The sequence below is a fragment of the Dicentrarchus labrax genome, unplaced genomic scaffold (assembly GCF_905237075.1).
Source record: "Dicentrarchus labrax unplaced genomic scaffold, dlabrax2021, whole genome shotgun sequence".
Taxonomy (NCBI): Eukaryota; Metazoa; Chordata; class Actinopteri; family Moronidae; genus Dicentrarchus; species Dicentrarchus labrax.
In genome coordinates this window covers 15,346,757-15,490,310 of record NW_026136708.1, presented here as the reverse complement: position 1 = coordinate 15,490,310, position 143,554 = coordinate 15,346,757, and the positions used below count along the sequence as shown (strand labels likewise).

Below are 143,554 nucleotides of genomic sequence, written 5' to 3'. Positions count from 1 at the left end.
CATGTCTGTGTCCAATGACCTAACCAAAAGAACTGACACAATTTCCACACTTTATATAGCAACCAACTCCCCCTTCTATTGTGTTACAATTAGCAACAAGAAGTGTGTGTGTCGGCCAAGGACATGAAATAGACCTTCAAAGCTTGTCTGATGTCTTAACCTGAGTTACATTTTGACTCAGTGGATCAAGTTTCGTAAGTTAAGTAAGAAAAAACCTGTGACATTTCCTGTGTTTCCTCGCAGCAATGACACCCTTCCTCCGCCAGCGTTTAGAACACCTCATAAAATTTGACATGGAGAGCAAAAAAATGTCACATACTAGTCTTTGCGTCGTGACAGGGGACAGAGGATCCCAGATGTGGCCTCAGTTGTTTCTGCTACAATGCACCACAAAGGATAAAATGATTAATTGTTGTGCCCGACACCCTTTGTCATTGCTGACACACTAAGTTTGTCAGGTTGGGCTATTATCAAGTTGATATCTTGTTGTCTGAATCCAGCATTACAAACATTTGCTGAATTGATCAAAAAGTAACTTAAAGACAGTTAGCTTAGCTTGGTATAAATACTAGCAGGAAAAAAACAGTTAGTCTGGCTCTGTTTAAAGTACAAAAAAAGTCTGCCTATCACCATCTTTAAAGCTCAAGTAGCACGTCATAGCTCGCTTGTTTAATCCGCACGAAGAAAAAAAAGTGTGAAAAGAACAATTTCGGGTTTTTTACGAGAGGGTAAGTGCTGGAATATTTCTTGGTCTTGCCCAGTGAACCAACCTAACCATCTGCTGGCTATAGCTTCAGAGACAACGTACAGACATGAGAGTCATACTCTTGGCCAAAAAGGATTCTCCTAAAACACCAACATTTTCCTGTAGTTGGTGTTTCTTTGGTTGAAAGTTTCTTTGCTAACCAGCTGTGATGTCATGGTGTACTAACACACCCTGCAGTACATTTCTACATCACTGCAGCAATGCGAGAAGTTAGACCACTGGAGGTCACATCAGCTGTTTAGTTGGTCTTTAAAAATGCTTAGAAAGGTCAGAAGATAAATTAAAAAAACTTCTATGATTAAACCAACTACCATTAATTTCTTGTGGAAAGAAACGTTGCTGATCTAGAACATGTGAGGAAATGTCTCTTTATGTATGGCATCACAACAGTGTCCACATCTGTCAGCCTGTCAGCGATGGATAGGACCCAATGCTACAGACAGACCTTGTTAATGATGAGAACAAGCATGCACAAAAGTGCTGTATGTGAGCATGTGCACATGCATGTACAAACACACTTGTTCATACGATACACACACATACACACACACACACACACACACACACACACACACACACACACACACACACACACACACACACATACATACACAAACACACTCCATGGTCCAGAGCTGGCAAGCTTTCCTGGAAGGCTGGAATTCCCTTGTTGGGGTAGAGAGGGAGAGATGAGGAGAGAAGAGAGTAGAGCAGAGATGTATGGAGGAGGGAGGGAGGGAGGCATTGGGCTGAAGACATTGGGGACCCCATCTGGTGTGTAGAGAACTGTGTTTATGTAGTGTGAGAGTGTGTATGCTTGTGCACAAGTGAGCATTATAATGACGGTGTAATTACCTCACTGTCGGTCGAGTTGCTCGCTGTTCATGGATAGGTGATGAGGAGGCAAGGGCCATCGCTCTCCCTTTTTCCCTCACCATCCATCACAATAATAAGGGGAGCCCCAGCAGACGGAGGGAGCTGTAAACGTATGCTTCCCCGTCTTCATGGTGAGCCCAGGAAAGCCCCTCGTTTTCCCCCAAGGCTCCAGATGCAGGAGGGGGGGCGGCCAGAGGATAGCAGCTTGCTCTGGGTGTTTGTGTTATGCAACATTAGAGGCGCTTAGGCCTCATCTTTAGGCTGTTGAGGAAATGTGGCAGAGGGTGGAATCTCCCCTAAAACTATATGGAAACCAGACCAGGCAGTAGCCATACTCTACATCAGTGCAAACACACTACACGGAGCACAACATATTCAATAACAAAGATTACAGGAGATATTTTTGGATGCTGTTTTATTACTTCTGTCTCGTGACTTTCACCTACTGTCTGACTTTTGAAGGTGTGCACATCCATCCATTGTCATAAAGCATGCAGGACATGGTCGCCAAAGAGCCATAAAGCTTTACTTCCACCCCAATGAGCATAAGCCTGCCCCCATTCCTAAAAAGAAAACATCAGGCTAAAGTTGTTAAATGCATGATAAAGCATGCAGCTGCACGTTTTACAGAGTTCCACTAAGTTACACGTCTCTTTATGGCTCCAACTTTGTATCTCATCATTTTATATGGGTCAAATATTTTATTCAGTATCAAATTGCACTTGATGTGTGTTTGATTTTTTAATAGTATGTAGTATAATTTCTTAGAAGAAGTGCATGAGTTTCTGTCATCTACAGTGACTGGAGCAAACAGTTAGACTTGTTACTCCTTTAACCAATCATATGTTGTCTTGGAGAGGAGCCCTGTTCATGATGGCAGGCTGCTCTTTAATTAAAATAAGAAGAAAAAAAAAAGAAAAACAAGAAAGGGAAACTTACCCTGGGGCTTATTCGACATTATCCCATGATGCCTTCTCCAGAATACCTGACTAAATCTGGCCTCAGCTGAAGAGGAGAAGTCAGCGAGGAAGAAAAAAAAAACAATTATCCATCTGCGAATGAGCAGCAGACACTTAATTCAGGACTGCTGGGGACAAAGCCTCTTGTTTAGAGACAGTAATTAGGCAACAACATGGCGAGGAGGTTGGGAAGAGTCGGAGGCGGGGTAGTACGAGTAGGAGTACACCTCTGGTCATCCAAGGAGAGAGAAAAATGGAGGGATAAAGATTAAGAGAGAGTAGACAAGAAGGGAAAGAATGAAAGAGCAGACATGAGAAGGAAGGGAGTATGTGTGTGTGTGTGTTAGGCAGCAATCTGATGAGTGCAGGATCTCTGCCGACTCCCACCACCATTACAGCAGCGCAGAACATTGCCCCAGGGCTTTGGAATCAAACCCATTACATCTGATACTGGATTTCTCTCTGCTCAGAAGTAATGCAATGTGGACTCGCCTTCTCTAAAGCTGGCCAGTGTCGCATAGCATCGCTGCGCAAAGAGCTGCACCACAAGGAAAAGGAGGACAGGGGAGGAGGAGAGTGAGGGCCTGAGAGTCTGAGAGGGATACTGGAGAGGGAGGCTCGCTGCAGCCGGAGGGGTCATTTCATATTTCAATTTTTTAAATTATTATATTGAAACAAGGGCTGGCTGTCTCTAATAACTCGCAGGATGTATGGGACTATGTACACATAAAGGGGCCTACGTATATGTTTATACAGGGGCTTGTAGTCCATTTGCATAATTAACAGACTGGCATTTGAAAAGCAGAATGTCAGCACAAACAACCTTGGACACCAAACTACCCCGGGTCATTTTTTTCAGCCGTGTAATTGGCTCCTAATGCAGAGGAGTTAAACATAGAGATTTTCTGCCCTTAAAGCAAAAAAAATCTCCTCTTGTTAATGGGCTCAGCCCTCCCGGATTCCTGCCGGTGATTATCAGTCAGCTTGGACTTTTGGAAGTTTAAGAAAGGAGCTCCGCTAAATGATGGATCTCAAAAACATCTATTTCTACCTTTAAATCCACCACGTTTCCCTCGTATGTGTATCTGCAATGTAACACTTCTTCCAAATCTAACCAGGACCCTTATTGGTTTTAAATGAGGGTTGAAAAAAAGTATCTAATTTTCTGCTGTGTTTCTGGCAAGCCTGGCCTTCATTTTGTCTGAGCTGCACTGTGGTGGAGTGAAGGTAACACGTCCATCCATCTCTGCCTCTCTGCCTATTCGTAGTGACATGTCTGATGTAATGTTTGTGTAAGCGACCATACTCTCTGTGGCTACATAGCTGGCTTTGCACATCACGTCTGCGCTACGTGCTGAACACATATCAGTTGACAGCTACATGCAATCTCAAGCAAATTGGCAGTATATAGAATGAAACTTTATGTAAGGCAGCACCACAGCTGATACTCAGCCAGTGAGGGTTTTAGTTTGGTTTGTGCAATAGCAGAAACCTTTTCTGGCACTATAAGAAGACTTTAAGAGAGTTTCTTTATTGAGCCATACAGGGAAATGGTTATAAATAAACGTCTTTAATGTCTTTCATTGAACTTTTTGAACCAGTCATTGAAATTAGATTCGTATTAGGATTATACAGAAGAATCTTCTGAATTTGTTTTATATAGAGACTACGCGAGTCCGACCAGAGTTTAAACTTTATTCATCAGCTTGCTAATGGGGTTCAACCAACATATTGCTTTGCCAATTTATCAGCTCTATAGTTTTTTTTTTTATTATATACTGGATACAAGCCAGTTATGTTTTTCTATGCCAATACTGTATATTGATGGAGATTCCACCATAACCAAAACTACATAAACTGTAAAACTGCTATTAAATTTTAATTTATTGGCACATACATGTACACAGAGAATAAATGGAGGTTTGTCTTGTGTTAAGGAGCTGCTAACCTAAAATGTTCTTGTTTATGTGTATTTATATTCAGTTTGAGAGGATTTTCAACCCTGACAAGAAACAGTAAAAAAGATTTTATGCAATCACAGAAAAGTCTGGTTCTATATGGAACCAAAAATCTACTTTCAAATAAAGGCAGAGCCATTTAAGGTTTAGTCCATAAAGAACCCTCTCCTCCAGGAGTAGAGGTGTACTGTTGAAGCGTTTATGCCTTCAGATGCACAGAAATGTTCCAGACACTTGTGGCCGTCTCTTGTCATCAAATCTGACATGCAAGTCAGGAAGCGTGAACTGAATAAAAAAGAAAAGAGAGAGAGAGAGGGAGAGAGAGAGAGAGAGAGAGAGAGAGAGAGAGAGAGAGAGAGAGAGAGAGAGAGAAACACCCTCTGGCACCTGTCTTTCCAAGCTGCTCCCAGGAAAGAATTGGATTTCGGGATTTTGCCGGACGCCACATAGCCTTTGGGATGTAATCTCACATCCACACACCTATTAACCTCTACCAGCAGAGAAGTTGGAATGACTTTCAAGCTCCAGTGGGTCCAGTGCAGGATAATGACTGTGGTGAGTTCAGGTAATGTGGTTAGCGCGCTGTTGGGGCCAAGCTGTCAGCTCCGTGGCAGAGTTAGAGGTAGGGAGGGGAGGGGAGGTGGGGGTGGTAAGAAACTCGGAGGAGGGAGAGAGAGAGAGAGAAGGAGAGAAAGAGTTGGACCTGACAGGGCCTGGGAGCAGAGTCAGCGGCCTGGGATCAGTGGCATAGCCTGACTGGATCGGACATCTTCCTGCAGAGAGCTCTCTCCCGATGCCTCAACATCACACACACGTGAACACAACACATGCACCCCTGCATGTGTACAAATATACATCTGTGTACGTCTGTGCACACTTGAGTGTGCATGTACCCAAACAGACACAAACCCATTTCTGCAGTTGATGCTCCCTATGTTCCTCCTTTCCCTTCTTCTCTCTTAATCTATCTTCTCTCTCCTCCCTTTTCTTATCATCACCCTCCCCTCCCTTCGTCCTCCTCTTCCTCCCTAAGTGAAGGTGCTGCAGGGGGAGGGGGGGTGTCCATGGCAGCAAGCACAACATGACTTATTACTCATCCAGGCCTTTGGAAGACCACATCAATGCCTGTCGGCAGTAGTGTGGACCTGTGAACCCACACTCTCCTTGTTCTGCCTGAGCTTGTCAATCAGCCAGCCAGTCAGCCAGTCTGTTAGTAACTAAATGAGCCATGCAGTTACCCCCTCTCTCTCTGGCCTAGGTGATCCCACCTTTCACCCTCTGCTCCTATAACCACATTACCTGAGGGGCCTTAGGGTCCGCTCTACACCCAGCTCGTCCCTTTCCTGTTCTGTTTGCATGCAGATCCTTGGCCATCACCCCTGGTGCCCCCCTGCATGATCTCCCATTTCACCGCAGGAGCCTTGACTCACACCCAGGCCAGTCGGAAAAATGAGCCAGCCATGCAGAAGAGATGCAGAGAGGGAAGGCACGCAACCAATAAAAACACATCATTCAAAGTGAGGCGATAAAGAGGGAAAGTTAGAGGTAAAAGAAGACGTACAGCAATATGAGAGGCAAAAATATATTAAGTGTCTACTTGGCCAGACAGACAAGGCATTTAATACATTCAATAGTTGTGTAACCCTATACTAAGAGTTTAAATGTGTAATCCACCCATCTTTTGACAACTTAAATTTGAGGTCTCACATATTTGAATAGGTCACGGAGAAAATCAGCAGTTTGTATGTTTTTCATAGAAATATAATATAAATAAAAATATGTTCCAGTTTACTACAGCAACAATACTGATTTAAACAAACCTTTTACAGCACAAAAAACAGCATCTTCAATTTGGCCTTACGATTATTAATGTCAGGTTACAAACGTGTCTTACATTTCGGTGATGGGGTGATGCTTTCATCAACATTTGGTCCACAGATTATGCCTTTATCTGCTGTTGGATACCTTATCTCTGACATTCAAGGAATCAAAAACACATATTCTTGAGATCAGCTATCTCTTATGTGCTTCAATATTAAACTGTTTTTTCAATCTGGCTGAAATGCTAAGATATTGAGCATCAAAGATTTTACATAACAGCTGGCAAACATCATCTTCTTAAATATCTTACCCCAAAAGGGTTCGCTTTCACCAACAACAACATCCTAATATGAATGAACACTACTGATACTAATACCAGGTACTGACTTAGATTTATTTTTAAAGTCTCAATCTAATGATTTCACACTTGCGATTTAAAGATATACCTGTTCTGATTTGACAAGGGAGAGGCAAGAATAATTAGCAGCTACAGTCATCCCTTTGCTTTCTAAACCCTGAACCCTTCTCTGTCTGGCCCATTTGCGTTGCTGTGTCGTCACAGGGCCAGGGGATTTAAGCTAAGCCATATCAGCAGCTGAAAAGGACTCCTCTGAGAAAATATACTGGCCTGGATGTGGCAAATATATTGCTGTAATGCGTTTGTGTTTGCAGGGCCAGAGATCAACAATGGAGCCAGCTGAGGCAGAAGCAGAGAGCTTTGCCTCTGGTAGAGTGATCCTTAAGGACCCAGGATGCACATGTTGTAGTTTAGCACAGACATGTTATATTCTCAACAAGTACATGCTCCATTCAACCTTGAGCTGCATCGAAGGCAAGAGCAATGTTGGTTGCTAAGATCTAAAGTGTGTCTATTATAAGCAGCGGTTTTGAACCTGAATCTGCAAAGTGCAAGTCCACTCAGTCATGAAGAGAGACCCCAGGGACGGGTCACAGCATTTCTCCTGATCCGGTCTCTCACGCTAATACATCAAACACTATAGTACACACATTCACAGGCTAACACAAAAACACACACAGTCACACAAACACACATGGACAAACATGCATGAGTGCACACAGAGACACATTCTGACAGAAAAGAACTGATGTGAGATGAAAAAAAGCATTTTTGGTGTGTAGATCTTCAGTATTTGTTGAAATCACAAAGCAATGTTGTTCTTTATTGTTTGTATTGTCTGCATCATTGATTCTCAACATGGGGTCATGAGATATATCTGGTCAAAAGATGATTGAAGATGATGAAGTTAAAAGGGGGCTGTTTTTATACATCATTTGTGGCAAAATCTGATAAATTGCCTCAAGTGATGTCACTTGAAACTGTGTCTGTTGGTGCTGAAGACTACAAGTTTGAAAATGAAAAGAGGGTTCTGGAGCTAGAAAGCTGTGAGCTTACTGGACCTCTGTAACTACACTAGCTGCTGCTAGCACAAAACACCTAAATTTCTTACTGAACTTGTGGGTAATGTAGGCACCTCATTTTGAGAAGGAAAAAGACAATATCTCTGGTTCTGCTGTGATTTTGTCTATTGTCTGTCTATCGTTAACCAATAACAATATACTGTAGAGCAAATTGGGTGCATTTTTTAAGAAAGAAAAACTGCACATAGCTAGGGTTTCATCTCAAATTTGTGTCTAATCTTTGTGTATTTTTTGAAATTAATGTGAGATTCAGTACAGTTTTATCACTTTAGGAGTGTAAAAATTATTGAAATGAAACAATCTGAGAGGCATCACAGACACCTGCAACCTGTGATGATGAAGGCTTTATTGCATGTACACTTCTACCTAACACTGCCTCTCTTTTGCACGAAAAACACATTTTACTAAGGTCAAAACAGAAACAGAACTAATTGCACATTCAGTATAAGTCACACAATCTCCACCGAACAATTACGTGATCATCCTTTCACACACAACTCGCAGTCTAAACTCTGACCTCCGGACGACACTGTGTTATTGGATAATGACGACAGCGACATGTATGACAATAGAGTTGCTGCCACGCTGTGACAAATGGAGGGGAGCGTGACAAAGATGTTAAGGAGGGAGGCTCATTTAGAGAGCGGTACATGTTGCAGATGTATGGGCCCAGCATGCAACACACCCTTAAGCAGAGCCTGACCTCCCAAGGACACATATAGGCCAGAATCCTTAACTTACACCAGGCAGGCAGGCAGGCAGGGACAACAGATATTAAAGGGGGGTCCAGCGGCGACACAGAGAGTCACCCTCCTGGCTAGAACGCCTAATACCCTGCAGTGCAAGCTTTTATCTGGCAGACCTTAGTGGCCCACCTGAGAGCAGAGCCAGCTGGGGAGCAGAGTGTTAAGCTGTTGGCTGTCGCTGTGTCATGTCTGTGTGTTAACAGGAGGCCCAGGCTCTACTGCTGCTGCTGCTGCTGCTGTATCTGAGGGCTTCTGCGAGATGCGTGTTGCAGTTTGATGAGTGTTTCTTGCTGCAGTGCGAGAAGAGAGAGAGAGAGAGAGAGAGAGAGAGAGAGAGAAAGAGAGGGAGAGAATCCCTCCCCATCAGAGCCTCATATTCTCTGCTGTTGCCAGAATGGTTGCACACACATATGCACATATTTACATGCAGGCACATGCACACACACACACTCTGAAATGCAGACATGCATGCAAGGGCACACTTGCACAGGAATACACAAACAGTGCACACATAGGCACGCACACAGTGAGAAAGGAAGTGCTTCAGTGACCCAGCACGGCGAGATAAGGCTGCTCTGCAATTCAGAAATATGCAACCTGCATGTTAACAACCCCTGGAGCGCAGCCTCCCCGGGGTGCTCTGCCTCCTCTCTCAGCCTCCCCACCTTCTTGCTCTCCGTGTACCCATCCTCTCCCTTGCTCCAAAGACCTCTTCTCCACCCATCCCTCCATCCCCGCACCTCCACCTCACTTCACCTGACTGCAAACACAGAGAGAGGACAGAAAGGAGAGGAAAATGGAGGATGGATAGGAGAGGGGAAAGAGAAACGGAAGGAGACAGAGAGGGATGTATGTATGTGTGTGTGTGACTGCAGAGAGGAACTGAGTTAATTTCTGCTGTGTTTTCTCTGTTGGTCTGCAAGCATGTGCAGAGTCCCAGTGAGCTGCTTAGTGCAGAGCAGGGGCAAGAGGGCTCGGGGAGGCGAAACACAACATATGGAGGACTAATGAGGTTCTATTTGGAGGGCTTCTTGAAGAAAGGTTAGATGAGGCCAAATATGAGAGGGGAATGCGGGAGGGCGGAGTTAAGGGAAAACCAAGGGATCAAAGTGGTCAGAAAGGGAAGATGTTAGCCAGAGAGAGTGCTGAATGCAAGAGAGAGACAGGGAGAGAGAGAGAAAGAGAGGGGAAGAAGAGGGAGGGGAGGGAGAAAAGAAGCATAAACAGAGAGAAAGAGAAAAAGAGAGAAAGAAAGCTGAGATCCATTCTCAGTAGTGGAGTGAGATTGGCAGGTTTCCGCACTGGAGATGCTATTGAGAGTGACACGTACACACGACACAGCCGTAACACATTGGCTTTGATACTAATATCAGTCTTTTTAGTGGGAGGTTGATGAAATTTGCATTTAGATTGAAATGACTTGGGGACGGCCAGGAGACCACAGAGGGCCGCAGAAAGGAAGAGAAGTGGGGAGAGGGGCGGGGGTGTGTCTTTGCTTCACTCACAGCTATGGGATGCTCCAGCTTTGCCTGCCCTCCTTAAAACAAACAGCAAAAAAAACGCACATACAAACACCCTGCACACTTGACAACACATCTGATCTTCACACCAACTACATACCAACACACTCTTACTGAGTAAAACACACCTAACGTGGTTTGTCTCTGCAGATATGATGCAGTTCTTCTGATCCTGAGTTCCCACCTGACTGGGTCAAGGACGCAGGGGAGCTCTGCACAGCATCCACATCTCCCCTCCCTCTGTGCTCCAACTACACATGCCTGACATTTGCATCGTCCAGAGACAGAGGAGCTATGAGGAGGAGGTGGGTAGTGTGCTCAATTTGTGTCTTAATCACATTAAAACGGCCCTGTGCAATTTTCTAAACAATTTAACGAGGGCTGCGCCGACTGAGACAGATCACGCACTGTGTCCTAATATTGAGCCCTGCCCGCCTAATGGAAGAGAAAGCAAACACTTTATTTCTCCTTACGCAATGTTGGCACTGCATTGTTTAGCGAATACTATCATTCAATAATTTTCTTCCTGGGGCTTTGAAAATATGATGTTTATCTACCATCGTCACTGAATTTGTATTCAGTTTCTTTATTGGAATGACTTTATCAAACACAATACTGTCAAATCAGCATGGTTTATATTTTCAAACAACACAAAATTCTTTTTGCTTTAAAGCTATTTCATAATAAATTCTCACATTATAATCAAAATCTTTGATGACACATTAACTAGATTTATTACTTAAAGGCCTTAAAAACCAATTCTGTCAATCAGCTTCTTATGGTTTGAAGTAGGCGGGACTCATGTGGAAAGTGTAATTTCATGTACTTCCGTGCACCAATCAGAATTTAGAAACATTTAAATGAGAACTTGATGACAGTTGCTGCTGTTTGGCTTATATTGCCAAGAAGACGCTACTGTCTATCAAATGTGATCAAACCACATCCACACTGTTCTGAGTTTCCAGTGTTAAACTCTTCATTAATAATGCCATAGAATTGTTTTTTCCTCACTTTAAATTGGATTGTTGCTTATTTAGTTGTGGCTACCATTATAGAAAAATAGTTAAGATTGAGATTAAGGGGGCTTTAACAGTAGTTTAGTAGCAGTATTGTGTCATGCCCTCAGGGGACTATTAGACCTACATTATCACTGGAGATATATTGTTTGTCATGTCATCCTAGAAGTCAGTTTCATGTGGTTATTCTGTTAAACTTCCACAACAGACACTTGAGCTGGAGTTCATAACATATACATAATATTTGTAATATTAAAGATGTTTTAAATATTGTTTTTTGGGGCTTTAGACAGAAAACATTGGGAAATATGTGACAAAGGGAATCAGCTGGAGTTGAAGCAGGGACATTGCAGTTATATGACATGCCTCTTAAAACCACCTGGCCACTAGACACCCCATATTATTCAAGATTTTTTCATTAAATCTTTATTGTTTAACATTTGAGAGAGAAATGTGTTTCCCCCATCCCCTCGGTGCTGTTATATCTTATCTGTTATCTGTTAAATATTTTGACCAACAGCTGAAAATTCATAGACATTAAAAAGCCGGTTAATCTCCACTAGCCTTAGAGACTTCATTTGCCAGTCATACAGTGCAGCATCAGGTTGACATTGAGCTTTTCCAGAGGACAAGAGCACCACCTTGTGTTAATATTTCATAAAGGCACCACACTCAGCCTTGACTTGCATTCTGATCTCATGTAGCCAGTGTACCCAATACAGGTGGCGGAGGACAACTGACTAAAATGAATTGTCTGTCAGTATCTTGTTATGTCTCTATAAGCCTCATACCACAAAACTTGCATTTGCAGAAAAAGCTAAGCAAAACTAACCCTTCTTGGAAATGATGAATCTATTTAAATTTGAAACTCTGCCTGTGGAATTAGATCATTTCAGCAGAGTAGTTTCACCAAAATAGATATAGATTTAGCTCTTTTCGAGAAACAATACTAAGTTATACCAAATTGATCGCTTGTTAGAATTAATATTCTGCAGTGTAATTGACAAGATCCATATGAAGCCAAGAACAAAGTGACTATTGTGCAGTTCTAAATAAATCAATAAGGTGTAGTCAATAAGATTGCAAGATGAGGTTACAATAAATAACTCCATACAATCTGCATCCATACATTAGGGCCTGAACCTGCACTCATATGACCAAGTGTGGCTCGTTATGGTCAAAATGGAAGAATCAATACAGCATGTTTATTAAGTGGTATCCAATTGAAATAGTGGTGATAGTGGATTTCTTCAGCCACCATTAAAGTACATTAATGTGTGCTGAGGATACAGTGATATGCATCAAGAGGGAGATGGGATTGCATTAAGTGTTAATAGCAAATTACAATGCCACATGCCCTCTGAGGATTTCTAATCTTCCGTGTAAAACAATTTAATCCTCTCTGTCAATATAATCCTGCTGATATTATTAAAAACACCCATGATGACATGTTGATATTACTATTTTGCCTCAGAGCCAAAAGCTTTAATTTACCTGGTGGGAGGGAATGTGTGCGTGCGTGAAAGAGAGAGAGAGAAAATGAGTGCTCGGAGAGATGATGGGGGAGTGCAAAAGACATTTTAGTGATGAAGAGGCCCCAGGGGGGAAATAGCTCTGAACTACCTGAGTACTTACATTACAAGTTAGGGGATCAAACAGATATCACAGATACACACAGATACACACACACACACACACACACACACACACACACACACACACACACACACACACACACACACACACACACACACACACACGATAGGCTATGCATTAATATTGCAGCTTCTCAACTATCAATTTTAATATACCTACTGGTGTTGGTGATGAGTAGGGAGGGGGTCTAAGAGAGGGAGAGCAGAGAAAATAAGAGAAAGCAACTCAGTCCTGATACAATTCTCAGCATTTAAAGAGTGAGTGATTACCTAGCCCCTGCTTAAAAAAAGAGAGTTTGAACAAGATGTATTATAACCAGAGTAGGACACCACTCTGCGGACTGCCTCGGTCTTGTAATTCATGAAAGGCAACGATGCTTTTCAAAAAAAAAAAAAAAATTAGAAAGTAGGACATGATTTAATGTCTTAGGGGAGATTTTAAGCCACTCTTAAAGGCTTAGCCCTCCCCCATCACACCTTAATAATGGGCTGCCATTTGTCCAAAGTCATAGGCTAATGGTCAAATCACCATATGAATGCAGCTGCTGTGGTGTGCGCCTTTAGCTGTGTAACATTTTTATCATCACTCCAGTGTGAGGATCACTGCATGGGTTAATGGGGATGGAGGCTGTTTTGAATTAAAGAACCACTAGTAACCAGCAGGTGTCAGTGTAGGCTTCAACCGACTGTAGCTGCCTGAAATGGGGATTGAACCTTGAGTGGAGTACAGAGGGGAGCGGCCTGCAGTGGACTGGCCAGCCAGAGCCGCACTGCATCAAACACAAGGTGGGTAAATTGCTGTTAATAAGCAAGAACAGGCTCGGCCGGGCTGTGTGACATGGCCTAGTCCAGGATTTATGGACCCCCCGGCCCGCAAGCATCTTATAACTCATTCAGTATAACTCATTTTTAACCATCAGCAAGGGTCGGATGCTCAGAACATAAATTTGTCCCACGCGCAACGGCAAGGAAGTGAAACTGTCAGTGTGTGTGTATGTGTGTGAGGGAGACAAAGAAAGCCTTATTTGGACTTTAAAGTCATAAAACACTCCCCCCTCCCCCAGACACATGGAACAAGTGCAGATATACAGTGCACACAGAGCCAAGCAGCAGGATGGTGGCGTCACTGTGGATTCATCTGAGTTTTATTATTCTGTTTAGTTCCTGTCTCTGTTATGTTGCACATGCAAACATTAACTGTTCCTGCATGGACTTTGCTCTTTGTTGCGAGTGACAACACAGATAGAGAAGTTCCATCTTAATTAGCAGAGTAATGTGGTTAATGATATGGGTCAATGCTCGTAAAAGGCACACCTTGGTCAGAATGTACAGCTTGTGAAAGAACTAAGAACAAATCAGTAAGGATTGCTAGCTTTTACGGTTACCTCTATTTTACTTGTTTTCTTTTTCTTATCTGCACAAACTGTAACAAAGTGATAAAAGTACTAGGGCTGCAACTATTTTCATTGTTGCGTACTCTGCTGATTTTTTTTTTTTTTAATTAATTGATTAATTGTTTGGTCTACTGTATAAAATGTCGTAAAATAGTGAAAATCCTTATAGTCCACAATGTCTGATTGCGGCCAGCCCGTTATCTGCAGTGGCTTCTATGAAAACCATGAATAGGCCTACAGTAGGTTTAGGGAGGTGACCACACTGACTAGAACAGTGCTGGAGTTGTTAGTTAGTAATTTAAGGACTGAACGATTAAAGACAGATCATCCTCTTGCCTGGCTAAATGTTTGCAGTGTATTGGGAGAAATTTATATGAATTACATTTGTTCTACGCAGGTTCAAATAAATTTTTAGTATGCGTGTCACAGACAAAATTGCTGGTTTATCTGTATATTTGTTATGAAAACAAATTGCCTTAGTTTGATCCAATCATACCTTTTCTCATTTATCAGAGAAATGTGCTTTGTTGAAAGTAGGTATTTTCTACATGGATGTCTCTTTTTGATGTGATCTAAGTAGTTTTTAAGAAGAATACTTTTTACATTCACTTAAGAATTTTTAGTTTAGTTTTTCTTGTAGTTGAGTATTTCTGTAATGTAAAAGTACTTCTACTTAAATACAGATTTCCAGTACTCTTTCCACCACTGTTATTTTAGTGTTGTACAGGGTCAGCCAACTGTTTCCAGACTATTTCCAGTCTTTATGCTAAGGTAAGCCAACCAGCTGCTGGCTGTAGCTTCATATTTAGCAGACAGACATGAGGTATTGATCTTCTAATCTCTCTTACTCTCAGCAAGCAAGGAAATACCCTCAAATGTCTAAGTGTTTCTTTAAGAAGCAGGAAACAACTTGAAATTTTTTTTTTTAATCATATAAAAGTTGTTGCTGATTCATTTTCTTACAAGTACTTGCTAATGCAGATCCATCTCATCATAAGAAAAACACCTGCTTTTGACAGTTACTTTAATAATTTCAACAGATATATATATTTCTGGATATAAAATGTTCATATAAACAGCTTTTAAATACATGACCGCGATATGGCCAACAGCTGGTTCTCTGTGCATGCAAACCAGTGACAAGAAAATGCCAATGTCAACCACTGGTTCACACATCCATGCATTCACCATGGCAACAAGTCTCTTCCCATCCCGTGGATCAACATATGGGTGTGTATAGTTTTGGCTCTTGCATGAGTCTGTCTTGTTTATGTGTGCTGTACAGTCTGTGCTGGTATTCAAAGCTGGCGTTTCTGTCTCATTCTGCATGTCCACATTTCATTCTTGACTATGTTAACTACACCTCTCTGAAAGCTTACTGTGCATGAAGCTGGAAGAGCAGAATGAGAGCAGCACTCTGCGCAGGAAGTGAGATAAGCACCTCTATTGAATACCAGTGTGTGGAAAGCACAGTTTCCACCATGAAATGAGCAGTCATTCAGGAGCAAACAATGGCCAGTAAAAAAAATAAATAAATAAACAAGATAGAGGGAAGACAAAGAGATTGGAGATCATTTGTATAAAAGGTTGACAGAGGGAGTGTAAGAAAGTGGAGAGGAGACACCAAGCACAAATATTGTCTGGAGGTAGAGAGACAGAGGGAGGCATGGAAGTAGAGCGCAATTAGCGAGAGATAAAAAGCATGGCAGGGAGGGTAAGACAACCTCCTATTACTCCAATTAATCCAATTTGAAAAAAAAAAAGAACTTAGCGCACCAGAAAGGCAGATCCATTTCCCTGACAACAGCAAGTGTTTGAGGGTCATGAGTGGGCAGCCAGAGCAGGCCTCCTGCCAGGTTGAGCAGAAAACAGCATGCTGGCATTTCAGCCGGGCGGAGGGGAGCGCACGCCCTGTCAGCGGGCACATTAACACTAATTCAACATGACTTGTTGATATATTTCCATGGCGGTAATGATGTTAATGGCAGTATTTTAATGCTCGTGTGCATGGAAATCAGAGGGAATATTAATGCTGCCGGCCACTGATCGTGCGGAGGGTGGAATACATTAATATGTATCGAGCAGGCCCATGTGCATATGTGTAAGGGTGTGTGTGAAGTGACTAATATCACTCCAGCTTAATGTTTACTTGTCTGCCACTAAATTAAACAAGCCTTTTCAATAAAAGAGTCATCACTTATTCTGCTGTGGGATTGTTAAGTGGACTTCGAGCAGATGTCCGTGGCACAACAGTTACAACCTGTAGGTAACAGCCTCCGTCTGGCCTCTGTAGAGGTCACTGTGTGGTACCAGTAGTGTGAAAACACACTGTTTTGAGAGAGTTTGATCTCTGATGGACATGAAAGCATTTGCTGTGGCACCCTGCCACCACAAAGTCCTTTACTGACCTAATTAATGTGTTACCTTAGCAACAAGTAAATGGAGTAAAATCCACTACTAGATAGATAGATAGATAGATAGATAGATAGATAGATAGATAGATAGATAGATAGATAGATAGATAGATAGATAGATAGATAGATAGAGTCCATAATGGCCAGGAGTTTGGTCCTCCTTCTCCTGTTGGCCACTTCTTCCACAGTGTCCGGGGTGACACCAAGGACAGAACCAGCTGGCATCACCCTCCCTGATGTTGTCCTCCCAGCATGCCACTGCGAACAGCACAGCACTGACTGATAAATCATGTTTAACAGAGTCCTGCACACGCCAAAAGACCTGAGCCTCCTCAGGAAATAAAGCTGGCTCTGACCCCTCTTGTACAGGACATCTGTGTTACCAGTCTAGTCGGGTTTATTTTCCAAGTGCAACCCCAGGTACTTGTAGTTCTGGACCAACTCCACGTCCTCTCCTTGGATGGAAACAGATGACAGTCTTCCTAAAAACCACCATCATCTCTTTTGTTTTGCTGATGTTGAGTAGCAGGTGGTTCTGCTCACAATAGCTAAATCATCTGCATACTTGTTCAGATGGCAGGTGTCTGTGTTGTGCCTGAAGTTAGAGGTATAGAAACTGAAGAGGGGCCAGAGCCATCTGTGGTCCTGCTCTTTTGAAAGCTCATGTCCTAACGGGATGCAACCAGGAATCCTGCTTAATCACTCAAAAAAATGTGGTTATTTTGACTCACGTTTGGGTTTCTTTGCTTCAGACACAAGCAGAAAAGCAATTTATTTCAGTTTTCAAGCTGCAACTTCATTAGTCTTATCTACAGCAATTGTTTCAAGATGTGTAAGATTATGTTCATGTCCAAGCACTCACAATCAAAATACCATTTTCTCCACTAAACATGGTCTGAGTAATCCCATAAATAATCAGCCCCATTTGTGATCAGATTACTCTGGTATGTCTTATAGTGGTGGTAATGGATTAGACCTGCATGCAATAGCACAGTGGAACAGATTGCTGCCCTCTGTGTGATCCACTGAGTCTTTATCCAGCCCGTTTGACAGCTGTATTGTTTGAAAAATAACAAGAAGGGAGGCTGCTGTGAAATTCCATCCTGTAGGGGCTCTTTAAGCTGTTCACTGCCTTCATGGCTACACCAGCCTCCGTGATGGGAGTGTGGCTCTCACTCTTCTCCCCAACGTCAACAATGAGCTATTTAGTGTTGTTGACAGTTGGGGCCACGTTGTTGTTTTGGCACCACATTATCAAGTCTCTCCCTTCAGTAAGCACCCTCACTGCTGTCACATTTCAGGCTAGGCATGAGACTGTTATACACGAACTGTACCTTACATCACAAAATACAGATATTGCACATATATTTCAAACTTTTTAAATGCAGAAACAGTATATTAGCATATAGTAAGTAGTAGTAAAAAGTGTTAACTGAACTGAATTACATTGTTTTATGTTAAAGCAGTGTTTCCCGACCTTTTTGGTTTGTTACATTTTTAGCCAACAGTAGCTAATTGCGATCTCACATTGCAGGCTGCATACAGTATGAGCAGTGATGTCCCTTTCTCAGATTCATCTGAATGGTTGTTAGAGTCCTTTAGAGGTGAAAATCTCCAGTATTTCACAAGAAAAAAACTTTTTGTGTTGCAGAAATATGTTTCCCATCTTTGCTAACCATTTTCAGCTTTATCTTATGACCTCTTGGGAGGTCCTGACTATTAGGTTGGAAACTTTCTAGGTGTTGACCATTATTTCAATATTGTAGTTACCATCTGGGAATACACAACTTCCCTAAAAGAAGTCAAGTCTTATTTGCAAAGATGGAAAATTGTGGAAAGTACTGTTACTTTAAAGACTCTTTTTTACTCAAGTAAAAGTAAAATTACATATATAAATGTACTCAGATAAAACCACAAGGCCTTATGTTGAAACCAACAATACATTTTTTTATAGATGGCAATTTGCCACCTGCGGATACAACTGATTACCTATTACAAATATACAACTTCCTTCCTCAGTGTAGCCTTACTAGAATTCAACAATAAATAATAAGCGTATGGACACCACAGAGTACAACATGCAATAAGCTACATAAATTACATAACCTGCCACTTTTACAGCCAAATAAAGCATCACCAAAGCTAATAACACAGAGACTCTAACAGCAGCTGCACCCCATACGAAAGCAAAAGATACCCTGAACTTTTGTTTCACAGTGCAGTGCACAAACATGAAACGCTGCTAAGCAATGCTGCGTCGTTGTTTTCATCTGAAGAGTTACATCCATCAGTGAGTTTGTTGTTGTACCCACTGGTCTGAATGGCATTTTGTGAGCCTTGTTCTCCGCAATCAAATCACAACTGCTCATAGGTTAAACTTTTCTTGTTCAGTCTCAACACAAATTATAACCAGTCCACTTAACTTCTCTTGTCCCACTTTGCTCCTCAAAGTTTTTAAATGTTGAGCTGAACAAGCACTTCTCAACAGGGATTATCAAAAATAGTAGAAAACAGGTGAGTGTGAGCACACCTCACTAAAGATAGAAGTTCCTAACTGAATATAGTCAAGTCCTAGTGTAACCTCATTCCCAGATCATCCTGTTCCAACCACGTTCCAGCAAAATCTGAATTTGGCTACGTTTGATCTCCAGAACCACGTTGTTGGACTTGTATTTGTATTTCATTTAAGGTCTTCTCAGGCCAGAAGATGTGACCAATTTTCATGTCACATGTTGTCACTTGCCAGCATTCTGAGCCATTTAACAACACTGGTTTTATATTACTGTTGTACAGTCACACCTTTGTACTCTACTGCTTTGACTTCAAGATAAGCTGGAGCCAAGCAAAAGCACCATGAGCCTTCCCAAGCCTTGCTCTGATGTCCTTTTGTGCGATGTGTATGTATGTAAGACTTCCAACGTTAGTAAACTCCTCGGCATAGTCGAAAGTGTCCCTGTGCATGGATTAGTGCATCTTGAGTGGCATTAATGCACATTACTTGGGTTTTGGAGGCACTGATGTTCAAGCCTGTCTGTTTGGCAAACTTGTTCAGTTAGTTTTTCCCTGCAGATGGATATGCTTTGCCGGGGTAGGGCCATTGTTTGTAGAGTTTGCTTGAGTTTGTGTGGGATTTGTTTGGGTTCTCCAGTTTCCCCCACCATCAAAAACATGTATGATTAATTTCTCCTGTCAGTGCCCTTGACCAAGGCCCCGGCCTACAACTGGAGTTGGCCCCTGGGAGCTGCACAGTGGTGGCCCACTGCTCCCAACACTTAGTATGGGTCAAATGCAGGGAACGAATTTCCCTATAGGGATCAATAAAGGTTAACTTAACTTAATTTAAAGCCCCCTTCCACTTACTTAAAAAAAGTATTTTTTTGACTTGTTCCTAGAGTTAGAGGTTTGAGCTTCACTGTGCAGAATGATGTATGTGCAGAGTTTGAAACAAGAAGGATCTTTTCACATTCATCCCTGAGTCAATTTTTTCATGTCAATGTCCTGTTCATTTGTAGGTGGAAAGGTTTTCTCATCTGTTTTCTGCAGATACTTTCCACTCCTCCTGTACAGTCTCCCATCTGATGTGCGAACCACAAAAGATCACGGCTGCTGTTGTTCCAGCAGGACCATAGCTGGGTTCCATATCTCTCTTCTTTGTATCCTGACATTTTCTCCAGCTAGCAGATCAGATAGGTTGTCTTGTTTGCCTGTCATAGTAGAGTTTGTGTTCATCCTGCTTTTGTCTCAACTGCCTGTGTACCTGGACAGTTCCCTCAGGAGGAGGAGATTGAGGTTGGTAGTTTTCCTTTCAACCACCGTCCCATCAGCAACTGTGTTTGTGATAATTTAGGTTTTTTTTTTCTTTCTGCTTCACCATGAGACTGGATGTGATGTGCCTGAATTCCCAGCTTTCCGTATAGCGTTTGAACTGAGTACTGAGCATACTGAGGCCCATTTTTCGAGACAACAATATCAGGAATGCAATGTCTTGCAAAGATCAATTTTATTGCAATAATGATGACCCTGCTGCTAGTGGTGTCCCTCACCTTAGTGATCTCTGGGAACTTTGAACAGTAGTCTACACTAGCCAGAAACTCTGATCCTAAGTAATGACAGAGATCAGTTCCTATACTTCTCCTCCCATGGTGTTTATGGTATTGAGTGTGATAGTAACAAGTATCTAGCAATGCTGTTGCACACTCATACAGTTACTATGTGAAATCTAGGTCCATCCATAGTTTCCTACTAACATACAGTGACCACTGGGGTTTTTATTTTGAAAATGCTGGCTCATCCTGACTTTATGATGTTGTTACCATCTTGGGTTTTTGTTTTGAAAATGACACTCTGCATATGTGTATGTGTCTCATCAAGATATAAAAAGATGGATGACATAATAAATCCCCAATAGTTAAATTAACACACCCTGACGGCTGGTTACCGTATAGGTCATAAAACCTCGCTCCCTCCACATTAGCACATTCAAAATTAATTTCTGTCAAATTTCTCAAAGATATTTTCTGTCACTTTAGATAGCCTGGTTCTTATGGCACAGATGTATGTTGTAAGTGTTTAGTTATAAAGTTATAAGTTTTAATAAGCTGTGTTTGTTCGTTTGTGTGAGAGAGAGGAAGGACATTAAAAATGGATCAATTAGAGTTACCATGGATATTAGACTAAAACTTAATTTAAACCTGTCACAGTCACATCAATCAATTCACATTCACATCACATTCAAACCCTGAAATTACCACTCAAACAAGATACTGTAATTCAAAAACGGAAGGTTGTATTGTTGAAATGACGTGACCGTCAGCATCCCAAGGCTTTGCTGAACATGTACATATGTCAATTGTGTGAATAAAGTTAAACATGTGACCAATACAGCGATTTTAAAAAAGTGGCACGTCTGCTTCTCTCCAGAATTTTCAGCTCTCAGTTAATATTGGAGCTTATGGGGCAGTTGGTTGGCACACTTTTGTCACTTGGGAGCTCAGAGTGCCAAAAATATGGGTCCGTTTGATTCCATGTGGACAACCAGCACACATTTTCAATGTTTTGAAAATTATGGATGAGAGAGACATTTTATTGTTCAATTTTACGGCTTCTGTACACTCCAACAATGATGTCTCGCACTCTAGCTCTGAACATTCGGTCCATAAGCAAACGTGTCAAAATTCAGCACAGTTTTTAGCGATTTTCGAAAACCGTTTGGCGAATTGTTACCAAAAGACAGACCACACCTCTCCCGATCGAGCTGCAAGTTTTGATGATTTTGTTGTGCGCATTGCACATTCAGGCACACTGAATAATTTTAAGTATCTAATCAGAAATCATTGTAACAATCCAGTGTGTACAGCCAGAGGGAGATTACAGGACCTGGAAGCTACGCTCTGAAACAGCGCTGAGGACTCGGCAGAGAGCCAGTGCATGTTAAGGTTTGAGCTTTGGCTGAGGAGAAAGAGGGGATACTCAGGCCTTGAGAGGGCTTAGAGACAAGTGTGTGGATAAAAGCCAGGCAAAAGAGACACGCTCACAGGTGGGACATGTAAAATAGGCTGGACTCTACCAAGGACGCAGGCTAATAACATCAGAAGCGTCTTTACCCACAAGCCCTTTTCATTCCAGGTGTGTGTCAGTTTCCACGGCAGAGCCACAGCTTGACGCACACAATTGCTTTTTGCCAAGTGAAGCAGCAAAATCCCCAGGCCCTGCTGACATGTAATGACAAATGTGTGAACACTGGCTGGGAAACCGGCTGTGATTTCTAAAACATTGTCTGAAATAATGGTGGCGGAGGGAGGGGAGAACGCTAGAGAGTGCAAATTACAGCAAAGGCAATGGGCTGGAAAAAAGAACAGCCTTGTTGATGACAACACTGTGTGCTTTTGTGACAGAGGCCCTCACTTTAGTATCCATCTCTCAACTTATTCCATAAAACACGCCGTCAGCTCTAAGGGGAAATGGGCCGCTGAATGGCAGAACACCATAACAATTCCTGACCGAGATCTGAGGAAACACGTCTTGTAAATGTGTAAAAAAGGGGCTCTATTGTTCACTCCAACAATCTGATGTGGCATTGGATTGGAATAAATGTAAATATTATCTCAAGGTTAAGTGTGCAGTGTAAGCGAGGCATCCCTAAACTTCCTCAATGAGTACTGCTCTTGCGCCATATGTTTCTGCATGCAGTAAATAATAAACGAATTCCTGACGAGTTTAACTTTCTCCCTGGCATTTCTCACAAAACTAATGGGCCAAGAGTGAATTATTGATGAGTGTTGATCAAGGAGAGAGCAGAAAATAGGTTACCTATAAGCTTACACTCCAACACAGTGACATGCCTGAATATTTCATCAAAAGGGGCAAATAGGCATGTGATATGATCATAATATTCCAAGGCTTTCCTTCTAATCGCTAATTTGAGAAATAAAATGAACCGCGTCGTTGCTATTGACTTGTGTTCTCTTCAATTCACGAGACCTCATTTGACTGCGAAGCTCTGCTCAGCTGCAGTCTTATCTCTCTTTCTTTTAACTCCTGCATCCCTTGCTCTCTCCTTCTCCCTGTTTGCTGTGGGAAGCGGTAGCGCAAGAGTGATGTGAGTGACCTTGGCCTGGTTCTTTGGGCTCCAGAGGACGGCCATGTCTCACAGCGATCTGTTCCTCCCCACCAATCCCGATTAGCAGGCGGGCAGCAGGCAACGAACAGGAACGAAATGTCGCAGTGCAGAGAGGGCTGTTGAGGAGCTGGAGCCGGATCTCTGGTCCAGAAGAGGTGTGAGCAGGGGAGGTGGAGCGTTGCTGGGACAGGGGAACAACAGCCTGTGGGGTGGAGTGTGTAGATATGATGGGAGGGTTCTCTAGGATGAGGATAATAGAGGGATAGTTCAACAGCAGGTCAAGGAGGACAAAGAGTCACAACTGATCTCAGTGGGGAAGGAGATGAGAAAGCATAAAGGCCTGGAAGGAGGCCGCAATCTGGACTGTGCTACTGACTGTTTTACTGCTCCTCAGAGCCATCACTGAAGGAACGGCACACAAACAGACCCTGATGTGCACACACAAACACACACATACACATCCTGACTAACCATACTGTTTATAGAATTTTTTTTTATTCATTTTGTTTTTATACACATGCTAAAGGCCAAGGTCTCATATATCTCATATATATTGAATCTGTCCACATTCAAATCACTATTTATAACCATCTTTTCAGAACTGCTTTTAATGTGGTTGTGTGTTGTATACTTTTATTAGTGTGTTGATTTCATGATCATTTTAACTTACGTAGTTTAACTTACATTAGGTATAGTATGAAAAGCACTCAAATAATAAATGTATTATTATAAATATTGTTATTATTATCATTATCATTATGTGTTTATACCTGTTCCAAATGGCCACACGAAGGGGGGTCAAAAAACAGAAACCAGAGAGAGATGAGATGGGACAACTGTCCAAATGGGGATACGGTTCACAATTATGGACACTATCTCCTAAAAGGCCTTTATGGTGCTGTACTTTTTCACACATATATTGAAATGTGTTTTTGTGTAGAATTAAAAAAATAGAGGTTGAGGGTTTTTTAGAAATAAACTGGCATGGCAGGTATACCAAAACAGTGAGCCAAAACAATGAGCTAACAGATGCTAAAAGGAGAATTGCAAAGTCTGGAGATAAGTCATCCTTAATCACTATTGAGTGACCCCTTTCACATAAAAGCATGTGATCATGTGATCCTTTATTATGAAAATATTAGGTAAATACTGAACATTTTTAAAGTGATTTTTTAAACATGTTTATGGTGAACAATGAACAAAGCAATAATTGTTATGAACAGACATACACTATAAATACTATAAATACAGGTCTCCCTGCTAGAGGCCCAATCTGATTCCACATGAACAACATGGGAATAAATGGGTGTGGCGATGTATAAAACATAGACTGGATTCAAGAACAGCACCAGCACTGGTTTGACTTATTTATTATTTGTTCTAAAAGAAATCATACTGAAACTTTGTTTTAACCTCCAAGTATTTCTTTGGAGATCTCTACTAAATGACTGCCTGTTTTCCTCAAGCCTTGAGGCAAACATTATGTTTTGTCCCACTCAACCTTCTCTATGCAACCTTTCATCCACACACACACACACACACACACACACACACACACACACACACACACACACACACACACACACACACAAGCAGTACATGCGTAATGTATACACACATACCCAGCAGATGGGCTCATGCTATGACAGCCACCTTTCCAGTGTCCTTGGCTCCCTCCTCATATTCCCCCCTCCCCCTCCTGTAATTCTGCCCTCTGCTGTAACTCTTTCCTCTTGATTCAAATCAATTTCAGTGCGCTTCACTTGCAAGACACGCGACAAGGTTTACCATGCAGAAGCACTGGAAGTTTTCTATCTCTCTCCCTGCCTTCCTCCGGCCCTGTCCATTTCGTTCTCCCTCCTTCCGACTCCCCCTCCCATTATACACTTCTCTTACATGAGGCCCGGGCAATCGACCCCAGTGATAATCCAGTCTTTCATATTGGCAGATTAATATTGACTCAGAGCCCTGGAGCTGATGCTTGGCCCATCCTCCAGGTGCTGGAGCATGCAGAGTATGAGAGATGGAACTTAATATACATTCTGCTAGTGCCTCTCACCCCAGAAGAGCTGCATGAGAAACACTGTTAAGAGCAAGGAAGTGATTGTGGTTTGCCAGATTTTCAGCTACACTGTATGCATGAAGCCACACATGCCTTAAAATAACTACTCCCTGCCATACATGTATGCTGATATGCATGCATGAGCACACAGTTGGACATGCTTTTGTTTTAAACCTTAGGTGGTACTGAGAACATACAGAGAATGACTAATGAAGGATATGCCACAAGGTTTATTTTAATATTCTTTATCCTTTTGTTCAGTCAACCAAAATGTGTGCAGGATACTCTACTTTCCAGTGGAGTAACCATGATGAACACACACTGAGACAGTTTCATGGTGATTAATGAAGATTTGATGAGGGCAAATCAATGACGTTCATTAAATAGAAATCAGTGAGAGACATGAAATCGAATGGTCCCCAACTTGAGATAAAAATAACAAGGGAATATGAAATAAATGAAGAGTAAATGGAGTCCACGGCAGGGTGACATTTGGATCCATAACTATATATTTATTGACTAACTCACTAATATAAATGTGGTGCTAAGAAAAAGAAACAATCGTGTGTCAAGATTAGTGGTTGGTAAATCTTCTAAAAGGTTAAGCTCATGACAAAAGCTTTTACTTCATGACCAACAAGTAGACAATGACCTACGGTTATTTTTCCAGCAGACCAGAAACTCTTCAACTCCTCAACTCCAAAAATGTTTGAACACATTTTTGATTCTTCATCAGTTTTAGTAAAGCTGCCAATATTCAAAATCTACATAGTGAATTTAGTGGTGAAATAATAATAATAATAATAATAATAATAATGATAAAAACTGGCTAGAGATATCCACCCTTGAACAGACACAATGCATCATGGGGTGGTTGAGCGTGTGCAGTATGCTCATACTACTGCTGCATACTTGGAAATTCTTGACAATCTAGTATACATCCGGGCATTTTCTGTGTACACAAAATGCACGTAGTATACAGCTGAATGCACTACATACTCAATATCTTGTCATAGTTGAATGAATAGTACGCTAGTATGTGATTTCGATCACACCCTGCGCTAGTACTTAAGGTAGTAAACTCATTCGCCAGGTATATTACACGTTAAAGGAGACAAACACACTGCTTGAACTTTTGCTCTTGTGTTTTTGGCTTTAGTATGCTTTTGATGGCCACATAATATCATAACTGCTTTAATGATGCAAACAATCATAAAGCTATAGGTTACAAGTCCAAGATAAAAAGCATTTTCATCAGTTGTTTATAGATGTTAAACACAAGGAAATAAAGGATTGTATTGCAGGGTAGAGCTAGTTAGCCCTAGTGCAGTATTAGAAGGAAGAATGTGATATGAAGAGGTTATGTCAACATGAACCTTCTTCAGAGGATTACAATAACTCTTACAAGAGAAAAAGCTTAAAGGTCCAGTGTGTAACATTTAGGAGGATCTATTAGCAGAAATGGAATATAATATGCATGGGTGTGTTTTCATTTCCGATAATCACCTGAACAATAACAACATTACAGGTATTAAATGTCTTGTATTTTGCCCTGAAAAAAAGAATGAGCTAGAATTCAAAATGTCACAGCACCAATGTAATTAGTAAGCAATGTGTGGCACTTGCACCCTTTGCCCTTTACCTGACACTTTGTCAAAAAGATAAGCAAACACGCGCAAGCAAAAGCACACTGTTTTACAACCTGACGATCACATTTCCACCCTTGTCCTTGGAATGTATGTAACAACCTGAAGTCTAGAACGATAGAAATCTGACAGCAATGTGACCATAAAACATAATCAGATTTTTTTGTTAACAACCTCCTGGTCCACCACTCAGAAATAATAACAACAATAACAACTTGACAAAGCACACAAGAAAGGTCTGGCGGTGATGTGTGACTAATATTTGCACTCTGTTATTTTACCACTGAATACAGTCGAAGTTCAAGTTGGAGCTGTTAGCAGCTTATCCAGTGTGTGGGCACTGCTTGGGAATTTTACAGTGGATAATGCACTAGATGGGAACAGTCATGTTGACGTTATGATTGTATACAGCTGCACGGGGACATTTTCTGTCCAACACTTCAATTTATTATTTGAAATTGTGACACAGATCTGCAGAGATGATTCATAGTTGAAAGAAAAATAGCTTTCTGTTATGACAGGAGAGATGTGATCAGGAAGGGGAGACAACGAAAAACAAAATGTTTGGCCGTGTTTGAGAAATGGCTGACAACGGAGGACCAGTCAAGTTGACAGCCAAAGTGTTCTCATCCTTGCTGACTTTTTGTCTCCGTGCTGATGCACAGTTTGACTTTTAGCACAAGTTTGAGTACTGCAGAGTGTCATGAAATTATAAGCTTGGGCCTATGCAGTTCCATCTGTGTTTGGAGTAGTTTTTAAGTATCAAGCATTTCAGTTTATGCCATTTATCATTTTAACTGAGCAATGAGCCATGAGAGTCTTTTTTACTGCAGCTTAAGAACAGCTGAGATGGAATTAGGTATCACATAAAGTGGAAAAAAAGCCTTTGAGCAGCCACTAAATAACACAGTTGCTACTAAACACTTGCACCTTAATGTGCTGATTTTCAGCCCTTGTGTTGTTTGTCAAAATGAACAGTTGTAGTCGTCAAAGGTGTGCATTTATAAGCTTTTTACATCTTTGAATTTCGACTCATCCAATAAAAATGGATGACTTAAACTATCAGATTAATAGAGGAATTTTACAGAAATTAACTATTTCCAAAAACAAAAACAAACCTCAGCCAAATTGAAAAGCCTGTTTTACGATGTGCTATTAAATCCTAATTGTCAGATGCATCTTTAGACTCAAAAAAGTTAAAAACCTTCTGTTTCTATACGGCATGAAGTACAGAATCTACTTTTATTTCTGAGTAAAGATCTAAACCCTAGGCCAGGCAGCATTGAAATCTGAACTTTGCGTGGCACTGCACCACTCAGGGATAGTTGTTGTTCAAGGTTCAGGCTTGACAGAGAACATACTTAGTGTAATGATCCATTGGCTGTGTGTGTCTAATGAAGAAATAGATTATATGTGGATGCTTGCCCACTTCATTGGCTTGTTAATGAGCATATTTGTTTGCATGTATGTGGGAGTCTGCGTGGTAGTGTGTGTGTTGAATATATAGCAGGGGAGCTTGCAGTATAGCCAGCCTGAAGAGGAGGGGTTAATGAGCCAATCACAGTCCATCAGGGAAGCTATCAAGCGCCCAGACGAGTCCACTGGTCATTCACTCTGTCTGGTTCTTCCTTTTACTCTTTCCCCAAACTCCTTTCCACACACCAGCCATACCTCTATTTTCTTTCTCTCTCTTGAACAACCACCATCCTTTCCTCCATCTCCCACACTCCCCACAGATTAGAGTTAACGAGGATATTAGCCATGGCAGTAAACACAGTCCCTTTCTCCGATCCATTTGGCAGAGAGGAGGTGAAGGGAGGATGGGTCTCACTTTTTGCTCTCTTTTCTATCCCTCCTGGCTGCTGAGGCAAGCACTACTAGAGAGTAAAACAAAGTGTGTATCTGTTCGGGTGTGGAAAAGACAAAGGCAGAGGACACAGTGCCACTACTGTAGGAGGGGTTCGGATCACACTGGCACCAGTTCACATTTGAGGTCATGTAATTTCAGACATCTGACTGGAGAAAAGTAAAAACCTTTTATCAAAGCCAGGGACTCACCAGGCCAAAATACTCAGGATGCTTGGCTGCAAGGAAACCCACTCCATAGCCATTTTGCAACACATTTTGCATTCTTTCGTGCGCCCCAGCTACCGCTGCAATATTTTGTGCCCTGAAACGTGAACCTCATCTAAATTTTGTTTAATTTTAAGGTTTGCTTTCTCCAGGGGAGCAATCGACTATTTCTATCTGTAGAGAACTATACATCTCCCTTGTGAGTGCTGGAGTGGTTTAACGAGTACCTCGGGTTTCACCTTTGTACTCCCCAAGAAAAACACATGCTCTTACACACACAAATGTGATGTGGTGTGGTATCCTGGTGCAAACCCAGTGGGGAGGTCGCTTTGATAGAGGGGTTTATGTCCCTCCCAAAGGGCCTGGAGCAATGCTCACAAAACAGCCACAAATCAATACTGCACACATCTGTCAGGGTGTGATTAAAGTCTCCCATTCCCATGACACCACCCACCCCATGCTCACAAACATATATAAATGTGCACCTGTTCACAAAAAATAAATGCACTTAAACACACTCTTTGCACTTGGAAGGGGTCAGATGAGAAAAAAGAAATGTGAGAGGGAGTTCAAGGCCTTAGGAAAGGGTAGCATAAAGTGTTACGTTTATCCTGAGGTACAAAGTCTGTGACCTCAAAGGCACATACAAACAGAAACATATAAGCTATTTTCTCTTGTAAAGACCCTGGTATGAGGCTTCAAGTGACACGTTGACATTTGCCCTCAGGGTATGTGCAATTTGACTACAATTTTAAGGCTTCAGTGGCGCAAAGAGACAATGACTGACCTAAATAGATGGATATATGGATTGCTCTTTTTGGACACAATGGGCTGCCACAGATAAAGTACCTAAGGACATGGAGGAAAGAAATTCATCAAAAAGCAATCATCAGTGCTAGGTGGTGACTGATCTAGCGTGGCATCCATTCATTATGTAAATCTCAAACCTAGCTTTCTTTATCATCAAAGACCCTCATTCTGAAAAATTAGCCACTCTCGGTCTGTGGAAAAACAACAGCACACTAAAACTGGACTGTTGCTATGGAAACTATGTGGGAGAAACCATTTTAGGGAGAGCGGGTGGCAGGGGTGTGTGTATGTGTGTGTGTGTGTGTGTGTGTATGTACCACCAGGCAGGTGCATGAGGAGAGCAGTGTTAGCAATCAACAGGTGTACTGGCAACAGCAATATCTGAGTCCCAAATGGAATGGTAAATTAGATTTAGGATGCCGTGACATCGGACAGTGGATTAGTCTGGCAATATGATGCCGTCTGTGTCAACCAAGATTGAGTATTAAAGTGAAGGTGCTGTACTTATTGTCACTGCCACAGATGGACCTCATTATTAGGAGATTAGTCTACGGCTGCACAAAAAATAATCCGATTCATTGATGTCTATCAACATAGCAGAGCTGCAAGGAAGGCACCAGCTCACACTGCCATTTAAAGCAAATGTGGAATTCCTGTTGAGGTGGGATAAAAAAAAAAGCTAAAATAATACAGCAGGGTATGAATATTGCAAGATATGAAGAATACCCCCCAACCCTCAGCATCATACTCACTTTTAGCCAACTGGAGCTAACATGGACTTGATAAAAGATTCAAAGGAGAGAGAGAGACTACCTTCAAGGGCACATCAAACCCTGAACGATCATTTACATTCATGAATCAATAATCCTTGTCGGATGAAAGGGGGAGATAAAGGGTTGTCTCATCTTTGGGGTCATTTCTGTGTTGAGGGACCTAATTTTCATTACTCGGGATGAAACGCACCAAAGCGCAGGAAACCTCCATTTGCCCAAGCATCGGTCATGTCTGATGGCGCCCTACCTTTTCATTTTGGAATTTATGAGGGCTTTTTATTCTCCCCCCTTTGCCATAATTTAGCGAGGTTTGACAGCAAACAATGTTCTTCATGCCGGCATCTGGGATGTCTGTGTCTAGAATATAAAATGTGATCTGTAGTGCCGGCCCCTGGGTTCACAATCTGATAGGAAAGCGTTTAACACATCAACATTGAATGGGAGGATCAAAGTCTGGCCAAGCAGTTTGTCTTTCTCTGTACCTTTGGTTAATGTAGGCTGAGGTTAGAGCCAGCTTCATCCAGGATTTGTTCTCAGGCCATGAGAGATTATCAGCACGGGGAGTTCCTCTGAAGTGTTGGGCTGCTTCTGTTGACTGACAAGAACACACACACATACACACATGCACACAAATACCAGACGTCGGAAATACATGAGTATGTCTGTTTCTTCTTTGTAGAAATCAATCTTCATCAATTGTAATAAGGAAAAGTGTGTTGGTAAGAAATATATCCACGTGTAACAAAGTGGGACGAGTTATGTTGGATGTCCAGGGTTCACTGACAGGACATTTTCAGTGACTTTATTATAGACCATATTTGTTACCTACCAAAAATGCGCAATGCATTTATTCATCTATTTTTTTTTTTTTTAAATAAACAATAGACCAATAAATGCATTGCGCAGCAACAACAGCCATGTATGTATCGAGGAAGTGGACAAGATGATTAATTATGAAATGTTTTTTATTTTATGATTTTTCTTTCTTATTTTGCTGTGCCAGCAAAAATGTTGGTGTGGTTGTCTAGCCACGGCAAAACATTACCAGCAGAAACACTGCACTGTCAATCAATCAATCAAGAGTTAAAAATTATCCAGCTGGCTAATACTGGGTGGGACAGTGGGATTAAGAATGAGGATGTTATTTTTCTACATAGGAAGAAAGCTATCTAGCTGCATGAAAAATAACATTAAAAAATAGCAACAAGGATGGATGAGACTGACGCAGCTGTCCAGATGTTAGTTTGTGTACATAAATAACAACTCTTAAATCAGCATCTTTGAATGATGGGAAAATGCTAAGCTAATTGCACCTACCAATGGCTACCACAGCTTCTGTGTCAACTCAAAATGATGTGGGTGCAATGGATATGCAAGAATACCCCTAAAATATTGTAGTGTAGAAACCCACTAATACATTTAGCAACTAAAACGTATTAATTTAAACACTTTCAGATAGTCTCAGTGTTAGATTACAACAACTATGGCATTGTGTTTTGTTTCCAATTGTATTAACTAAGATTGGATTTTCAGATTTTTCTACAGCTCTGATTCATGGCTCTGTGGAGCCACATGGGTATAAGTATTTGCAATACCAAATGGACCGCAAAAAAACCATTACTTTTCAGAAATGTTTATACAAATACTTACAACTGATGACTATATAAAACTATGGTATTACTGTTACTCATCCTGCAGACTCTTATGTGGCTTTGTTGAGGGACATTGCGATTATAATTCAAAGAAATCTTTCAAATGCTAATAAACAGCAAGGAAACATACTTCTGGAACAAGGGCTTCCTCCCACTTTGCTAGTCTATATTTGTATACATGTACAGCACACTAGGACACCTTCTGCACCAAAACCTCAAGGTATCTGTCTCAATCCACCACTGGGTTATAAATCACACTGATGTGAAATTACTTAAAAGAATCTACAAATTTCATTGTAATATTCTCCCTGATTCATGTGCCATAAAGCAGCATCATGAGCCTAATCCAGCAGCCACCTGGGAGCCTGGCTGGTTGTGACAGGGAGGAGAAGGAGGAAGAGGAGGCCCCATTTGGGGAAAATAATGTGAGAGCGTGGTGTACTTCAGATGATAGGGTGATGAAGACAATGAAGAGGTGTGTGCATGTGTTTGTGTGTATGTAGGGGGTAAAGATGAGCAATAGATTGGGCGTCTTGCTCTGTCACCTGCTCAGGCGCCACAACGATGTCATCATAAGCCAGCGCCAGAGCACCTATCACACAAGATAGATGGAAGGCAGCCGAATGGAAATACCTGTGTGTATACCTGAGAAGTGAACATTGCAGTCCGTTCAGCTTCTGATAAGTGCGGGAGTTAACGGCTCACTCCTGGCTTCTGCTGCTGCAGCCGGAGTCTCTTCCTTCTTCAGCCTTTACAGGGTGAGATGCAGGCATGCAGTTGAGTACACCTCCATACCTGTATGCTGAGGAAATATTAAGGTCCTTAACTAAGTCTTGCATCTATTTAAGTAACACTATTTGCAACCAAATGGACTAAAGCATTGTACTTAAAGTACTTCTCATGAAGAATGGCTCCCGTCAGAGTATTAAATAATGTAAACAGCAGCTTAATTTTGCTGCTGGTCCAGGTGGAGCAGAGCTTAAAGGCTCTGAAAACCCATTTTCTTAATCAGCTTTATACAATAAGTGATGGGGACCTCCATGAACACACCATTATTGGCTAAAGTTTAAACCATACCAGTAATTTTACGTGAAAGATTTCTGTGTTTTTTTGTGTTTTGAGCTGGTCTGTTAGTGTTCTTCCCAAGGCAGCTTTAGGTCTTCCCTCCAAAATGCCAGTGGACACGACCACAATGCATTCCAGCTCCGCTGTGGTCGCCGGAGTTGATTGTGCCCATTCTAGGCAATGTTCAAGGGTAAGTTCCACCAGAAGCTCCACAGCATCTGCCGCCTCTGGTCAGATTTTTTTTTTTTGATTGAAAAGCCGCAACCCTCGCGTCAAGCAGCACAGACCAGTTTGCACTGACAGGAAGTCAGACACAGAAACGGCATAGAGAATCTGGTCAATTTTCAAAATAAAATACAGCGTGCAGACTCAGATCAGATTTCACGCTACATCAACACTGTGGCACCAGACAGGAAGAGAGAGAAACACACTGTTTTGTTGCCCTTTTAAGGACAAACACACAAGTAAACAATGTAAGGCAGGCAAGACACTTTCAGGGTTCCTCTACTGATTTTGCTTGACAGTGTTCCTCTGAAGGCTGTTTTGTAGAATCTGGTGCGACACTAAGAATGTGTCCTAGCCAGCACAGTGATCAGTGGGATCTCATCCAGGATATTATGGCTTTGGGTCTGAGCGTAGAGCTCCTGGTTGGATATCTTGTTGAGCCAGAACACAAGGCAAAGGTTTCTAAGGGATCTGTCGTGGAAAGACTCCAGCTTTTTCATATCAGCCTTGACAACTCTCCAACTTTCAGATCCATACAGAAAGGAACACATTTCTGACAACAGGAAAGAACCTCAAAACTACTGATAGAAGGCGATGGATGTAAAAGTTTTAATCTAACTATGAACAACAAGAGTAAATCAGTCTGGACTGATGTTCATGTTAACCTGTTCTTTTGATTTGATACATTTTAAGTCTGTATACATTTATATTACAATGCATTAGATTTTGTTGCATTTCTATTTTTTGTGCTTTTCAAAATGCAGACTTTGCGCTGTCAAACATAGCTTGGAGTTAACTGCTGTCTCAACTACAAAGATGCCCCAAATATAAAAATATGGATGTGACAAGTTTGTGGCAACATGTTTTTGAGGGATTATTTCCTGGTGGAGACTTCATCTCTTCCTGTGAGTTTCAGGTGAGTGACAGTTTAAGGAGCATGCAATGATGTGTATACTGATAAACACACTCTGCATGGACACGGAAATACTGGCTCCCTGTTTATTTTAATTATTAATTCCACTCTGTGAAACTTGATTTTCATACTGTAAAAGCGTGTAAGGAACCACAATGCTTCAAAAGAGTGTAAACCCCTTTTCAACAAACTGCATGCAAACACATCACAGATAAATGTCAATTAAGGACTTCAATGTAGGGAGAAGAGAAATGTAGACAAATGGTACAAACATAAAAACTTTTGTCTATTTACTATGACTAATCGGAAGGCAGAGAAGGACATGATTAAAGCAAAGAGCACACATAGCAGCAACATATGATGTTAAAAAACATCTTCACATTTTAGTCAAGACAACATAAATTTTTTGCAACAATAAAACATTTGTTTGACCGTATGGCTATAGTCATGTGTTACTCCAGCACAAGTCTGCACACAATTTCCTCTGAGCTCACTATCCCCATGGCAGAGATCCACAACAGTTAAATGGATATAAACTGATGTTGAATAGACAAACATCAATTCACATAAATCTAAATCCTAATACAGGAGGAGGTTGAGGGAGACTTTAACTGCTGGAAAGCAGGCAGGCTGAAGCTAAGAAAGATGCAGTGCATAGTAGCTGAAGAGTATTAAAAAAAAAAAGTCAAATCTAAAAACTTTTACTTGTGATGCGTTAAAATAACAATGGCTTTCTGTTGTCACACCTTGTCACAGGTAGTATATGTCGTGAAGCAGTGAACAACTTAACTAAAGAGAAAATTTGCCATTCTCAGTTTCATTTGAATTATATGGAGGCTGCAACAGGTAAAGATGACAAATGGACTGCACTAGGCCTTTCTAGGTACTATAAAAGTGCAGTGGCTGCCATGCAAGGTGTCAACTGCTCATCAGAAAGAGAAACTATTAATCATTCCAATACCCATGGTACAGCATCAGGGGCAATTTGGGATTCAGTATTGAAACTCAAGGACACTTCGACATGCAGCAGGAGGAGACATGGATCGAACCTTCAACCTTCTGATCAGTGGACAACCCACTCTACCTCCTGAGCCACAGTTGCATACAGTATTTCACAAGAAAAACAGTAGAAACCTGATTTGTGTAGCAAGTTTTCCTTTTTTGGTCCTCTTGTGACCTCTCAGATTATCCTTAGGGGGTGCCAAACCTCAGGTTGCGAACTGCTGTCTTAATGGTTGATCTGCTCATCATCTACCTCAAACACACTGACAATACTGCCATCTCTGCAGACAAAAAAAGTGCCAAAAACTCTCTGACAGCCTACCAGCAGTCCATTTCATACTTCACCTTTTGGTGTGACATCAACTTCCCAAGAGCTTAATTGCTCTGAGACAAGTGAACTTTTCATCTGGATCCTCCTGTCTGACAGATCCCACTCATCAACTGTCATCAGCGACCATTAACAGAGACAGAGGAGCCACTAGAGGTTCTAAAAAATCTTGTATCATGCTGGCCATTGACTTCTGCTTTTACCATTGTTCTCTGCCTACATTCATACACAACATCTCTAAACACTGTCAGGAAAGAGGTGAGCTGTATCCGAGTCACAAAAGCATGACCCTTCACACTTGACATATTGTCTCAATGTACTGTATGTTAAAGGAGGCTGACAGTACTCTCTTGGGACATACCAGTGGGCTTTTGCTTAAGACACTATTTAGTGGAGTGATTCTCTTTCTCTCGCTCTCCTTTCCTCCTGTCAACCCTCACCTGTTCACTAGGAAATAAAGGCACAACAATACCCCCCAAAATACTCTCCATAGGCTTTCACAAGAGCAATGACTAAAGTGACGACAAAATAAAGGGAAACATTTTAAGAACAACCATAATCTTCATTTTAACACTTCCAGTGGTAATTAACCCTTAATCATTAAAAACTAAAAAGTAAAGTGAGGCAAAAGACTAAAGTAATTCCATGTGTTAAAGTGTGTTTTTAGATATGATTTAAAGTTGACACATGGAGTATTTTCACACATCAGTAGGTCATTGTCAGCTATGAACCCATGGTATAATTAGCCAGTCACTGCTAGTGTTTGTCAAAATTTTATTACATTTCAAAATTCAATTCAAAATTCAAAAGGTGAGACCACACACACACACACACACACACACACACACACACACACACACACACACACACACACACACACACACACACATTTTTAACATTTTAAGAAAAATTTGCAAAAACCATAGTGAAAACCAAATGGTGCAGCCAAAAACGAATGCAACTGAACCAAATGTAACCAAACTGGTAAAACTTTACAATAAGGGACACAAAATACCTTGCAGAGTATTTAAACAAATTCAATTTTTAATTTTTTAAAATTTATTTATTTATTTAAAGGTTCCGTGTAGGACTTAGTGGCATCTCGTTACAGATCACAATTCCATCGCTTCACCCTCCCCTTCCAACGTGAAGGAGAAACCACATGAACAGATAAAGTTACTGTACCAAATCAAACACAACCCAAGAACCTTTCGGAGGAAGCTAGTAGGAAAGCCTGTCCAGAGTATCATCACACCCATACACCCTTCTAGCTGTACAAATGAGTTAATAATAAATTAATCAAAATATGATCAAAATTGCAATATCCCAACTTCAGAAGCTACAATTATTTATTTTTCTCCATTTCTATCTAACGTCGATCTCCACACTTTGGTAATTCAGTTTAGTAGTGCAGTTCAAATGTAGTGTGACATCCAGTATTCTAGTGTATTAAAGCTGGTGTAGGCAGTTTAAACATACATAATGCAAAACCGTAAGTTGCGCTCTATGCTGCTATGCATTACAGCACTAAGCCCCTCCCATCCCACCAAGTCCACAAATTGAATGGCAGCAGAAGGAGTAGGTTGTACTGTGAAACTTCATGCCTCCTAGGGCTTGCTGTCCATGCCTTGAGCCTTGCCAAGACCCCGGTTCTTCTCGCCGCAACTTTTCTTCTCAAAGACGCCCCTCTAGCACTCTGCAACCTTTGGGCTTTCAGTTTCATATTCTCCAGCATTGGCACAGTGCTAAAACGAAGTGTGGAGATTTAGGTTATCATCTGAAGGGACATGCACACACGTCTGCATTTGTAGAACAGCCAAAAGGAACGGCCTCTCTCTGAAATGACCTGTGATTAGCCAAAGTCTACCGTCACATGCTAGATTGTCTAAATCCTGAAAACAGAGCCAAGAACAGCAGAAGTCTCGTTTTCTCTACACTACTTGAATTACAATATGCTGAAAGGTTATTATGGCATTTTTGCCCAATGACGGCAAACCAGCTGCCTACTCCTGCTTTAAGTCCATATCACATGCGTCTCCACCCGTTCCACATAGAGTTGAATGGGAAGTGAAATCCATCTGACACCATGATAATGACAAAGGTGTGAGTTGACCCACCCTAACAGGTGCAACAAAGCTAACAGAATGTCAGATAAAGGCCCATCATGCAGTCTTGACACACCTGCACAGTGAGGAAAAGGTCTAATAAGGGACAAAATGAACAATGTGAAAATACCAAGGATGTCATTACATTGTGGCAGTCTACTCCTCAGGTGGTTTTGAACTTTAGGGACATGACCGCAAAAATGACATTATCATCTTCAGTTTTCATAGACATCAGAATTGCCAGGAAGGTCTCATCTGTGGATTTAAAGTTGCTCTCTTGCTTGTATGCAGCTTATCTTTCTATGCGATATGGTCAGACAAGGTCAAAGACTTTCACTACACAAAAGAAAAATTCCAGAAATCTAACAGAAAAAGAATTTAAGAGCCTGAGCAGGGAAATGCTGATGATTTAAGTTGAGTTAAAAACCCCAAAATTGGAAAGACAGGTAGATAAAAGCAGCTCAATGAGGAGATGGTGATTTTCATGTAAGCCTCAGCAGATTAGTATTGATAATACAGTTTTCTGGAAAATAACTTTTCATTAAATCTTTTATAACCACAAGAATTTTACTTACAGCCTACAAGCAATATCTGAACATGTGTGTGACAAGCTATTAACACACAAATAGCTGGTAATACCATAACCTATTCAGTAACCTTCAAAATGATCCATGATTCATACATTGTAGTGTTTTTCACACCTGTTCACATAGGGATGCTGTAATTACTCTGAGAAGTATGATTTTCATCCATTTTCTCTTCAGTATTGACTTTTGTAGGATGTATTTAATGTACTGTACTAGTCCCACATGGGTGCCATCTTTATAGATGACCTTTACACAGAAACGCACATGCACATACAGTAGCCCTACAGTATTACTACACGTGAGGATGCTCCCTGAGGCTGAGTTGGAGGACTTAAGGAATATCAACACAAACAGTACCTTGAACAAGACAGTAATGGTCACTATTTGACAGAACTGTCGTCACTCTAAATTATGGTCTCACACACGTTAAATACTTTATTTGAATACCATGGTGTCTGAGAGGCATCAACAAAATGCAAAAGCCACAACACAACAGAAGTGAGCAACAATGGATGTATACAATAAAACGAGCCAGACCATTATTACTTGCAGTCTTATTGCCTACACATGTGGATTCTGTGTAATGATTGAATGCGAGGGGAAAAAAACACTGTTCAAATAAATGACAGTGCATAAAAGTAACCTCAGATAGTCCTGAGTAACAAACAAATATCTAACCAGGATTTTGACATGCAGTAAAGCTAATGAATGCGCTTTGATACGGACTGAATGAATGAGAACATGTAATGAATAAAACAGCACATATGCTTAAGAAGGAGAACATAGAAACTGTTCACAGAGTCTGTTACCATGGTAAATCACCCAGTGTTTAAGTTAGATGCCTCTCCCTCATCTCAAAGGTTTTCACTAAACCCACTTTGTGGACGTTAGCTAAAAGATGTAATGCTCTCAAACTGGCAAGAATTTTCCTCTTCCACATGTTTAGGCAATGAGTCCTGTAATAATAGTCCACCCCATTTTAATGTCAACAGCTATTGTTGCTCACTTTGCTCAGCTTTTACATTTGTGTTATAGCTTTTGCTTTTGGGTTGTCACTTTTGCATCCCTGTTATAGCTTTTGCAGTTTTGTTATGGTCAAGTCTTGACCCTAAAATGTCTCAACAACAAACAGGTCATTTGGTTCTGGTTACAGAAAGCTATATACCGTATATGTCACAAAAACAAATTCCTATCATTAATCATGGTTTTCTGATTTGCCACCTCTATGGTTAAGATTTGGTTTAGACAATTAAAAAAAACACTATTTTTAAATTAATAATGACTTAAATGACCCTTTATGATGTGAAAGAGGTTGCCTGTCAGACTCAGTATATCTTATCTGTTCTTTGGAGCATTTTAGCGTTTTTTTAGCTCACTGATTTCCTTTTCCGGCCTTTGGTTGAGTCTCACTACTCAAAGTTAACAACTAGCTAGTGAACACAGCGGAGAATTTAGCAGCTAAAGAGCCAGATATTTCCCTCAGGAGTTGGTGGAGCCAAAAACAGAGCTACTGTAGAAGGAGTGAATGTTACTTATATTTATTAGGTAACGAGAAACATGACTCCATGTCAATGCTAATGTTGCTCTATATTTACTGGATGTGTAGATGAGCAACTGTTTGCTAACATCTTCACCGTATCAATTTAAAAAAAATAGTAATATGTCAAGCTTTGGTTTGCACGCTTTACACCCTTTAGTTTCTTCAACACACAACTTTGCATCTGAAAGGACAGTTACTTAGACAATCACAACAACATGACACAAGGGTGCTTTTAAGGCAAATGTAAACAAAGGAAGTTTTAAGCATTTGAACAACAGCTAGATGCAGTTGTATTTCTGGTGAGGACAACCTCTAAAATTTCTAAGTTAACCTTAAAGCTTTAGGTCCCTACATTGGAGTAGAGTCCCCTTAATGTGATAGTGGGAACAGATTCTTGTCCCCACAATGTAATTAATACAGGTGTACTCACACATACCTCAGGGCTGTGCCCCCAGCAGACGGACTCCCGTACGTCCCCAGGTCTGGGCATCCAGCAGACGGCCAGCCTCTCTGTGTCTCTGTGAAGTCAGCACTTTAGTGTCAGATCAAATAATTGGATTCCCATTTGTCAGCAGAATACGCTTGTACCCCCTCACTCAGCAGATCCCAGCAAGAACGAGGAGGGGTTGAGGGGATGGAGGAGGCGTTATTAATTCTTTTACCTACAGTACTGTGTGATTTACCAGAAAGGGAGATATTATCACTGTAAGATTTTTTTTCATTGTAATACCTCATTGAACACACGTTTAAAAACGGTACTAAAACACCAGAACTGAAGACACTTTAAAAGGTATATTCATGAAGCACCGTCAGAGACTTTCAGGGCCTCACTAAGACACTGACACTGGTCTAGTTTCATTGGACGCAGTGGCAGCAGTTACAACCCTTGATGCAATGAATCATTATTTTTCTTTCCCTGAAGGGAGGAAAAAAAATCCAATATTGAAAATCTGAAAATTTCAATGACTCAGTGACCCCTTAAGGACTTAAAGGAGAATGTAGTCTCATGGGAAATAGATACTGTGAAGAAGACAAAACCACCATGTGACAAGTGGGAAGACCGCACCTGATCACTGTGCATAACCACACTAAAGGCAATAGCTCGATTAAAGCCTTCACATTGTTCACAGTAACCTGATATCTCTAATAACCCAGGTTTACAAGATTTGTTTGATAATCAGGTTTGTCTGGTAGCCTACAGGGAATATTTTCACAATTCAAAATAAGAGAAGCAAAATAGGACTCCACTGTTTTTTTTATTGGTTTTCATGTTGTTGAATGTATTTTAATTTTCCACCACCTCTGGCCATGCAACATTTTTTTTGTAAAGAAACACAACTAGCATCTAATTTGCTCTGACCTCCCAGATGAATATGCCAAATCAAAATATTAAAAAATGATTTAATGTGGAAATTCTACGTTAAATGTAAAATCAATGTAAATTGTGTTTGCTGTTTATAACTGATTTACTATGGTCACTGAGGTAAACCTTACAACTGGCTGTATATTGCTTCCTTTCACTCTCTCTGGTGACCTTGTTGAAGCCAGCCTATAGTGGCCATTAAAAAAAGCAGCTTAAGGCATTTCTCCATCAGTTCAGCACTCAGCAGGTAGCGGCAGCTAAAACACAGGGCCAAATCTTCCATCAATTTGAACTCTGACCCTGTGAGTCTAAGTGTCACCAATGACCTCACAGAGAGTGATGGGAGTGGGAGACAGAGATGAAGAAATAAAGGCCGATTTATGGTAGAAAAAGGCTTTGTGCTTACCTGGATCTTGTAAAAACAGGGATAAAAAGTGACAATGGTAGTAATGATATTCTTACAGGGCTATCCAGTTTGGATAAAAAATTTCACCATCCTATTAACAAAAGTAACAATTTTTGTATATACTATCGTTTTCTCCTCTCATTAGTCATCGTAATTGTGTCTGGACTAGCTCTCATCTCAATTACAACTTATCTTCAAGCAGCAGAAAGGCGCAGTAAAATATAATAAATCTGCACAACCAAGATACGGACATTACCTCTGTTCCATAAAAATGGTTTATTAAATGTTTACCAAGTCAGTCACATTTAAGTAGCTCAATTCATCCATGCCTTACTCAATAAAAACTCTTCTCTTTACCCGTGATAATCAGATATGGTTTTCCAAGCCAGATTTTCTCGAATATACAACCACTGGCAAGTTCAGCACGGACGCCCTAAGATATGGATATTTTGACCATTTACGGAGATTTGGTTGAACCAATTTTTAATCACTTGCTTAGACCCACATTTCAGTCCAGAGTGAAATATCTTGCAACGGACATGTTAACATGCCTCCGGGTCATTCAGCTGAGGCTGACAAAGTACAGCTTAGACTGATGAAAGTTGAGCCAAACTTGACATTGTGGAGGTGTGTGGACAAACACTTTAATTTATAGAACATGGCATTTCCTCTAGTGGCCCCCTCAAGCCAATACATTGCCCTAGTATAAAGATCAAAATGCATTTTTTTTTCATCCACATAACAATTTTGTTTCCATGGTGTGTAATGAGCATTGCAGCCTCATGGGACCTCTAACAAGGCAAGAGACTATTGGTCTGGTTGTTTTTTTCCCCCACTACTTTTGCTTTGATTGCTACATTTTATGGTATGCTTACTTTTGTTTACCTTCATCTGCATCGTGTTTTCTCTCTCTCTCTCTCTCTCTCTCTCTCTCTGTGTGTGTGTGTGTGTGTCAAATGTTTGGCAGAGTAGGGTGGTGGATAAGGATATTGATGTCATAAGTTTTGTTTCTAGTCTGTTTTAGATGTGGTTTATTTCCACAAACCAAGCATGTTCTCAACATACTCAAATCCCAGCAAGATTTGGTAGTGTAGAGTAGCTGCTGCAGAGTTCAAACACCACACTGTGTGATTAGCATTATATGTGAATGATAATTTTCCATGTGTATGGAAAGAAAAAACACTGAAATATGGTCATGGGGATTAGAGGAGGCAGTTCATTTGGAGCTAAATTGTTGTCTTAATGTAACATTGCATGAATATTGACCAAATTCTGCTTTACCCTAATATTGCTTTTGCTCATAAATATTGTACTTTATATATACTTTATTTATTTCTGAGCAGAGTTAACATTTATTATAAAACAGTAGTTCTCTAAAATATGCTGCCTTACCATAGAACTCTTATCTATATTTCTTATCTTGACTTGAAATAAATAACCCTTTGAAGAAATGGGAACGCAAAGTACTGTAACATTCATATTATATATTTATCACATTGAAATTACAGAAAAACTTTAATTTCGCCAAAGCTTTGAAAATGGTATCTTGGACTATTACAGTGAATGAAGACGCCAACTCTGTATTTCAGGGGACATGATGTTGCCATCTGGAAACAATTACATGTTATAAACGAAAAAGTTAAATAAAATAAGCATATTTTGATTTAAAAAACGCCAGATTGTGTTAATGGTGTTTAAAATGAACTGTATGTCTAATGAGTATATTTGAAATTAGATTTATAACAAAAAAGCAGGTTGTTGTGAATGTGGGGATACAGGCGCAAAACAAAAGTCAAAAGTCAAATCAAAGTAAAATTATAAATATGAAACATAAATCTCATAAACCCACAAGAAATATGGTTTTGTTACCTACTAATGTCAGAGAGGCACAGAGAAGCTGGAGGAAGAGGAAGCCCATTCACTTTAGATTATGTGTAAGAAATGAGTATGAACGCCACTGGGTGTCCAACTCTGCAGGTAAAACTTACAATGAAAGATGATCCATCAAATTGTCAGGAAGGATTTTACTATGTGTAAATAAAAGTGCTGGTTTAAGAGATCATTATTGCAGTCTCACTACAACCTGACTGTAGTGCTGGCCATGTCCCAGTTGTCTGTTTTGTGCAGGCCTTTGGTGACCTGAGAATTTGGAGGGAGCGACTAAAAGGTACATTTAGAAATCCTGAGGCTGGATGGCAGGACTTGTGTGTTGTCAGGAGACAATCCCTGGATTTGGTGCTTTCAGCTGATGGTCTATGTACGTTTCTAAAACAGAAAGGGAAGTCTGGCATTTTTTCCACAAGGAACAGGGTCCTTCTTTCTTACTCTTTCTTACTTTTTCACAGGTTTTCAGTCCAATGTTAGGCCACTTAGCTAGAGAAAACTGGGGTTCTTGGGCTTCACCCACTGGGATCACTTAATGCCACTATCCCTACAAGGTGTGTTGTAGGTTTGTTAAAGGTCCAGTATGTTGGATTTAGTGGTGAAGTTATAGATTAAAGTACCTGAATACCAGTCACCCCACCCTCCACTTCCAAGCCAAGTCCAATTTTATTTATACAGCCTAAAAATATGAAATGCCTCAGGGGGCTCTACAGTTAAACACCCGCTGTCCTTAGAAGCTCTAGTCAGGTAAGGAAAAAACATGATTATAAAATACAGTATATGTTAAGAACGTGGATCGAGGAGGACGATCAAACAACTTTAGATGTTGCTGAATGAGAGATACAACCATGTAGATTCTCCTGGGGGACGGGCGTGTAGCAGAAACTACGATGGTCATGAAAAACCTATCTATAGCAATTGTTTGGTTTTGGTGGAACCAATGGAAGAGGGCCCAGTGTCTGTCCAAAGGTAAAAAAATGGATGGAAATGAATGGTCCAAATATGTAAAATGAAGATTAACTCAAATGTATAATTAATTCATCTATGATAATACAGATATATTACAAGGATGCTATACAGAGCGTCACACGTTTAAAACCAAAATGGTTCCGTTTGAGATGATGAACAGGATTTCCTTTTTTTATGCCTCTATAAGGTCAGACTAATATCTCACAGGATGTGTGGGGACAATCATAACACTCTGTTCTTGTAGGCATGCCCAAAAGGTCAGAACGTGTGGTTAGAAATTCATGAGACTATCAAGCTTGTTGTTGGTCAAGACATCCCATTTACACCTAGCCGATATGTGTCGGGCAACCTGCAGTTGCCTAAGGGCCTCCTTGTGCCTTGAGTGCGCTGGATTTCTACATTACACTGAGTAATAGGCTTTTTTTCCCCCCCAAAGACTGCAAATCTTTGGAATGAACACCAGCTAGTGTAAAGTTCATGCAAAGTGTAAAAAATATGTATTAATCTACTTTGTAAATATATACACAAAATGAATTTTTAATGATTTAAAAATGTTATTTAGTGTTGCCCGATACCACATAAAGCTTTAACTTAGTTGTATTTGATTTTACTTTGTTTTGCTTATATATCTTGTAGATATTCTCATATTTGCTGAGCTTTGTATTAAAAATGCAATGAAACTTGATAAAATAAAAGTTAGAGAACCAATTTGCACTATGTTGCATTCATTCTACATTTGCACTGAACAATGTAGAAGTTGTAGAAGTATACACAGATTTCTAAGAGCACAGATACATACGTATTTATTATTACTGATATTATTAAGTACTTACCTATTTTATACAAGGTACTGTTTTTACATCCCCGTTCTGGCACTGACAGATTAAAATCACCTTGGTATCGTTCTGCACACTGTCAATAAGGTGATGCATGGTTTTTGCAAGTACAAGGAGTAAATTATCCTCATGCATGATCACTTCTGTAATCTGTATTCCAAATCCATACCAGTTAGGCCAAATGAACCAAAATGAACTGCATGATGAAATATAAATGTTCATTAACCAGCTATGAATCATGCACTAATGGCGGCTGGATAAAACAGAAGACCTGCGTGCTGCCGTGTCCCAGCTCTCCCACCCTCGCTACTTTGTCTGCAATTCTCCCGGGATCCCAGAGAACTCATCTATCTGTAAGGAGCGAGAACAAGGTTTTTTGATTTTATTTTTGGCGTGTATAAATTATTCAGAGTGCATCCCCCTACATTTATCTCCGATGGAGCCTGGCTGTTCAGTCGGTGTCGAACTCTCTCCATCTAACTCTTACTCCATCTGTCTTTCTCTTGCTCACTTGCTCTGTCTCACAACCCCCTCCTTTCTCTCACACACTCTCTCTCTCTCTCTCTCTCTCTCTCTCTCTCTCTCATACACACACAGTAGATAAGATCTGTCTTTACCTCATCTCAGAGGGGCCTTGGCAGGCACTCTCAGGAATATTGATCATGACACCCTTGTGTGGCAGGCCTTCTCTGCAGCTGTGGCACACAGCAGAACTCTTTTGGGACGGCTAGACTGGGATTTTAGCTCCATGTTATGAGGTCTGAGCAAGCTCACTGGCCCACAAGGCACAACAGGAAAAGCCTTTACAGTACATAGAGGTACCAACATACTGTGGGGCTCTCAGGGGCTTGGATTAGTCGTGGAGACTCTGAATAGTGTCACTGCATTATTAATCTAGAAGGAGGCTGAGGCTTACTTTCTGTCTTGTCCTACCCCACAGGCGAGACAAACCATTCTTGGCTCCCTCAGACCGGCTAGGAAAAACCTGTCAGAGAAGGAATAAGACTCACTGCACTGCTGCTGAGGTGCTTTTGAGCAAAAATAATTTGACACTGAATTGCCCAAGAGAAGCTGCTCAGTGGAACACTGTGGTTGCACTGGGCAGTTCCCACATGGGAATCTACTGTATTTAGGAGTCAGACTGTGAAGTAGAGCAGAGCTAAAAAAGAACAAGTATGCAAAATAACATGCCTGCTCGGCAAAAAACATTCCCTGGGTGAATAAAGGCTCAACTAAGTTCATCCTGTGACAATCTGAAGACACAGTTCTGCACATTACTGCTTTGCATCTCATTATTCAAGCTGAACTTTCACATACAGTATGTACCCATCACAATCTGCAGCAGGGTTACAATATATTTATGTTTATCTGCAAAAGCTAAAGTGAAGCCAGTATACATTGTCCAGCACAAGCAGAAAAGTATACACATTTATGGTAATTTTAAGCTGGCCTGGCTCAGTCCGCGCCACTTTGTTTCCTGTGAGACGGCTAAATTCATCCTCAGCAATTCATAATTTTTTATTCTTTCTATAGGTTATCATCAGTTTTTATTTTGTTTTATGAGAAGCATATAGGGAACTATAATCTGAATTTCATTATACAACCCTGTCTTGTAAATGACAATAAAATAACCTTGAAATCACAGAGCCACTGGACACACACACACACACACACACACACACACTGCTGTGAGATATTAGCTGAATTTGAAAAAAGTGTATTGGATTAGAATCACATTACCTAGAATCACTTAGCCCACCTTTAAATATAGATCTGGAACAAAGCCGATACACACTATAAACAATACTGTCAGTGTGGAATAACATGTTTTTTTCTAACATAATAGCTACTTAAAGGGAAAAGGGGAAGACAGCATGTTTAAGGGTTGAAGTGTCACTTAAACAAAAAAATAAAACACTTTCTCACTTACCACTAGTCGTATCCAGCCATGGAGCTCACAGTCAACTGTTTTCTTATATCTTATGTCGGTAGAAAGTAGTTTCCATGAAAACTGTTGACAAGGAGGTATATGGATTATTCAGGGACACTGGGCCTTGTGAAGAACATTTTGTATTCTTATCCTAAACCTTTCTTACTTTTTCTGTGAGGTTTGCTAGTGTAAGTGTTCCACGTTGAATTCACAAAACCCTCTTAACAGCACAAACTTTTCATTTCAATTTGATGAACGCCACCTGTTCTTGAGTGAGATTTGGTCAGTAGCATTATCAACACCCCTAAATTGACATTTAAAGCTACCTGTTCAGGTTCAAGTTTCAAAAGCTAATATTTTTTTGAAGGGATTTTATTGCCTTTAATTAAAAGTGACAGCTGAAGAGTAACAGGAAAGGGGGGAGAGAGAGAGAGAGAGAGAGAGAGAGAGAGAGGGGATAACACGCAGCCAAGGTCCACAGATCAGACTTGAACCCTGGGCAAGCGCTGCAAGGACTCAGCCCCGGCACAGCTAGAGCCACCAGGCGCCCCAAAATGTTTTTACTTTGAGGTGTATTTTATTTGAGCTGATTATGCAAGCATATTGAATTTTTAAATCCATTCAAAATCCAAATTCATTAAAATGTCTAAATACAAGAAGTTCTCTTTAATCACTCGTAGGTGTACCTTAAGAACAAATCTGTTCATGTGAGTGGTTATTGCATGATGACCATTTTGTTTTCCTGAAAGAGAATTTTTCCCTGCTGTGAGTTTTACACTCAAAACTGAAAACAGGGGAAAGAAAAACAAAACTATCTGTATGGCTAGATACCACTTGATGAAAGTAAATAATAATCTGAGTGAACCGATGCTTTGAAGAGCTTTGAGTAAAAAAGGTGTTTGCAGCAGTTTGTTGCACTCAGAATCATTACTTAACCTCCCGTGTGTGCCCCCTTGGCTGGGTGACATTAGAATTATGTCATATTGCATGGAAACTGACAGCGTTAAAATCAGCCTCTCAGTGAGTAACCTGTGATTAACCGGGGAGCTTGTTTGCTTTGGGGTATTTCATATGTTATGGATGTTAAGTAAATTGGCAAACATCTGGGATGATATGAATAACCTGAATTTTCCACTAAACTTGGGAAATGAAAAAACCCCCACTGTGCGGCTGATGAACAGCGTGCTCAGGCATCCTAATAAATACTTGCTCATAATTTCAACTCACTCTCACGCTGAGAGAGGGCGACAGGGGCAGCTGGCGAGGTCTCACTGCTTTGAATGGGGGCATGAGAACAAAAAACACCATGAACGTGTGAAGTGTGAGTTTTGGGTTAATTTACTGTCTGTGCTCTCAATTCAAAACGCAAACTGAAGCTGCAGTTAATAAAGTAATATTGTTTGATGTTTAATTAATTGATTGAACTTTTTTTTTTAATATTTAGATTTATGAGGAAACACACTGCAGTTAAGGTCAAATCCCATTTCAGCCAATATGCGTTGAGACTGAAGTTTCACAGCAGTGAGAATAAAACAAAGTCATTTGCAGCATGTCCTTTCAACAGAGTCCACAAAGGGAGCAAAAGGGCCCATCGATCTTGAAAACACTGTCACCAAGGTCACAGGGAAATACGAGCCAATGCACAATCTGCAGGGCTAACAATAGACAATTTGGAGGGATCAGGCGGTCGGGATGAAAGACAGCAATAAAATAAAGCAATATTTTTCCAGGTCATCAACAAAGAAAAAATCCCCACAAAATTGCGGGAGAGCTCATTCATGTGTTAACGTGCAGACACATTCTGGCCTGCAGACGTGTCCATCTTTACACATGTATACACAAACACGCTCACAGTCTGCAGCCTTACCGAGACGACAGTGGCTAGGATCACAGAGAAACAGGTAAGTGTCGGGTCAAGGGCGAGGCCATCGCCACACGGAGACTGGAGCTTGAGGCGGTAATCTAACAGCATGTCTAATCGAAGCTTCAGACTCCATGACTTCACCCATCTGCATGGGTGTAAAAAAAAAAAAAGAAGAAAAAAGAAAAACTCCACTTGGAATTATAAAACCTTCGCCAGGCCAAGCTTCAAAAGACAGAACTAGATGCTCATGTCTTACAGGAGAACATTCCTCACAAACCGACTTTAGAGGCTAGAGAGGCTGGAGACAGGAATATTGTGCTTTAAAAAGATAACAAAACACACTCAGCTATCAGGTTTTTAGTTATCTGCCATAATCAAAGAGTTATACCCTGTAAATAGCTGAAAGCACTCTCCTTTAATCCCCCCAAAAAGAGAAACAAAACTAAATAAATGATGAAGAAAATATTCTCTGTAGAATTACTCTGATGACTAACATGGATGGGAACATTAGGGCTTATTCATAATAAGGCTTATAGGTAATACCTTTCATCTAAGTCTCCTTTCAACACCTGCTTCCTTTAATATTAACTGGATAATTGTGGGGTGATGTCAGATACATGTGCCTGAATTAACATATGATTAAACTATGCATAATCAAACTGACACTGACACCTTTTTTTTTTTGGAATTCAGGCCTGTTAAGATTTTTTGGTGGGGTATATTAAAAAAGCCTGACAGGGAATTTATCATAGCTGGAGAAATTTATGAGTCTTCAGCTGGTTGGGTGCCAACTGGCAAAAGTGGCCACTTCTCCATTGAAATGCCACAAGCACAGTCCATCACTTCCCTTGTGTTAACGGAAGACATTTTTTTTTTTAGAGCACTTTAATTATCATACTCCATGCTGTGCAATTAGAATTTTGCCTTTCTGCATTATTCGTTTGAGACAGAGATAAATGTACAGTGGATGTGAAAAGAGGCAGCCAAAATAAGCAGAGGCAGGAAGGGACCTGCTCGTGTGGCTGCTGCAGGGATTGGAGTTGTGATGTTTTAGTCATGCTAGTGGCGTGGCTTAGATGGCAATGTAAGTTCGCCCACCACTTTGGTCCATAGTGAAATATTACAACAACTATTGGAATTAAATTTTGCAGAAACATCCAGAGGATGACGCTGACTCTGGTGATCCCTGAGTTCCCTTATATATATGTAGTGCCCACATGAGGTTGACATTTTTGTCTTTTCATAAAATATTGACAACTATTTAATGGATTACCACAGAATTTGGTGAAAACAGCCATTGTCCCCACAGATTGAGTCCTAGTGACTTTGGTGATGCTTTGACTTTTAATCTAGCCATTCTCAAAGGAAGTCTTTCAGAGGCAAAAAGTATTTTAACAGCTCCACAAGATTTACATTTGTGGTTGAAATGTCTTAAAATATTTGATAGATTGCCCAAAAATTTGGCACAATTATGTTCTCCCCGGGATTATTTGCAACTTTGGTGATCCCTTTAGCTTTTTATTAAGCTCCATCATGAGGTAAAACATTTAATTTGCCAAATACTTTGGATTATGACCAATTATCAGCAAACCATCAGCCCTCAGTTGTACTTTAAGTGTTCATTTCAGAGTGCAGTTCACTTATACACCACGGCCATAAATATGAACAGCTGTACACATGCATTAAATTACTTATTACGTAATATAACTTACAACCATGATTTCACAAAACTCTCACCAACAACTAAAAGACTGTTCAAGATTTACTCTTACCTCATCCCTTCTTAGCCTTCTCTGTCAGTTCCGCTTTGGTCTCTTTGCCTCTGCCATGATGTCCGTAGTGGCTGCTGAGCCCAGTTCTGTTGCCTACTCAACTGGCTCTGGTGCCCATTTCTGCGCCACTCCCAGTCAGCATTCCCCACTGATTCCCCCCATTCCAGGCATGAAAACCTCCTCCCAGCAGTCCAAAGCTCCTGCTATCGCAGTGTAGACGTCAAACTCCCCTGGTATTCCGATGATCTCCCAGTCCGGCTCATTGAGCTAACTTAGCAGCAACTAACAGCTAACTTACTTTAGGAACAGATAAAGCTTTCTGGCCATCAGGAAACTCTGGAAATCAGTATATGAGGTAGGGCAACCAGAGGACATCAGACGGAAAACGTTGTGTACATTTTCTCCATAAAATATAATTCACTTTCACAAAAATCAGTGACATAGTTGTCACTACCACGACATTCAAATTATTTTGAAGCTGTTATTTTATGGTAGAATAGTAGAACAGTAGAATAACATGCACTAAACTAAGATGCTAAACACGGTAAACATCATACCTGCATAACATCGTTTTGTCATCATTGTTAGTGTGGCAAAGTGTTAAATTGAAATAATCAAATCAATCAACACACGCAGGGACTGGAGCTGCTGAGAAAGAACAATTATTGTGATTATTTATTATTAAGAAAAATAATATAGTATAAAAACTTTATTACAATTGTTCTTTAAAAAATGGCCTAATACAATACCTAATACCACTGGTGAACCATATTAATAAATAAAATGATCAGTCCAGCCCAAAGTAACCAAAAATGAGCACAGCGTTAACTCAAGTAGGCCATGAAGTCAAGCTCAGCTCTCAGTTCCAGCTACATCAGCTGATCACAGCTGATCATAAACACATCAGCTGATGGCTCTGCTGATTCCCACCTAATCTTCTGCTTGATTCCCTTCAAGCATTCAATCGGCAAATGTCACTGAGGGCGCTTTATTTAAGCTGCTTCAGCCTGACTACCTTTTCTTTGCATTTGGAAATAAGGTTCTCTTAACAAAAGTGGTCCTGACTGAGCAAAGGAGAGTAAGCTGAGGCCACTTGTGGAGAGGCAGACTACACTGAGGAGCGCCCCGGGGTGCTACCTGTAATTCACCTGCAACACAGCAATCCTCACAGCAAACAAAAGGTGCTGTCTACAAACGTATCCCGGTGCTCTTACTCACATGCACCAAGAGTGGGGATCTCACCACGGGTGCCTGGCCTCAACACAATATGGGGCTCTGCTTCACTTAAAGAAAAAGAACACTAACACAAAAACAACTGCAAACAAATAGCCACCAAGTTAGTCATCAAAATAAATCAACAACACAAACTAAACAAGGTGTAAAACAAACTACATTTAAGAAAGAGGAAAACAGCAGTAGTTAGATGAACCAGCTCTGGTATGGGCACGAACACACAGGTGGGGGGAGGGAACAACTGACCAGCAGAGAAAAACTGGAGGACCAAACGGCCACAGCAAAGACTGGATCAGAGCCAAACGGAGAGCATCAGCCAGCAGGTGGCTTTATAACCTGACGTGATTAGGAGGTTGGCAGGGGAGGAGTCAGGCATGGGGCGGCATTCAGAGACACTAATGCTGCACTCACCTACTCTAGGGGAGCGTTCCCCACCACATCAGCATGCAGACATCTCAGAGCACCACTGTGCCTAAGTACGGCCCTACAGAGCAGCTAGAATTATTGTTGGAATTTACTGGGTTTTCTAACCACCAAGCCACCCTGCCACCAATCCAGCCTGATTTCCCGAGCGCAGGGGTCAAACAGACTTGAACAAGGCCTTTCAATTCTTCTGATTTACTCCTCACAGAGATGACAGCATACAACTCACCCCGGCTCTGCCGATGGCAACATGCACTCAGGACTTGGGCCATAATCTGCCATCAGGAGAAACGTATTAACCTGTGCATTACAGTTAATTGCATAGGCCCTCTTCACTTGTGCTTGGTCATCAGGTTTTGATGGGACAAAGGCTAAAGGGACTGATGGGAGATGGAGGACTGAGAGGTAGAAAATAGAGAAAGGGAAGGGATGGACGTAGAGAAGAAAGCCAGATGGACAGAGAGAGCGACAGCCCACTTTTCTCTCAGCATGTCCAGACACAAGAGAACTTTTTGTCCTTTAGCTGCTGTCGAGGCTATTCTGCTGTCACATAATGACACCATAATTACAGAGCAGCTACCAAAGGAAGACAGCCACTGCCCACTTAGCCTCCACAGTGGGAAAATCAGCAAGCAGGGACAATTATACAACTCCTGCTCCACATCTGAATTTAACCGTCTCTGTTTTTACATCCAATCTCCCCTGGAATCAGTGTGTTTTCCTTAAGATAACAGGCATTTTTCTCTCATGCCCCAAAGACAGCGGATATTTCCTCACATATGCACATCCAAGAGGGATGAAGTAATCCCCTTTCCTGCTGGAGGCTGCCAAATATGTTATGGCATTAAGATTTAATCACCAGTCCATAGACATGCCAAAGCCTTCTGAGCAATCAGTAGGAATGATATTCCTGTCATTGTCGTTGCCCCGCTCAAAGGTAGAAAGCCAACAACATATAATGCTTTTTCTCTGTTGAAGGATGATAACATCTCCATAGCTTTTATTGGTGCACCTTCTGTGATTAGTGTTTGGCACTGTGCATGAATGGCTGATGTACGGCAGCCCTAAGCGATTATTATCCCCACCACATTCATCTCACCAAGACCATTGATTTGCAATTAGTCCAGGGGTGATGTTACACACTCAGGTCTCTCTTTTACAACCAGGTACAGTATCTTTCGTGTGCTGCGCTCAGCTATTGTTGTTGAGTCCCACTGTGTCGCCCCTGGCTGTAAGTCAGCGTGGATAAAGTATTCAGCAAGTGTGTTGTTGTCGACTTCCACCCTGATCCTCTGAATTGCAGTGTGTATAAGTATGCAGGCGGAGTGGTGGTGTGTGTCTCCTCAGTCTCCCGCTCCTCCCCTTTAGTGAGGTACGCAGGCGGTTTTTATCAAACCCTGACTGGGAAGACAGATGGCTTTGAATAGGGGAGCCTAATGTAAAAGTGTGTGGAGTATGGCGGAGTGTGAGATAAGCAGCAGCCAGCCATTTCTCTCTGGCTGTGTTGAGGTACAGGGCCTTAAATCACCTGTTATCTCCTGCAGCCTCAGCCAGACGCTAATGGTCATCACAGCGGGCTGAACCCCGCAGGCAGCAGCAGGGGGAGGCGGGGCGGGGGCTGGAACTGTGGAGTCTCCTCTCTACCGCTGCTGCAGCAGGCTTCACATGGACACACAGAGGGATAGTGGATGTTTCAGCAGCAACATTAGTCTTTGTGCTGTACAGTAGAGCAGACGTCTCATTGACACAAAGCCCATTAGGTTACTGTAAAGTGTGACATCGCTATCCAGGCAGAATTATAGCATCAAAGATGACATTTTAAAGGAATATTCTGGTTTCTTTTAGTTGGTTTCTTTAGTTTTAGCTCAGGCTAATAGGGCAAGAAACACAAGACATTCTGACAAATTGTGAGTTTAGCCAAATTATTTAAAAGAACAGGCACAACATCGGCGTTGGATAGTTTATTTCTTTTTGTTTATTCTCCCAACACACAATCCTTAATATCAAGTAAAAAAAAATTATAGAAAGAACTGAAAAAGGCTGACTAAGAAAGAGAGATTGGATGAGCAAAAATGGAACTTTCATCTGGTCTGTATGTCACTGTGGTGAATTACTAAATAAAAACATACAGGTAGACCTCTCGCATAGATTTAATCTGCTAAATGCTGAAAGGTGTAGAGGACCTTCTGTAGTTAAAAATGTGTGTTGTTGTTGGAGGCGTAAAACAGGGAGGGATGCAGGACAGACGGATTGCCCCGAGTTCGAGTTAATTACCACAAAAAATAATTGCCCTTAATAATGTATGAAGTTATATAATTAGTATGCAGTGCTTTTTTTTTATGCCCAATCATATCGTTTCCTAGAAGCTCAGTAGCATATGATCCAAGGTCTGGTACTTGTCCATGGCCTGGGGATTTATAACCTAACTATCTTAACCACTTTATTTTATCGTAAACCAAACATGGCAATAATTCCCCAGGGCACCAGGAAAACCACATGTGAGAGTGACCATGGTAAGTACAGTTGGTCTGTAAACAGTGATGGATGTTTACTATGTACAGTTACAGGCCCTGACAACTTACAGTGTTTCCTCAGTCAGCTTCTCACTATGAGCAATGGGATCTGACATAAACACATTATTTTCAGCCAACCTTTTTTTTTTTTTTTTTACCTCAGAGATTTCTGTTTTTTTGCTGGTTTGAAGTAGGTGGAACTTTGTTGGAAAAGGGTAATGTCACATGCTTTCATTTACCAATCAGAGTTTAGTAACATTTAAATGAGAATCAGAAGACAGTTGGTGAGTTGACTGTATAGACATGAATATTTCATGTGAAAGAGAAAAAATAATGATCTGAAGTGAAGATTTCTGGGGCTTTAAAATCTGGATAACTGTCTGACTGCTCGAGTTTCTTGCACAGTCAGACGCATTCTCAGATCTCAACATTTACTGATAGGAATGATAGCCAAAACTATGAATATAAGACAACAAACCAAAATTATCCTTTAAAACATCATCATATTCTATCACAATGTTACATTCACTGCCATCATTACCATGTATTAATATGCACTATTATGACATCATTGTCACAGTGCTAATAATACACTTGGTCTTCATCAGGCTGGTAATACAAAGCGCTTTGTCTATTTTACAACAAAGGAAGCTACAGAGTGTCGAGTGACTGAAGCTCCATTATCTGTGTGACATCACAGAGCTCTCAGACCGGCTGTGGTCTTTATGAAACTGTCAACAGCTCCACTACCGGTACATGAAACTCAAATGAAATTGTTATCAAGCGTGTTCTGCTGTTATTTTCAGACAGAAATTAGAGCACTACCGGGGAGCTACAGGGAGCTTGGCTCCTCTGAAAGAGACATGAGCATTCATGTATACGCGTGCATATACATTAGAACCCTCCCACCCCTGACAAATAGGGCTCCCCCGATAGCTATGGTGTATTCGGACACTGCACACTACTCTCAAAATGAAACTGAATGTTCACAGTGAGACTTAATTGGTTACTTGTGTGTGTTTTAACCTGGTTTCAACCTTTTATCACCTACTGTTACACTTGCAGCAGGATGATAACAATATTTCATACTTAATACATAGACTACTAGTACTGTGTTACATGAATACGTGTATGCAATATGTATCAATAGATTAGACACTCTTTTTGGTCTTTCAGTAAAAATTATCTATGCACAATGTACAGATATAGCATACACCTGAAAGCTTTATATATATATATATATATATGTATACACACCGTCCAAGCAGTCTGGCAATATGATAAATCCTTGAAAACCTAATGTCCAAATTCACTGTAAGGGTCTAAAAAACAGTCATCAATTTGGTTTTAATTCACCTCCAAACAGAGTGTGGAGTAGCTTTGGTAGACCCGCAAATAGCAAATAAGAAAAAAACATTCTTGTTTCATTCATAAAGATTTTGTAGCAAAATGTTGGTTTAAAGAGGTGTCTGTTTTCCAAATAGCAATATAGTCCTCCGATGTGTCAGCACTCCATTAAAAACAATGATTTACTGGATTCACAGCAGGAATCACCGTTACAGTATGTGTGCCAAACAAAACGCTTTTGTTCCTCTGAGTGGTGACGTACTCCTCACTGGCTTCAATTGGCCCCATTCCGTGCCAAGAATAAGGTTTATAAAATCAGGTGTATAGTGAGTCAAGATAACAGGTGGGATTAAAAATACAAAGCTAATAAAAGCCAAACTGCGACCGATTGCTGAGTTGACTTAAGGTGAAGAGGAGAAAGATTGACACCCTACAATCTTCTTTGCCTTGTGAAAGCCTGACAGTTTCTTGTTCGAGTTCCTCCCCTCAGCTTTGATGTGCAGGGCCAGGTACCGTAGGGCAGACTTCACTTGTTACTGCTGTGCCAACAGAGTACTGATTGGAGCCAGCCAGGACTACAATAATCATTTCCATTTCCTCTCCCTTTTTCATGAGTCAGTCAGAATTAATTCAGCTGCCCTTTACAAGATTAGAATTCCACAAGGCGATGGCGTACCCACTTATCTCTATATAATATGAATTCCATCAGAGTTACACGGCCACATTGAAATCTTGGTCCATGTTCTTGGAGCATTAAAGGAGAGGTTCACTATTTTTCAAGCTCCTCTTAAAGCTAGTGTGTGGGACTTATAAATGAATGTCTGTTACATTCAGGCCTTGCCAGATGAGCTCACACAATGCTGAACATGAAACGCATACAATTAAAGATTATTAGTTACTATACTATATGTTCATGGCTGTGAAGTGAATCCTTACTAAGGGGATTCCAGTGTAAGAGATGAGAGACAAAATCTAAAATCTTTGATCCACGCAACAATTTAAAGTTCAGCCAATTTGACTATGAGGCTTCAACAGTCCGAGTTAGTCAAGTCAAGTGGGTATGGTATTTTTGGACACACTTGTTGCATGGCTTTATGGGTGCCATTGTCAGTTGGTCCACCATTGGTCCAAACTGAAATATCTCAACAAATATTGGATGGATTGCCATAATATTTTGTGCAGGCTTCCATGATGCCCAGAGGATGAATCCTAATGACACTGGTGATCATCTAGTGTCACCAAGAGGCTTACATTTCTGGTTCAGAGTAAAAATAGCTCATCAACTATTAAATGGAGATACAAGGTTGCTGTACTCTGCAAACATTGCAGAAAAGGTCCCTAGAGGATAACTTATGACTTTGGTGATCCCAATTTTGCATCTAGTGCTTCCATCAGGTCAAAATGTCAATTTATGACCATATCCCTGCAAAATTCAGACATTCCCATGAGCCTCAACTGTACCTTGGGTTTGTTTATTAGCACATTTTTGCATGCTAAAATGCTACACGGTGAACAATCAAGCAAGCAATTAACTCAGAACACCACTGTGCTTTAGTACTGCCTCATAGCTTGCATGACAGTAGACGTTTCTTGTTCTCGTCTCTTTGGCTCACCGTCCCTCCGCTGCAGCTCAGCAAGGAAACACTCTGTGGGTAAACAAAAAGGGACTGTCAATTTTGTTCCCCATCTCTTACATGTGAGTCCATGCTTTACATCAAGGCTGTGGGAGAATCTAACCTGTTGACACATGGGTTTGAAAATGGAGGAGGCCCTCAGATTGGACCGTTTCCCTTTCAAGACACAACTTTAAGTGGGAGGCCTGAAAATGGCCTCACTGTGCTCTCAACGTGCTACACAACAATTAGACCACAAATGCAGAGAAAGAAACTCGCCTCCTAAAACCCTGACTGCTCTCTATCAGGAGCGGAGTCCAATTAACAGAATAATTAACTGAACTAACGTCTCTCTTAAACGACTGTTACAGGCCACTGTGACAGCAACGAGTGTATTTTAATTAAAGCGCCCTCCAGTTAGTGTGTGCGTTTATAAAGCCCACGAGGGACTCCTTCCTACTGAAAAGAGATGTTCAATGAACTGCTGTACGCTGCATGTGCATTGTGCACGCTTTGTCAACGTGGGCTAAATTGGTTGCGGATTGTTGTCAAGCAGGGGGAGAAAAAAAGCAATAAAACTATTACTCTCCCTCGCACACACCAAAAAGCTCATCTCCCCTACCAGCGCTGCAGCTTTCCTTATGGGTGTCCAATGAAGCATGCAGATCAGCGTTGAAATTAAAGAGGGATCTGTAATGAAACTCCCAGAGCCCCCTCAGTAAGAAAGTAACAAGACAGCCCATAAATAAGACACAGAGAACGAGATTATAAACGATTTAGACATGCAGGAAGTAGGAAGTAGGACGCACGACAAGAGCAGGAAGTCTTCTGGTGCTTTAATGACGTACCTGCGTTGGGGCTCCGCGGGGAGAGATGTTTGGTTATTTGGGGCAGAAATGTCATGTAGCTGTCACAGGGAATATTAAAATGAAGGATGGTAATGTCTCTGTTGAAGGTACTGATCTTGCTCTTCAATTTCAAATGTAAGTTAAAGATAGGTTTAAGAGTTTTTTTCCCACTGAAATGGCTTGAAAATTGATTCTTACTGAATGATTTATAAGACAAACTACTGGTAATATTTGAATGTAGGAGGTAGGTCTGATCCTGCAATGTCAAAATGATATCAATTTTAGAAGCAGGGTCCTCTGTTTTATGATATCAAAAGATGAACTTAAGGTAATGACTTTTACTCTTCAAAAATAGATGGATACCCTTCAGGAAATGAACTCTTTAAATATATATATATATTAAAAAAAAGCCTGGATATTCAGTTTGGAATGTGTGTAATGCATTTGAAGCATGTGCTGACTGATTGAACGAGCAGGTGTCGCCCGTTAAGAGATGGAGGAGCAGATGGTGAACAGAATCAGACTGAAAAGGAAAAAAAAATGCCGTGTTGGTTTCTCAAGTTTATTCGATCTGTGGTTATCAAAGACAATGCCCAAGAACATAATTTATGAAAAAAAAAAAAGCCTTCATGATGGGGACTCTGAGTTTGATATGACATAGCATCATCATTTTTAAACATAGGCATATTTTTCCTCATTTATTTTAAAACAGCAATGTTAAAAGTAAAAAAAACAAACAAACAGATGGACAGAAGAGACAGCAGAGAAGGACACTATCTCAGTGGAGTGCTTCTTTTGGTGAGCCTCGGGACGGCTCCTGTGTCTGTGGTGTGTGCGTGCACCATGAGTTCACCATACTCCACATAATCTTACCATTGTTCACTAGAGGTCACCAGCGGAGTGACTGGAGTTCACCATTGTTCCAAGTGCTAGGGGGGGGCTCAGGACAATCCCCCACTGTCACCGCCTGTCTCCCGCTGGCCACACAAACACTATTCAGTCGGGAGGAAAGCCGGAAATAAAAACACACACTGCTCACCAATAACCAGGCACCAGGTCGTGACATGGCCCCTTAGACTTAAACAGCACACACAGGCACACTTGATCACACACATCCATCCACGCACGCATACACGCTCACTGTACAGTATACAATGCACAAGCCCCATACACACAAAATTAAGACCGTTAAAAACACTCGATAAAAGCACAATATGGTATTTTAAAATTAATTGCACATGTAGAGACGAAATGGCGGAAGCACAGTGAGTGGAGCAGGAGGAGGAGGTGGGGGAATTGGGTAGCGGTGGGCATGGCAAGAAGAGGATACAGTACATTCAGTGAACAAAAAAACAGGAGAAAAAGAAAAGAAAAAAAAGGCAAGATTAGAATCAAAACCACTGAAAAGAATTAAATAAAAATCAAAACACTTTTTTCCAGTTTGTCTTTTTTTTTCCAGTCATTGATTCAAAGCTAACTCTGGGGTGTGCCAGTCTTACAGTAGTCCCAGTCCTGTCTCTGGAGAGCGAGCTCGGTCAGTTGTGTGGATTTTAATTGTTTTCTTGCTTTATTTAAAATCAATGTTCAACGTCTACATCTCTACAGACCCGACGTCAGAGCATCGGGCAGGGGGAGTAGTGGTAGGGTGCAAGTCTCCATGACCTGACATATGCACAGGCATTTACACAAGTTCATACACACACGTTCGCGCGCACACACACACACACACACACACACACACACACACACACACACACACACACACACACACACACACACACACACACACACACACACACACACACACACACACACACACACACACACACACACACTCACATAAACACACAGAGTGCATTCTCATTCCTATCACCCCTGGGTACAGGCTTTTTCTTTTCTTCTCAGCTTAGCGCACTAAGTACGCCTCTCTTCTTCTGTACAAAAGCAGCCTCCTTCCCTGGAATCGGAGTCTGCGTGTTTCTCCTCACTCCTTCTCTTCTTTTATTTTTTTCATTTCTTCTTTTACTTCTTTTGAGAGTTGAGCAGTTTGTCAGCCTCGGGGTACGTCGGGTACTTCACGGTCTCGATTTTTTCTTTGACCTTGTAGGAAGGGTAGAGGCCGGTGCGGCCCAGTTTGCGATTGATGCCTTTGGAGTATCCGTCCCAGTGGTTGCCGGCCACGCCGATCACGTCGCCAGGCTCCAGGGGAATGTCCTCGCTGTTGCGTGGTTGGTGGGGGTAGATGGCGATCTGGTTGTGGGCGTTTTGACCTCCAAAGTAGTAGATGTCATCCAGGGAGTAGAAGAAAGAGGAGGCGTCTGGATGCAGCATCTGCATAATCTCATAGGCCACACGGCAGACCTGAGACAAAAGCAGAACCAGGGATTATTTTCATACTTAGATCTATAAATGCCCATAAATACATTTGTCTTGATAAAAAGCTGTAGAGGAAAGAGAACAGCTCTGGTAGAGGGACAAAGGGACTTCTTACTGTAAGACGTACACATTTCGTTTCAGTCCTGGTAAAAGAGGGATAAAATGTGCTAAGCGACTCATTACAGTCAGATCCTTGAAGTGGACTAATAAGCCCAGAGTGTGAATAGGAATTATGTGGCTCACACATTATTTTTAGGGTTGGCAGGAAGCCTGTTCACTCTATGTTAAAGATGATCAGAATAATGGACGACAAATGCCATTGTTATGTTAAAGCCGTAATAAATGGGCTAATTGTTTTTATGCTTTGAAACATGTGAGGGAAAATAGGACAATGAGGTTGTTGACAATCACATGATTGCAATTTTCAGGATCTGGTTTGCCTTGTGACAAACTGGAAACATCAAGTGACAATAGGACATTTTAACAAAAAACATTTTGTCAGTTTGACCTGATATTGTTTTCTAAACAACCATGAAAACTGAGTATGAAGGCCTTGGGATGAAAGCTCCAGAAAATTTTAACTACGTGGAAAAACTACGTGTTGCCTTAAGTTTTTTTTTTTGGTCAAACCAATAATTCAGCTTTAACTGTATATTATGTGCATTCAGTAGCATGTTAAAGCGATAGTTCAGTTTTTTTAAATGGGGTTGTATGAGCTACTTATACATAGTCAGTGTGTCAGTGTCAGTCAGTGTGTACCTCCAGTAGACGGCGGTCAGCACGCCTCCAGTTTGGAGAAGCAGGTGGGAGTCCTGACACGGAAGCTAAGCAATGTACTACTGTGGGTGGGAGCAGAAACAAAATGTATTTTGGCTACCTAAATAAGGTGGGCCATTTTCTTTAGTTGGCTGAAATACTTTTTGTTGCTTAGCTTCCATGCTGTGTCTGCTTTTTCAAAATGGGGGCGTGCCGACTACCATCTCCTGCAGGTAACAAACTGACTGTGGATAAGCACCTCATACAACCCAACATCAAAACCAAACTATCCCTTTAAGGAAGTCCGATGGGAACCGTTACATATGAATAAATCTATGTAACAACCCATGCCCCAACACAACAATAAATGCATGGTTTTTTTATATATATATGAACACTATTTGTTTTATTCAACTTCCATGCTTCAATGCGAGCGCACATCAAAATTCCACTCAGCTCTCCATGTTTGATGTTTCGTTAGAAAAAACATCAAAAGACCACATCCTGCCGTCTCTAAATGTGGACTGGGGAGAGCGGACTGACCTGTGAGGAGAAGGTGCAGACCAGGAAGTCGGTCTGAGACAGGAAGTGGATGTCCAGGATGACGCCTCTCAGCGAGTTCTCGGTGTAGCGGTTGTGAAGGCCTGCCGACCACGAGATTGAGTTGTCACTGATAAACTCATAGTCTGGATACCTGAAAGGGACAATAAGGCAGAGTGAGACAGTCGCAAGACAAGAGAAGGTAAAAATGAATAGAGCTAGATAGTTATGGATAACGTACTCTCACATAGATATTGTACACACCCTCATCCACACACACACTAACACACACACACACTAACACACTAACACACACACACACACTCCTGGACACTGACTTGGTCTTGGCTTCCTGCAGCAGGGAGGGATCGTCAGTAGCCAGGTAAACTCGTTTCTTGTCCACGTGGACACGTCTGGCCAGATGTTGGAACTGCTCCTCCACATGCAGCATGTACTCCTCGATGGGGTGGAAGGCTGCCTCCGTCCCCACTTTATCTGTCCTCCTCACATGGACTCTACAGAAAAACAAAGAGAGACAGACAGGGTTACAGACTACAACCTTGCAACTAATGTTAATGAGAGGCTTTTCATTATATTTCACTGCTTTTCTTTGTATGGTTTAATATAGCTTTTGATGGAAGTTGGTGTGGAGTTTTTGGACTTTTAGTATTATCACAGTTGGTGGTGCCTTTACAATCACATACTGTGCAATATAATGCACCTATGCACTTAGTTGTGTTTGGATGGCAGGAGAACAATGGGTCTTATAAACTTATAAACACAATTCCAAGGTAATGAAAATTCACGAAGCGCTGGTACACATCAAACTTCATGAAGTCGGTGGCAGTTGGCAAGCTGAACCAAAACTGGTAGCTTCAATTTCACACCAGGGGTATTATTAGCACTAGCATTCACAGAATTAAGCATCATTTCCCTTTAACATTCTACACTTGGCCTTACACCTGCTCCACCACTTCCTTTTTTAGATCACTTAACGTTTGTTTGTGCTGCTTTAGAGCCACCAGTGTACCACCAGTCTTTTAAGTACAAGCTGCTTAAATGCTGAGACTTGCAATATACATATTTACATATGTATATATATATATATATACACACATGATTCTAAGCCTAAATCAGAAAGTGAGATATTGAATGACAAGTGGAATCTTGCCTGCTTCCTCCAAACAAATTTCTATGTTTAGACAAATTCAGCTTGGACGAAATAGAAAACTTCTCAGACACAAAAGATTTGCATTGTTCTATCACACGCGTAAGAAGACAAGTGTTGTAGTCCTAAAGCATGATAGTGAAGAGTGAATGATCTACAAATGAATCTTAATTAAGTAAAACAAGGTGAAGGAACATCACTGGCTGTGGATAAACACTGAGGACCTTACTGTTGATGTACTGGCGTTTTATTTTTCGTTTTTTATTCTTGTTGAGACAACCTATTTTTAACTCTACAGTCTTTCTTGTGGTTCACAGCAGTGATTCTTTTTCTGTCAAAGTAAAAATCGGCAAAAGAAACGGCACTTCAACTTGAATGGCATATTTTGGGAACCTTTCCATTGTTGGTATAAACGCAAACAAAACAAAAAATCATGGGACAAAAGACAAAGAAAAAAAGAGATAAGAAAATGGTGACAGAGAGAGGAAGTTTAAGAAAGACAGACCGAGAAATAACCAACACAGATGTATTTTTTTCAGTGTCCTTGTCATCGCTTCCAGTAAGCAAGGACAAAGAGAGAGCGCTGTCACCAGCTGTACATATGACAAAAAAAAACCACAACTTGTAAACAGAACAAAGGATGGGCGACAATGGAAATATTTCCTCTCCTGACAGAGAAGCATCCCTCAAAGTGATGGATGCTGAAACACAATTTCATTCCATCCAGAACTATTCAATTACAAAACTACCCAACCACATCTGCATTGTGACTTCTCGCCTTGAGGAACGAATTAAATGTAAAAATCTAAGAGGAAAAAATAAAATGTTCAACCTTCACTTATTGATCCATACAGTTCCATCTGGGAGCAGCCCAGTACAACCAGCTCTCTACTGCTGACGCAGGAGCCACTCCACTGAAACATCTGGGGTCAGGAGCCTTTTTAAGCACTCTTTAGTGAAGAATATTAGTCTTTTACTCCCCCCCATTCAGGATTCCCCAGTTGCTTTAGAGATTGAAACAGCTTCTCTCACCTCAAGGCTGCCTCTATCTCTTTTGTGAAAATGAGGTAAAAAAAAGTACAACAGAAAGAGTCAGAGGTTCAGAGAAGGAGAATAAACAGGCTGTACCTAATTTCGACCACTTGCATCAATCAGTGACTTTTGGGGGATGTTCGCCGGAGAAATAGACCCTTTATTTACGTGGCAAATAAAACCCAAAGAATGGAGTGTGAACAAGTGGATGAGTGGGTGCCAGGGGTGTCGGAGTCTTTCATTCGGCTCTGTCTCACTGATCAGAAAGAGGTCTCGACTCCAGGATTTTCCAACCTTTGTCAGGGTCCCTCTCTCCTGCTTCCTCGCTTCTTTCATGTCTACTGTTTTTTTGTTCCTGTGAACCCTCTTTTTGTCTTGCCCTTTTCTCTGCAGCAGAGCAGCAGAGGCCGCACTGAGACATTGCTTAGCTCTTAGCCATCTCCTCCCTCCCTCCCTCCTTCACTCCCAGCACTCTCCCACACTACTGCCACAATAACTCAATTCATTTCTTTCTGTTCATACAGTACTGGCAAGCCAGGGCAATCCTCATGGTGGGCGTAAAAGGATACATTAAAGACATCAAACACACCCACACTAGACAGAGCAAGTGCTGATTCTGGCAGATTATGACAATAACCTACAGACCGAATACATTTTTCTGTTTGACAATGACCTCAGCTGCCTATGACAAAGAATACAGTACCTCTGGGTGACTTAGCTTTCGAAATATACCAAAGCTGCCATTAGCATTTTAATGTTTAGAAAACCGCTCATACCATATTACATCTATACTTAGTGCATAATCAGTGTTAAAGCAACATGTACTTTGACATCAAAACCAAGTCAAAGTTGTTCTTAGGATTTACATTTACGAAGGATGACAAATGTAATGAGAGGCGAACAAAAAGCGTCTTAATAAAGTGTTGGTCCACAAAGAGCCCCTAGAACACTGTCAGTGCTTTTAGCACCGACTGTCGGTGGAACTGGAGGGATTAACACCGTTCTTCTAAAAGATGTTCTCTCATTTGGTGTTTTGATGATGGTGATGGAGAGCACCATCTAACACGTTGCTCTAAAATGTCTCTGATTGAGATCTGGTGTTTGTTATGGTCATATACAAACCTGCCTTGTATGCAAGTGTCCTCATTTTCCATGTTTCTCCACTTTAATATAATACTCATATATCATATAATTTTTTTTCCTTTTTCAGTATGATACTTGTTTATACAGATATAAAACCATATGCTTTAATTTATGCTTTAAGTTATAAATTACCCAATTCAAACCTGTTATGTGATACACATGGAGAACAAGTAAATTAAACTTAGTGGAAGTAGAGATCTTTGACAATTTTATTAAAAATTCAAGTAAAAATGTTTTAAAACATTTAAAGTTTAAGCTGCACTAATCAATAGCAATGAAGAATTATCATTGACTTCACAGTCCCTCTCCTATGGCTCACTGTTTTGATTTGGAGGCCAAAAACGTCATTGTTTTGGTTCACTCTTACAACTCTGATCAACGTCATTTACACACGCAGCAGGCAGCTGTTATCATAAAAAAAAAAAAAACAACCTCTAAAATCTCTCTGTATTTTACCTCCCCAGTGCCAAATTGCTGCCAGACAAAGTTTGTGACTAGCTGGTAATCATAGTGGAACAACTAACAGCCAGATATTTCCCTCAGGAGTTGGTAGAGACCAAATTACTTCATTTAGTGATTTGTTCGGTTTCCTGCTGCAAGAAGATGCCAACTACTGCAGTTTATTGTAAATTAGGCTCTCTTGCAACAAGCAACAGCTCAGAGAATTTTATAATATTAATATAAAGTGAGTAAAAAATTGTGAAAATGCTAATTAGTTGCTGATTATGCACCAGCGGCTCTCAAGTTAGGGAAAAAAAAAAAAGCATGAACAGATTTTCTGCTGAAAACTGTATTTTTAAAATCACATTTTTGTTTTACTGATTCTTGGAAAGATATTTTTTGAGAGATTCTATGATTTAAAAAAAGGATATAACACACAATATATTGTAAGCCTTATTCATACAGAATTGACCTGACACAAGATATTATAAAAAGATATAGACTGTAAATCCACCTCCTGGTAACCACATTGCCATGGCAATAACACCACTCTGGTATCTGCAATAGAAGCACAAACCCTACTTTCTCACTCTCTCTGACTATCCTTACGGCCATTAGGGAGCCTTAAATGGTGGCAGGGTGGAACTGCCTTTAGTCTATGGCTTCCAGCCTTTATGCAGCGCACTTCCTAAGGGAGCGGCAGGGACAGGGTGCTGGCGGTGACTGAGACGTGGGGGTCGGCTGGCGGTTGTTGGGTGCTCTGGGGACAAGCTGCCGTCCTATTCCTCTTGGTACTCTCTCCATCAACCACTGCTTCTCCCACTGCGGTCCCCTTTCTTGCCTTTCTCTTGCACCGACACTATGAATCTCTTTCAACTCCACTTTTACATCTCACATTCACCCCCTCCCTCACTTTTCCATACACACGTATCACCTTCCCCCACAGTGCTGGTAGAAGCACACAGGCACTTTGTTGCAACATCAGTGCAGAGTGGAGTGGATGTATCAAGAGCTGGGGAGGGAAGGAAAAAGAAGGGATAAAAACTTCTGTTCTACCCAGCACTACATTTCAATAAGCCTTTCCCCAGTGATATGGAGGGAGAAAAAGGGTGGGATATATGAGTGTACAGAGGGGGAAACAAAAGAACAGTGACAGAGATGTGTGTAACACTATGAGAGCAAGAGAATTGTGAATGCTGATGTGCGCCCGGGGAACGTGAGGGAGAGTGTGAAATATAAAAATTTTAAAAATCATAAAGCAGGATGAACAAATGGAGATGGAGCAATGATCACAAATGAGAGGATGTGAGAGGACGGGGAGATTGAAAAAGTTGGGATGATTCACAAGAAAAAAAAATGAGAAAGAAAGGGGGAGGAGAGTCAAAGAGGGCTTGGAGAAAGAGATGGCAGCTTCTAGGGTGATGAAAGGAAGAGAGGTAAAAACCAAAGAGAAGAGCATCTGAGAAAAGACAGACAGACATAGAAAAAAGAGAGAGAGAGAGAGTGTAACAAGAGGGAGTGAGAGCTAAGCGGAGCAGGACAGGAAAAGTGAGGAAAGAACGGCGACAGCTGCTCGCAGCAAAATATTAAGAAGAAGGTGAGAAAAAGAGTAGTTATGAAGGGCGAGAAGCTAGCACAGAGACTATGAACACACGGATTTGAGGGATATGAAGGGGATGACAGAACTAAACCAGGCTGACTTCACAAACTATTAGAATATAACTCTTAGCATTTGTTCTAAACTACTTTCTTTACCAGCCGGGTGGAGTCAGCCTCATGGGACAGTGCAAAAAACTTTAGACAATCTCAGCAAAGTACCTGAAAGTCATTTTATATACTTTCCCAAGACTGACAGCTTACCAGTTATTATATGCATTGTCATAATATGGTAAATTCCCTCCCAACTTTCTAGACCAAGTAGGTTAAAAGAAACTGAGGAAAAGGATTTGCAACGTATTTGATGCAGGAGTCAAAAGAAGCACATGAATGTTTGTTGACTGAGCGCCTGACAGGGATACAGAGAAAGAAAAATAAACAGCTAAACATGCTCAACCCATTTCTTAGAAGCTGCTATCAAAAGTGGCTTACAGTATTGTGACTGCATACATTCCCACAAGGGGTGGCCCTCCTGGGAACTGAGCACCTCTAACTAATGAATACTTTTCCAATTATGCTGCGCTGGACCCAAGATGTCCCAAGTTGTGAGAGCAGAATCTCTGGAGACAGCACAATGCTGAGTTGTTGCAATCCAAACCAGGGCAATATCAAAGACTGAAATCAGACCTAATAATGCTATGCTTGGACCGGTTGGTATCGTCTCATCTGCACCATTTAGGCCAAATTTCATGAAAAGTAATATCTAGGTGTACTCAGATATTAGGACACTGAGGTGCACTGTACAGACTGTGGAGGCCTTTTTGTCTCAAATGTGGGAGGACTTCTGAAAGGATTGTTAAAAGACAAGGATTGCATTATTTTGTATTGTTTTTAGACATGTTTGCATGGCTCTGGGGATTGCAATGCTGGTCGGTCTAATGGTGCACCACTTTGCCCAAACTCGAAAGTAGCATTTTTTAAAGTTAATGTTCCCCAGAGGGTGATGCCAGCTGACTCTGGTGATTCCCCAATCTCTCATCTAGCACCACCAGCAGGGCTGACATTTGTGGTGTGAAATGTCTCAACAGGTATTGGATGAACTGCTACACACCTTCATGTTCTCCTCAGGATGAGTTATAACAAGTTTGATCCATTACCTTTTAATTTAGAGCCATTGTCTTTGGTTTATGATCAAATACCTGCAAAAACATGGTAAACATTATACTCGCTTAACATCAGCATGTTAGCATTGTCACTGTGAGCATGTTAGCATGTTGACATTAGCATGTAACTTAAAGCAGTCACAGAGGCTATAATGTGGCTGTAGTCTTGTTCTTATTGTCAAGAAAGCCCAAAACCAACAACTGTTAGTCTGTCTCTCAGTACTTATTGACTTCTCTCCTCCATCTGTGGCACTCGGCCTCAAGCCTGTTTGTTCCTGCTGATGATTGATGATTATGTGTTTTTAATAGTTTTTGGACAACAATGGAGCTCTATGGAGGAATAAGCTATATCAGGCTTTGGCCGCACAAACAATCATTTTTAGGATATAATCATTGTTTTTGGTCTTTTCATGGGATTTGTTAACAATAGACAAAGAAAAATATAGAATATAGATAGCTTTATCCCTCAATTAACAAAGGCTTGGAGATAAAAGAAAAGCTGATAGGCTATTCATTTTAATGCATTCATTAACTGTGTAATACGCTTCCCTTTTGTTTGTTTTTACTGAAGTTAAAATCAGTCATCTATTTATTCAGTATTCAGCTTTTTAACTGCTTTAACAGGGGCCGTCAAACACCAGATCCACATCTGGACCGAGTGGCAATTCAATCCGGACCCAGTCCACACACTGTGTTATGAATATAATATGTTTTAAAGTGTAAAATTTTCTACCAACAAGATGAGTTCTGAGTATGACTTTTTATTTTAAAAAATTGTTTATCTGCCTGAGAGACAGACGCCATCTTGGATCGGTTAACTAGTGGACAATCTCCCCTTGCTCTCCCCTTCCTGTACAGTGAAGTGACAATTGGACATGCTCTGCAGAGAAACAGAGAGAGACACATAAGCCTCCTCCGCACATGGCTGCTGTTGTTAAAAACAGAATTGCGGGTGAAAAAAACCTAATGCACAAGTTGTGTTTTTTGTTTTAATGTGGCTTATGTCCTAATTGACACTGTTGTCATGGCAACGTTAACTGCTGGAGAGAGAATGTGTTGCTGCCGAGTTCACACATTAACATACCGTACGATTGCTATCAGCTCCGAAATCGCAGATACAGAATGTGCCCTTGTATTGACCAGTACACATTTCCTACATTCAAAGTGTAAGTGTTGTTTGTTAGAAATGTAGGTGGTTAAATGTCATTTTGTTTTCACTAATGGTTTCAGACGTCTGACCTTAAATAAAAATCAGATGCAGATCTAAGTTTGAGAACCCCTGAACTAAAGACCAATAAATCTTGTGGGAAATTTAACACATTAAGCAAGGCAGAATCAGACATCATACCACCACTATCAGAAAATACTGAGTGATGACTACAGAATGATGACATTTCTTTAAACAAGTTGATTTGCATGAATATGAGTGTTAAGAAGTGAAGTAATGAACAAGCTTTCCAAGCATAAATAAAGGAAGAAAATTAACCAAACAAAACACTACCATCACTTTAAATTACTTTTAATACTATTGTATTAACCTCGTGTTAACCTCACCCAAAGCAGTGTTTGTATTCCCCCATAGCCCTTACGGCTATGTCTTTGTTTTCTTCTTCCTATGCCTCCTGTTTGCCTTGATTGTGAAGCACTTTGTAAACGTAATTGCAGAGATATGCTATAGAAACAAAGTCATTATTAGTGAAGTTTTTATAACCACAGAAAAAGGAGAAGACAAAGCCACACACAGTGAGACGTGATAGCTGAGTGTCCTTACCCAATGATGGGGTGTTTGAAGCCTAGCTTTGCGGTGCTCTGCTGGATCTCCTTCTCCAGCCACGCCTGTGGACGGACCAGGTACTTGACAAACTGGGACACCCACCAGACGGAGGGGTCGCCGTGCAGACGATGCAGGCGCGGGGCCAGGTCCTCTGGGATCGCCAGGGGCAGGTAGGGGGGCCGAGGGTGGAGACTGTCCACTATTGGCAACTCCACAACCTGGACGTCCTTATCATGGGCCTCTCCTGGATGGTACAAAAAGGAGCATGTTGAGTATAAGACACTCAGGATTCAATACTGCAATTTCAAAAATGTATGACAGCACCGCTAAAGCTTAGGGCTGTAACTAATTATTATGTTTATCTTAATAAATGCAAACATTATTTTTGTCTATGAACCAATTGTTTATTTTATAAAATGTCAGAAACTATGCCGATTGCTGTTCCCTAGAGCACAAAGTAATGACTTCAAATAGCTTTTTTTGTTCAATCAACAGTTCAAACCCCAATAAATCCCATTTATAATGATACAACACAGAGAAAAGCAGCAAATGCTCACATGCTACCCCAATGCAGGTACAGGTGAGACATGAAATATGATCCAGGAAGGCTGGTTTGAATAATATATCCTTGATTTTGACTGCTTATCACACAACGCAACACTGCACAGTGGCTTATAATACTCTGAGACAGGATTTTACAACTGTGGAAAGGTAAACAATAAAAATACACGTTCATTTTACAAAGTAATTAACCATGTGGGCCAGCAATGTCCAACACAGTGCCTCGTCAGATGACATTACACTGTTGCCCACCAAAGGTTGAAAAGCCAGGTTCTAATTTTTTGTCTCTTTTTCATGCAGGGCTAAAAGTTGGTCTGAATATGGCCTCTTTTTTTACCCACCCATAAACATTTTTTTGGGAGGGTGTGTGTGTGTGTGCGTGTGTGTGTGTGGGCGGTATTCCTTATCCAAGCTGAGGTTCTAAGGATAGAGTATGCTGTACAGAGTGTAAAGCCCTCTGAAGCAAATTTGTGATTTTCAGCCATGTAAACAACATTGACTCGACTGGCTCAAACCTACTGTCAGTAACAGGTTGCCTGTACAATTAGGAAAGTCACTGCCTTATGTTTAGCTCTGAAGGATACCAGGTTTACCTGTTCAGGTAAGACAACTTGCACCTTATATTGTATATAATTATACAATAAATACAATATTATATAATTGTATTGTCAGCATAGCTTTCTGTCAAATCGGTCAGATCTGTTGAATAATGTATAAAACTGACCAACATCTGTAGGTTAACTGAGCATTTCAGTCTCGTTTTTATTGGCAAAGCTACCGCACATTATGATACTCTGGGAAAAATAAAAATATGATGCAGGGAGATTATTCCTCAGCCCTATTATATTCATTTCGGTTAGGTTTCCAGCATGAATTCAAATCCTCCAACCTCTGTGAGTCCAGCTTTTGTGATTGACAGCTGCTCTTTGCCTGTCCTTGCTTAAAGGCCAAGGTAAGATCCTTTCTATCAAGGATGTGTAGGGCCAGGGGCTGATGCAAGGACCTGGATTGGAGGCATTGGGTGGTTGGTGGTCTGGCATTGGCCCCTTTAGGCTGAGTCCTGCTTGGCAGAAGCCCTGGGCGGGAGGTTGAGCATGACTGATTACGAAGGTCACCTCTCTGGGCAGCAGAAAGCCCCCATGCACTGCCAGACCTCCATACACATCAAGGCCAACTGTCCATACACAAAGACACATGTGCATGATGCACACCTGCATGTGTGAACAAAGGTGGAAAACACACACACACACACACACAAGCCTGCAAACACACATATACCCTTCCTCTATTCACGCCCAGAAATGTACATGGAAACACACATGAACATGTACATGTACATGTATGGGGTCTTGTGAACAGTAGAAAAAGAGCATCTAACAGTGACTAATGGGGATTCAGATAAAACAACAATAAAAAGAAATGTGCATTCACAAACACACACAGACACACACATACACACAAAGAGCCCCAGCTAATCTCATCTCACCAGAAGGGATATGCCTGGCAGACAAAACCTTCACTCTCTTTCAGTCTTAAAACCCGAGGAGTTTTTTTTGTCCGTGTGTGTGCGTGTGTAAACCCCTGATTTACGTAAAAACAAGTTTGAGGCCTGTGTTCTGTCAGACTAAAGTGGCTTCTCTAACTGCCGCAGACAGGCCCTAATACGGCTGCAAACACATCCACAACGCACTTCCAAATAAATGGCATAATGAGTCATTAGAAATGGCCTTTCACAGAAAGGGTACATAAAAAAACATGTTAAAAACAAGGACAGAAACAGAAGCTTCAATTTGTGTGTGTGTTTGCCTGAGCATGAACTGAATATAAATTGGTAGAAGCATTAAATATTGAACAGAAAAAATATTCCCAGGCCTGTCTTTGCTTATATAACAGCATTGGCATGATTCACATAAGGGGGAATGGGCATATTTTGAGGCCTGCACTTCTTGGCACAAATGTACAGATATGCAGTATGTCTTCCTCCCACAGCTACTTAATTAGATCACAAAGCTCTTCGAAATTTCATCACAACTCCAAAGCCTCTGCATATATTTCCTGTATGCATCCTGACTTAAAGCATATAGGCCTACATTGACCCAGAATTCCTACACTGTATTTTAAGCCTATGATGTATACTGAGCCTAATAAATATTTCATAAGATTAACACAGCTATGAAACCGGAGAACCAAAAGTGACACCATCTAGACACAAAATACGGAGCCTCTCCATTCATAATACATTTGAGACTGAGTTTATGAACTTGGAGAACTCTTGTTCCAGTCTTTACATGGCAGGGAACATTATGTTTCTCCTGCTGCTCTCAGACTCACTCATAAGGCAGTAATATCTCTACAGAGAACCTCAAAGGAATACACTCTCTTTGGCAAATTAGCTCTTTGATCAACGAACCATTGTTCCACAAGAAGACTGGTTTCCCATTTGTGTGTTCAGAATTTCGTTAAACCAGGCCTGCGAGATGGTGCTAAGCTCTCTCATGCTGTCCACTGAACATAAAAGTTGGAGTAAAACAGCAACATGCATCAGTCGGCTAAACAGACAGTAGGGATGGGTATTGAAATCTCATTCTTTTCTTTTAACACTGACAGAAATTTGTCTGTAGTGCTTAAAATCTTAAAAGTACTAAAAAACTGGCAGTGAATGCCAGATTTGTAGTTGTAATACCTAAACTAAACCCTCACTTCTGCCAATTTTTTTAAGGCAATGTTTTGTACAATTGCTTGTGTTGTATGACAATGTATCAGTAACAGTTAAGAACTTTGGCTTCTTTGGTTAAATGAAAAAAGCGTTTTATAGAAAAATGTGTCTCTATTTCTCAATGTAAGGCATAGAAAAAGATATTGTTTTGGTGTCAAACCCAAAATTAGGTGATTGTATAAGCACTAGTATGAAAACCTCAAGCAATATCCAGCCCTAAAAGAGGGACAGGCAACTATATCAACATTTTCATTATATGCTATTTAATAAAATACATATATTTTTTCCCCTCCTGTAAGATCAACACACTCTCAATTATTTTCTCTTTTTAGACTATTTCTTCTGACACGAAGCAAAACATAGAGGGGTAGCTTGTGTGTTATGTGGATATTCTCGAAATGTTTTTCCCATTTGTGGGAAGAAAATCAGCCGGTCCCATAATGACTTTATCGCTATCTTTGATTTTTCCCCCAAGCTATATTTTCTCCTGTCACAGATGGGTATACCATGCATCCTCTCTTTGTCTATAAATGTCTCACATCCTAGGGGAAGCGCTTAACAGAAAGCAAAAATAAATGAGGAAAGGTGGAATCTGGTAGGGTTGCTACACAAAATACCAACAAAGTCAGTTACACATACACACAAGGTTAGGAAAAAAATACAAAGAATTGCTTGGTATAGTATACCCAAAGCAGTAAGCACATTTTTATGTGAAGGTGACCACCAAGGAGGGGTGGCATTTACCACAAAATGATACAGAAGAGACTGGAAAAACAAAATTGGGCACTATGCAAAACCATTCATCATCTCAAGTGATTTGCATGTTAGGAAACAAACACTGACCAACCACAAAATAAAAGGCCACTTGCAAATTTAGGCTTTGTATTAGCACCATTGCACGTTTTCAAGAGATCAGTATTCACTACATTAGAATGGTGTAATTGTACTGGCGAGGGCCAATATTCTACCTAATTAATGAGATATTCAATGTATATGTAATTATTAATCCCAGGATTTAGCATCCCTTTGTGGTCTAGTGCCCCAAGGAACGTTCTTGCCTGCACTGTTAACTAAACAGGCATGACCAAGTACCCAACAGGCTTACATTAGCTACGCCTAGCTAGTTAGTAGACTGATCAATAGAAAATACTGCTTCTGCAAATTGCAAAAACTTTATTAAGACTAGAATTCCGAATGCTAAAAGGCCTGTGGAGTGGAGTGGCGTTTGTAGCGAGCTGACTGTTGGCTGTGAGCAGCCAGATGGCATATATGGAACTATAGGAGGCTGTTTCTGAGACAGACACCAGAGACAGACATTAGATAGTGGAAAAGGACACATGAAAGGCAGGAGAATAAGAGAAGGAAGGCGCTGGGAGAGCAGGAGATAAGAAGGGAGAGCCCAGGAGAGCACAAGTCAAATGAAGCGATAGCAGGAAAATGAAGAGCAGTGATGAGAACAAGAAGGCAACGAAAAAGAAATTGATAGCAAGGGAGAGAGGGGGGGGGCACAGTCTCACAGTCTCGTTGTAAAACCTGCAAATCATCACTTATCTTCATTTACAAATGCTTTGGTTTTGTCAGCTTAGCATAGGCAAACACACTTACACTGTAGGACTATTCATTAATCATATTAAAAATCTCAATTTCCATTCATGCCAATCTCATTCATAATGAATCTACTTCCTTTGCATTAGCAGGGAGATCCATTTCCCACAGACAAGCACATCGATCTTCAGTCTAAGGTATTCTGGTACCAGGTATACATATGAACTACCTCATGCTTAAACATAGTGTTCATTATGGGCAGTCCATGACTGGCTCAGAATTCTAATAACACACACGTGCTTTGAGCTAAATGCTATCATCAGCATGCTAACATGTTCAAAATGGAAATGCTAACATACTGACATTTTCAGGTATAGTGCTTACCATGTTCACCACCTCTTAGCTTAGTGTGTTATCATGACAACAATTTTACGAATTATTACTTAACAAAAAGTACAGCTGAGACTGATGGGAATGTGATTAGTTCTGCAGGTATTTTGCTCCTATTGGGTTGCTGGTAGTAATGAAACCGACCAGTAGAACTCTGAAGTCCTTCTCTCTCCTGGTGGACCTCACCCAGACACTCTCCTGGTTGGCCAAGGAGAGCCAACTCAGTCACATAGAGGGAACCCTATCGGTCCCCTGGATCCTAGCCTGGTTCCAGAAACCTGACCATTTTTAATTGTTACTCCCCCTATTACACTATAGTAGCTACGGCTCCTTTCCCGTCCCACGAGCCTGTTTCCCTAATGGTCAATGGACCCTGCCTCTAACCTTCCCAATAGTGGCTAAAAATGACAGCAGCCTCAAGCTGCTAAAGGTACTGGTGAGAACATGAAATATGTACGAGGAAGTTTAGTTTGAGGGCTAATTACATGCCGAGACCTTGTATAGATGTTTACACTCCTTGAGGCCTCCACTGGTGGATATTTAAAATGTCTTTCATACACAAGAGTATAGTAGTGGACTATGCTCGGGGGGGTCAGTTCAATTAGATTTTCACTTACATGTTTTAAGAAAAGGACAACATTCACATTCAACACAAGATTAAATATTAATGTCAAAGTGGATTTTCGTCAGGGAAATGTTTAGTGTATAAAAATGTAAGACAAGCCTTCAGTGTGAAAATATAAAACCCTTTAGCCAGTTTATGCAACAACCCGGGGATGCAGTTTTCTTCAGTTAAGAAGCATTTTCTGTAATGGCTGAAATTAATATCTGTTGTCGTGGACAGTCCATGATAAAAGATAGTCTCAGTTTACTGGACATGGTGAACCAAAGCTGTGCAAGGACCTCAGGAGTTAACCAATAATGGAAAACACTGCAAAAATGATGCCCTACAATCTCTGTCTCCATCAGACACTACAAGAAGAAACTCACTACAGGTCACAGTAGCGGATTGTTTACTGAAATCAAGTCACAGGATTTCTTGGCAACGAAACCTTTGAACAATAATCTGCTGCTGCTACATTGGCTGCCAAAGTGCTTTAACAGGAATTGCATAGCCCTGCTTAGCCAGGGAATTCACACTTTGTTTTCGCTGTGGCAGCACAAAAGAGGGGTCTGGCAGACCCTTTCTTTTAGCTGGGACAGTCAAAATAAAAAGCAAGGGGTTGTTCGATTATTAAGCAACCAATCAAAATCGTAGCAGGCAGCACTGAGGCTATGATTGTGTGTAGCTCATGATCGTATGTGTGTGTGTGTGTATATGTGTGTGTGTGTGTGTGTGTGTGTGTGTGTGTACCTACCTGACCAGTGTCCAGTGGTGGCCCCAGAGCGGTCGGTGCAGGTGTTACTGACAGGCAGGAAGACGGTCTCCCAGCCGCCGGGGGCGTAGCGCCAGTTGTGAGACTCCAGGATGAGCGTGCGCTGGGTGCCATAAGCGATCATGAAGCAGTAGACGACATGGTGGAGCTGGCAGCCATAGCCACAGCCCTTATTGATGTTACACACCAGCTTTCTCGCCTTACTGCAGTCTGGGGGGTTCTAGGAGGAGGAGAGGAAGGAACGTTTCGACATCTTTTATTGCTTGACCTTCGTCTTGTATCTCTCAAAGCCCTGCTCTCTGACTTGTAATAACACATGGCTGATATTGTTTTCTTTGTTCCCTTTGCCTGTCCGTCTCATACTTTGCTCTAATTTTACACCTGTTCACTTTATTTCTCAGTTTGCCCTTTTCTCTTTACCAGCCACTTTCTTATTCTCGTCTCTCTCTGTGATAACCTTGCAAATTCCTCTTTGACTATCTTTTTCTGCCTCTTTCCTTCTTTTTGTTAAAGGATAAAACTGGCACTATTCTATAGTTTGTGGCATCTGTGTAGTCAAAGCTTAATATAGCTTCTTTTCACCATTGTTGAAACACTATTAAATGCGTAGATGAGTCCCACCGTTATACTGGGTGACGTGTCTTTATTACTATGAACATGAGCACCGTAGTTCATTTTGAGAGCAACCCACATACACCGTGCTGTTGCTGTAAATACTTGTGAATATGTATTAATGTGTATTTGAATACAGTCCACAGCAAATGCATCTCATTCCTGTTTTACAGTGCACAGCTGTTTTAGGAAAAGACTGCGCCTTTTGAATTAAACTACATATATTTTCAGTAGGAACCAGTTGGCTTGGGGCTGAGTGCCAATGACAAAAAGGAATCCGAAAGTATTGAGAGATGCATTAAATAGTTGGGTTTGTTGTTTTCTTGGATTTGCTGATAATGAAAAATATAGAAAAATATAGTTTATCCTTTAATACCTTTTCCTCCTTAATCATTTTTGTTGTTCTTGTATTCTCTCATTACTTCACTTTTCACTGCCCCCTTTTCTGCTTTCGTTTCATTTTCCCATCACTCTCTCCTGTTTTCTACCACTCTATCTTTCCTCCTTCTCCTTTCTCTCTGATACCCCCCCGCCCCCAATCTCATAAATTAGCTTCAATATCATACAAAGTCTGAGGGGAAGAATACCAAATGAGAGGCACTGGGGGAAGAGACAAGGATTTCTCTTTTCAGCATAAAAAAAGAAAAAAAAGTGGAAACCAACAGAGTGACACATGCTGTGTTGTCGATGAGTTGCCGGGCCGTTTGTGATTCGCTCGGCAGCCGGTCTGAGCGACTCCGCAACGCTCGTGCCAACCAGCTTCCTAAACAGCAATTACCGGCTGATGGGAGTGTTTTCCTCATTAGGCTGCTGCAGCTGTGGATGGTTCACAGTAATCAGGCCGCACGGCACCCACCGGCTAACGCTGCCTATCACACACTAGCAGGAGAGGAAGAGGAAGAGAGGGAGGAGGAGGAAAGGAGAGGAAAACGAAGAGGAAAAGAGAAGAAAGGATGAAAAAAATAAATAAGAGGAGATGTAATGAGAAAGAGGACAGGAGGCAAGAGAAAAGAGGGGCATAAGGAGAGGAAATAAGACAAAAAAAACAAAAGGACAGGAGAGGAGAGGAGAGGAGAGGAGAGGAGAGGAGAGGAGAGGAGAGGAGGGGCCCCTTTAGGTGCTGAAAACTGATTACCACCACTGCTGTTCAATAATATGAACAGAGTACAGCAGCCATCGAGCTGACAGAGCAAGCCACACAGGTATTTCCTCGGAGTTACAGGCTGCCACTGCACTACTAGCCCCATAGGTGTAAGCTAACTTACTGTACTAATAATCTACAGTGGCGTCCTGACAAAGAACACGCGTAAGGCTTTTCTTTCGACAGAGCTCAGCATCTGAGTACACAATGTCTGCATGTGATCAATGTGTGGCACAAACCCTGTGGCATGGAGTCCACCATTGGATCCAGGGTTGATAATGATGAGGCTGGAATGACTCCTAAGCGCTGAGAGACTTGGTTCAAAGATAATGACGGCAGATGCGTGCACAAAGGCAGCCTCTGAGTACCGCTCTGTACTGTAGGTTAAGTGCCTGTTTAAACGGTGCACTTTTTGAGTGTAAAACATAGAGGCAGTTGCAGAATGATTATTGAAGTTTTTTGCATTTTCCTCATGGATTCCATTAGAGGAAAACCACCTGTAGTGCATAAATTATGACACCTTTCATGTGAAGAAGCAACAGTGCGTCACTTAGAGGGACTGAGTTGTCCATCCACAATGACTGAACTGTTACTAAGCTTCATCTAGAGAAAACTCAAATATTATTGTCAGAAAATCCAAGCAATTTACTATTTACTGCTAGCAATATTTCTCAGCAACAGCCATATAAAGCTGGGGTTGGCAATGTGATTGGGATAAACTTACACAATAACCTTTCATCACATTGTAATTCAAGTGGTCTGAGGGAAAACTAGACTTCTGCACCTCCTCTTGGCTCTGTTTTAAGGCTTTAGAAAATCTAGCCTGTGGCCTGACCCAATCATAGGTCATTTCAGAGAGAGGGCGATCCTTTTGGCAGGGCTTTTTTTTTTCTTTCGACAGAGCTCGGCATCCGAGCACATAATGTATGTATTAGATCAGTGTGTGGCACGAACCATGTGGCGTGGAGGCCGACCCCGTCTGCTGCTGTTCAAACTTGTGGGTTTCTTGTGGGAGTCTTAGCAGAGTGATAACGAGGCAGCAGACAGAGAGGCAGAGGGTTTTGCATAGGTTTACAGAGGTTTTGCCCGCTGCAGGTCTAATGTTTTGCATTCTGTAAATGCCTCTTTGTACAGAAAATGTATTTGTGAATTGTTTACCTTTCCCGCCGCTGGATTCAAATTATGGACCCATGGGCAGAAAAGGATGCATGCATCTTTATGGGTTCATAACAATGAGGGATGTCTTTCACATACATGTAGTCATGTGCTCTATTGTTAATATAAAAACACTACTTATAGCTCCTTTAAGAATAATAACTTTAAGGTACTGGACACACTTGATCTCTGGAGATGCAGTGCAAAAATGCCACCAAACACCAAAAACATGATCTTGTTTACTACTAATTGATACCACTATATAAAAGGATTATGGTGCAAAAATAGATTAAAGCATGTCCAACAGAAATCCATCTGAAGAAGCCAGCCACGTTCAGTGAATGTTGTGAGTGCACAGATGGAACAGACGCAGAGATGGAGTTAGTTAAACCAGGAACGAAGGGAGAGGCTGGTGCGGGTGGCAGAGACAGCAGGATACGAGGGAGGAGTCTGTCTGTGTGTGTACATATAGATGTGTGAGTGAGTGTGTGTGTGAGAGAGATAGCAACACACTCACACACAGAGCATCTCTTTGCATCAATCTTATGGTGGGGCATGTGTGCGTATGCACCAATTGCTTGTGTAGGTGTGGGTGAATCCATCTGCGCACGACTCGGTGTGTGTGTGTGTGTGTGTGTGTGTGTGTGATGAATTAGTGATGGCAGCTGGTGGAGCGGTGTGATCCCTCAGCGGTGGTGACAGCAGCTGTTAGTGGTGCTGTCTCCGCCCAGCCAGACTGACTGGGTCCTCTTCATCAAACACACCGGCTCATTAATGCTGCAGGGCCCGGTGCCGCGGTGCACCGCCCCACCCGAGAACCCAGCAGCACCAGAACTAGGAAAGGGGAGTTGGGCGGCTGGGGGTGAGTGGATGTGTCATTGGTCTCAGGTTGTGTATGTGGAGCTGTAAGCATATGTGCATCTATCTAAGCCTGAGTAAATATGTGTGTTTGTGTCTGTCTTTGTACCACGTAGACATTTTTGCATTTCTGCATATGCGTCTGTCGATCTGTCATTTTGCAAGTGTGCATGTGTGCGCGCGTGTGTCACTAAACCGCTGACAAGAAACAAGAATCCTGCTTGTCAGATCCGACTGCTGAAACTGGCTGCTATCACACACCTCACCTGCTCCCCGTGGAAACTGATGCTGACAGTTATGGATGGTGCAAATGAGACAAGCAAGTGTGAAAGATGTCCTAAAAAACGCATATGTGGGTTCGCATGTGTGAGAGAAACATTCGAATAAATGCTTACCGCGTCTGCATGTGGGTGTGTGTATGACTCCGTTTGTGTGTGTAAGAGAAAGTACAAGGCCAGTTGGCTAAGCAGCAGGTGTATCTGTAGATACCTGTAGGTAGGTGATTCTGTTCTGGACGAGATCCGACAGGTCTTTAGCTTCCTTCATTCTCCACTCGCCCACTCCGTCCGCCTGGCTGAGGTAGTACAAATCTGTCATGATGGACCTGTAGACACATAGTTCAAAACATTAATTATTTAAGTAACGAGCTGAAGAGAGACAGTGATTCCGACAAACTCCGTTGGGCACTTGTGTGTTTTTTAATGTTTGTAATACAATATACAAATAGCAGCATACTCTCCAGATGTGGCCTTCATAATTCAAACAGCAAAACTTCATCTCTCTCGGCAAAGGACCTTTATTACACACTGCAATTAAACATAACACCCCATGTTCAGGACAGACACTTTCTTTCCTCTCATTAACAATGATAATATCCAACTGTAGATCACATATCGGGGAATACTTGGATGAAACATGTGACCCTATGTCCTTAACTAACACATCAACAACTCTATCACGCCTTGCGCTTTATTCCCAAAGTAGCCAATTATAATGAGTGGCAAGAATTAAGTAAAAAGTTCTTTACACATCCACTCAGTTCCTTGAACCCGAGTGGGGCTGGGTCCAAATTATTCTCACTCTGATTGGGTAAGGGTAGGGTAACGTTGCATTGTCGCAGGTCTCGGGTATGCGTGTCAATATGGATCCAAAAGTGGATTGGAGTGAACTGTGCATCATAACCATAACAATAGGAAAATGTGTTTTTTGATGTGAGATGAAGAGTGTGAATTTGATAAGCAGAGATAAAGGACCAGCAAGCCAGCAGCGTTGGTGGTGAAAGCAAACAAATCTTTTCACGCACTATTAAATTATCTAATTTCCACCGAGACTTCTCTGTTTTTGGATTTGGAATCCATAGCTAGCCTAGCTAGAAAGACTATTTTTAAAATTTTAAAAATGTAAGAATCACTTTAGGCCTACAACAATGGTAAATAAAAATGTTAAATAAATTTCCATATTTTTGTCAAATCCACAGGGAGCCTCTGGAAAGGGGCTTTAAGAGCCGCTGGCGGCCACTTGAATATGCAGACAAGTTATGTCAACATAATAGTGACTAGGCAAACGTGCATATTTTATATATCTTGCATTACATACTTGCATATCTTGTCTGTGACATTATTTTTTTATCCAGACAGGTTTCGTAGCTTCACATAGAATAAATGAACTTTAACTAAGATTTTTCCTCAACAAAACGTATAGCTACATTATAGTAAACATGTTATTTGTTATTTGGATAAGAACATGCACATGACAGCATATGTTAAGAGTATACTGTGTGTTAAACACTACCAGGGTTCAACATGCTTTCAGGGTATTTATAGAAAAAGTGTTGTTGTCACCCTGTCTAACGACAACAGCATCTTGCTGGTTGTTTAGCTCTTTTTTGGATTAAGCCTGCCATCTGCAAGCCTCTGACAGAAAATTTGTTACCATGTCACATGCTGCCAAAAATCGTGACCATCCACTTAAAATATGCCCAAGAGCACTGATATATGCAACTAAGGGCACATACAAACACATCACACACTAACACACTCACACACAGACACACACACAGACACACACACAGACACACACACAGACACACACACACACACACTTATGCAAGCTTAATTTATTACTCACTTCTTTGACCCAAATCAGTCACATCCCGTGTGACTGAAAGTTCTTATGCACATATTCAGCAGTGCATGCACAGACACAGACACAGACACACACACACACACACACACAAAGCAGATAAACGTACCATGTCCCATTTCAACAGTGCGGCAGGGTGAATAGTGCCTTTCTCTGTGACTAAGACAGTATCATTACTCATTGTTCCATTTTGAAGCTGGAACCACAATGTGTGAACGGATGTCAAATTCTCTTCCAGAGGAGCACAGGGGAGCAATCACCGACCCTCTGCGGGAAGCAAAAGCAAACCTGGCTGGCCACAAAACTTAACAAGAAGGAATCAACAGACAAGCCCTGAGGGATTTGGCAGCAAGGCAGGGGAAGACCACACAACCACGAAGTCCAGCAGTCCCTATGTATTGGTGGGTGTGTATGCTTTTGTGTGTATATAAGTATGTGTGGTCTTAGGCATATGTGGAGCTTGTGGGCTTCCCCAGTGCTTCTGATTGGCTCAAACTGCAGACATAGAGGCTGCAGTCGTTGGGCTTGGCAGCAGAGCACAGCTTTTCTGAGTACTGATGCTGCACCAATGGGAGAGCAATTACAAGGTACCAGGTTTACATTACAGCCTGAATATCACCAGGTCAGGTAAAACAGAGGATGGGCAAAAGGGAGGACAGAAAAAAGGTACAAATTCACCGGCCTACAGTCCTATGACATGCCGTTCTGTGAACTGATGTGACCCAATTAGAAACTGACTGGGTCAGAGAATCTCCAAAACTGCAGCTCTTGTGGGGTGTTCCCGGTCTACAGTGGTCAGTACCTATCAAAAGTGGTCCAAGGAAGGAAAAGCGGTGAACCGGAGACAGGGTCATGGGTGGCCAAGGCTAAGCAAAGGCTGACCCGTGTGGTCCGAGCTACTGTAGCTGAAAAAGTGAATGCTGGTTCTTATAGAAAGGTGTCAGAACACACAGCGCATCACAGTTTGTTGTGTATGGGGCTGCCTAACATTCTGAGCAGGTTGTATGCATGTAGATAGGATCATCAGCTCTGGAAAAACAGACTCAACACTCAAAACATCGCTGCAAGTCTGTTCCGCTTTGCATCTGGTAAATCCGCACTGTTGTGTCAGCTTGACCTACCAACAGTCGAGTTTCAATATAAACGTGCACCTAAAATACTATTCAAATTTTCCAGGATAACATAGATTGTTTCCAAGTTATTTGGTCATATTTATCAATTTCCAGGTTTTCCAAGACACATGGGAACCCTGCAAGGTCCATTTATTAGCTCTTCTAGAGCTTTCAGTCATATCATATCATCATATAACATATTCTCACCAGCAGATGGAGTTTTTGATACAAAGTGACACACTATTTGTAGATTCAGAGGTGTTAATTTTCTTCATTTCCTGTTTTGAACTTTGAACTGCTTCCTGGCAGACCTCTATGAACTTTCACACTTTCATTCCAGGCGTCTATAAAACTTTGTGAAATTGAAAGTTTTACATTCTGCAGTGATCATTTTCATTGGGAGAGCAGGTAAGTAATTGCATACTTTTTCTAATGTGCTACATTTTTATTTAACTTGGGAAATGTTTCGAGACAAGGACTTTACTCACTTCCTGAGCAGAATTTAAATGAGGGAGCAGTGCATTTATTCGAGTCAAACATTTCATTGCTCCTTCCACCTCTGCCCCTATCTGTGCTGGCTCTCCCAGCCTGCAGCACATACAAAGAAAGCTGGGGGGCTTAGACGGGAAGTGAATGCAAGTGTGAGTCTGTCACTATTTGTGTATGTGTGTGCGTGGGTGCATGGCTGTGTGTAAGGGGTGAGGAATCAGTCTTTGGAAAGCCGCTTAGGCAGGAATGACTAAGACAATGGGCCCTGTAAGCCACTTCAGCAGGATTACAATGAACCACTTGGCTAAGTGACACCAGGACTTTCTTCATTCAGCTGTGTGGAAGCCGGCCATCGAGATGACAGGGAGAGCGTGATCTTTGCCCTTTGTTTCTCTGTAACTACTGCAAGTGCCGCTTTCAAGTTCTCCTGCAAATATCAAAGTTTCAACTTTTGACATCATCAGATGCTGGTAAACAGCAGCCTGTGAGTCCCTAATCAACACTGAAGTATCTACAAAGAAGAAATGGGGATAGATTAAACACACACACACACACACACACACACACACACACACACACACACACACACACACACACACACACACACACACACACACACACTTACTACCAGGATTCTGAACCATTTCTTCAACATGACAGCACTACGAATCTATCCACCTTCTACTGCTGCTGCTGATTTTCTTTATCAAGTAATCTGTTGGATATTTAGTTTATATAACTCTATTGATTTTAAGATGACAAGAATTCTGAATTTGAGAAGGAAGAAACAGAGAATGCTCAGACTTTCTGCTTTAAAAGTTACTTAAATGATCTTTGTCATTTCTGTGTATTCTGTTGAGGATCTGACACAAACATTTCACAGGCAAGTTTGCTGTGTTAAGCTTTCAGTTTTACTTCATCATCAATACCTTTGATAAATACTTGTGTCATTTCACAAATGCCAAGGTTATTTAATGTTACAATTTGTTTTTACACAAAAATAAAATTGGCAACTGTCTTATAATAATAATAAATAAAAAAGCCAACTTTTGGTACCTGACAGTTGGATAATCTGCGCTACAAACACATGTAGGTCAAAACCAATAAAGTATTGAGCTTCAATATCCAGGCCTATACCCCTACCAGCTGATTGCTCAGTAATATCAGGTAGAACGGTTCATATTTACTAATAGGAAGTACATCCTTAAGGAATGAATGTCCCTGTACTTGCTAGGATCTATTATGTCAGTGATGCTGAGTATTTTCCATAGTTGACCCCCTTTTAATGAGTTGTCTCCAAGCAGCAACCTCAGTGCAAATGAAGTCATCACAAAAAAAAACTGCAGTTCCTTTATCAGCCACTTGAGGTTGGCTACAGAAGTGAGTCATTCTCCATAAACCCTCCATTTAACTACCGAGCTTTAAAGATGAACTAAACATTTTTACAGCTTGGTACTAAAAACTATTTTGGTCTCTATAGTTAATTTCCCCGTTCATCTGTACGTGGGGTGAATTTTTATCTAACTCATCCATTTAAATTATATTAAGGCTTAAAGTTATGCACAATTAAGGGTATGGTCGCTTTGAGTGACAGGTGGGTGCCATCAGAGGCAGCTGTTCTCAGTAACCAGGCTTCAAACGGCCCCCGTCAGCTCAACCCCATTTTTGGATCGGCCGTGAGCCGCCGGAGTCAGGACAACACTTTTCACAACGGCTCTTCAGAGACCTATAGGTGATGTCATGGAGACTACGTCCTTTATAATTATACAGTCTATGGTTGTCTCAAATTTTGTTCTGCAAGTTAGGTTAAAGAAAAAACACATCGGCACACAAACACACAATCACACTCACTATCACTATCATTATCTATCATGTAACAGGGATGACGCCACACATGAATGCCCCACTAGTGAGGTCTGCTTCAACCTTCTTTCTGGAAGTGACTGTGTTGTTCCCTTAGACAACAACAACATCTGATTTTTATTGATGTCAGTGTCACCTTTGCCATGGACTTAATGGTTGCCTTAAAATCATTTTGACTATTTCCCATGTGTTTAAGCGACTATATGCCTACCTTTCCTGGTGTCCCAAGTCTTGCAAGAGCGTGTCGGCGTACTTCTGCCTCTCGCTGGGCTCAACAATGGCCAGTTTCTTCACCTCGCTGCGGACAAAGTACCAGAACTCCTTAACGCCGTTCTCCACCCTCCTCCGCAGCTCCTCCTGAGTAGGCCCTGGGCCTGCAGGGGGAGTAAAAGAGAACATCTCATAACAAAGATACTCAGCTGGCATGAAATTTGAGGCACGGGTATGATATAAAACAATGATTTGATGACGTCAACTTCAAAGTACCTGCATGGGAATACACCTGGGAGAAAAACTATAGGAAATGAAGAGGTCTTTAGGAATGTTTGAGCATTAGATTATGTGAGCCCATACAGGCTAATGGCACAAAACAAGGTTTCGGAAAATAACTATTCAATTCTTTCTCTTTCATATTTTGTCCCTGAGTGTTGCTTTGACCTCATTAAGGAGCACTGCATCACTGTTTTTGTGCCTCATGGCTCTCTATCGTGTGTTTTCTCCCACAGTTCTAACAACAGGAAGGAACTCTATACCCCACCCGAGCTAAACAATGTGGAGTAACCCACATGGATAACACAGCTGCCTGCTCTGGTTTCTGCAGAGAGAAACAAACAAAAAAAAAGAAAATCGAGAAAAGGGAAGGACAGCCTCAAGGAGGAGAAGAAGATGGTGGTGAAGAGGGAAAAGCTTTTTTACCTTCCTATCTTGCACTCTCTCTTCTCAGTCCCTCCCGTGGTGGAAAAAAGCTTTAGGGTATTTTTAGCTTTTTCTTCCCCTGCGGCAAGATGGAGAGGCTGACCCCGTGCTGCCCTCAACGCTCACATGTCCTTCTTTATTTTCTCTCTGTCTGTCTCTTTTCTCTCCTCTCTCTCTCTCTCCCATTCTACCATTGGGGCATTCACACTGCTTCCACTTCATTCACACATTTCTCCTCTCACCTGACAGCTTTCCTGCCCCTCTGACCACTGCTTAGAGTGGCAAATACACACATAACCCTGCCCATCTGACAGTGTGGCTCTGCCATCATCACTGCTGAGTTACAGCAGGTTTAACACTGGACTAGACTGAGATTCTCGCTGCAGGCGAAAGCTCACAAGAGCCTTTGACTGGTTTTTATACCTTATATAGTCAACCCCTGCACCTTCAAAATCAATCCTTTCATATTTCCGAGCTCTGTGCCAAATCCTTCCCAGCGACCTTTCAGATAGCCCAGCCCTGCTTACCATCTCCAGTGAGTTTCTGGAAGCTGTGGATCTTCTGTTTGGCTCTGGTTAACTGGTCCTCCAGGGAGCGCAGTCGCCCTGCAGCCAGGGACCCAGCTTCTGCCTGACCCTCTGGTATCCTGGGTGGGGGGGAGAAAGACACAAGGAGAGGACGTATTGGGTGAGCATGGAAGCATGTGCACATCGATAGGAGAAAGAGAGTGCAAAAATGTCCTACTTTGCAGATATACAATAATTCTGGAAAAATGCAATGCAAGTGTAGTCATGCAAGTAATAATTACTTTCATTATCAAAAAAGCTGTCAATTATTTTTTGACCACTCAATTAAGTATAAAATAAGCCTTTGATCATTTAGTCTAAATAACCCCCCAAAAAAACATTATATTAAATCAAAAATGATATGAAACCGATTGGATCAGCTGTAAAAAAAAAAAAAAAAAAAAGACTTCAAACTTTTGCTTTGGCAACACCATGAATGAATTAGCTTGAGACAGACACTTTTTTGAAAGAGTCTATACAATAAATGATTGACAGTTTTCTCCTTCACTTAAGACTTCAACAACAACCATTCCTACACCTGACTGGATTCACACACACCACTCGCTTGGGCCGCAATTAATCTTTACTCACAATTTTCAAACTGGAAAAATATGGTGGCTGTTCTCGCAAATATTGTGAAATTCCTCTTACACTATCAACCATAAATCTGTCGACAGCACTTAAGTTTAATAGTCATTAACGATGTGCAGGAGTTTGGAGAAGCAGCGAGAATGTTTATCATCCCTGCATCCGTTGCTTAGTCTGATATGTACTGTATTTTACTGGGGTGACTCGATTCTTATTAGGAGAATGTTTCCAGACTTAAAAGTTGCAGGGAAAACTGAGCTGTGATGGCTGGCATCTTTTAGTGTTCACCAGCGAAATTTCTATTTCATTTGCTGAGACACCACAGTGGAGCCTCTTGGAGCCCTGTCCCAGTTTATTTATTTTAAGCTCCAGAAGTACTGGATAATTTCCCATGCCTATCTACCCTTATCTAACCTATCTACTTCTGAACAATAAGTCCAAACATTTTATCCAATGACTAGTCTATATACGCAATGTCAAATTATGGACACAAGTGACAGCTACATTTCATTTCGTTGTGAGCTATACAAACTATACAAAAAAGAACAAATTACTATTATCCTTTGACTGTGTTTGATGGCTCTAAAGATGCCTGCCTGCTGTAATTTAATAGGTCAACATTTTAACTCTATAGTGGATACAATTTAATTTACTGAAGGGAAAGATATCCAGTCAAAACACACCCAGATAAAATTAACTTCCCAATTAAAACTAGGATCAAATCAAAGCTATTCGAGCACAGTAAATAGATTTAATATAATTTGTTACTGTACTTTGACCATTTATCTGTAACCGCACAGAAAATCCCCTTTCATCATTACTGTATACTGACTGCTGCTGCAGTGGTCATGGTGGTCTGTTTGTTCTATGAGTGAAGTTTGATTAAAAAGATCTATTATTAAACAAAAAATGTTCATAGCTCGCAAACAACTTTTAATTCCCATACATGTTTTTTGCCATTTAGGCACAACTCAGCTATATGGTTTCTGTAGCACTGAGATCTGTGCTCAGAAGCCTCAAACTTAAAAGGCTTAGAAAATGTACGGTTGATAATCTTGCAAAGCCTAATTGCTCATTATAGTTGAAATTATGTTTAGGCAGCCTTTCAGTCCATTTAATATATTCCACATTGATGTTATAATCTATTTTCAAGTGTATATATGTAAAGTGATCCGTGTTAAAACTGTATGTTTTAAGTGTTTTGTCAATTATGGCTCTCTGATGAATACAATATAAATATAAGGTTCCCAGCTCTGTGTTAAGGAACTATGAATAACCGCTGCATGCATGTAATGAAAACACAAATGAGCAGTCTGACATGCTGAAATCAGCCAAGGAGAAAAAAAGAACTGCTACTGACATTATACCAAATCAATTCCTCTACATAAAACTATTAAAAATGGAATATGTTCGAATGCACAGGGGCATTGGTGAAGTGCTGCAAAGGCCATGTTAATGAGTCATCAAGGCATGCAAACGCAATTTGCTCGCTGAGTGAGGAACATCAGTTGCTGGCAGGCATAAAGATGAGACTTTTAAAGTTGCAACAGCCCTTCTAGCTGCACAACTCGCTGTTGAAGGCTCAGCCCCTGAGAAGCCCTGGCCTCCCACTTCACTGAGCACTAACTGAGCATTGTGCTTCAAAGCCATGGAAATAACTGAGGAGGAAAGGGAGGAAATGTTAACTCCTACATTATGTAACCGTGTGATGGACAAAGATAAACCTTTTCATACCTTTGTGGCATCTTGGGTATTTATGTCTTAAATTCACGCTTCCTTTCTATGTGTCGTGACCATTTCACCTGCTTGACAGATATTTTGAAATAAGACCCAGGTGTATTTCCTTTCCAAGTATCATCTCTACTATCTATTCTCACAGATAAGTCTGTTCAAACAATATTCAACAGGCCACACCCTAACCTGCTAGTTACACCATTGTACAGGAAGTAGGATTATTTCCTAAGTGACATCATTTCCCAGGAGGTTTAAGTGCTGCTAAAACTGTAACATAAAGCAACATATCTCCTTGAACAAGGCGGAAGAAATAGGCCAGACCAGCACAGACTAATGAGTAGTGACGTGGTACAGAGGTTAGCTAACACACTCCAAAGAGACATAAACTGCTGAGACACAATGCTGGTGCAGGCAGAACACAAGCATCCCCAACCAAGATATGTAGATATAAAATATTACCAAACACTCTGCGGTATCAAAACCCACAGACACACACACACAGGAAGGAGGCAAACACCATACACAAATACACAAATGATCCCTGACGATATCTCTAGAGGACCTGAAACGGAGCCTAGACGAGGCAGCTGGATTCAACAGCGTCTTAATCAAACGATACAGGAGAGGTAACAGATGAGAAAAACTATGACTCGGGGGAGGCGGGGCGGAAAGGTACGGTGGGGGGGAATACTGCGGAGTGAAAGACAAGCTATGAAAGCAGGGGGCGATGAGCCCCACCGGCACTAAGCACTGAGCCGTAAAGCAGGTGAGATTCAGCATGCATCCCAGTTTCCTCTGAAATGCTGCCCCAGCTGTCGCTCCATCGGCTCCTGTCCCTGCACCCGGTAACCATGGAGTTCACAGGGTGATCAGAGTAAGGCGGAGCAGTTTGAACGGTGGGGGCCTGGGTGGCACTGCGGTGCATACATATTTCCGAGGTAAGATTTAATATACTATGGTTGACTTCAAAAGAAAATCCATGTGCTGACCTGAGAAGCCATACATATGGATGGGGATGTAAAGTGTTCTGGGAGGTGTAGATGAAAGCAGGCTACATGAAGGTAATTTCCCTTTACGTTAAGAAAGAACTTTGATCCAATATTCCTATACTCTGCTTGCGTATATGCAGTATGTACATGTGTGGAATGGGTGTGTCAAATACCCGACTGACATGCTCCAGCCTTTCCTGGGAACTCACTATGTGTTACACCAAACCACTTGACTCCAATAAGTCAACCTAATAAACCACAGGAATGTACCAGTGGGAAAAAGCATGTTAATGCTACAAATGGACGGAAAAGTCTGGTATAACCATGAAAACCCCCGACCACTGTTTAGAATTGTTTTGAAAGGCCTGTTTGGTGAGCTAATGACAGGAACAATGCTATCCCCACATGACTGCATTATACTGTATTGCATATGAACTACATTAGAGGTGTATGCATTGTGTGAAATCAGTTGATCTTGTCTCTGCATCTCCTTCTTTTGCTTTATTCATATTATGTCCTCTGACTCAAACAGTATAATTCCAAGTAAACTGATTCTGAATGGTGCAATTTTGCTTCGCATGCTTCATGGTCTCAGTACATCCAGAGTGAGCCAGCTCCACTCTGAGCCCTACTTGACAGAGATGTCCTGACCACAGACAGCTCCCACAATGGGGCTAGTGTGTGTGGTAGTGGACTTTTTCCCAGGCCGGGCCTGAGCGATGGCCAGGTCGATGGGAGTTCAGGTCTGGAAGCAGCAGCAGCATCTGTTTGGTGGGACCGCACTGGGATAAAACCTTACAGGATAACTGAGTCCTCTCACTGTCTCCCTATACATAACTGAACAGCCTCACCACACAAAACTACATTTTTAGTTTGCTTGAAAAATAGGAACCCGAATGAGACATATGCAAAAAGTACTACGTGTAGACAAGATTTTAGTGCAATGACTGCGATCTCCACAACTCTTCTCATCCCCTCAGACCTCATTTTCATTTCCTCCTTTCTGCTCTTTACTTAGTGCAGTCCCCATGCCATCCATCACGCTCCCCTCCTCCTTTGCCTCCTCTGCATCGCCCCCCTCCCTCCCTCCACCCCTCTGTTGGCATGCCTAGGGGATCGATCAGGTCCTCATCGCTCAGCCCAGCTGTCACTCTCACCCCTCGCTCCCTCGATGTCACACCATCAGGCTGGCGTGTGTCATTGTCTCTGCAGGGGCCGTGCCCGAGGTGACTGACAGCTGCAGAGAGGGCGGAGCCAGACAGACTGAGCGACTCGACCTCGTGCTCACCTCTCATTAATGCTGCTGGGTGATTGGTAGGTTGGCACGCTGCCTGTCACTGAAATCACTCAGGAATGGCCCGAATAACCGAATCACTGGTCTGAATCTGTAGGCCAGCCAGGTGATACTAATTTGAATCTGAGCGTTGATTGATAGATTGATTAATTTCACTCGACTATTCCATTTTAAAAATAATGCAGAGTTTAGGAAAAAATGAAAAAAAACAGGTAAAGCGTGATCAGTAGTGTGTACAGAATGAATTTAGCAGGCTATCTTCATCTTCTCAGTGATGCTACACAAACTTGCAATTTGTGATCAAGAAAATCAATATCCCATGCAAACTTCTTCAGCATGACTACCACTCTCTATCATAAAGTAAATGAACAATGTAAACAAGATCCCCTCAGTTATCTAATGAATGCACAACAGTGCCCAATAATGCACTACACATTCATCTAGTGCTGCTGTGGTGTGATGGCACTAACCAAGTTAAAACCTACTCTGAACTATAAATCAATCGCAATGCAGTGGGTTTCTTCTGTGCAGCAACTCAACACAAAAGTGTAATAATGTCAGTTTTATGGGTTTGAATCTCTCTGAGGCCACTCATAAAAAATGAATGCACTAATGCAAAGGTTAGGTGCTTCGGATGAAACCTTCTTTATTACCTAATGTCAGCAGGATGCCTGCAAAGTACTGCTTCTGCTTCTCATACAACATTCAGAGATTTATGTTCTCAGGCCAAAATCTGCAGGACGTGTTAAGTCAGTGGATTGGGTTAGGCATGTGTTGAGCTAGTCGATCAGTGAGCTAGTGAGTTGTTACGTAGTTAGTCAGTCTGTGACAACCTGCCGGGTAGAGTCTGGCTCGGCGCCATGTCTCTGTCAGCAGTTTGGTAGTTGAATGGGGCAGAGGAGGAGGGTGGTGAAGAAGGAGTAAAATGAGGAACAGGGGGAGGACGTGGACAGGGAAGGAACGGGCTGTGGCAGGAATGATGGGCAGCTTAGTAACAGCCTTTTTGCGTCTATTAGGACTCTAATGTAAGGATAAGAGACACTACAAGATGAGGCGGTGGAGGAGTTGTCTCCTGGGCCTGGGTATCTGACCACTGCGCGCGCACACACACAGACACACACACACACAGACACAGACACAGACACACACACAGAAAAACACAATATTGAACAGAGGACAAACCAAGCCCTGTCTTTGTCGATAGTTCATAAAGCTTAACTTCAGCAAGCCAGTTGCCTGCTTTTGGCTTGCCGGCCGGATACTTAACCGAAGCTTAGAGGGACTTGAGAAGGCACTGTAGCGCTGCCCCAGTAAACAACTGTGGAGGCCTCGGTCCCAGATCAACAACCGAACTCAATAACAAGCAACAAGCGTGCAGTGTGTCGGGGACCCATCTGGACACTGGTCGACTGAAAGCTGCACTTGTTTTTTTATGCCATGAATTCCACCTTTGTTTTTGAGCCAATTTTGAATAATTACAAAAGCAAGGGATTTAATCAGGGACCAGCTGTCTGAAGCAACGTGTACGCGTGAGTTTTTTATGTTTGTGTGCGCTGATGAGGGCCCTGCATCAAAGTGAATCGGAATATCACAGAGGAGCAGCAATGGCAACATCTGAAGCTTGGGTTCCCTGTTAATATGGCGCACACCAGGACGCGCTGCCGTACATGCATGCACACTCACGGGCGTACACACCCATGTGCAGACCCAGTGTTTATGCGTAAAGAGAAACACTGTCAGCATGCGGGGATAAGAGCAGAACCATCTGTCTCTCTATTACACATAGCTTGAATGTGCGAATGATGCTGTGTGGTTAATGGGCTCGTACAATGTGCTATTGTCTGCCAAAATAACACAATGAAATCTGGTGAGGTGTGTGAGCCCATCCATCTGTCTGTCCGTCACACACGGCATCTCCGACACCACGGATCCGCTTTTGATCAAACTTTGCAGGAACATTTGTTTAACTGTATGTCGCAGAAGATGCTGATTTAATCAGATGCTGATTACATTTTCACAAAAACTAAAAAACAAATGTCATTGCCACATTGCAACATTTGTAAAATTACTCTGATTGGACTACCGGGGAGCTAGAGGCTGTACTTAATTGCTGGACTTTGCAAAAACCTAAGGGAATGATGCATTGCACCATAGTTTTTTTTTTTACTTAAAAAAAGTTTTGTGACCAGGCAAGCAAAACGGGTACATTACATGTTTGCTCAACTGTGTTTTGTGCAAAACCTCAGACTCAGTAATGACAAAACAAAATCTGTGAACTGATGCATTCGGCAAAGCACTCACAATTTAATGTAACAAATGGCCTTGACATGCAAATACAGATTAAAAGATACAGATGTAAAACTATTTTACTATGCCACTCATGCAGCTGTCCAGAAAAAGCTCCCACTCATTTGCAAAAGCCAAGGATAAGTATATTATGAACCTTTGAATTTAGTGGAAAAGAGAGATGGTGATGAGCTAGCTGTAGCTGTTGGGGAGGTTTGTTTCAGAAATACCCTGCTTACCTTTCACTAAGTATGTTTACTTGAACACTAATATCACGTTTTATGGTGTTTTCTTTTCCAGTTTTGAACATATTTGGGATGATGACGTTTACACTGGAAGGAGAAACCTGGTCATTTGTATCTCGTATTTTAACAGTATCCAGGTTTCTTTAACATCTGCCTGCAGGTACTGTATGTCTGTTCACTCTTCAACATCTAGACCACACACTATTATTTCTGAGCTGACTGAGTCACCTCAGTGGTTGATGAACCCACTTTGGTTTCTGGCTGCCTGGACTCATTTTCCACTCATGCTGGATTTGGCTTCTCTGTTCAATCACCAGTAATGGAAACCAAGAGCTCTAATAGTTTATCCTCTGAATTACCAGTATTATGTTAGACTTTCTTTATTCATTATTATATTGTTTATGATCATCTTCTTGTTTTACTGACTCACTACTACTACTGCATAACTCAAGTTAGGGACACACATGGCAGCCATTGATCACAAACCAGGATAAGGTCTTCACATGCCATATACTGGTTTCAATCACGGTACTCCAGCTAGCTTATTCAGGTTTCTCAAAGCAAGGTAAGGGCTTATACGGGTTTCTGAAACTAAGATATGGTTTTACACGCTCAACCACATAAACAGGACACTAGTGAGCATGTAAACACAGTTATTCTAAGAATAAAATGTTTAGTGTATTTACATTCAAGCAACTACGCATCTAAGCATCTAGCTTGTGGTTACCTGAGCGATTCGGCCATACGCCGCAGGTCTTCATTCTGCTGCTTGAGCCGCTCGAGCTTAGCCAGGATCTTGGAGAGCTCCCGGCTAGACCGCTCCGGGTGCTCGCTGTCTCTCACCAAGTGACCACCGATGTAGAAGAGGAGCGTGCCCCAGGCCAGCAGCACCAGGGTAATCCAACGCCATGAACCCGCCCAGGGCCGCATGGTTCAACCGAGCCCACCCGAAAATGCTTCTCGGTGTGCCTGTACACCCACCGACCCACCGGCCTGCCTGCCGGATGTGCACACACACTCTGTGCCCCGTCACCACAAGTGCCACAGTGCCAACCCTGGCATCGGCATCTTGGCAGGGATGGTGTTCAGCAAATTACAGATGAGATGGAAAGGCGTGCGTTTGTGGCTCAGAAATGTGTAATAAAAGGCAGCGGGTGTTTCTCCAGCAATCAACCAGCCTTTCCTGTGTGTGCTAAAGCATGGCTAGCATGCTCTGAAGTCTGTGTTTTGATTGGTGTCTTCTCCCCTCCACCCAGCTCCGTGTTGACCAACTTATCCCACACAGTCCTGCTGTTTCCCTCCTGTCCCACGAGGTTCTTTTATTTGAGTTGGGTCCTGTAACAAACAAAGAAAGACACAGTATTCAGTTGAGCTTCTTGCACAAAGTTTTATCTTGCAAATACTTTATGTGCTTGTTGGTCAAACAGAAGCAAATTAAAATAATTGAAGAGCTGGGCCGGCAAGCCAGCTTGATAGAGAAATAATGCTGAAGAAGAGAGCAAAGCCTCATATAGCGCCGTACAGAAACGGAGAGCACAGAACGGGGCAGACAGACCGACAGATATAGCCAAGATGCTGCAGACTGGTCCCGACATAACCCTGTCTCAGCAGCCTACAGGATTGATCAGCATGACACAGCAATTTGCATTTACATAGTGATGTGCAGTCCCCGAGCTATGCTGCATTGCTGTCGAGGCAGGACAGGGATGTTCCATTTTTCCCGTCCTGCCTGCTTGCACATTACACACACACTTACTACTCATGCGCTCCCTCTCAAAAGCTCTCACTCGCACACACACACATACAGAAGCCATCACACAACCAAGAATACATCTTTTATTTCTTCAACACCTTGTACCGTATTCCTTAACCACACGGCCTACCACAACCCACTTCCAACACTTTGTCCCCTGCTCTTAGTTAAAGCACAACTAAGCCCGGCAGTTAATGGATTAGTTTGGAGGCAGCGAAATCCCACAAAGTTCTCCCAAAGCATTTTCCTCGTTCCCAAGTGCCCGCTGCCGTCCCCGTAGCCTCCATGACAGAGTGCAACATTGTCAAGGTGATGCGGTGAGCTCAATGGAGCGGAGGGAACGAAAAATCCCTGGATCATCACTTCCCTTCATCCCAAAGCAGTGGGGGAGATGGAGATGGACGCGTGCCGGGTTTATGAAGCGACCTTCACTGTCAACTCCCCAACAAAGCCTTGCCACACAACTGAGACTAGTCGTGTGATGGGATGAAGACTGGCAGGTGCGTGTATGTGCACAACATCTAAGTCTGTGTGTATATGCGCTATCATCTCCGAGTGTGTACCACAGCATGCTGGAATAATACCAAACATCTTAGACTTCATGTGAGTGGTGGTGGTGGTGGTGGTGGTGGTGTTGGGATGGGCTTGATTGACACGTCGCAGTGTCTCTGGTGCTTCTGCCTGTGAGCGTTCAAGACAGAGAAAAGTGTTCCTGCTGGGGTTCGCCTGGCAGCACCGAAGTAGGTTAACAGTAGCTCATCATGTTTACCATGGAAGCATAGTTGATATGTAGGACATAAATGGTGCCATGCTGTTAATACCATAGAGACTGTTCATGTTTCACTGGTGCAACTTGCCCAGCATGTAGCAGCTGAGATCACTGAAACAATGAGGGGCAACCCATTCTCCTTCATATCTTATTGAATGATGTGGGATTATTGAAATCTGTGCAGACATTCCTTCCATGCCGGTGCTCCTGTTGTGACTAACCTAGGCTGACACAAGGGTGGCTCCTCTGTATGCATGCAGCACGGGGATGTGCTGAGCTGTGTTTTATTATGGAAAATAAGAGCTGCGAGAGGGTAGCACTCCACCAGCTAATGCACGACTGGGACTTTACTAAAAGGCAGGCTGCAAAAACCCTTGTCACTGTGTTTGAGGAGCCATAATGAGGTTTGTGTTCAGTAGACTAAAACTGATAAATATAAAACAGTTGGATGAGGCAGGCAACTGCTGCCAAATAGGATATGGGAATTTTTTTGAGATAACACTTCTAGCTAGTTGTTCTGCTTAATATTTGAAAGTCAAGCTAAGGTAGTAATATATTGCTGGTATATTAACAAAACCTCGGCTAAATTAACATTAACTCCTTGCAGTTAATGGCTGACTGACTAGTCAGCGACAGATTGAGCTACATTTTTTAACACACATGACTATAACAAATGCAGCACTCCACCAATTTTATGATTTCTTCTGTTGCCTTAGAGGACTCTCCCTAAAGTCTGACAAAATAACTGTGATGACGTCAGTGGGGCTCAATTAAGCTTGAAACTTCAAATATTTGACAGAAAACCTGATTTACAAACTGGAAGCATGGAATTTAAAAGATTCAGGGGCAGGGAAGGTCTAATGAAAAACTCCACGGAATTGCATAATGGGAATTGTAGGATCCAGCTTTGAAGCTTCTCTCATACGAACAACTAAAAAGTCAGGATCTCTCACCCTCTTCTGCTTTGATTTTAACTATTCTTTTTTTTTATTTGTCTTATGCAAGCTCCCCAGCTTTATGGTGCAACACCAAATTGCTGGCATACCCTTTTAGCCTTAAAATACAAAGCTAAAATCATTTTACAAGGTCAAAAGGAAAATTATCAGCATAATCGGATACAAAATACCAAGCACACTGAAAAACATCCATCACACTAAAAGGTCATAAATGATGGTATTTGATCGTTGGAAATGGCAGGGGATTTTGCTGACCTCCCACTTTTAGTGAAACTGTTACATAGTTTAGTACTATTAATAACAAAATAAAATTTCCCCTGTTTAAGTCTAGGTTGTAGAACAGTGTGAGCTAATCTGGTCACATTACTGGGAGCACACAGTGTATAGAGGTTAGGTAAAAGAACCTGAGATCAAGTGCTTGCAATTAAATACTGGAAGCACCTAATAATCATTATTAAAGAGATGTACTCTACTTCAGAGGGTACAAGACCTGTAGGATTATTGGTTAATTCTGTTTTAAAATTAAAGTAATTGGAACATGAGTGAAATGGGATTTCCAGTTTCTTTTCAAAATGCCTTTCAGCTTAAGTCTCTGCTGTGATGAAGTGTCAAAGGAGAGGAGAAACACATTCATGATCCTTTCAATAGTTTCAGATAGCTGTGTTTTATAACTGAAAAGGAGGAGGCGATGTCTATTGGGTCCTGTGTCAGCAAAATGTGGCCCGATTAAAGAGAAAATAACACTCTACTACAATTTATTCTATTGATGAAGATCTGGTGGTATAATATTCCACCAGAGATATAGGTGGCCCTAAAGATTTTTGCGTTTTCTCAAAACCCTCCCATTTGCCCTCAAGTCACCATGAACATGGGGCAACATAAATAATGGAAATTATAATAATGTCAGTTAAATAAATAAATAAAAGCTCCCTACTGTGGCACAATCACTTCTAAGTTGGACTGTGTGGCAGATTTGCTGACAGTGGGATTTCAGAGCAGTTGGCCATATAGTGCTTCTTTTTTTTAATTCCACTTTCTACCACCAAGCCCCTCCTCCCTCATCCTCTGAGTAAAGTGGAAACATGATTGCGAGATCTGAGCTACTCTGGACAAAATGAAATATGTCACTGCTTCTTTTGAATGTGAAGTCCTCCTACTTCAGAAGTAGGAGTAACTGGGCCTAGGCTGTTCATAAATGGGACCTCTTGTCTGCTCCACCTGCAGACTTGTTCCCAAAATCTTCCTCTCAACCTTGCATTTCAGCATGTGCATTCCCCCACAATGCCCATTACCTTGCTGTCACGGCAACCGAGGGGACTGCTCGGCCGGTAAAGGCTGGCGTGGTACACGTGGTACTGTGGGGTGGACTGTCACCCCTGTCACAGAATGCCCCTGTGCTGCAGCAACATGCACAAGCCTGAGGGGTCAGCAGAGATGACCTGTTTTCAGCCCTGCTGGTTAATCTTCAACGTGACTCAGGCTGCAGCAGAGGTCATCTATCAACGCGCTCCGGTCTCCAGGCAATAAGCACCGTGATGAGGTCCACAACTGAATAATGCATGGAGCTCAGCTGAGGACAGCTTCTATTACACAAACATGGCCACTCCGGTTTGGGGACAACTGCAAGGGAGTGTCTATACCATACACAGTATATACGTGTGTGTGTGTGTGTGTGTGTCACTTCTCATGCATGATGGCGCAGGAGAGTGTATTAGTGTGTGTCGCTAGGGGCAACCCTGAGGGGAATGTGTAGCAGGATGTGCTACATGTTACGGCATGTGGCATGGTGGCAGTGATGTGATGTGTGTAGGAAGGAAGAGATCAGGAAAAAATGCATAGCATAGCAGCACTGAAAGGATACCTACGGGAAAAAGAACAAAATGGAAAAGCTGTTTGTACATCTATATCTGTGATGCAGAAATATCTACTTCACAGATGAAGCTGAACGTGACCTACGATTGGACAGGAGCTGTGTTTTTGTGCTGATACTGTCAAATGTGTTAAAATAAAAAAATGATTTTTCATCCTGGCATATATGACCAGTTTTATTTGAGATCTGATTCTCAATATCACTTTGTGAGCACAAAGGAGCGGGCAGCTTGCAGGTGTTTGGACTACAGAAATGCAGCAAGAGAAACATCGACTCCAACTCTGGCAGCAATTTCTAACCATTATTTATCGAAGGATGGTTTGCTGAGCAAGCTGTTCTTGAGAAACAGTCTTCTTTGTAGCCATAAAGCTACACTCATTTCCACTCAATAGCTGCCTAAAGTGGCCACAGTTTCCTGCAAATGGTCACTGAGCAGCTTCTTCGGCTATTTTCCCAGCTGGTCTGGAGGTTCAATCCGGCGACCTTCCAGCCTCTACCCCAGTTCCAAAGGGATGGATCACACAAGTGTCGGGACGCCAAGGTTGACACATTTCAAATATAAGCACCAGAACCAGTAGTGGATCCAACAAAGAATCATTAGATCCTAATGTATTCATTCCAAAAAAGCAGAAGCAACAGGGGAAAACAACACAACAAATATTTCATGTGGGATTATAACCTAAAATGTTTGTTCCCTTGTTTCTTGCCATTTGCCGCAAAAACATTACAATTAAATTTTGAGTGTGACAGATTTTTTCCCCCCCATCAATATGAATGTCAGCAAACGTGTGACTCATTCAGTGGCAGAGTGCTCCCACTCACAGTGCTCCTTTTCACTTCCTCGGCTGGCTCAGAGACGAGTTGCAGAGACATCCGTAGCTTTTTGCGGTGCAACCTGCACGTATGTGTGTGCCCATGAGTGGATGTGCGGGAAGCACCCGGCTTGTTCGGGTATGCCTGACTGCACTCACACATGCGCGCACACACACAACCATATACAGGAGAGTGGTAAATATTACATGAACTGCTGTGTACTTCACAACATTTCTAAGCTGAGTGTGGTGGAGTCCATTAACTTAGGCTAAATGCCAGAGAGAAAGCCTTGGCATGGGGACAAGTGTGGGAAGAAAACAGATAGATGGCGAGCTGGGAGAGTAAAGGCCATGACACCCAAAGTAACTGCATTGGATTTTAATACATGGCCAGGCCAGTAGCTAACACAGAGCGCACTAAGGCCTTGTCTTTAGAATTGTGTGTGGAAATTTGAAGTTTTTTATATATATACACATGGTGGGTTTTTAAAGGTTGACTCTCATCTTTTTTTAAGTCAGTATCTTTAAATGTGACTGTATTTATGCAATACAATTAAGTTAAACTGAAATAAAAAGGGAGGGATTTAGTGTTTCTCCACCAGACTTATAATGATGGCAGTGTGGAGACTTTAACATGTAGGATAATTAAAACAGAACTGAAGAAAAATGATAAATATTATGTGGGACAGTTTTTCCTTTATGTGCACCTATAATTTATAACTACAATAAGTAAATAGTAAGAGTAAATATTAGTAAAGTTTGAACAGCACACGTCCTGGAAATAGATTTAAGTATAAGTTTAAATAAAAACATATGTCAAATGATATCAAACCCATCATTCTAGCATATGATCAGCCTTATTTAAGATGTTTGGTTTTCAACATGCCAGTTTATGTTTTGTTTTAAGAATGGTATTATTTTAGTTTATATTGTGCTCACATGATCTATATTCCAAAATGATGTTTAATCAAATTACCACAACTAACACAAATTCATTATTATACCCATGACTTAATGGGAACTTGGAGGATACAGTGCAAATATATGTATTGCCCCAAATGCCATGCAGATAAAGTATATCAAACTCACCCGATCACAAATCCAATGTACTCTAATGGATACATGGTGTAATTTGGACAAGGTTACCAGAGAGAGTATCAAAATAAAATATTTTATTTGCTCTTTCCAAAGAGGGTTGTGTACCCACAGAGCAGCACATCTTTATCGCCCGGCACCAACTATCTGAGCACGGACGCCGCTTGAGCACTGAAGGCAGCCCACCTCATCGCAACTTTGGGATTAAGTCTCGCAGAAGTGGCTAAAGGTCTCAGAGAAGTTCTAGCCATGCAACCGCTGAGCCCGCTGCAGCTTGGCATTCAGTATCAGAGCTAAGCACACAGCCTCTCCTTCAAGGTTATCTCTGTGGAGAATTCGCTGACAGCAGGATACACATGCACACGCATTCACACACGCACATGCACTCACACGGTGACACAAAGATAGGTACCCACACACACAAACACAGCGGCACACACCTCATTGGCCCGATGGGGGGGGGGGGAGTGATGTGGCGTGTTTGTGCTGGCGGTTTATGCAAACAAGTTTTTAATTGGGACAGAGGGACATGTGATTAGCAGTAAAAAGCACCAATCATTCCTCTGTTTTATTACTTTTTATGTCCAAATAAAAATGTGGACCTGGGTGGGGGCCCCACCTGCCAACCCAATCTGTCTCCTGACGAGTGAAGGTGGATCTCGGGGCTCAGACGTGGTCAAGGACAGCATTGTAAATTCACCGTGTCAGTGAGGGTGATGAACTGGCTCTGCAACGGTGTGCGTATCTGTGTGTGTTTGAGAGAGAAGGGAAAAGAGCAAGAGTCAATGCCACTCAAGCAGCTGCATGTATCATGCCTTGAGCAGAGAGGACATTAAGTGTCAGAGAGTGTGTGTGAGAGTTTGAGTGAGTTTTTATTTGGGGATGGGTGGGTGCAGAGAAATTGTGGAACGAAGCATCATTACAAATTGATCATTTACTTTATGCACAGCGTTTGTGTTTAGAAATATAATCCTCTGTGAAAGCCAGAGAGCGCGCAACTAAGAAACTTGACCGCCATTATTTGCGAGAAACAGAAAAGCTCGAGGTCTGTGTTATCCTTCTACCTTGAGCTATATTGCTGCATGGATCCACACACACAGACACACACTTCCTGTCTGTTCCAGTTTCTGTTCCTCGTAATGAGTCCCAATGACGGCTGACCTTTCACGGCCTGGGGTGCCAGGGACGAGATAGAGAGGTGGGGCTAGTGAGGGAGGGTGGAAGGGCCTGTGGTGACCCCATACAGAGGGTGCCAACCTTCATTCAGTCACTTTAAAGAGGCCTAATGACTGACTGAATACACAAGAGGAAAGAGAGAGGGATAATAGAAGAAAATCAGTGGCCAGAAAAGCAGGCAGATGAGGAGAAATAAAGAGGACAGGGAGCGAGAACAGCTACTGTTACACTGTGCTAAATTGTGATTTTTATCATCTGAATATGCGGTGACGCATAATGTGATACGCCTGGATCCACTGAATATGGATTTTGCTCAGATTACAATCAGACCTTTGAAACTAGTCTTGGAAGTGGTCAGGCTCACATTGTGACTACAATTCTATGTAATTTGGCTGAAATCCGCAATGAGAGCTACATAAAAAGATGGGAAAAAAAGGTGGTCTAAACATGAGAATTTCAGTTAATACACCCATTGGACATATTATAGTCATTCCAGGTTAAGTGTGGATGCACAGCTGTGTACACTCTTTGTGATAAGGTATCAAAAATCACACTGAAATGGCCTCAAGTGTAACCACAGTCCAAGTGACAGGGCTGGCAGGAAAGTAAAGGGACCATATCAGAAATGGCACTGCAGTGAGAACAGACAGAGAAGGAATGTTTCTGAGGCTAAAGCCAGCGGTTAGAGGACAGAAGCGACAGAGGTAGACAGTGAGAAAAATAGTCCTGATCTCCCAATCGCAATCTCCCAATAAAAGGCAAGATTGACGAGAACAGGGGGCTCGGCGGTCTCTTGTGCAATAAGTTACGTTTCCAACACAATAAGCAGTGCACCCCACCCCTGAACACTCCCTTCCTCGCTCATCTTCTGTGACAGAATTTACGGTCAGTGGTTAACTCCCATTATACCCTGGCTCAGGGCGAAAGAGCCCCCGCCGCCCCCGCCACAAGTCAAAGTGCCCACTCCGAGGCCGATGCTTGAATGATAAAGCAACGACTGAGGGGAGAGAAAAAAGATGGAGAGGAGAGATGTCGCAGAAGAGACTTAGGCATCAGCAGGAGAGGAGGAAGAGGAGGAAGACTAACAACAAGGAAGAACGAAAAGTAAACAGCACAAGAATGCCCAGACAGCAAGAACACCAAGTAAAAAAAAAAAACAGTCAGACAAAGACAGAGGGGGGAAATAAAAAAAGCAGTGCGGTAGGAAAAGTAGGAGGCAGGGAGGTGGTAATCGGAAGAAAGATGGCGGCTGTAGACACAGACAGAGGGGGGAGATGAAGAGTGTTCCCCGAGGGGCCCGAGTCCTGACTAATACAGAGAAGGAGTTCTATAAACAGCAGTAACACACAGCTCCCACCGATTCATCGCTCTCTGCTACATTACCTCCATTCTCTTGTCTTCAACCCTCAGCTCCTTTGCTCTGTGACCTTAAATCCCCACACTGCGAAAACCTGTCAGTGGTAACATATTGACTTATTTATTCATCCTCTGCTCAGCCTTAAAATCTTCCTTTTTCCGAGACAAGAGAAAAAAAAATAGCGGGAGACAGTTGATTATAAGGCAACTTCCTAGACATCTGTTAAAACAAACGCCTTGCTCTTGAAATAAAGCTCCATTCCATATATTCTGAAATGTCACCCATCTTAAAGAAATTCTTGCATCAGACACATGAAAGCTTTTTTGAAATGACTCTTTGTTTGTACATGTACTGTTTTTTAAGACAGTTCTGCAGATATTGAAAATGGCCACCGATGATCAGGGTGTCACCTCCGAGCAAGGAGCCCCCTCACTTTCAGCTCTGCATCGACTTCACCCTCCATGTTTGCTCTTTCCTAGGAGTTTCCTCCAGGTGCTCCAGTTTCCTCCCACACTCCAGAGACGTGCAAGTGAGATGAAATGAAAAAATTGCCAACACCTGCATGCACTGGTCTGTCTGTATTGGCCTTATGATGGACTGGCGACTGGCATGAATAAATGCTAAAGCGGACTAAGAAATTAATAATTGACAAGTTGAGATGGGTGTTTTTGTGCCGCGCTCCTGCCTGACTGCTGTCCCGCCTGACTGCTGTCCTCCTCTCAACTCTCTGCTCTACTCCCTATTGCTTTATTCTGGTTGCTGGCTTCCTCTTAACTCCATTTCCTCCTCCTCATCTTTACAGATTTTTGTTAGAGCTTGACATTAAAACCCAAACCCACTGGGACCTGCCTAGAAGAGACTTGGGTAAGCTTGCACGGAATTTTCCATTTAATTGCCTTGCTTTGGGTTAGGATTGTTTGAAAATGTTGAAATACTCTTATCCTCACTTAACGTTGAGAAAATACTTAGCGACGTTGGAATCCAAGGGGCCTGTTTTTGGGAGCGCTTGCACACAATTTCCAAGTCAAGATCCAATTTTTGCACCTCATAACCTATGCTTACCACCCTTTCTGTCCCTTTTCTTCCATATTTCTTTAAAGAGCCTTGCGCCTTCCCTTGCCCTCCACCACAGCAGCCTGCATGCGTCACACCACAAGCCATATTGACAGAACTCCTCGTCCCCGTCAGGTTGTGTTTTCTGCTTCGAGTCCGTACTCGTTCCTTTGCCTGACTTCTCCGCGGTCTCCTCCACTCCGGCTCTGCATCTGGCACTGTGTGTGTGTGTGTCTGCTCGGCCCATCAGCTTCCGCTTGGATGCTCTTTCCACTCGATGTGACCTGTTTGTAAGTCTTTTGTAGTTAATGTATAGATTGTGTAATGGTTCCATGTGCAGACCCTCAAGTGGAAGGAGTTTCTTTTCTTGTCTGAGAAGTAGCGCTGCAGCGACAATTGGCATGATTTCATTTGACCAGTTCAACCAGAGTTTATTCTAGTGTTGTAGGAAAACAATCCTGTCACCAGACTGAAGGGTTTCTGCTTTGCCGGAGACACAAATCACATTCACTACATTTAGCCATGACTCGGATATACTATTGGTTGTTAGTGTAATGAAACTGACAATTACAGGCTACAGTGCAAACATTCCCTCTGTGGCTTTTCATAACCGGAGGTTTTTTTAGTGTAGTCATTCGAGCTTGGCCCTAAATGGTGCAACTCTGTATTCCTCCGGAGGACAATAAAAAAAGCTCATTGAAAAAAAAAAAAAAAACCTGCCTCACCTCTAGGGGATGAAACTTCCTAAATGCGATTAAAGAGAAATACTGGCACACTGTCTTCCCTGACCCCTATTAACAGAGCCTGAGAAAACAGCCACTGCATCTCTCCTCTCCACACACCCTGCCACTAAGCAGGACCTGTTGCTCAAATCACATTAAGTAACGGCAGATGAAAAAACTCAATACACAGTGTGCCAGGCTGTGCTAATGCTGAGCTGATGCAATCACACCTACAAACACAATCCCTCCTTTTACCACTCTTTCTCTCGCGGAGGAAAGTAGAGAAATGAAATCATGTGTTGTTGCAAATGGGAATATTTCTTTCTAGTCCTTTCCTATATCCAGTGCATGCACCGCTGAGGCCTTATTAATACTTAGTAAAGCCAGAGCGAGAGTTTATACAACATGACTTTGTAAGAGCTGAAAGTGAAGGGAAACACTTCAACTGCTGGCGGAACATTGTGATCCAACTGGGAGCAGCTGCATCCTTGTTTCAATAACACACCAACAACGCACTGCCCCCCCCCTTCCATTGGCGAGGATCAGTCGAGAGACGACCCGTGGGGACGACTCTGTCCCTCTTCTTCAGCATGCTCTAGGACACTATGGATGAGCCATGTTGCACATCAGACATTATAGTGTAATGTTACATGTACGTCTTGTCAGTTGTCTCAAACATTGGTCCTGACACTAGTCTAGACAGCACAGGGAAGTCCATCAATCTTCCTCTGGGGAACTGGTTTGTTGCTTATTCAGTTCCCTTGTGCAATGATTGGGCTTTCACCCCCTCACTTGCTTGCAGCTCCTATTCTCCGAGTGTGTAACCAGCCACTGCGCACAGCTGTCATGTGTCTGGTGAAAGCGGTGTGACTGACAGTCATTGTTCAAGATTGAATATGCATTTCTCCCTCCAGGACTGACGCATGCCAAATGAAGGACATTCCCCTGATTGATGGCATCTATTTATAATAGAGCTCCCTCTTTTCGCTCTTGTACAGACTTTCTCTCTATTTGTCTCAGTCTGCCATGCCGACCTTTGACAGGCCCAGAACTCAGAATCCACCACTGGGTAAACAGAGGGAGCTGAACTTGAATGCCCAATCCAGAGTTATTGGAAATCTCTCATAGTTCACCCAACTTTCCATTAAGAGGTGAAAAATTTCACCCTTTGCTACAGAAATTATGTATGGAAACAGGGAAGGGGGGGGGGGGAGAGAGAGAGAGAAAAGAAGGGGTACTCCTAAGCACCAAGGTTAGATCACAGACATAATCAATAGTGCACTGGTAAGCTCCATTCAAGTGAATCCACAGTGTCGAACCAGCCAGGCTTGTGCAAAGTCAACAGTCCAGATGAAAGATGGGTCTTCTGGAAGGCAACGACAGTAGAAACAGCAAGGAAGTGGAAGAAGTGATGATGGCCTGCGCAGATGAGAGGGAACGTGGGCGGACTTGGAAGGAGAATGAGGCACAGAGGGAGTGCCTGGTTGCCACTGCTGCAGATGTTGTTTGTGAGTCTTCACACAACGTTGCACTCCATCCACAATTCACCAAAAGGGATGCAGACTATGGCCCTGGGCTGAGGCACTTCATAGTAAAATAATGATGACAATAAAGATAAAAACACCACCATCTTCTCTAGTACACACACAGGGCTTACACACTTTATTTGATGCATTTAATTTGATTTAAACCGCCCATCTTTGCACTCGCAACCACAGACTGAGCCGAATACCAAACTTCCACAAGGGCTAATCCACCCCTCAGGCAACACCGATGGTTTCCTCTTTAAACTTTGCAAACCAAAACACTGGCAGGTAGAAATGCAGTCAACTGCATTTGTGTCCTCTGGATTCTGTCTGTCACACTGATCATCGTTTATGGTTCCCTGGCCGTTCATTAAAATTTACATTACTATCCATACAACTTTCTTATCCAAACATGTATCACTACATGACATGCACAAGAGTTATTCCCGCTGTTTTTCCCGCTGATAATGCAATGGGCACAGTCACAAACAGACCATTCCGTGTTATTGCTTCTATATTTCCTTGTAATGCAGATGGCTCATGTGTCTCCCCCTGAATTATTGATCGGCTCATGTGTAACATAAACACAATAAACCGATATGGTCATATCTCTGTGTCACAGCACACAGGATATGAGTATGTGTATAGATCACTAATCATAGATAAACATAGACCATCTGGAAACTACTAAACGCATGAGGTCATAGCAACAACTCAACTGTGAAATGCATTCACAAATTTCTTTCATGTACTGAAACACCATAGGCAGGGTTTGTTTTTTTGTATTTTGTATCTTGAGATAAAAGCGAGTCTTATTTGATTGTGTTGGAAGATCCTCAGCTAAGACGTTGCCTATTACAAAATTTTCCAATTCAAACAGCCTTAGAAGGCTTAGAAATTCTAATCACATCTCTGTGAATACATGATCCTGGAGAACCACATAAACCTACAAGGCACATTTTGTACAAAGTACGCATTGATCTTAGTACTGCTCAGCTAGCATTGATCTAACGCCAGGTCTGTGAACAGGCAGGGTGCTAGCTGGATCCCATGTGCTTATGTGTGAGTCAGTAATGGTCTAGTTTGGTCTTGGTTTGTCCGGAGGTAGAAATTTCCTCCTCCTTGCCTCCTCAGTCTGTCGGATCTGATCCTCCCAGTGTGTCCTCTGTGGTGTCTGCTTCTGTTCCCCTTCCTGTCGGTAAGCTGAGGGCCAGCAGAGGGGAACAGGCATCCAACGCCTTGGCCTGGTAGCCTGGCTCCCCACAGCCTAGTCATTACTGCTGGCTAACAAGCAGAGAGCGAGGGACGTCTGCGGCTGCTCTTCCCCTTAACTAACAAAGAGAAAGACCTCACGGGTAACTGTGGTAGCAGCAGCAGCACAGAGGCACAGGCTCCTGCTGGACCCATAATGGTGCTTTCTCATTATATGCTGTCTCCTGGGGGAAAAAAAAAAAGACGTACACGCTGGGCTACAGGTCCTTTCAACTAGGCACTGTGGGACTACAGGGGTAGAGAGGAAGGAACATTATGTGCACGACCTGTCACATGCCACTGCTTTGAATTATCTTTACGTAGTGATGCTTGTGTGTGTGTGTGTGTGTGTTTTTTTTGTGTGTGTATGCAGGCATGTGTTCTGTGTCGTCCTCACATGCACTCAAGCTGGATGTTTACATGCTTCCTTAATGTCATCTATTATTTTTGCTGGTGTCAGGGACGTCAGAGGAATTCCTGGGGGGTGGGGGGGGTGTGTGCGTGTGTGTGTGCGGGGGTGTGCAGGGGTGTGCGTTTGACTAGATTTGATTTGATTTGATTCCAATGGCGACACAGGGGGAAGGCAGGACTCACAGCCCATTCGTACTCAAGCGTACATGGCTCAAACCAAACCACAGGTTCAGAGTGCGTTAGGGGTTAACCTAACCTAACCCGAAGCCCTAACCTGCCACAAACATGCTCACAAGAATATGTATCAACCCCAGCACAGACATACACACATACAGAGGCACATTCTGCCTTCTTTAAAAGGCTCACAAACTTGTGGTATATACAGTGTTTTCCAATAGTTGGCAGTCAATTACACTGATGGGGGATGGAGGCGTGGGATATGTTTATTAATTACTTGTAAAATACACTTAAATCCTCGGCCCACCACTTGTTTGACAGTTGTTTTCATCAATTTTCAGTTGTATGTCCATATTGAAGTGGGCTGTATTTTGGCAGCATTTTTGTTGACATTTCATTTAGTCAGCTCAATATCTCATCTTTGCTCAGGCACGAAAGTCCCTCAGTCTATTATAATCTGCTGAGACTAGTGTTACCTAACATGCACATGCTAATTTACTGGACTATACTCCTAACTGACCATCGCCATTTTCTCCACCGCATCTTATACAGGCTATGGTTCAAGCATTGTCAGTGTACTGAATATATATATATATATATTCTAGTGACAGCTGTCTCCACACAAGAGGTGGACAAAATACCATAAGATCTGTAAATTCTAATGCCACCCAATGCAATAGCCCTGCAACAAATCTACTTTTGTGAAGGTTATAATACATTTTTGTAGACACTGTGTGAGAGGTGTTGACTCAACACTATAGTAATTTTTGAAGCTGTAGTTTGTGGTGGTGTTGTACTGGATGACATTATATTGTCTTTTCATTATTTTTCGATATAACAGAAACACCTTAGTATAGTATTGCAATATACTGTTGGGTGTTATTTTTTTTTCAATGGACAAAATAACAGAAGCACCACACAGTATACCAAACTGTGACCTCAAAACTGACTGCAGAGCTGGTTCACCATCTCTCTGACACAGACTGAAAAATAATCAAACACTAAGCTTCACACAAAGGTACAGTAGTACATATTGCAAGGCAATTGCATTGGTTTGCACTATAGTGTACAAGTGTTAATGTAACTGTGCCTACTCCCTGCATCTTGCATCACAAGTTCTGTGTGTTCAATATGTTATGGTCAATGTAGATCAATATTTTTTCATGCTAAAATACAGCAAATGCTGCTGCCTAAAAATCACAAAAACTGCACCAAAAAAAGGTCGATCCAAACAGGCAATTTCTTAAAATAAAAATGTGAACCTGGGATTTGATTATTGCCGCTGAGAAAGTGATGATTTAAAATTAACAAACATGCAAAACTATTACAAAGAAGCAAGTTAAAACTCTTTTTAAACCACTTCAACACTTCTGTTTACACTACCCATCAAGACAAAGGCAGCTACTTAGAGCATTTCACTTGTGTTCATTATAAATACAAAACATTCAGTGTTTTCTATGCCACAGAGCCATCAGTGTGCAAAGTTGCCAAATAAAGCTTGAAATCTTTGCTTGAAAAATACCATATCATTAAATATAAAACCTAGACCTGGACCAGCAGCCAAACAGCTGTTACTCTTCTCTTTCCTTCAGTAGCTCATACACCAGTGATACATAGTAGACACCAGTTAACTCCTCACAATCCAGGCATGCCCCCCATATGTACTCAGGTCACGCAGCTGATCTTTGACAGGTTGCACACAGATGCCTGTGCAGAGCTACCCCGAGACCAGAGCTCTGACCCCTGGTAATGGGTCTCTGGGGCAGGGGTGGGGTTGAGGGGAGCCAAGCCTTTTCTGCTTTGTACAGATGTAAACTGGCTGGCCCCTCCCCTGGGACTTACTCCCCCACGTTGCAACCTCTCAACACCATACCTCCCTCCTCCACCTCCACTGCAATGTAGCAGAGTGACGCTGTTGCCAAGGTTACTTGGGTATGGGAGGGGGTAGGGTTAGGAGTTAGAGATGAGGTGGTTTATTATCTGCCTACATGGCTGATGGGAGACAAAATATGATTGTGTTCTGGTGGTATAGGCGGTGATGGGTTGATGGAGGTATAGGGATGTTGTACTAGTGAGGCCATACAGGAAGAGTAAATATGTATGTTTCTGAGAAATTGCAAATATATCAGCTTATATATAGTATGTATGCAGGTATGTGTGTGCATGTGTGTGCATGTGTGTGTGCATGTGTGTGCATGTCTAAGCAGGGCAGAGGTTGGTGAAGCTTAGCCGACTCTGTGGAATGTAAACTAGCCACTGCAGCACTCCTGTCTGGTCTCAGTCAGACGTTGCCCCGCATGGGGATCCAGCATGTTGTTCGAACCCCCCCCACATAGCATCCAGCATCCAGCACACAGTTAAAAATGCCTGCTTGCCCCCACCTTCCGTTAGAGTTGCCACGGTGATTTGCTTGCCTTGTCTCTATTTTCAAGCCTGTACAGATAAGCAGAGTTTGAATAAAAACGAGCAGTCGCCTACCATGCATTATCATTTCACAGCTGTTTGATACCTGTGCCTCACACAGCCGCAGCCATCTCCCTAGATGATTGCCCAAGGGAGGGTTCAATGCTTTAATCTAATCTGATGACAAATGATTCGATTAGCTTGGCCACTGATTAACCTCTTTCTCTGTGTTTTGTGCACTTATAAGCAGAGTCTCATTTCATACCCCCTCCCTCCCCCCTTCTGCTCTTCCTCACTGGATGTGGCTCTACAAATGTCAGTGTTGGCTGCACGTGTCACTGACTTGATGCATTGTGTTGTGCTGTGTGTGTAACGGTGGCTCCGCTGCACCCATGGCTCACCAGCCATCTGCAGCCCACTGAGGGACACATGATGATGACGGCTGAGTCACCCATTAGCCCAAATTAGAGCCATCCTTCCACCATTCAAGACAGAGCCGCTGGCAATGCCACGCAGTCAAGGCCATTACAGAAAACACGCACTAAACTGATTTTGCTCTGCAAATACCATTAGCTGGTGCCCCAAGATTATAAATATCCGAACTCCCAATCTGACGATGAAAATGGGCTCGGATGGGGAACCATGTTACAAAAATCCTGCATCAATGTCACGGACTTCTTCACTGGTTGCCAGAGGGCAGAGAGAGGAGGGTAATGGCTACGACAAGCCAAAGATGAAGGAACAAAGAAAAAAAGCAGTGGTGAGAGAGTTTACATGGACAGCTACAGATACTGCTGGGGAAGTGTTGTGAGGAAGCTGTGTTAAAGTCACATGGTGTGAAGATAAGAAATTACAGGTTTATGTTCAGGAAAGACCCCCTACATTTTAGCAATCAAAATAGTATTCACATTAGTTTAAAAACTCACTGTTATCACTGTTAGAAATCTCAGAAAAAAATATTTGAAAGTTTAGAGCGTCAAATAAATGCTGTCTAAAATGGCTGCAATAATGGTGGCCCACGCTGTTCAAATGGCCTTGGTTTGGTAAACAACTGTCCTGCATGTGGGCCAATTTGTCAAAACAACATAGCCACTTCAGGCCTCGGGAAATTGCCATTTTGTCCATACAACCTATTTCGATCCACTCATGTTTCCGTTTTGCCACGAACGCAACCCAACCCACCCGCCTCTTTCACCATTTCTTTTACTTGAGGGTTCCTGTCGAATGCCAACAACTGTTGCCTAGCAACTAAATATTCACCCTGAAGAAATCCACTAGATTATTATTTCCTTCCAAGTTTCACATTTCTGAGAAGGGGAAAAAAACAGAAAGATATCTGTGATTTTTAGTTTACAAATCCCAGTGGTGCACAAGCAGTGGTATGCTCTTCAAATGAAATGCACCACCCTCTGTCACATCTACAGAGGGAAACCGCTGCAGACACACCACGGGTATTTCAGGGCAGATGTGGGATTTATAACAGTTTCAACATCTACTATCACCAATCAAATGCACTGGCTGTAAACACCAAATTACAGATGATCTGCTGTGCATGTGACGATGAAGTGAAAACTAATTAGATAGGATTTGAACTTGCAGGAGTTTTTTTAATTGACCTGTGAGATGAACAAGGCACAATGTACCTAGGCATCTTAAAAGTGCACCCACTTACACTGTCCTTTTGTTAAAGCAGTATTAAAATACATAATGTTTCAGTTAGGAAACTTTGTATTTCTATTGTTTATGATGCTTTCATATTTCAACTAACCTGTGGTGTTTCAGTCCATATGCTCAAGCAGTGAGACATTCTTTCCCTCGAAGACTGAGCGCGTGCCTGTGGCTAGCCGGCAGTGTGGGCTGAACTCTGGACTCCCAGTAATATGTCTATTTATTCAGGACAACAAAGGCCCCCTGTGATAAATACCATTGGGTGGAGACTCACAATGCACACAGTCTTCACTGTTGTAGTGTAGTCAGAATTTGTATCTGACCACTGCAGAATATGTCTCATGTCACATACAGCAATGCTACCAATGTATTAGTGAAAAAAGTTCACTAATAAAGTATAAATAATAAATAAAAAACTAATTCACTGAAAATCCATTTTTATGGTGACTCAGAAATTTCTTATGAAAAACAGTGCTTGCTTTGATGGCTAATTTTTTACTCCTTAGAACAGCATGTTTCTTTGCCGCCATATTGTGTATCTGTTAATAACAGCTGTGGGGCATTATTGACTTAATCATTGGTACAAGAGTAATGTGGCTTCATACAAAGTAGAGACAAGTATGGTACACATAATGTACTGTTAAGAGATAATGAAACATAATCATAGTTCTTGTGTGTTTCTTAGCTTCATACAGTTACCGATGTGTAATGACAGACTTCCTTTTAATACACATGTTTAAGGTAACAAAGACTGAGGGTACAAATCTCACATTTGTTGGAATAACTTTTTATTATAGGCACAAATAACTAATATAAGGTTATGAATAGAAAATTTTGGCACACAAACTATCAATAGTTGTAGCAAAAACTGCTGGGCTCTGTAAATGATAGTATATGATGATGTTTGAGGAATCTTGAGGAGGGCCAGAGGGCAAAATGTTAAAGAAAGGTAGGAAATCACAGACATTTTAGAGAACCAATATCTCTCTACATGCCAGTTGGGAGATGTAAATTGATTGGACAATTTCTTTAAAAAGATTTAATAATGCACAAGACGGTTCTGACCATTGACAGTATATATAATGGACAGAGCTTCCAGGTCTGAAAAATGAAGCAAGTGTCTTAAAACCTGTAGTCTATCTAAAGGCCAGCAGAGGGAGCTTCATTGGCTGCACTAAAAAACAATACAATGCACTCTAATGGAGAATGAGCCGACTTCTCATTTGATTTATGAGCTCAGTAAACAGTTTCCTAACAAGTTTAGGGTCTCAATCTTCTTCAATACATTCTGATGTTTATTTAGTAAATTATGGTCCAATATAGATATATAATAGACGATAAAGCCAAAGTATGCTTTTGGGCGTGGCTACCTTATGACTGACAGGTCATTCTCAGTGAGTGCCAATCAAATACGAAGCAAGATTGTGTTACTGTGTTGACTATTTCTCACCTAAAATCATGTCAGAAACTATAGTGTATTACTTATCTGTTATACAAGATTGTGTGTGACCAGACCAGCCGCCATTGTTTCCTGCTACAGACGAGTCGAAACTGTGCAGCTAATGAGAGCAGCTCTACTCACAGTATGTCACCTCCGCTGGCTCCGTCTAACTGTCATGGCGACAGCCAAAATGCCAAACTCAAGGCTTCAAAACGGTACTCCACAAACCAATGGTTGATGTCAAAATGGGTTCACACTTAGTTCTGACACTTACGTTGCATATATCTGCACATTCACCATTGAGACTATGCACTCAGCAAAGTCAGAGAATAAGTGTACCAACATAGACAACTGGAAGGGTCTGTGCTTTTGTTAATAATTAATGATGTTCCTCTGAGTCCTAAATGAATCTGCTTATCTGATGTAGGCTCTACGCATGGCTGCTTATTAGGATCATGCCCTATCAATTTCATGCAAAAATATGAAAATAACCTATGAGAGAGAAGGTTTGGGGCTACAAAGCAGACTGGCATAAAAGGAAACGTGTCACAAGTTCACATCAGGCCTCTTTGTGATGCTTTTATCATCAGATCCTAAACCTGGAAGCTTTCAGCCCATCAGTGATGTGCCCACTGCTCCTCAGCTCCTGGATATATGTGGATATTCAGCAAGCCCCTACCACTGAATGTGTGGGAAGAAAATCCAACATGGCCACACCAATCTCTGACTGCCGCACAGGGCCCACCTAGTGCATTTGCGCTTATGCAAATATTTATCTGAATTCACACTTGGCTTAATGTGACAAGAGCAACCCAATCTTGAATGGCTTTGGATGCAAAATGGTAATTACTCCTAAACCAAGCTGGAATAATGAACTTGTTAGCATGCTCAGCCTCCTGGAATTCATTACCCCGCTCAACGCCGCACTCCTGATGGAGCGAAACCTGATCTGTTTTCATTCCCAACTGCTCAAAGGGATGCACTCTGAGGGGCTCAAACAGACATGTCGGTTGTGACATTTCCAGCAGCCACTGGAAACAACACATACACATACATATTGTAGACACATATATATCAGCTCATCTAATGAGCCTGATCGGTCTTGTCCCTGCTTCCTACTGTCTCATGTGACTCTCACAGAAAAGCATGATCCATGCAAATCAGAGGAAGCTGGGACAAAAAAATCTTAACTGGAACATTTCACTTTGAAAGAAGTGCACAACAGTTTCAAACCAACAAACAGGACTTGATGAAGGCTGTTAATATCAGTGTCACCAATTAGAACTGAAAATATTATTTTTTTATTAAATAAAGAGAAGGCAGCCATTTGACTGGTTTGGGGACTATTTTTGAAACAGTCAAGTGCTCTCTGGGGAATATCACGCTTGCCTAAAAGGACAGTTCCAGCATAATTTGAGCATTTACGTTTAAATTTAAAGATATTTTCATGTCAGTCTTTTAATTCCAAATGTCAAAGAAAATATATATATATATTTTTTTGCATATTTTGAGAGAAGCTCCAGCTTTCATTTCATGTTGTTTTGAGAACAATACAAATGCTACAACAAGACGGGAGGAAGTGTCTTTCTTCCTCTTTCTGTTTCTTGCTTTTAACTTTGTGGTAATCTAAGGAGCCACCTCTCATTTTTTTCCGCTAACAAGCGAAAGAGACATTCTTTCACAGACCACAGACTACAGTTTGTAAAAGTAACGCTTGATTTTACAGAATTAAGGCTTAATAGCCACCCACATTGGCATTACACTGGGATATTGATATACAAGTTGATGCTATTTTGACAGTGAAAACAAGTAACAAGCATCTCATTAAATGATAAACTGTAAGGAAATCACTTCCAGCCATTTAAAGCAGTGCCGCAATAAAACTATTGAAGTGGATTGGCTCTTTAAGAGTGCCTTCTGACTCTTACTTCCTGAATAAAGCAAACTGCTCTCATGCATGTGCACTCATTCTCTGCTTTGCACAGTCTCATTTTCTCACTGTCTTCACTAACAGCTGGGTCAAGGATAGATCAGGGGCGACACGCCTCCAGTCAGCATTTGTCCTTTTTATCTAAGGAAAATGCTCGCAGGCACTCTGCCTGTTTGTCCAGCGTTTGAGTCAATCACACCACCAAACAGGCTTACAATCAATGCACACATTGCTGATTACATTTCAGATGGGTATTTGGGAGGTAAACATTTGAATGACAGTACAAACAGACACAGTACTGTGACAGACACTGCTATGTGCCTTGCCAAGTCTGTCACACGGCAGTGACTGTAGATTCACGATCACATTCTGCCACAACGCAGCGATGCCAGTTCCTTGTAGAGACTGATATTTATGCAATATTGGTTCCCTCTAATGTTGGCAATTTACGGCTATAAACTAATTCTATCGTTGCCCTCCCTGTGACTCACTCTTGATACAAGCATTGGATAAACGCCTAATATCTGTAAAATACAGCACACAGCCCTTTACCAGTATAACTCAGCACCTGGAAGTGAGGGAGCTTTATTATGGTTGTAGTGTGTGTGGTGACAGCTAAAGAGATTTTCAGGACCGGAGCATTTAATGGAAACAGCTGGGCAGCATGTGGGTTAATGTAATGGCTTTGCATGTTGAGCAGAAGTGGTGCTAAGCTCAGGCTATCAGAGAGTCATCGACAGAGCAGACCTGCCGTTCCATCTCTCTCACGCTCAGTCTTGCTGGCCCCGTATCTCCAGCTCTCCTTTTCACCTCCCCTCTAAGCACCCATCAATTGAGGCAGTGAAGCCATCAGTGCCCACGCTTAGCCCGCCTGTCTCATTGCTTGGATAGCCGTGTGTGTTTGTGTGTGTGTGTGTGTGTGTGTGTGTGTGTGAGCTTTAGTGTTGAGGGTGCTTGTGTGTGGAGCCCCTTGATTGGACTCTACAGCAGAGGCTGGAGCATTAATGAACACTGCCTGTCACAGTCCCAGTCCTCTTTGCAGATCTCTCAGCCATCACTCTGGGCGATGGATCAGCGTGGCCTGATCTAAATGGGCTCTCTCTTACTTTTTTTTTCTCCCCGCTGTCTGCTCCGCTGGCTGGGGATCACCAAGATCAGTGGAGGCATCTAATCCTGGCATCTCTGCCCACCTCCCTCAAGTGTTTGTTACAACTACCTTACTAGTATTCGAGTCAAAATCAGAACCGATGCGCACTGAGTCTCATCCTTGGATACATACTTCTGAGAAGGACACAGCTCGATTTAAAGTCAAGTTTTCAAGTTCTGAACACACGAAATGCCCTGTAATAACCTAACCTAACTTAATTTGCATTCTTTGACCATTTGGCAGCCAGGGATTTAACTAAATGTTAAGTGTGGGGGCAGAAAATGTTTCATTATTAAAATGTATTGTTTGATGAAATAAAAAATATTACATAATTATTTTAGTGAAATTAATCCCCCCAAAAATTGAGGAATGCATGGATACAATATGCGGGAGTGGAATCAGCACCATACTGACCTAATTAAGCAGATCAGATGTGACTGATCCACATTATGTACAGTTTCTTTGTTCGTGTCATTACAAAATTGAATGTTTCAGCTATTAGTTGCCATCACAGTCACAGGGGATAGCCCACTCAATTTCTAGGTCCACAATCTCATAAATTGTCGAGAACAAAATACTTCTAATATGTACAAGTCTAAAAAATGTTTGTGGGGTATTATTGTCTGCATTTATAGTGAAGAAGTAACTGACACTACTTCCTTGTGTTGCTTGCAGAATTGAAATTCTTCACTGCACTTTATTTTCTCATCCCAGTAATGTTCATGTGACCTAACAGTAGAGCAATACTGTAAATACAATTTTGTTTCACAACACAGCACGTTTTTGGGTGCAACCAAATTCCCTGCTGGAGCCTGAACAGAAAAAGTTGCTGAAAAAGTAAAGAATGCACAATTCTAGTTTGTAATCTCAGCAAAATCTCAGTTCAGGACCACACAGGCCCCGCTCAGAGTCTGCAGAACAACAGCATGCACTCAAGAAGGGGCCACAGCCACATTATGTCAACCTGCGTAACATCTTTCGACTCCACATTAGGAAACAGCGCTCATTATGAATATGCAAGGTTACAGTAGGAGCAGGCTTTTGTCCTCACTCCCATGTTTTATTTAATGAGCCTGGGGTTGGTTTGACTTGATTTGCATGTGCTTGTTATAGAATCACACAGTGCCACTGCTCATGCCCACACACTCCCCAATATAGGGACATTTTGATTCCATTTTTCGCTTGGCTTGTCTGTCAGTTTACGCAAGCAGAAGGACCATGACTCAATTTTTCACCAAGGAGAATGCTGGGGCTTTCATTTGTGTGCACTTTTGCATCAAGAGATGGAGGTTCTGCTGTTTCGAAGTGTACGTGCGCATATGAGCATATGCGTGCGTGTTATCTGAGGTGTGTCGTTTGAAGTGGAGTATGTGAGGAAGCAGTGGCTCCCCTGTGAGGGAAAGCTCTGAAGAGAATAGTGCTGATGTGGTCCCTCTCCCCGACAACAGCCAGATAATACCAAGTGAGGAGACGGCAGGATATGAACTACATGAAAAGGCCTAAAAATCCGTAGCTAGCTAGAATATATCTTTGATAACAGAAAAAAGAAAAGACGAAGATGTAAAACTCCCATGTCTCCTTCCCTTTTTAATCTGGAAATGGCATGGAGGAAAATGTGGCTCATACCATACTTGGCAATTAATAGCCCCCAGGGCAGAAATGTGTCCCACTTTGATGATGTCAGTGCTTTGAGGACTGAGGGACAGGTCAGCGCTAGCGTCACGGACATCAGAGGCCCTTAGCGCTGTGGCGAGATGTCAGCCCGGCTAGCGCCATCGCCGTGTGATGAGGCCTGGACAGACGTGCAGGGGGGCCAAACGTGACAAGGCAAGCAGAAACGGGGATGATTCAACCCTGCAGTAAGGATGGAGGCAGGCAGGGAGGGACAGAAATGTGAGGAGAGGGGGAGGAAGGATACACGGAGCACATGGTACATGAGAAGAAAGACTGAAAAGGAGAGGAATAGAAGGAAGAGGAGGAGAGGGAAGCAGGAGAGATGATCATGATAGGGACAACAAATGGGGAGTTTATATATATATATATATATATATATATATATATACAGTACAGAGGAATTCACCGGGGAGGTGAAAGGAGGAATGTATTAATAGAGAACAGCACGGAGTGAATGAAGCACGTTAATGAAAACGGGTGCTGCTGAGCACCAAGAGCAAATGGGAATAGCTTTGAATAGTTGAACCTTGCAGCGATAATGACTGAAAGGTGTGATGATGGGGACTGAATTAAAAGACAAACAAGTGGACTGAATCATAGTTGAAAAATAGAAATGAGCAACAAGTCAAATAGATTACATTACACCTCACATCTACCCACAAACAAAGCACATAATGTCCAATCTGCTCCATGTGTAGCTTGCGCTGTAGCACAAGAAGAAAACAAACGTGTGGTTCTCCTGCAGAACTCCCCGAGTGAATTGGAGCTGCTGTATGAATGTGAAACAGGGCATTGCAGAACAAGAGCGCACATCCTCTGCAAACTTTCACTGAATAATTTAATGATCTGTGTTTTAAGAAATAAAAGTCTGTTTTTCTATTTTCTGTTGCTGACTGATCCGACGCCATTGCAATTCAATCTATAGGTTGTTTTTGAAAGCTTTTTCATTTTCACCTATAAAACAAATAAGTGTCTTGTAGGTCCTTCCGCAGGAAAAATCCTCCTGCATGCAGAAATTGCTTGTGATTCTTCCTGTGTTTTGATCCACTTTAAATGGTCTTTGAACATGGTTAAGGATTCATATAGAAAGTAAGAGAACACCAACAACCTCATGGTTTGTTCGAACGTATGCTCACTTGCAATGCTTTTAAGTTCTTTTAATGCATTTGGAAAGATTGTTTTTGAGATGCCTAAAATGTATTTGGATTTATTAGACTGTTTTTTGTATTTTTGTATTTGCAGTTTAAAAGCAAATGTCCATTAAAGTGTCAGAAGGTTAAAGGAGGACATCATGTTTTGGAGGGATTAGCCTATTAGTTCGCTTCGGCTGGCAACGGCTTAGGCAGACCTTGCACATTTTATGTAATTTAAAATCATTTTCCCACTGATCTGACAGTTATGTGAAATCTAGAGTAATCTGTAATCATTTTATTGAGTGTTTTGGCTCAAGGCATCTTGGTCTCACAATAAAGTCCTGTTGTATACCAAGTGTAGTCGGAGTTTTGACCTTTTCAGACTACATTACATTTACATGTACTTTGGGGATAGATGGAGTTGTGCCAGAAATCCCTAAACTGTAATCAGTATCAGATAAATGTTAATGAGGGCCTTTGTACAAGACATCTTTCACTTAATTTGTAATTGCATACTTTGTTACAGTGAGCAGGGGGTGTGGGTGGGGGTTGGAAGGATGTAGGGAGTGTTGTGTGGGCAAAAGGTGTGGTGCTGACACCATGGCCATCTGGAAGGCCGGTGGGAGCTGAGGACCTAACGGAGAGAGCAGACTGCCACCTCATACACACACACCTGATCACAGGCCAGTGTCTGCGTGTGTGTGTGTGTGTGTGTGTGTTGTGTAGAGAGAGAGAGACAGAGAGGGATTTAGTACAAGGAATATTAAAGACAACAAGAGGGTGTGTTTGTATGACCATTAAATATAACTCTATATATCCATCTGCCACCTGTGTTTACAGACAACAGAAGTGAAAGCAAAATGGGTTGATAAAAAAAGAAGAGAGCGTGAGGAACAGTGACAGATGGAGAGAGAGATGTGAAATGATGAAATGAGATCTAAATGTGTCAGATCATATTGACAGGAGCGTCTCAAATCAGAACTACTGTTCCTTTGATAATAATAACATGACCTGAACCATTTGTGTGCACATGCCGCTGAATCCCCAGAATGAATGACAAATATGATTAGTGACACTGATGCAATAGTGTGCCAGCAAAGGGAAAATTTCAGGAAGAGAAAATAAGGGTAACATTCCTCAACATTATATTTTAAAACTCATGGACATGGAATGTTTCTCTGACAGAGGTTCAATCCTACAAAAGCCAATGGTAAAAAATAATTTTAGTGGTTTCTTGTGGGCAGAAGGAAGCATTAGGGTAAGGGTTAGTGAAGGAAAACAAAGCCTTGTATTGGTCAGACTCCACAGTGTGGACAGTTAGGCCGTCTGGCTAGACCACTCAGATCCTTTGCAAACAGGTCCCCACTGCATGCTAGAGTGCAACTGGACAAAAATATCAGAGGTGCACTGACAGTATCCGTAACACCGGTACAGGTGCTGACAACTCCCCTTCATACTCTGCATCTGAAAATGAACGCCTCTGCTTCAAATACCAGAACTGATACTTTTGATGATGTGTCCTTTCCCTCCTCAGTTTTTACATTATAAAAGGAAGAATAAATGGTGTGAAAATTCTTTATAGTCGATTTAGAGAATGCTTCAAATGACAATACAACAGTTGAGGTTACATTTGAGTACAGTGACCTTCCGTGAATTTATTTCTTTGGTGTACATTTTTATTCATCTGGTTGATCCATTTAATTAAATAGATAGAATGCCAGATTATTTGTTTTTTTATATGCACCTCTAGTGAATATAAAAATGTTGCTTTGCACTTTCCATTTCCTTTTCCAGGCTCGGTTGTTTTTTCATTCCCTTTCCAGCATCCTGTAGTCAGCTTTTTCAAAATTAATCATTTTGAGGCATTATAGCTTGTTAAAAGGATAGCTTCACCTTTATGGCCACCCAACTCCCCATGCCGCTATTTCACCAGAGCCCATCTTCTTTTGTTAAAAATATTATCAAATCACAATGTGGCCAAGTGCAATATTCAAACTGCACAAGCTTGAATTTTCAAATAAAAGGTCAATTGTGTGACAAAACAGCATTATAATGAAGCACTGTAATGCTGCAGAGATGTACTGGCCTAAAAATCTAGTTCTCCAGATGTAAGAAAACAGATCCCAACAGACCTCAACAAATGTCCCAGCATCATGATTTTAGTGATTATCTGGCATTTTGAGATAATTGGCATTGGCTGTCTGTGCTCAAGAGTCAGATAAACAAAATCTTCAGACACATCTGCAGGTAGCCTTGGTAGTGTGGCTGATGTGGAACAATGTTAGCACTCCCCCTTGTGAGTTTTGGGAAGGTAGTGAAAAAGTGGTTTTGAGCCCTGTACTATAACTCTCATGCATCCTGCTGTAAACATTTGCCTACATTTCCTATAGAATACAATTACATATGACCTAGCTTTGTTGTGATATTGACATTAATATCGGCCAACCCATATTGGGCAACCACTAATTTTAATAGTTTGTTTGGTGAAAATACCCACTAATCATATCACAATTGTAATATATGTTAAACAATCGAAACATGATTTTTTTTAACCATTTTGTTCAGCCCCAGTTTCTCTGTAACTATGTGGCTGTTCAAGAGACTAAAACTTCCTAGCTATTTCCAGCAGTGCTTTATGATCATTATCAGTTATTATCTTGATCAATCAGTTGATCAGTTTTGTGAATAAAATGTCACAAAATAGTGAAAAATGCTTTCCAGAGCCGAAAGTGAAATCTGGCTTAATTTGTGTCACTAACATTTTAAAACCCAACAATATAAAATTGAGGGCTGCAACTAACAATCATTTTCATTACTGATTTGAGATGATTATTCTCTCAATTAATCGTCTAGTGAATAAAATGTCAAAGAAAAGCAGCAGATCTTCACATTTAAAAAGCTGGAAACAGAATTCTTTTGCCTTGCCTTTGCTTGAAAAAGATTTTAATTATTTAAACTGTAGTTTCATTTTCTGTAAAATTAACTCAAGTTTCAGCTCCATTTCCTGGTTTTGATAGGTTGTGGTTACCTCTTCATCCTTACACCATCACTGCCATGGAGTGCACATAAAGCAAACACTGCAAAGCTACAGTAAGCGGACACAAATTTATACGCTGTGCTGCGTTTGACTGTTTCTACTTCTGGCAAGTTCAACTTTGCTGTTATTACACCGCTGCCTTAAGCATGGTCAGAGCAGGTCTGATGGAGACTGGGTCTACTGCTTCTTTCACTGTTGGCTACATCGTAGGTCAATGCGCACACTAACTAAATCATGTACAAAAACACAGTAGTATGCATTCAAACATACAGAGCGAGGCCCCTTGGCTACACAACCATTCTCCTTGCCTCCAACATAATATATGTTGTTTGTTTGCTGGATCTGAGCTAGCCAGCAGTATTACCCTGATGCAGCCAAGCATAGCCTGCACTGGACACACACTCTGTCAACGGCAGTAAGCAAGCAGAATACTGCACTGCCAGAGATATGGAGCAACAAATCTGTACCTCTCACAGAATGGGAGGGTGTAGATGGGGGTATCTAGCTACAGTATATGATAGAATTTGATAAACAGCAGGGGTCAGGAGGCAGGTCAGCACACCATTAACTTATTCTGACAAATTTGATCCATTGCACACAATACTGGGACGAGGCAATGGGCGTCACCTAAGAGGGGTAAGAAAAAAACTGAATAGAAAGAGGAAAAACTGGCAGGAAGCATAAAACAAACAGAGACCGTCTTTACTGCAGGAGATGAGAAGAGATAAGAGACATCAGAGGGAGAGAGTCTGCTTTATCAGAATGCAACAAGAGACCAGGAGAAACGCACTCCCTCCAGGGAGAGGGAGGAGAAGGGACGGGCAATATAGAGGGGGAGAGCTGATGTAAAACTGTATTATAAATCATGTTGAGCTGCATTGAAAGAAAATTAAACAATAATACTTTTTGACTTATTTCAAGATTGTAAGGTCAAAAACCTGCAATTCTTTGGGATATCCTAAAATAAAACATATTGGACGATCCGAGGGAATGGAAATGGAGGGAAAGGGATGGAGTGCTAATATTCTGCTCTTTAATGTATATTTCTGTTTTTCCAGTATAAAATGGTCTTCAGCTCAGCGAGGAGAGTCTGGGACTCTATATGGGGAAACTAAGGCCTTTGTTTTAATTAACAGTTCAATTATCAAGCAGCTAATGGCTTGGTAAATATAATGGGTTAATAACTCAGCAAGAAAGATCAATCATCTGATTGTCATTTTATGAAGCTGGAGAAAGTTCCAATTAAAGCATGCACATGCATTGGTTCTATGTACAGTATGTAGTGTGTATGTGTGCTGTTATATATGTGAAGAGCACAGAGCTGCAACCATTCCTGAGATGGGTTTTCCATTAGATTTCTGTGTGAAATGGAAAAACTGACCTACTATCAGCTCTTAGCTGTACATATCGGGAGGTCATTTTCTGTAAGCTGATGATCCTGATGTTTGGCAGTCTGTCATGTTCACAAAGTAGCTGTTAGCAGCTTGTAGAGTGTGGGTCAACAGTCTAAAATGAAAGAAAAAAAGGAAAAATTCCCTCTAGTCACTGAAATAGACAAAAGAAACATTTAGGGGATTATTTTTGTAGCCTTTATGTCCTAAAGGTACGTTGAATCATGATAGTTTCAAGATAACCGCATGTACAGTGGATTCATTCAAATGAAGCATTTAAAAATGTGTATGTGTTTGAGGCCATGAGTGTGGGCATGCGCCCAATGAGGCAGAAAGGGTGCCAGTACCCTTTGAGGAAGGAGCATGTGTCCAGCATCCACGGCTGTTATGCTGGGTCACAGATGTCACCTGCTCCAGCAGCCTGCCTCACACCACTCGCCCTCCCCCACCACTTGCCCACTTGTAAACAGCACTACACTAGAGGCAAATACAAGTAGCCCGCAGTGTTATAAGTTATTTGGATTCTAAATTATTGTTTCGTTTGAAAAATCTAATTCAAACATGGGTCGCAGCATGAAGTGTCCTCGAACAGTCGCTCGAATAAAAAGAGAAATGTTATCCGGAGCTAGTGGCTATGTTAAGTTGCCTTGGCCTTGCCAAGTACTGACACTGCAAGTTCAACTGAATTAAACACTGCTGGCTAGTGGGTTGGTAGCCTTAAACACAACAAATTAGTCTGGAAAGAAGCCTGGCAAAGGAACGCATACTTAGATAATGTCAGCAAGAAGAAAAAGTGTGAAACCACCAACCCACAAAATAAATCAACAAGGAGACATAGAAGGGTGTGTACGTGTTTGTCTGTGGCAAGAGCATATAGACTCTGCTAATCTTTCAAAGGAGCTCCTTTGCAATGGTGTGTGGTCATCTTTTTGAGAGGGCCTGAAATTCCTTTTGCACGCCTCACCACTTGTTTGCTTGAGAAGCCGAGAATGCTTTACCACAGGAATCCTCCATGGAGATTGTTGATGTGAGGATCTTTCTCTGTCTCTCTCTCTCTCTCCCTCCCTCTCTCACACACACACTAAATGTGCCCACCCACACATCACTGACATTTCTTTTCAGAGCGTCTTTAAATTACCACGCATATTAGTGAAGCACTGCCAAGACCCCTTTTTATTATTCCTCTTAATCTTGTGTGTTTACGGGGTCAGCGGCTGGCCCCACTCCACCCTACGCCTTTCCTCTCCCCTTCACTCCTCTGCCTCTGTGCTCCAGCTAGCAGAAACAGACAAGTGGTTACACCCAGTCTCCCATGGAGCCCCTGCTGCACTGCACCGACAGATCAGGATAGGACAGCATGGCACGCTCCTGCTACACGCCTGCCTCCTCTCCCCGCACTTGCCACCAACCAAACCCACTTGCTACCAACTGTGAGTCGCTTCTCATAAAAACCAGCCAAGCAGTTCTGCATGCCAGTGCAATGTGTCATGATTTTAATTAATAATCTGAAGTATTTCTTTCTTTTTTGGGTGGGGCCGTGACATAAATGTTTTGAACAAAGTGCTTGGGAAATCAACAGCATCTGAAATCTTCTCCTCCATACCATCTCACTCTTCTCTATGACAGCAAGTTTTTAGTGTGTAGGATTTAATCGCATCTGGTGGTGGCCTATCTTCCTAAGATATGGTGTCCACATGAAATGGAAAGCACAGCGCAGACAGATGGAGAGGGACTTGTTGCGGTAGCTTAAAGCGCTGAACTTTAATGTAAGTCCATTGGGTAGATCACCTTGGTACCGCCGTTGTTGAACTGGCCAGCGTCTGTCTCAAAGGCTCTGGTGCTGATCTGGCCATGTTCACTGGGAGGCTTCTTAGGTCTTTAACTTCAGTCCTTTGAGAGAAGGCCAGAATGGAACCTAGAGAGTAAATCTCATTGGGATGGCTTTCAGTCCATTAACATAAGTAGTTAATGGTGAACTACTCTTTTCAAGTTAAGTTTTTGAACAAAGTGCTTAAGTCTAACATTCAGATATGGTTAATAAAACAACGCTAAAAATCGTGATTTTTCGGTTTTGCTTGGAAGAAAAATCCAAGTCCTCGAAGAGGGTTCGCTCAAGTACGAAAGCAGGGGCATAAGCGGAATATGGGGGCCTGGTGGGCGCTAGCAGCCCATGCTTCTAATCCCAGTTAAGACAACCCCGGCAGGCGAGCCGACACAAAGGAGTTTGGTCCAGTGTTAGTGGAATTAAAGCAAAGCCTCTCCTCTGTTGTTATGCTAATCCACAAGACAATGATTATCTGCAGGGAAACGTTGCCACGGTGATAAACATGGCTCAAGAGTGCCTCAATTAGGGCAGCAATTGCCAAAGGAGAGCAAAGACCGAGTGAGGACGATGATGCTGTTATGAAAGAAAAAAAGAAAAAGAGCGCGGAAGGGGTTTTGTTATTTCAACCGAGTGGATGGGTCAGCTTTAAAAGAGAAGGGTAAACTTACAGATGAAGCTTGACCCTCACAGTTTGACCTTGGTCAGGCTTGACCCTCTCCCATGCTGTAAAGACTTCCCCACTCACTGGGAGAAGTACTTCAATAGTGAACATGTAATTAGCTCTCAAATGCAGAAGGGGAACATTATGCTGCAGCAGCTATAGGCTACCATTATGACTCTCAATAACATGTTCTCTATGCTGTGCATGTGGAATAATGATGAGTGAGTATGCCATACTGCACTTCATTCATCCTCTAATGTGGCAGCAAAGCAGTTCAGGTGGTTGCACTGTTCTTCTTTTTTGTTTGAACATCACGAGTTGGAGGACAACCATAACACCGGAATCATCTATAATAATCATTCATTTACAACACAAATCAAAGTGAGGAGGCAAAACCCTCACCGGGTGTTTAAAGCTCCTCACTGAGTTGATGTGCCAACTTCAATTCTTTGCTGTTGTCACAAGATCAAAGACAAGTAAAAACCAGGCTAGGGGAGGCTGTTTTCTGTTTCTGGAGCGACTTGTCACACAGCTATTTTACAGATGCATATTTGGAAACCTGGTAGTATGGCTGCCATCGCACGAGTGTCTCCTCGATCCTCGTCAAAACTAATACTGGGTCACCGACAGACAGCATACATCCCATTGCTTCAGAATGTCTCCAAGCAGTCCTCTGTCGCACTGCCCTACTGTTTCCATGAAGACCGTTTTTTGGTATGTGGTCAGTCACTTGCTCCCTCCCTCCTTTTTTTCCGCTCCCCGTCTGTCCCACAGCTCCAACAGCATAATAGGCCTTGGACTGCTATGTCATCACATTGAGTCCTATTAGGGGCTCTTATATCTGACTGGCATGTTGTTATTGCTCTCCCAGACCACAGCTAAAACTGAGGAATGGGTCTGCCAAGCAGGCCCTATAAAGTCCCCTCTGCATTGATGGCACTAGCAATAAGGAGCAGTGGGGTTGCGGTGGAGGGTGCTACCACGACAACATGAAAAGAGAAGAATGGGAGGAGGTGACACCATGTGATGCAATACCCCTGGGGCTACATGACAGGCCTGTGAGATGCAAATGGTCTCCTGCTGGTTCGCTATGGGCTTCGCCATAGGTGAATGCCAATGCTGCCACTCTCACTAACGCTGAGGAGGACTGAGGGGCATCAACAAGCTTGCAGAGGCAGCAGGATACATAACATAAAAGAGCTGATCAGGGTGAAAAGACACATCACTCTGTAAAATCACTCTACGACCACGAGGGAACTTTTTGTAGTTTAACTGAGTGCCAACTCTTCTCTGGAGAAATGATCTAGCTGATCGTGATGTGTTAATTACAGGAGAGCCCCAGTTAAACGTTTTGTGAATATCTAATCAAATATCAGTTTCACGGTATAATGGTACATGGTATAACACAATTATTATTATCAATTAATGACCCTTAAAAGGAATCAAAACAGGTTTTCTTTGGTTTCACCCCAGGGATCAATAAAGTATTTCTGATTCTGAACAAACGTTTTATTCTTATTTCACAAAATATGATGTCTTACATTTTTTAATAACACTAATATGGTAGAATTATTATTTTTTTAAACAACACCAATGCCCTAGAAATCAATACCATGGATAAGCGAATGTGCACCGCTAATTTTCATACCATGGCATACCATGTTATGGGTATAAGTAGTTTGTTACATTTGCCATTTCATGCTATTTTGTGTCAGAACAATCAATAACAATGCTCATCTCATTTTCAAGTTGTAGCTGCATGTTGAGAAAAGTAATTAGGATAGATTAATAGAATAACATTAACAATTTATTAATAAGGTTGATGATGAATTTGGTAGCGACTACTAAAACCTTTCTGGCTTCTCCTCCAATAACAGGTGATCAACAGTCTAAGCTGAGTGTTTTGTTCTTTTCCTCTTTCTGGGGTCCATGGAGCCTAAAAAGGCATCAAAAAGAAGCAGCAACTGTACTTCCCAAATCCCAAAAGGATAAAAGACCACACTATCCTGCTCCTCAAACCTCATGCTGGTAAAATCACACTCCTCCCCACATGTAACCAGCTAAACTATAGATACACACTGACGCTTCAGAAACAACAGACTTCCAACACTGCACTTAAAAGCAAATGTAACACAGGAAGACGTTTCTTAGACGTTATCTGTGAAACAACTGTTCTGCAACGCATGGCATTACAGCAAAGATAGATGGCAGAGGTCAGGGGATGACATGACAAAGATAATGAGTCAAACGTACACAGTGTTCTAGCAAATGTACAGCTCAATTCATTATGGTTACGGTTTACATAAGAATGCAAAGCCCTTTTCACTTCTGTAATCATTTATTTTAGAAGTGATGTGGAACTGAAAAATCAATTTTCCCCTTTTTGATGGAAAACCCCTGGCAGTCAACAGGATCTATGTTGTTTTGAGAGTAATACATGTTACTTTTCACAAGACATGCACATTACTTATATAAACTGCCCCTGCAACCTACAAACACCTGCCATCTACACTGTACAAGGGCTGGAAATTCATATTGATATTACCATATAAGAGAATGCAATATCTATAGTGCAAAGCCTGCAACATGAGCATTATAAATTTATTTTATAACTAAATCAATAACTGAAGCATTGGGAATGAGAGTTCTCTGGCACACAGAACTCCTTAATACCCAGAAATATCATTAAGCAACAAGAGAGTGGACATTACCGAGAGGTCCGGTGGGAGATATTCCCACAATCATCCAAAGGGGAAGTTCCTGGAAATGTTTCAAGTCACATCTATTAAGTTAATATAACCCTAAATCTATTCCTCAAATGCATTGCAGCTGCAATATAAGCCAAAGTAATGCTGATGTAATGTTTTGCAGATATACTTCTGTGGCTCTTTTTTGTCTTTGGGTAAGCAAATTGCACAGGTATGAATTAATGTCAAATCACTGCGAGGATCACCGTGTAATCCACTCCTTAACACTTCTGTGATCCTTCCGTTTGCACAACGAACATGCAGATAGGTCTGCCTATTTGAGGGGTGTGCACTCAATGAACGAAATTAGACACACCAGGATTGTCCACATCTGCCGTACTGCTGTATATGTATAAAACTGAAAGCCAGAGGTAGTATACAAAAAAAAATGTTTGTTAGATCCTGAGGAAGATAGTTAAATCCTATGGAAACTCATTTGAATCTGTCATGCAATACAGTTAGATTTAGGAACTGAATTCAGTAACGTATGTTGATGATTAAAAAATGAACACACCATTCACAGTTATCTGGTTAAAATTCTAGTCCTTCTTTGTAAAATACCACCCTAATCATGTGCTGATGTCCTCAATTAAATCCACCTCAGCCCTAAAGAAGGGGTGTGAGAAAAGAACTAAAAAGAATAATCCACCCTCAGATTCTCTTGCACTGTTGAAAATCATCAATACGTGATGAACAATACATTCCAGGAGTTGAATTCTGTGATTGGTATAATTACTATTTTGTTGTACCCACTTTCTTTCAGCCTTCCTCTTCTAATTTGACTTCAGTTAGTGATTTCCTATATTTCCCAGAGTGCTTTTCAACACCCCCCAGAGAAAAGGGCTGACAAGCTCAATGGAACAAGCTGTTTTATTCAGCTGTGGGTTATAGACCTATATGCATTGGGGGAAAAAGAGAGTAAGCATATCAGAGCTTTTTCCTAGTTGAGAGTGTTATGCACTCTTGTGAGAACACAAAATGTCTTGTTGCTGCATTGCATTCTGGTCTTTTGAGGCTACTTATTGGAGAAATTAGCATCACAGCCTGGTTAACAATGGATTTTTGCCAGTATAATCATTGATCATCATGCAACCCCATACATTTGGTCTGTTTGGTAAGGAGTAGGAAAGATACCAATATCAATAAATAAAGGTTCTATAAACTACGTCTATTATTTCCATCTTAACTGTTAAACTTTTCCATAAAGAGAATATTTGTAACACCTCTTAAAAGAACTGAATCAAGGATTTGGCAAAAGTTGTTTACAACTTGGTATGAAGTTGTGTATCCATATTTCTCCACTCTCAGAATACAGGTCTCCAGTCAGTCCCCAGAGTTAAAAGCAAGTTAGCAGGCTGCAGGGTCTTTTCCTATCGTGCCCTCTTCTGGAGTAACCTTCCTGCTGACATCAAACAGTCTGACTCTGTTGAGGCCTTTCAATCCAAACTTTAAACTAATGTTTTTGCCATAACTTTTACTTAGTTGCTTATTCTTTGGTTACTTCAGGCCTTGTATCTTTTGCCATTACCTTTCCTGCAGGTCTTAGTGAATCTATTAAGCCTTGTACTTAAAGTCAATATTTGTCCTGCTGAAAACAATGACTTACACTTTTTAATACACTACTGCATCTCTCTAACCCTGTTTATGGTTGTCCTACAAACAAATGAGCTTCGTGCCTCTCTCTTGCTATTCTCTCCTCCTTGTCCTTTCTTTGCACTGCGCTGGACCATCAGCCGTCCTGGGACGGTGCTTCATTCCAGATGTTTTGGATCTGAATCTTCTTCATCCTCCAGGAGATTCCTCCTCTTCTCTCTCTCTCTCTGTCTCTCTCTCCCCCTTGCGTGCCTGTTGTCCTAGTCTTTCTCTCCCCTGTCTGTTTCTTTCCTTTCTCCTATCTGAGTGAATGGTGTGCATGCACTGTGTCGCCTGTAGTCTGTCTTCTTGCAGCTCTCCATGGTGGAGAGGAGGAGGACATCTTCCTGGCTCCATATATTTTCACATGTTTTGAATTTCTCTATATTTGGTCTGCTCTGTAATTTTACTATGTTGATCTGTTTTGTACACACAGCTACTATTTCATGAGAGGTTTTCCCCTTCAAAGGGTTTTTGGGGGATTTGTTCCTACTTCACATCAGGTATCTAGGGATAGAGGGTGTCATATTCTGTAGAAATTGTAAAGCCCCTTGAGGCAAATTTTGGATTTGTGGTATTGGGCTAAATAAATCAAAATGACTTGACTTTCGGAAAGTTTTTTCTTAATATTCTGTACTGTGGATGTTTGTGTCTGCAGTGCGCAAATGCAGATTTTGCTGTATAGTCACAGTGTGCCTGCTGTCTGATTGCTACCCTGCTGTCTTTCAGAGCACCATGCTGGGTCAGGTGACAGGACTCCTGCAACGGAAATCCAATCAGGCCAATCCTCTACGATCCTTCACAATCCTCTCATCCGACGCCCTACACCGCCAACCATCTGTAACACACACTGCACATGCCACACACACTTACAATGAACTCTTTGATAGATATGGAGATAGACAAATGCCCATTAACCACCTCACCTCCTGTGAACTTGGCACAGAAGTTACAGGGTTAGTACTAAGCAAAACACTGAATCCCTTCCAGCTACGAGGTCTACGCAGTGCAGCTGACCTTACATTATGACCTCTCAATGGAGGTCACAGAGATGTATTTACCCCTTGGGGATCAATAGTGTAACAGCACAAATCCACAAACACTTCCTGCACCATGGCAAACAAACCCTCCAGGAAGCAGGCCTGGCACCAGTGACATAAATAGCCCCCCGCCTGTGACAAAGATAATACAGACCTTTCATCATTGTCCAGGTCCCACTTTGCAGGGGCCTGGGGTTGAACCCTCTCTGGACCTATGTGAAGGTCACACACAGGCCACCCAATACTGGCTAGTGCTGGATCAGATACCACTGGTTAAATGAAGGCCATTCAATAGTTCTTGTGTGTGTGTGGGTAGAGGTGAGTGGCTGCTGGGAATTTGGGCTTCCTGTTGAAAACAGAATAATATCTACAAACCCCCATGCAGAGGCAGGCCTGTCACACAACCTTCCTAACCAAGTGTGGGAAATGCACCCATTCTGTCAGAGAAGCTCATAGTCTTCTCCTTTTTTATTCCTATGTGTGTGTGTCTTTGTGGGCTTGTGCATTCTGTGTTCTGGCTGCAAAATGAATTTGGGCTATTGTCACTGTGATCCTAATGGCCAGCATCTGGCTCTCTGGCGCTCTGTTTTATTTTTTGGGGTGGGGAGAGTGGGGAGTGGAAGTGAGGTGGGTGATCTGACTGCTTACGCCTCAAGCTGCGCAGCTGTCCCAATTACTACCTCTCTCTTCTCCACTAATTTCCCCTCCGTACCCATCTGCCTCTTCTACACTCCAAATCTCTGTCCCATCCATCCGTAGATGCCACTAGCGTGGGTTTGTACTTTCAGGAGGCTCCCATGCTAGAAAGAGCCCTTTAGCAAGCAAAGTAGGTCCAGATCCCATTTTAAGTTAGACGCTGTAGGGTGCATAAGACTCAGACAGTGCAGTATCTTGTCAGGCAGAATCTTTAGCGGCATCCCCGAATCCCTCCAGCCCTTCATGCCTGCACTGATCCTGGCCTGAGCTGTGGACTCGGAGGGGCTGACAAGGCTGTTTGATGGGCCATGGGCACTGAGCATTAGGGGATTTTGTGGGTAGGTGGGTGGGTGGTTGGCAGGGATGGGGGGGCGCTGTTTGCGTCCCACAGTGAGTCCCTCAGCAACTTCTGATGAGCTAAAAATTCTCAGTGTGTGTCATACCCATGTGAATTCAGTTCCTCATGCAGAGGTACGCCACAAACTTCACTGCATTCTTCTTGTCATGGTGCTAAGCATTCACAGAGATACGGTAAAAAGAAATCAAGAATAAATACACAGACACATATATATGCATATTCAGAGACAAATTAATGCAAAGGCACGCGGGAGGGTGTGCAACAAGGAAGTTAAGTGCTTCCTATTGAATAGGGGGGAAAAAAGGAGAAGGAGAGAATTTAAGAGCTGCATGTGGATGGGTACATGCCTATTTCTGGACGGCTCCAATGAGCCGAGAAGAAATGTCGTAAGACCCACTTCCCTGCTCAGGCTGCAGCAGCAATAACTCCCCAAGATACAGCAAAAGCAAGCACACATAAGTGAATGTGCACACACACAAATACACATCCTTTCTGATGTGAGTGCTCTGCAGGCTGGGCAGCCTCCCTGCAGGGCCAAACAGAGCAGAGGCAGCACACTCTTTGAGGGGGAGTCCAGGTCAGGATCTCTGACTGGTCTACCCCTCAACCCAAAACAAATACACATTCACACAACCTCCAAACCCACCCAAGATGGCTAAGGCTAAGGCATAATGTGATCTAGAGTCCAGTCCCTACACAAATCCAATCTGATGCCACATGGCTATCAGGCCAAGCTCCTATTGTGCCTGTCTGACTGAATTCCTATTCAGAATTGCCCTCCTTCCACCCTGTCTTTAGACATTCAGCTGAGTAAGACAGGTAGACAAGCAGCAAGACATTTAGACAGGCAGACAGCAGGGCAAGCCTGCTGGGGCCTTTTCTTTTTCTGCTGCCGGAGAATGCTATCAGCCTGGATCAGGCTAGGCTGCTCAAGCTGAGCTTCAGCAGCCTCACAGCCTGGCTCGCTTTTCTCCATGGAAACCTGCCCCACACTCGCCCTGTGATTGGTTGGTACGATCACTAGACAGACACTCTGTCTTACAATACAGATAATAATGACCCTCCGGTTGGATGAGAGCAAGAGAAGAGTGATGGCAGACAGGCCTTTTTCCTACAGATTTTGCCCTTTAGAAAGGCTGCATTCAGCAAGCTTACAGGAAACTCGAGACTACAGGTATGTTCCTGCACAGGATATACAGTTGGTTAGCTCTACAGTCCTTACTCTAATGCACGAGGGTTGGGGTTAGGGGTTAGAGGGTTTGAGGAGACAGAAAACCGACATTAAACACCAATCATGAAAAATACCTTCAGTCTTTAATTTAATAAGACTTAGAGATGCATGTGTGTGTCCATATATCCATATGTAAACCTTTCAGTCTTTACCCTCCTCAAAACAGAAACAACAAAAGCAAAAGCTCCTTTTCAGCAGCTTCTGTTCTATTTACAGTACATTGTCTGGAAATGGGGAGCAGAAATACCCTGCACAGAGATGAACAATACCAAAAAAAAAAAACAATGCTTCCAGATGAGCTTCCTCTTTTGGTAGTATTGTTACTGCAGCTTGCTACAAGCATTTCCGTATCTTGCATAGCCTCTTCAATTCAATGTTCTTTGTGTTTTTAGCATGAAGCCCCCAAACTAGGGAACATGTCTTCAAATGTGTTGTTTGGTTCCTTCATAGCTCAATTCAGCCTTCTCTTCTCATCCGTCTGACATTTTCAGAAAAAACAAAAAGGATATATCTGGGACAACAGTTCGCAAAAAAGCAATGTATAAACAGCCCACTGAAGCCAATATCAAGCATTACACACACACTGTACAGTGGGCCAAAACACTGTGATGCTTGAAATTACAATGGCTTTTCATGCAAACAGAGGCACTTGCTGTGCAGGTGACAGGCTCGTATTGCAGACAGAATTGAAATGAAAAACAAATCCAACTGCTATTTTAAATAAAACTCCACTTGGCAGTGGCTTGCTGCGCTAAACCAAACAGAGAAATGGAGCTTGCCACGTGACAAATCGTGCACAGTGCTAAATACAGATAAAATTATGAAACACCGCCCATTTTTGCTCACCGCACCGCATCTAACCTCTTTGGCAGAGCAACACTAATATGTTTAATGAACTCATTAGTCAGAAATGAAGACAGACAGTGGCATGGAAGGCAGAAGCACAAAGGGCAGAGAGAGAGAGAGAGAGAGAGAGGGAGGGAAACGAAGGAAGGGGAAAGACAAAATTGACCAGCTCAAGTGTGTGTGTGTGTGTGTGTGTGTGTGTGTGTGTGTGTGTGTGTGTGTGTGTGTGTGTGTGTGTTCTCTAGAAAGCACATTCTCCTGTATTATAGATGCAGTGTTACCGTAGCTACATGGTAGCAACATTTGTCCGATGCAATCAACTCAACAAGCAGAAACAACACAACCTGGAAGGCATTGTGCAAAAAAAACCTTCAAACCTGCCAAGTAAATTTCAAGGGTTAGTTTGAATGTTATCACTACTATTTAATTTAGGTGCTTCATCAAAAACTACAGAGACTGGAATGAACTGCTCTAATGTAATTATTTGCACTTGGCTGATATAAAACGGTGAAGCCCAGATCACAGAAATTTGTTGCCAAGGCATGAGTCACTTTGCTTTATGTAAAATAATTGGCCCCTGACAGTTTAAAACAGAAGGGGAAAAAAAAAAAAAGGGGGGGGCGTCAATCTGAAGCGGCACATTACTCGCCAATGGAATCCAAGATAGAGTTCCCCCTGCCATGGCCTAGACTGCTGTCACAGCAATATATATGGCTGTTTACTTATTCATGAATGGGTTAAGGCTACTAACTCAATCAATCTGCTTCCAGTTACCAAGGCTGACTTTATTAGATAACATTAATGATGCATTAGTAGTCCATAGGTGTTCAGTTTCTCCCTTGTCAGCAACTACAATTCAAATGAGAACACAATGTATATTGGCTGCAAATGGATCAGAACTTGGGGATAATTGCGGCGCTATACAACACTACGAGCTAATAATTTGTGGTCTGACAACATGCTGTCAAAGAAAAGATAAATCACAGCATGCTTCACAGAGATGATATATGTCTTGTAACATCAGCTGCAGACATTCAGTGATATGAAAAACTAGAAAAGCCATACGTCATCCATATCACAAATTGATTTTTTTTCGCGTGAAAGCAATAAGACTTATTTTACATTGAATCTGTCATATTAAATGAGATTAAAAAGTGCCTTACAGTATTCTGTTCCTTCACATGCTCTGACTTCGGCTTCAGCTGTGAGATCATGACAATACTACACCCATTCATTCAATGGGCTGTGCATTCATCACCATTTGGTGGCACTTTCACATCACTGTGACGGCATACATCTTCTAATGGGTGCTGCTGCTGCTGCTGCTGCTGGGGATTGAACCTCTGTGGTGTTACCAGCACTGACGCCAGACTATATCAGTTGAGCTACACTGAACACAGACACCCCCCCACACACACACACACACAGCCTGTGTATATGGGTGCTGCCATCTATATTATCGGTCAGCTGTAAAAGTGTACAGGAAGGGATGGGAAGCAGAAGTCACCCTGGCTGGCTCCCACTTTTGACTGTCCTGGTGCGATGAAGGGGGGGGCTGAGCAGGGCCGTTTCATGTCCTAATCACATATCAGAAAGGCCTTATTACACATTAACCACACCTCCAGATACTGAAAACAAACGCACGCCTGGCTGTGGTGATTATTACAAAGCAATTCCTGATACAAGCAGCAGAGCACTGAGGCTGAAACACAGGCAGCTGCTTTGTCTGCTCTCCGACACACATAACACACAATGACAGAGAGAGAGGTGGACGGGAAACACTCAAGGATACACACAAGTGTCAAACACCCCCAATATGTCATGTGTGTGTTTTGTTTTTAACGTTATGTGTGCGATGTTAAATGCATTTCTATCCTCGCTCAACGGCGAGGGCTCACTATATATATACATATATATATATATAAATATAACGCTGCACGGTAAACACAAAACAAACGCACACAAGACAAGACAGCTAGCTTAATAGGCTACACGCTTCTAGCTCTGTTGATGCCTTTAGCCTTTAAATAAAAGAAAGGAGGGCTGCCAAATGAACACCTACTTTTACCACCACCCGGTTCATTCATACGGTTCAGTCCAGGTAATGCTGCGGTTTTTAAATCGGTAGGTTTCAGGCTAACTACCGCGGTCGTTACGCGGATAAGCGGTAAATTGTTTTTGCCCACTTGCTTCTTCTCCACACACACACACACACACACACAAAATAAAAAACGCGGGTCAGGTTTCTATGGATGTAACGAAAGCCCACGTATAAAGCGACACATACCTCTAAAGCAGAGCAACAACAAAAAAAAAAAAATGTCCGGGTAACGGCGCCGATATAACGGGACAAGAAATTCCTACCTACCGTGACCGCTATTTGGTCACCGTGATCTCAGCAGCGACGCAGTCAACAGGCCGGGATGTAGCAGGAGGGGGAAACCTATGGGTTGAGCACTGCCTCCGTAGCTCCTACATTTCCGCCATGCAGCAGGGTTGTTATCACCTACCTTGGCATGGTACACCGGCTTCCAGCGGCATCCGACCGGAGGGCTGCGGAGGCTGGGTCTGACGCAGCGGCAGCCGAGAGTTGTTGCTCCAGGAAAAAAAAAAAAAAAATTTCGAGTAAGAAAAAAGGCTGCGGCGGAAACAGGAACTGGGAGAGCTGGGATCTCTGAATACGGCAGTCGAGGCTGCTCTGTGCTGGATGGCCGGTGTCAACGCAGACCTGAGAGAGAGAGAGAGAGAGAGAGAGAGAGAGAGAGAGAGAGAGAGAGAAAGGGAGGGAGGGGGGGGACTTCATATCCGGTCACAAATTTTCAAATTAATAGGGAGTGTGGTGACACAAGTACAGTAACTCATATTTCAGTGTTTCCGGTATCAACAGCTAGAGTTTAGATACATTTTTTAAAAACTCTATAAATATAAACCAATGGCTGTGGTCTGAGTTTGAACTCTAAGTTAAATGTCTGATGATTGTACTATACTTTTTTTTTCTCTATAATTCTTTGTTAAGCTTAATTTAGGTGTTTTGGGGTATATTTAACCTTATCTCTACTAATAAATATATTTATTTCCTTTGTTAAATTTGGGGCTATTATTTTACTATACAGCTATTTTTATTGTCAATCATTTTTCCTACTTATATTGATTATATGTTTAATTTCACTCTTAAATATCTTGAATATATGTAGACCTATGTCTGATGAGCTTTAAAAGTGCTATACAAATAAACCCGCCATTCCTTTTCTGTGTACGGATCTAGACACTACACTAAATACAGTAGCTGTATTTTTCACATAATTACCTACAATTTGTTTAGTAGTGAATCATCGGATCATTTATTTTGAAGGGCGGTCTGATTTCCTGATTGGGCCTGGTTCTCTCTGGCTTACTTGACTCTGGCTGGTGCAGACCCTAATGGGAGAAGGATGGAGTGGAAGCTGCAGTGCGCACACCAGTGTCAGGTTGTTGTACTGCAGTCGGGCTCATAGACAGACAGACCTGGTGCCACCGGGGCGATGGAGGGTACAACCCCCCCCCCACCGAGGAGTGACACTCTCCTTGACCTTCAGACTGGCACAGCAGAGCCTCTCAGACACCATCATACAGCCTCAAGTAGCCTTCAGTGCTCACTCATATCAGCAGTGATCATGTTACCTACCCCTTCCCAAGAGCAGCTCCTGTTGCAAACCTCTAAGATTACTGCTTGCATATTCTCTTTCCTCATCATGATCAGCATATTTCAATTCTGTGATCGGAGAAACCAGATAGCTTATATCCAATTTTTTTTATCTTGGTTGATAAACTCAGTGCTGTTGGGAACATGTCAACACAGACGAAACAAACTTTTTTTTTCACCAGGTGGAAGAGACTGGGGATTCATGTTAGCCTGTGTCGCTGCTCGGATCCTCAGATCAGATAGATGTATGACGTAAACATTTTATATTTATCTGTTAATCAGAACTGAGTGGTTTCTTAACTACATGGCATACAGAAAAGGGCGTATCTTTCTTGTAGGGCATTGGTTTCAAGATTCAAGATTCAAGAAGCTTTATTTATCCGGAGGGAAATTACTGTGCAACAGTTTCAATACAAAGGTGGTAAAGTAAAGTACTACAGGGTTAGAGTAAAAATAAGCTAACATAAAATAAAATAAAATTTAAAAAAAGGGTTACATAAAATAAATCAAACAATTAACTAAATGCAACAAAATGCGAGCACTTACAGGTAACATAAGTAGAAAAGAAGAAAACAAGTAACTAAATGTGACAAAGTGCAACAAAAATTGCAGTTAAACGTAGGTACAGTATATACAATATACAACAATACCCACCGGGCAGTTTAGCAGCATAAATTGAAATAAAATAAGTACAAACTAAGTAAACTAAGTTTGATTGTAATCACCGTTTGAGTATAACTTACAATGTTTATATAATCATGGGGTGTGTGAAACTATCACTGTGTGATCCTTTGCAGCTGCTCTGGTTTGTGGTTAGGGTTAGATGTCACGGCATGTAAAGGTGACATTAAGGTTAGGGTTAATCCTCAGGAAACATCATTGCAATGCCTGCAAAAACAAGCTTGTCAGGTAGAAAAAAAAAAGAATGAAAGTGAAAGTGCTATTTTAATGGTTCGAAAGAAAGTTTTAAAAGCAGATGATTTCATTACCTAAAGCCTAAAGTTAAACAAAATATGTGCAAGGTTAGATACTTGTTGTAAGAGCAATTACACCATAACAGCAAAAACAAAAATGTAGAAAACATATAGCCGAACTAGGAGTAAATTAAAGAGTAGTATAAGAGCAGTGAGTTGTCATTCCCAGAATAAGTAACGTACAATTTATTGGATGAATATGAGCACTGAACACCAGCCTTCTAAAATGCAGTTTACGACTCTGCACATGTCAGCTTTTTGAGAAGTAAATTATTATACACTGTACAAAGGACATAATTCTGGTGCAAAGCCTATCTATTTACGCTTGTAAATAGTGCACCTGAGTGGAGAAGTCATCAGTTAATAACAAACCTCTGCTATAAAGGCTGGACACATTCCTGCTCAGCAGTCTTCCTGTGGAGACCTGCTTATTCAGTAATTCACTGTCATGGTTCAGATTATCTGACTTTCATTTTAATTTGAGCTGGTCAACTTTATACGGCAGAGAAGTTCATTAATTTTAAACTGACTCAACAAAGACACATTCCCTATATGCTTTTTCATGTCAGTACTCTTTTGCCGTAGAATATTAGTGCAATAGTTTCATTTGAGTATGCATAAACATCCATTTAATCCTCAGAAACTGACCTCAGTCATGGTCAAGTATGTTTCCAAACAAAAGTAAAGGAACAAGAAGCCAAGGGCTGTGTGTGTTAGTGTGTGTGAATGCTGAGAAACTGTAAGCAGGCTTTCAGGTCGCCCTTGAACATGTTATTTACTGTACCACTCTCTTTGAACTGCTGTATATGGATGTTTTCCTACCACCCGTTTACAGTCTCACTTGAGAATTAAGCCTCTAAATCTAATTCATAATACCCAAAGGCTTTTCATTTGTTGTTGCTTCTCCATCCATCTTTGAAAAATACCCAGCGTGCCTCTGAGAGGTCTCACTCCGGTGGTGAGGAGCTGAATCACAATAACAATCCCCACCTATATTTGGTACACACATATTTTCCACTTTAACTAAGCAGCCTTGACTCCTATAGGTGGTGCAGTAGTGCCATCATGTGGTACAAAGGCCACAGTGTGCAGGCTGTGAGAGGGGAGGGGATAAACCAGTCTGAGGCATTCCCCTAGTAGTGTAGATGTTAGTTCAAAGAGAAAATATGAGTCAGAAGACCTTTCAATGTAGCTTCATCAACCAGGAAAATGACTCATGGTTCAAATAGTCACATACTTGTCGTTGGCCCGCAAAACACCAACTGTACATGCACTGATGCAGAGCAACACCTGCCTCTCCAACCTTCCCAACCACACACACAGCAGAATTAGTCAGTCAGCAGGGATAGCATCATCAGTGTTGTTCAGGTCGATCACTCCTGACCTTTTTGTCTTTGCTGACCTTTTCAGATTGAGACACTGTGGAAGATTTTCTAAAGGAGAACATGTGAACTCTATTCACCTGAAGGAAATGCTGGAGTGGAATGACACAGGACCAATATGGAGGGGATATGGAGTATCAAGTGTGTGCTACTGCAGCACATATGCACATGTAGCCTGATAATCAGACTGAACTGG

The 143,554-nt window shown here is 41.9% G+C and overlaps 1 protein-coding gene and 1 long non-coding RNA gene across 5 annotated transcripts; one reads left to right on the top strand and one right to left on the bottom strand.

The window, feature by feature from the left end:
- Window positions 1-59,514: 59,514 nt before the first annotated feature.
- Window positions 59,515-140,054, bottom strand: fut8b (fucosyltransferase 8b (alpha (1,6) fucosyltransferase)). Of its 4 annotated transcripts, none has more exons than XM_051408735.1 (10): window positions 139,831-140,054; window positions 96,260-96,867; window positions 88,358-88,476; window positions 87,127-87,289; window positions 81,799-81,913; window positions 77,526-77,763; window positions 70,953-71,199; window positions 62,977-63,153; window positions 62,642-62,792; window positions 59,515-61,327 (listed from the first exon to the last, which is right to left on the bottom strand). In XM_051408735.1, exons 2-10 carry the CDS (start codon window positions 96,460-96,462, stop codon window positions 60,989-60,991), a joined length of 1,752 nt encoding a protein of 583 aa, XP_051264695.1. In that variant the 5' UTR covers window positions 96,463-96,867; window positions 139,831-140,054; the 3' UTR covers window positions 59,515-60,988. The 4 variants fall into 4 exon arrangements, with proteins under 4 accessions (XP_051264695.1, XP_051264697.1, XP_051264696.1 ...); XM_051408737.1 differs by lacking the exon at window positions 139,831-140,054 and adding an exon at window positions 139,689-139,820; XM_051408736.1 differs by lacking the exon at window positions 139,831-140,054 and adding an exon at window positions 139,685-139,816.
- LOC127368196 (uncharacterized) lies at window positions 84,854-87,949 on the top strand. Its single transcript, XR_007885593.1, has 2 exons — window positions 84,854-84,971; window positions 87,641-87,949. It is a non-coding gene; the product is annotated as an uncharacterized LOC127368196 (long non-coding RNA).
- Window positions 140,055-143,554: the final 3,500 nt, after the last annotated feature.

Coding starts and splice junctions, on each gene's coding strand:
- fut8b (XM_051408735.1), bottom strand. CDS start 96,462: ATGCGGCCCTGGGCGGGTTCATGGCGTTGGATTACCCTGGTGCTGCTG. Junction 87,290..88,357: donor CCAGAAACTCACTGGAGATG/GTAAGCAGGGCT, acceptor CTCCCCCTGCAG/GCCCAGGGCCTACTCAGGAG. Junction 61,328..62,641: donor TCTGCACCTTCTCCTCACAG/GTCAGTCCGCTC, acceptor CTTTTGTCTCAG/GTCTGCCGTGTGGCCTATGA.